Source organism: Pinus tabuliformis, chromosome Q (genome assembly GCF_031772625.1).
Source record: "Pinus tabuliformis cultivar Carrire ecotype Pingquan chromosome Q, CPIR1, whole genome shotgun sequence".
Lineage (NCBI taxonomy): Eukaryota > Viridiplantae > Streptophyta > Pinopsida > Pinales > Pinaceae > Pinus > Pinus tabuliformis.
The window spans coordinates 368100557-368244735 of NC_142296.1; the positions used below are offsets into that span (position 1 = coordinate 368100557).

The window sequence follows — 144179 nt, forward strand, 5'->3', positions numbered from 1 at the left end:
CGGAATGCAGCCACTTTCCGCAGCTGATTCGACTTTCCGCAGCTATTTTTGTTGATCTCTATATTACAGGTGTCATCAAGAAAAACGAGGCACGTGGGTAGTTTAGGAATGATCTGGACATGGATCAGGTCCTATTGGTTTAAATGGATTCATAAAGGAAGGCCGTGGTCAAACGAAGGAGTCCTACGGCAACAGATCTCTATTTTTCAACACGTGAAGGGTCCGAGGTCATTCCTAGATCTCTGGGTTCATTTTGACAGCTGTACACTGCCTTCACGACGCAAATCCAACAACCATATTTTGATAGATTGAATGATCTCGGCAACCATCATGCTAAACTCACAGATGTTGCCTTTTTACGTGTCCTCTGTTGAAGGTGTTTCATGAAAACAGTTATGTAATTTCCCTTATAAATAACGCGTTTGCAAATGCGTAGAGCTAGTTAGTTTTTATGTCGTTTTGTTGTTAGTCATTTTACTGTGCTGTGAACTGGACCTGCTATTGTAACGAGAGGAGTCTCCCTCTGTTTTGCAATACAATAAAACTATGTTTTTATATGACTGTGTGAGCATAATTCCAGACTGATAGTGTGTTGACCAAGGTCGTGCAGAGGGCCCCTGCTGGCCGAGGTTTTGTTTTCTTTATTTCTGTAAAGTTTTTACATGTTGTTTCCTTATTTCCATTGCACATATTTCATAATTTGTTCACCTATGTTTTCATAAGTTAGTTATGATGTTAACGTTATATTCCTGTACATGATTTTTCAAGCATTATATATTGTTGCTAACACTGATCAGTGTGTGTTTCAGGATAGGCTATGTCCGGGTATTTTCATACAATTTTTACGATAACTAGTGACATGAGATTAGCCTCTCTGCTGACTTTGCTTTTCTTATCTTTTCAATTTCAGTTATGCTTTGATATCATTTTTATTCATTTGCTTTGTGAGTTAGTTTAGATATCAAATTCCTCATATCATTGATGTTATCTCCAGAGCCATAACTTAGACTACTTGGTGAGCTATCAGACTATGAATGATGTGATTTGATTTTAGCTTTATTTTTCTGCAATTAGATATCAAATTCCTCATATCTTTGACGTTATCTCCAGAGCCATAGCTTAGACTACTTGGCAAGCTATCGGACTATGAATGATGTGATTTTATTTTAGCTTTATTTATTAGATATCAATTCCTCATATTATTGACGTTATCTCCAGAGCCATATCTTAACCCCGAAAAGACTACTTGGCGAGCTATCGGACTATAAATGAAGTGAATTGATTTTACTTTTATTAGTTTGCAGTTTTTTATTTGTTTGAGTGCAGTAGCTTAACTCATTTTCTTTCTATATTTAGATAAGCAACAGAGATAGTGATTTCAATATCAATAGTTCATTATTTGTTTGATTTGAATAGCAACACATTTCCATTCTTGTTCAAGTATCACTTTCATCACTAGTATGTTTTAAGACCTTCTAAAGTGTTAAGTTCTGGAAATCATTATAGAGGACATAATTGCCTTAAAATCTATACCCAACTTGCCTTCTAAAAGTATTCTTAAAAACTTAGGAATAGGAATATCATTTGTATTAGGAGACAAACCAGGATAAAAACCCCAAAAACAAGATAAAAGTGATAAAAAGTAAGAAAGAGGCTATCTTGCACATATAGTGCGCCACACTTCATTAGTTTACGACTCCCGGATTGATAATTAATGTAGCAATTTAGGACATACTAAATTGACTAAAGAATTCATTCCCTTGGTTTTCAAGTGTAAATGTATTGGTTCGTATGTGGATTTTACGGCTGATATATATATGGTATTTATGTTGTTACTATGTTGGTTATATATATGTTTTATTACAACAACTATGTATGACTCTCACTATGTTTTTACTTGTACATGAATGGACAATGTATCTATGACCTAATAGGTGATAATACAACAATAGACATGAGGGAACAATGGTTCTTAGTGATTCTTAGATAAGTATGAGATCCCTATGCTTAATTCTGTTGTTTACACCTATAGATATGTTTGACAAAATGTTTGTCATGGCTAGTAGCGGTCTAGTTAAGGGCTTGTTTAACTAATTTCTTCTACTTCATTATTTCCTTGTTATTTTACTACTCTTAATATATCATTCCATTATGGGAAGTTACCTGAGCTCTGGGCCAGAAAAAGTGGCTCAAATCCTGGGGACGCTGGCACATAACTGGACACAATGGTCCCTGGACGCTGGCATGCAGGCCTGTGATAAAGTCCAGAGATCCCTGAATACTGGCATGACCATAACATGAGAGTGTTCAAAGGGCAAGTGATCAAAAGTTTCAGTGGAACCCAAGGGAAAGATGCCTGAAGTGTTGACATGGTTCTTAGGGGTCCTGTAACTGATGTGGAAGGTTTTTTTGTTGTGTTTCCGTCGATTCCATTTCCTTAAGGTCACCTAGGAGGTCAAATCCAACCATAGTAGCCTCTCGTCTCATGTTTACCCCGACTGGACAGTTACTTGGGTAGATGTGGGAGGAGGGTGTTACAAGTGGGTTGGTTGGTGAAGATGGGTGAATGATTAATTGTTTTAAGTTATTGAATAAGTGAAACTTATAATTATTTTTGAAGAATATATGTGGTCATAATCTAATTAAACCACCATAACACATGCTAAGGGTATATGAATTATGAAGTTTGGAAGTGGTTTACAAAACCATGACTCTTGCATCTGCAAGCCACTTTACAATATTAAGGTGGTTTTTGTCGGAATTAATTATATTTACTCTAAATAAGCATAAGGTCTTATCCACATAATCAAGAATGAATAAAAAAAAGGACACCTAATAAGATAATAAATAATAAATGAAGGCAGTTATTGCTAGTACAAAATGAGCCTCAAGATATTACATATATTTACTTCACCTTTGGCCGGTAAAGTTTCATTTAAGAGTTACATATTTAACATATACAAACATATATTATTAGTCCCTATCACAGGCATAACTGGGACTATTCTAATCAATATGGCGATGTTAGCATTAGTATACCTACTTGTTAGTCCTCCCCATCACGTATAAGAAAAGTTTTTAGGCGCAATGGTTTTGAGGTTTGTTTGTTGTGTTTCCGTCGATTCCATTTCCTTAAGGTCACCTAGGAGGTCGAATCCAACCATAGTAGCCTCTTGTCTCATGTTTACCCCGGTTGGACGGTTACTTGGGTAGACGTGGGAGGAGGGTGTTACAAGTGGGCTGGTTGGTGAAGATGGGTGAATGATTAATTGTTTTAAGTTATTGCATAAGTGAAACTTATAATTATTTTTGAAGAATATATGTGGTCATAATCTAATTAAACCACCATAACACATGCTAAGGGTATATGAATTATGAAGTTTGGAAGTGGTTTACAAAACCATGACTCTTGCATCTGGTAGTCACTTTACAATATTAAGGTGGTTTTTGTCGGAATTAATTATATTTACTATAAATAAGCATAAGGTCTTATCCACATAATCAAGAATGAATAAAAAAAGGACACCTAATAAGATAATAAAGAATAAATGAAGGCAGTTATTGCTAGTACAAAATGAGCCTCAAGATATTACATATATTTAATTCACCTTTGGTCGGTAAAGTTTCATTAAAGAGTTACATATTTAACATATACAAACATATATTATTAGTCCCTACCGCAGGCACAACTGGGACTATTCTAATCGAAATGGCGATGTTATTTTCTTCCACACCTTATACGAGTCTGCCTCATGTGGGCTCCTATAAGGAAATAATTCCTCTGTGATTTTTACATCCCTGAGTTGGGAACCTCCTTGCAATTATGTGTCATGTAACGTGCTAGATTTTAGTGAAGGTGAGGTATTTATTTCTTCGTACATGCATTTCTTTTATGACAAGGTTGTGAAAACATATACAATTTCCTCCAAACCCTAGTCAGTTTCAAACCCGTTGATCGACCGACCCAGTGGATGCTCATAATGGAGAAGAAATTCTAAGCATACCGTTTCTTGGTTGTATCCTTTGCAAATTTGCTGAGAATTTCCAATCCATTCGATTGTATGTGCTAGGAACCTTTGTAACTCATGCAATTCTCAAGTTAATTTGAGATATCGAAATGCACATGTTTCTCTACAACTATGTAAGTAAATAAATCGCTCATAAAAATGAAACCAATTCTATTTCTCTTACTTAAAATAATGATCACACTCTTCTTGAAAGAAACTTCACACTTAAAATAAAATCACGCTCACACTTGCTTGAAATAAGAGCACTCACACACTTGCTTTAAAATGAAATCACTCTTGCTTATAAATAAAATCACACTTGCTTAAATGAAAATCACACTTTCTTATAAGTAAAATCACACTTGCTTAAATGAAAATCACGCTTGCAATAAAATGGAATCTCTTGCTTATAAACAAAACTACACCTACAATAAAATCACACTATAAATGAATCTGATACAACAAAAGGAAATATTAGCTCCGCAAATGAAAATCCTATCTATATCACTACAATGTAAGGCTATTATACTATGTCCATGTGCACTAGAAATCTCTCTTCTCCTGAACAATGAAATGATTTGATAACCTACTCTTAAACCTATATATCTAGCAATCAAAACTTAAAACATTAAATGAACTAATAGAAATCTACATGAAACATAAAATGAATTTCTAACTATAAACAAAAGGAAAACCTTACTATCTCGGGGGGCCTCCTACAAGAAGCAGGCAATACTATAACTTTTTCACGAGATGATCAATCACACATTGAGATCGTACAACAAGAAAATGGAATGAAACATAGTTTGCATATCAAAATACAGTTTTTAAAAATAAAATTCAAGTCTATCTCAGCTATGTCGAGAGGCATATTTATAAAATTATTACGCAATAAATGTTTCAGAGCATTACGCTTATGCTAATTTACATTAGCTATAATTAACTATAAGATAACCTATCGTGATCTGCTCATGATTTGTTATCAACGTAGCAAATCATAAGGCAAAAAATATGTATCTCACTCGCTTGATTCGCCTTCTATGGTGGTTGACTTATCCTTTGACCGAGTTGCTAGAGTGCCTTCTTTATCGATCCAACTTCTGAAAATATGAACAAATAATTGTCCCAACTAATTTCCAACTACCCATATGCCCTGTTTCTTGGTTTAAGCTATCAAACCTTGGACTTAGCTGCAGAAACATACATCAGCTGCATCATCGATGTAATTTAGTAGCTTAGGTAGATATTAAGTTAAATAATAAAGACAAATGATATTTATGAAATAGAAGATGATTATGTACCTACTATGTTATCAACCTTGTAAACTGATACCCAAATTGTAGTTATTTCCTCATGCAAAATTTCAAAATTAGTGAGTCCTTCATGTTACTAAGCCTCCTCAGATACCCCAACACGGAAATCCAAGTTACTCCTCCTTGATTTCCTAGGAGTGACTGCCTTCCTCAGTTTTTTCATCAAAATTTTGTATTGCAGGACTATAATCTTCCTCCTAAGAAATTTGTTTTAAGCTATCAAATTCTTATTTTTCTTATACCAAAAACCAAGATGTAGCATGATGTTGTCATTCTGGGTTCTGTGGATTTCATTTTGTGCCTTTATTGCTTCATTCTCCTTCTTTAGATGTCTATTTAGGATTTCTAATTCATAAATTTATTGATTGAGGGTGTCTCCAGCTTGAATTTCTCCTGAAATATTAGAATGGACTGCTTCATTTTCTCCTTGGTTTGAGGATGATGAAATAACTTTACCTGTAGCTCTTCTTTCCAAACATTCTAAATAGTCATAAATTTCATGCTACATAGGATCAATCTCTGGAGTTCTTCTAACTCGACTGGCAACTAGTGATGGAATAGGTGATGATGAAACTCTATGTTCCATTTCTTCTTTATCTAAATCAACAAATTCTTGGGATTGTCGAGGTTGTTCATGCACTGCTTTATTGAGCCTTGCACTTCTCCTTATGGTCGATGATGCTTATATGGTGATTTAGTAGTAAGAGACTGCTTCTTAACTTTCCCCTACTCTGTTTTCTCTTGTTATGTTCTCTTTTTAGATGAACTTTCTTCCTTAGTGCTAGTTATCTTTCTTTTAAGATTTTTCTTTTTAAGATTCACTAACATTACTACAAGAGGAGTCTCATCCTCATAATGTTTTTCTTGTTGTGGAGGTGAGTTATCTTCTATGGGAAACTTCCTTCTACGTTTCTTTGTATTACCACTAGGCTCTTCTATTTCTGCTTCCTTGAAATGATTTCGAATTAAGAAACCTTCCCAATTATCGCCTATGTTTCTTAGATGTGCTTCAATCAAAATTTTCACTAGGCCATGATGGTATAGAGCGTTATCTATAGATTGTATTTTTCTTTGAACATTACCAGCTATCTTTCTTAAACTTCGAAGTAGGAAATATGATAGTTAATATCATTTCCATCTAGAAAGTTCATCATTAAAAGTGCATGATAAAAGAACATGTTACTGAATCTCCCTTCACAAGTTATAAAATTTTGAATGATTAGCAACAAATTCCTCCATTTACTCTTCAAAACTATGACTGGTATTCCATTTTTAAACATAGAGATGTCCATACCCGGATTCTTGAGAAAAACTCTCCATTCTTTTTCTTCAATTCTTCTATTCTTAAACTAGTTGTCTCCAATTCTTGGCAATCGTGTGGTTGTTGCTACGAAATACTCTGTTAACACCAGCTTCACATCCCCAATTTCTACTTCAACGCCGTCATATGCCTTAGAGAAAGATTTTGTTACCTCCTTCTCATGCCCGTCGAATTTCTCCACAAATTCTAGCCACCTTGCCTGCTGCAATAATTGTTTGACCAGTGGGTATCCCTCAAGAAATCTAATCCCATTCGACCCAATTTCTACTTCAACGTCGTCATATGCCCTAGAGAAAGATTTTGTTACCTCCTTCTCATGCCCGTCGAATTTCTCCACAAATTCTAGCCACCTTGCCTGCTGCAATAATTGTTTGACCAGTGGGTATCCCTCAAGAAATCTAATCCCATTCGACTTTGACCTTAAAATGACTCCCATGGTAGAGAAGTCTAGCCTGTAATTTCTCTTTTGACAAGGTTAAGTAGTGAGCGAAATTTGAGTATGGAATGAATTAGAAAACATATTTTAGGTGAGGGCGATATTTGCAATAAAACAGGGCTGAGTGAAATGGAAGTGTTTCGACATGAAGAGGAATGATGAATGGAGAGGAGAGGGAGATATTTGAATTATATCACAGTTAAACCCCGACTTGGTTGACAAGACACTGATATTTTTGTTAAAACCGAAGTCGTGTGAGAATAATTAAGGGTAATGATTATTCTGTTTGGCATTAGCAACAATAACTCATTATTTATTTCATAATTCAAATTTTCTACCTTTATTATATAACTTAATATTTACATACCTTTGATCCTTTGTCTTACTGATTTTGATTTGTCTTTTGTAGGTTGTTAGGTTTCTCAAGCTGTAATCTTCATTGAATTTTCTTTTTCCATAATCTTCATCTTCCCTGGTCACAATTTGCCAAGTCAATTGCAAAATTATATTAGAGATGCGGATTGTTGAAAATTCCATAGCTTCTTTATTTTTGAAAATAGAAAAGACGATTAAAAAGAAAACAAGACTAGAATAGGGAAAACAAAATCTAGGCTGCCAAGAACTCTTGGTTTTCAACCTGGATTTTCTGTATAAACATGCCAACAATGTTGGTTTTTCATATATATATATATATATATATATATATTACAATTTTATTTTATTTTATTTTTTTTGAAAAAGAAAAAGGAAGACTAAGTTGAAGAGGAAGAAGAATCTTCCTTGACCAACTTCAAATCAAAATTATCTTGTAGATTTCTTATAAATTCCTCCCTTGTTAATGGTGTATGATATATTCGTAATCTATGACCACTTTCAAGGAAGGTTACTTTTTCTTCATAATGGTTCTGATTTTGACTGCTCTATTATCAAAGATAGTTTCAATCTCATAAGGACCAAGCCAATGAGTTTGAAAAATTCCTTGAAAATATTTAAATTTTGAATCAAAAAGAAATGCCCAATCACCAAGCTGAAATTTCCTTTCTTTAATGAACTTATCATGCCACCTGGATCTTTGTTGTTGGACTATATTGGTCCTATGAATAACATTTTATCGTATCTTATCAAGTTCATTCAATTGCTCCATTCTTTGTCTTTGGGCTTCTAATACATAAAGACCCAATTTGGTTGTTGTTTTAAAAGTCTTTATTTGGAACTCAATAGGAAACAGGACTTGCTTTCCATAAACAAGTTCATGAGTGTGTCTTGTTGTATTTCTCCATGTGGTATGGTATGCCCATAAAGCTTCGGGAAGATTTTCTACCCAATCCCTTCTATGCAGATGCACAGTCTTGGTAAGAATTTCTTCAATTACTTTATTGGTAGATTCAACTTGTCCATTGGATTGTGGATGATATGGATTTGACTTCCTATGCTTGATTTTGTACTCCTCCATTATCTTATGTACCAACTTGGATATAAATTGAGTGTTTTGATCTATCACAATTTCCCTTGGGACAACAAAATGAGTGAAAATATCCCCAAAAAGAAATGAAACTACAACATTTTCAGTAGCAAAAGGAAGTGCTTTAGCTTCTACCCATTTTGTGACATAATCTATACAAACAAGAATATACCTTTTTTGTCTTGATGGTGTATTGATTGGACCAACAAAGGCTAAAGCCCATTTCTCAAAAGGTTCAATAAGTACTCGAGGTCATAGAGACATTTCATTTGAAGGAACAGGATTCCCCATTCTTTGAAAATTGTCACACCTCTTAACACATTCCTTGGCATCCTTAAAAAGAGAAGGCCAAAAATATCCTAAGAGAAAGACTTTATAAGGAGTTCTTTTATCAGTGAAGTATCGTCCACATGGTTCATCATGACAAACCTTTAATATTTCTGGTACTTCATCTTCTCTAACAGACCTTCAAATGATTAAGTCAGGTCCTGTCTTGTACAATTCTTCATTTATCCATGAGTAAGATGCATTAGTTTGAATAACCTTCCTTTTCTCTCGAGGAGACAAGTATGCTGGTAGTTTCCATGTAGCTAAATAATTAACAATATCTGCAAACCAAGGAGATTTAATAGATACTGCAAAAATATATTCATCGAGAAAATTATCTTCTACAGGAACATCATTATTATCATTTTGGATTATAGATAGAAAATCAACAACTGTGTTTTGTTTTCCTGGTCTATCCAAAACAGTAATATTGAATTCTTGTAATAACAATAACCATCTTCTAATTATGCCATTAGTAATTTATTTATTCATTAAATATCTAATTGCAGAATGATCTGTGTGAATGAAGGTTTCATAACCAATGATATAATGTCTGAATTTATTCATGGCATGTACAACAGCTAAAAAATCATTTTCTGTTACAGTACAATTTAACTCAGTAGGGGTCAATTTTTTACTTGTATAATAAATGGCATAAGGAGATAAATATTTTTGTCCTAATACAAATCCTAAAGCTATATCTGAGACATCGGTCGAAATATGAAAAGGTTTTGGTCCTCTTAAAATGGGTGCTTCAAAAAAATTTTCTTTCAATGTTTCAAAATCATTTTGCCAGTGATAATTCCAAATGAATTCACAATATTTTGTAAGAAATTTGAAAAGTGGAGAGGCAATATTTGTAAATTTTTCTATAAATCTTCTATAATATCCAATAAAACCAAGAAAACTTCTAACATCCCTTTGACATGTAGGCATTGATAACTTGGAAATGACTTCTACCTTAGATGCATCTACTTTAATTCCATCTCCTGAAATATGGTGACCTAAAAAAATTCCCTCAGTAAACTTCATAAAACATTTTTCATGGCTTAATGAGAGATTTGCTTCTTTACACCTAATGAGAACTTTTTCCAAATTTTTAAGAGCTTCTTCAAAAGAATTTCCATAGACAGTAAAATCATCCATGTCAACTTCCACACAATCATGAATTAGATCAAAGAAAATACCTAGAACTTCCATTTGGAATGTTGCAGGTGCATTACATAACCCAAAAGGAAGTATTCGGTATGCATAGGTTCCCCATGGACATGTGAACGTTGTTTTATCTTGATCTTCTGGAGCTACTTGGATCTGGTTAAAACCATCCAAGAGTGAAAAGTACTTTTTCTTGCCCAATGTGTCAAGAACTTGATCTATAAAAGGAAGTGGAAAATTATCTTTTAAAGTAGCTTTATTCAATTCCCTACAATCAATGCATACTCTCCATTTTCCATTTTTCTTCGGAACAATTACCAATGGTGAAATCCACTCGCTGTCTAATATTTGGATAAATGAAATTCACATTTAACAATTTTTGTAATTCCTCTTTAATAATTTCCCTTAAATTTGGATTCATTCTCCTTTGTGGTTGTCAGATTGGTCTAGCATTTTCTTCAATATAGATATAATGCATACAAGTGTTAGGATCAATTCCTTTTATATCAGTGTATTCCCATGCACAATCAGAGGAATGTTCTTGCAATATCTTTATTAATTCTTTCTTTTGAGATTCTTCCACATTATCATTAACATTCAAAGTTTTCCCTCGAAAAAAATCTATTAAAGAATTGCCAAATTTCTCCATAGAATGTAAATCCATTTGACGAGATGATAGATATTCAATAGTACATTGTTCTTGAAAATTGTGATTTTGTTCACAATATGAGGAAGATTCATTATTTTCTATTAAATTCAAAATTTGATCTTCTTCATCTATTTGTGAAGTGGCAAAAATTGGTCGTATGTCAAAGTTTTCATTATCATCATCTATCCATGCTTCACTTTCTACTTCTATCATTGTTTTTGTAGGAGGATATAATGTGAATTTCTTTGTCGAACTTCCATCAGAGATAAACATATCACCATATATACAACTTATAAAAGCATCAGTTGTAGCTAACCATGGTCTTCCTAGAATCAATGGGTGTCCTCCTAGATTATTCTTGGGTGTTAAGATCATAAAGTCAACAGGATACTCCCAAGAATCTAAGGATACAAATACATCTTCTAACACACCATTAGGTTTGATAACAGATTTATCTGCTAATTTTAATAGTGTAGGTGTATATTGAAGATTAGGAAGTTTCAATTGATCCATAATATGTTTATTCATGATGTTGATAGCTTCTCCTAAATCAATCAATGTGTTTGGAATATCAACTCCATTGATGTGTGTTTTCATAATGGGACTTCCTGGATATAGATAATTTTGAATTGTTGTCTTTCCCATCATGACATCTGCAATTTTTCGAACAAACATGATTCTTTTAACTTCTTTCCTTTTCCTTCCTAGTTTTTTAATACTTAACTCCATGATTGTCTTTGCAAATATTGGCATTTCTTTGATAGCTTGTAACAAAGGAATTTGTATACAAACATTCTTAAATTCATCTATCATATCATAATCAGGTAAAACAATCTGTTTTTCTACCCCTTTATCAATTTTTAATCTTTCAGGAAAAGGTGGGTTTTGAACAGAAACTGAAGGTTGTTCTATAATGGGAGTTGAGTTTATTGGAATATCATCATAATGTACAAGGGTAGTTTGTTTTTGAGAATTTTATTTTTGATGAGAAGATGTCACTTTCTCAGAGATGTCATCTTTTTTAGACTCCTAGATAACAACAGATGGTGACTTTTTTTCCAATACTCTACCAGATCTAAGTTGGACATTGTTTAGATCTAATGGAATTATCATATAGGTTTGGAAATTATGTCCTTCTGATCTGGATTTAAACAGGAACGTAACAAATTACAGAGATAACCATAAATACAGAGATGCAGTGGAGATAATACTTCATTTTATTAATGTAAAATACTGAAATATGCTTACAAACAGAAATGGAAATAAACCAGCTAGGGCGATGGTAGCTTATCTCTGAGAAGAGATGTGGCAGCTACATGCCTCTGAATTGTGTTACAATGAGGCTCGAAGGCCTATTTATTATTGAGAAACAATGGAAAACCCTTAACATCCCAAAACCTAACCCTAGAAGATGAAACGCCAAATTGTGGGCCCCGTTTTGGTTAAGTTGGTACATCAACTTCCCGGGGTCGTAACTTTGGCACCCGATCTTCGTTTGACGCGTACAATAGCTCGTTAGAAAGATCTATCCAAGCACTACAACTTTGGGAAGAGAAAAATCAATCCATGGACCCATGTTGCTCTCAGATTTCCCAAAAAACGTCGTTTAGGGCCTCAAAACAGCTCCGGAAATTCAAGACTCGAAAAACTACTAAAAATAGTAAATTGTGCTACAATTACAGAAACTGAAAAACTAAAAGAGACAGTTGTGGGGGTCCAAGTGGGATAGGTGGGTGGCCACCAACATCCACCTGGATCATTCCTCCCCCCTTAGGAAGCAATGGTCCCCATTGTGTTGAGTTCCTCCATCTGCTGAACCTGGTCCCTGGTGAGCTGTTCTGCAATCTCTGATGTGTCCAATAATGGTGGGAAGCATGGTCGAGGGCGGTACATATTGAACACTTGGTGCAGGTGAAGGAATGGAGGAATGTTGTGCTCCAAAGCATTATTTCCCATAGCCTTGGTAATGGTGTAAGGACCATGTCGGCGTGTTCGGAGCTTCTGATGGGCTCTTGTAAGGCGTCTTTCTGCAAATGCAACCAGACTTTGTTGCCCACCTGAAGCTTGTGTGGTACCCCTGTGGGTGAGGAGAAGTTGTTCCTGTGTTCGGTCATGACCGTATCCCTTTTTTTATGCTACTGCGTGGAGGAAACCTTCGCGGGGGTCATGGATGTGGTGACGATCTTCCCTTTACTTTGGGAGCGAACCAGACAGAAAATGAATTTCCTAGTCTGGGAGATGATTGCTGCCTTTCTTGGCAGTGATCAAAGAGGTGGCGGTAGGTGGGGCTACCTCTGGTATCCTGTATAATGAATTACACAAAGAAATAATGACAGTGCGAGGCCTTGACTCATACACAGCATGTCGCCTCCACAAGTATGGTTGGCCTAATAATACATCACGAACATACAGAGGTGTAACATCACATAATACCTCGTCTGTGAAGGGCTTGATGCTGTAGGGAAGGTGGCACTGCTGGCAAACTTTGAGATCTTGTCCTTCATGAAGCCACTCGATACTATATGGCTGTGGGTGTGGTGTATTCGATAGAGCCAACCACTTCACATCCTCTGCTGAAATGAGGTTCTTTTGGTTGCCACTATCAACGATGAATTGCAACGGCAAACCCTTCACCCACATTTGTGAGTGGAAAAGACGCTCCCCCTCCTCTGGGTCTTCGGGTTCATTCTTCTAGATCTTGGCGGTGGCCATAGTGACACTGGGCTCCGCATCAATGATTTTCTTCCCTTTGCCATTCCCCTTGTCGTGTTCTGACTTAGGGTCGGAACATGCATCTGATTCTGAAGCCTTCAACTTGGCCACTAGCGACTACTTGGTCCGACACTCGCTTGTGTTATGAGTGGGACTCTTATGGAACTCACACCACTTTCCTGTGTCCTTCTTCAACTTCATGGTGTTGTTCTTTTCTTGCGGCTTCGACGAGTTGTCTTGGGTCAACCCACCTTGGCTTTGTCCTTTGGTCTTCGGATTTGCAGATCCAAAGTCTCGCTTCTTCTGTTTGAACTTTTGCTCGATTTTGACAGCGTATCGGTACGTCGTGCTGAGTGAGGAGATGTTCAGGAACTCCATCTCTTCCTGGATGTATCTGTGTAGGCAGCTGCAATATTTGAGTACCAAATGCAGCTCAGAGTCCTTGATACCCAACTGTGTGCGAAGGGTATGAAAAATGTTTGTGAACTCCGGCACATCTTGGTCCCTTTCCTGCCGCAGTGTGGTCCATTTGATGTATTTGTCCTCATAGCTTTTGATAGGGTAGTACTGCTCCTTGACAACATCCCGGAATGAATCCCAAGTGGGTGCGGTTGAAAATAGTGAGCCCATACTTTCATTCTTCTGCTCGCAGTAGGTTTCCCACCAATCCCTGACGTGGGGGGCTGCTTTAAGAAGAGCGAAAACAATCTTTTCCCGACTCGAAAATTCATGAACAGCAAAATACCAATCTAGCAGATTTAACCATTTATCTACGGCATCTGCGTCTATTTGACCCTCGAAGATGGGGATTTCAAAATTAACTTGTACCTTAAATGATATGGCTTTTCCAGAGTAGCTGTTGGAAGTCGATGCGTCGCCTCTGGGTAGCTGCTGAAGGAAGTGCGCAAAGCTATCCATCATCACGTTCCTTTGCCGCTCGAGGGCTTCTTCGAGCAAGATTTTGATAGGATCTCCTACCCCCTCATCTTTCTTTTCATCCCCCATGCAAGGTCGTCAGGATTTGCAAGGTTGGTCTTGCAAAGGTTTGACCAATTCAAGCCCTAACTCCTTATATCCCGACCTTGTTGGGGACATGCAAAGAAAAACAGAGAAAAAGCAGACCGCTTTGATACCACTGATCTGGATTTAAACAGGAATGCAACAAATTACAGAGATAACCATAAACACAGAGATGTAGCGTAAATAATACTTCATTTCATTAATGTAAAATACTGAAATATGCTTACAAACATAAATGGAAATAAACCAGCTAGGGCGATGGTAGCTTATCTCTGAGAAGAGATGTGGCGGCTACATGCTTCTGAAATGTGTTACAATGAGGCTCGAAGGCATATTTATTATTTAGAAACAATGGAAAGCCCTTAACATCCCAAAACCTAACCCTAGAAGATGAAACGCCAAATTGTGGGCCCCGTTTTGGGTAAGTTGGTACATCAACTTCCCGGGGTCGTAACTTTGGCACCCGATCTTCGTTTGACACATACAATAGCTTGTTAGAAATATATATCTAAGCACTACAACTTTGGGAAGAGAAACATCAATCCATGGACCCATGTTGAACCCAGATTTCCAAAAAAACGTCGTTTAGGGCCTCAAAATGGCTCCGGAAATTCAGGACCCAAAAAACTGCTAAAAATAGTAAATTGTGCTACAATTATGGAAACTGAAAAATTGAAAGAGATAGTTGTGGGGGTCCAAGTGGGATAGGTGGGTGGCCACCAACATCCACTTGGATCACCTTCCATTTTGTAAGCAGACTGTGAATTTTTATTGTTTGGATTTGGAAGTAGTTGACCAGGCAGTTGATTTGGCTTTTTGTGGAAATGGTACTGAAAGTTGTGGGTTTGGATTTTGTGGTTGAGAGAGTTGAAGAAGCTGAGGAAAATATTGTGGTGGAAAAACAGGGTAAAGTTGAGGATATTGAGGATATTGAGGGTATTTTCCATAAGGTTTTTTCAATCCTTGTGCCCAAGATTGAGGCCAAGGTTACCAAGGCATGGGTGCATTCCAATTTCTTTATGATGGTTGTGCATATGTTTTAAGTGTTGAAACCTTGGGTTATACTCGATTGTGGATTTTTCCATGGTCTCTTAGAAATAAAACAAAGAGGTTCTACTTGATTTAGCATTACTTCCTCTTGATAGACAACTTTAAGACCTGGTATTGAAGGACATTCCTTTGTATCGTGATTTCCTTCACACATGACACAGGTTTCTACACTTTTTAAGTCAAGAGGGCATTCTCTCAAGGCATGCTTCTTTCTATATTTTGGACAAAAGATAGATAATGCAATATTTTCAGCTTTTTGCTTGTTTTGTACTTTAGGGTATCAATTTGTTCACTAAGACTCCCCAAAACATCATTTTTAAAGTTGTCAAGAAAATTGCTTATTTCAACCCTACTTATTGTCCCAACTGCAGATTTATTAATCCTAGACATAACAGGGTCTCTTGGATTTTTCTCAGTTCTTGCCTTTCCTCTTGAAATGTGTATGCATAACTCACAAATATCTACCAATGATAACTGAGAAATATCCCCCTTACCCATCAGATTGAGAAGTTCTATCCACTCATCTCTGATAGATTTTAGTAAGAGAGATTTCAAAGTTTCTTCATCTAGATTATGAATTTTAGCCCTTTTTACATTATAAGCAAATCTTTCAATGAAATCTTCAAGATTTTCATCTTATTTTTGCATCATTTTAAAAAATCCATCTTTAAGATTATGAGGTGTACAATAATCCTTGTATTTTTCTAAGAATGTTGTTTTCATTTCTTCCCATATTCTTATAGAGTGTACTCCTAAGCCCATCAACCATTTTAATGATGCATGTTTAAGAGTGGCTGGAAACAATTTCAACTTTTGAGTATCAAGCAAGTAGTCATAAGATCTACATAAAACTTCAAACACAAAGAGAAATGTTTCAGGATCCTCATTTCTTAATCCATGAAAATTAGGAAGGATGGAGGGTGAGATATTTTTCATTGTGATTGTGGTATCTTCATCAAGGATGGGAAATCCAAAAGGTTTTGGACCTCGTCTACCACCTCCTCTTCCTCTTCCACCTCCTCTATTTCCTCCTCTTCCACCTCCAATCCTAGTTGTTCACCATTTACATTATAGGATTCCCCCTCCAAATGCCAAAGGACTGGAGAGATATGTTCCTAATCTGGCATACTTCCCCTTCCCCTTCTCCTGCCATTATAGATGCTTTAGAATTAATGTAAGGTTCCAAAATTGGATTTTCTAGTTCCTCCTCTAGCTCTTATGGTTCTTCTATCAATGGAATGTTAAAATAGGTTTCTTCTTCTTCCTCTTCACTAGGGATTTCTAGTTCTTGTCCTAGAAGTTGTCCTCCAATTGAAGATAGAAAAATTACTCCTTCCGTTGGGCATTTAGGATCAGCTTCTTCTATTACAACTTCAGTTGAAGAAGTTGGTGAATCTTTAGGTTGGATTTCATATATAAGTACCTTAGGAAGTCTATGTTTTCCTACAATTGATGGAATATGAGTTTGTGTGGATGGTGTGGCAGTACGAGGTTGTGGTGGGGTGAGTGGTGATGTTGGAATCGAACCCCTACCTCTACCTACAAATCTACCTATATAATATCTTTCCATATGCATATCATTTTTATTATTTATTTATTTTAATGAAAAGAAAAAAAGAAATAAAAAGACTCGTATATACACTTCCCCGACAACGACACCAAAATGTTTGGTAATTTAATTGATGTTAAATTACTTACATGAATTATCAACCAAGGCTAGTAAACTAATGAAATGTATGTGCACTGTATGTGCTAGGAGTCTTTGTCACTCATGTAATTCCTAAGTTAATTTGAGATATCGAAATGCACATGTTTCTCTACAGCTATGTAAGTAAATAAATAACTCATAAAAATGGAACCAATTCTATTTCTCTTACTTAAAATAATGATCACACACTTCTTAAAAGAAACTTCACACTTAAAATAAAATCACACTCACACTTTGCTTGAAATAAGATCACTCACACACTTGCTTTAAAATGAAATCACTCTTGCTTATAAATAAAATCACACTTGCTTAAATGAAAATCACACTTGCTTATAAGTAAAATCACACTTGCTTAAATGAAAATCACACTTGCATTCAAATGGAATCACTCTTGCTTATAAACAAAATTACACCTACAATAAAATCACACTATAAATGAATCTTCTTCAACAAAAAGAAAGATTAGCTCTGAAAATGAAAATCCTATCTATATCACTACAATGTAAGGCTATTATACTTTGTCCATGTGCACTAGAAATCTCTCTTCTCCTGAACAATGAAATGATTAGATAACCTGCCGCAAAAAAATCTTAAACCTATATCTAGCAATCAAAACTTAAATCATTAAATGAACTGATAGAAATCTACAGGAAACATAAAATGAATTTCTAACTGTAAACAAAAGGAAAACCTTACTATCTTGAGGGGGGCCTCCTACAGGAAGCAGGTAGCACTATAACACTTTCACGAGATGATCAACCACACATTGAGATCGCACAACAAGAAAATGGAATGAAACAAAGTTTGTATAACAAAATAGAGTTTTTACAAATAAAATTCAAGTCTGTCTCAGTTATGTCGAGAGGCATATTTATAAAACCCTTACACAATAAATGTTTCAGATAATTATGTCTATGCTAATCAACATTAACTATAATTAACTGTAAAAGATAAGATATCGTGATCTTCTCATGATTTTCTATCAACACAACAAATCATGAGGCGAAAAATATGCATCTCGCTTGCTTGATTTGCCTTCTACAATGGTTGACTTATCCTTTGACCAAGTTGCTAGAGTGCCTTCTTTATTGATCTAGCTTCTACAAATAGGAAAAAATCATTGTCCCAACTAATTTCCAACTACCCATATGCCCAGTTTCTCAGTTGAAGCTCCGCAACCTATCAAACCTTGGACTTAGCTACAGAAACATACATCAACTACAGAATCGTTGTAATTCAGTAGCTCAGGTAGATATTAAGTTAAATAATAAAGAAATATGATATTTATGAAATAGAAGATGATTATGTACTTGCTATTCTATCAACCCTATAAACTGATACCCAAATTGTAGTTATGAAGGTCAAAAATGGAGGAATAGAGTGAAAAAGAGTTGTAAAAAGAAGCAATTATGGGATTCAACACACAGAAAGAAACAAGTGGCAAAGTGGAAACTTATGTAGTTCCTGAAGAAGCCTTTTGAAGCATAGCAGTTGCAGAAAGAGAACCCATAAGCCTAGTTAGGAAAAGTATGGGTAGACTATTTTGTACAGTTTGCTTTCTTTGTAAAATTGTAATTACTTGTTGTATATTCCCATTTGGGTACTTTGTAAAGTGAAGTCATGTACAATCACTTATCTACAACAAGTGTGTTTTCTTTGGCATGTTATGTTATCTTGGCTTGATGATGAGTCCATTTGTTTGGGGACTTTTGGGATGAGCATTTGTATTTCATCCAGTATGTCTACAATTGTGTCAAGCACTCACTTATACAAGTATTTAGATATGAAACTTGTTTGTGAATTTGATCTTTAGTAAAGATTGTGCAGAAGATGACCTTAGTATTGTGGACAAAGCTATGCATGTCATTGAAAAAATGTATCCAATTCATCTAAGAGTACAAATGTGGCTTGAGGACAATGAAGCAAAGTACAAAGCAGTGCATGGCAAGCATTTAGTTGCTTATGATTTTCAGTGTAAAATCAAGTTTGGGTTCAGCAAAAATAAACTTCAAGGTGAAGTTTGTTTGAGCCAAAGAAATATGATTTTAGAGAGAATGTTCAGATTCCATCCATGGAAATTTATGTTCCTCAATGTTTAGAAGAATTGCAGCAAGCCACAAATCTTTTCAGGAAGATAAAGACTTCACACAGAGGCAAGGTAGAGTACATTGATTGGAGCTAAGGCACCAATTGAAACAAAACAAGAAGGATTGAGATTGGAAAAGTTATTGATATTTTTCCTCACAAATTTTGAGTGAATATATAATTTTGGAGGTCCAAAATTTCTTAGTAGAAAGGTACGATCCAGAGATTAAAAATAGGCTTAAAAATGAAAGTGCTTAGAATCTCCTGAAACCAACTTCAAGTCATTGTGTTCATTGTCCTGATTCCAACAATGTTTGAATCGCTTAATTCTGACGTCGTATGAAGTTATGGCGTTCTGAAGTTTTTCATCAACAACTAAAAAGTCAACAACAAGGTTGACTGGGTAGTCCATACAACTAATGCCATCATCTGACTATGCAGGGTATGGTTGGTGGTGGACCAATCAAGTTTTGATATGTGGCATCAATGTACAGGTTTCATTTGGCACATTTTGATTGGTGTATTGGTTTTGAGGTGGCCCAATAAGAGGCTAGCACATGGGCCAATCGAGGGTGCCATGTGGCCCTCTATGATTGGACAAAAAAATTATATCGGGCCCAAGGGCCTCATCAGTGTTCGACCCCTCGACCTACCACAATCAAACTCCACACTCTATCAGTGGGCCATTACAATGGTTCTTAATAACCATAGACCTACGCATATATTTAAGTTCCAATGGTTGGCATTTTGGGAGGAGAGGCCAGGCAGTTAGCCTCGGTCCCTGTTCACGTCAATACCATTGATGGGCTTCTAAATTAGACATAAATTAAGGCCCATGCCTCTAAATTAAACATAAATTAAGGCCCATATAACCATCCTTTAGCATATTAAGCCTCTCTTTTTGCATTAGATAATGTATTTTTAACTTTAATATGTTCATTAGGAAGGTTTATGAATAATTGCATATTTGTGCCTAATATTATTTATTTTTGTGGAATATTATGAGAATATTGGGCAGATTATGAAGATTTGGAGGAGGAGATAATTTAGGGACTTTCTCCATACTACAGGATGATCAATATTAAATAATAAATCAACAAGATATTATGGAATTATGGCACAGATTGTGGAACTCCAATGATTGAGAAAATCTAGGAATGTGTTCCCTGCCATTTAATGCAGATTCATAGTATTAGGAACTTGTTAAAATTGGAAACTAGGCCAAACTCCATGTAGGTCACCTCATTTACGGTAGCTAATATTTTTATTGCATTCCTCTCATTGAGAGGTGTAGGATTGATCTAGCAATCATCCAGTTCCGATATGTATTCATGGAGATATGAATTTATTTGTATTTCTTGACAATTTGCCAAGGTTGGCCAGCAAGCAAAACAATGTTTTACACCCCCATCTTATCCTCAACGTGGCATATAAAAGGAGGAGACCTTGAGGAATTATGACACTCATATCACCATCTCTTTCCTCTCTCTCCTAGTCTGTTTGGGTATGCGTAGGAGGAGGAAGACACTCACACTTGGGAAGAAGGAAGGATGTAGGTCTGATTTAGGGCAGCGTTGACCTAGGGTTAACTGTGGAGCAGCAGGGTTGTATTTTGACTACATTGACCAACGAAGAGGAGATTTGATTGTGGTTTTGGGTTGGGCAGCCTCTCCTAGGCTAGCTGCATTGTTGGGCAGCCAAGAGTTGACCTGTTTGACCATATCTTTGACCAGCGTTGACTATGGAGGGCTAATCGCAAACTTTGACTTACGTAGACTGTTGTTTGACCTTCATTTCAGGACTATTTTGGATTGCCTACACTTGATGTTGGAGGCCGAGTTGACCAAGGTTGACTTGAGGTCATTTGTGTGATGTTTGACCAGCTTTGACTTTATTGGTTAGGGTTTTATTGCTTCTATTATCAAATCACAGATTTGTGAAATTGTACTATCTCTCTCTCTGCTGAATTTTTGAAGAATATAGAAGAATTGATCAAAGGGTTTCCCCGCATAGGGGTTTGTCCCTAGCCAGTGCCACATCTTGTGTCTCTTGTCTTGGCTTGTCTTCTACTGTTTACATTTATGTTCTATATTCATTTTACTATCAAGTTAATGTGATTGCAATTCTAGAAATTGATATTGGGCCAATAAGAAGATTTGAAGTAAATTACTCTTAAGCATAAAACATACCATAATTTAACATGGAATCAGAGTTGAGGTGAAGACAAAGCCCGAGCAAGAGTGAAAGAGAAATCACTGAAGACAGTTGGAAAGGTCAAAAAGGCTTCATGGGTTCCTCATCACACTTCTCGGCCGAAGACAAGCTCCGTGAGAAGTCTAACTATCACGAATGGAAGATGTCTCTTGATTTGACGTTGGAAGAGAAGGAAGTGTTGGACTATGTGAGGGGTAGAATTATGGAACCTCCATCAAATGCATCGGCTACTACAAAGAACAAGTACACTAAGGGTGAATTCAAAGCGAAGAAGATCATCTAAGACTCAATTGACAAGCATCTAGTGGCCTACATTTCCGAGATGAACACCTCTAAGGAGATCTATGACAGTCTGGTAAGCTTGTTTAAAGTTAGTGATGCAAATCAAGTTTTGTTCCTAAAAAATAAGTTGATGGATATTAAGAAGGGCAAGGTTGAGGATATTCAATCGTACTTCTTAAGGATCACTAAGATCAAGAATGATCTCCTATCAATTGGAGAAGTCATTCTTGATAGGGAACTAATTATCACTACCCCTGGAGGGCTCCCATTTGAATGGTATATATTTAGAACCACTCTTCTCAACAATGATCGAATTCTGGGATTTGAAGAATTGATGTCGATATGCATTCAAGAAGAGACAAGGATGGTGGAACAAGAAATGAATTCAAGCAAAGGCAACCCCACTCCTTTCTCCTCTCATGCCAAAAGGAGAAATAATTCTGGGTCTAAAAGGCATTTAAAAGGAAAGCCTGGATCGAAGGGTGGAAGAAAGGGAAGATGCTTCGCTTGCAATAAATTTGGCCACTATGTGAGGGAGTGTCCAAATAGAAAGGGCACATCACATGACGATGATCAAAATCACTTTAGGGGCAACTCCAAACACAATCAAAGGAATAGTCGGTTCAATGCCCAAGGAAAGAGGAATGCGGGAAATCAAGGAAGTGGTCATCCCTCCAAGAAAGCAAGGAACTCCAGGTATGAATCAAATGTTGTTAACAATAAGCAAGATGAGTATTATCTGATAGCGGCCCTCTACACTACCTCTCCTCCGGACGCGTTGGGAAATTAACTTATTGGGGGTGGTGCCTTAAGGCACTTCACTGGTTACAAGGAAGCTCTCTCTAATCTGATAGAGAAAGAGACAAACTTGGAGATTATTCTTGGAGAAAATTCCACCTATCCCGTAAAGGGAGTAGGAATGTTACTCTTCAATTAAATCAGGGTAACACAATCCATTTGCAAGAAGTCTTATATGTACCTGATCTCAAGAAGAACCTGGTGTCCACTTCAGAAATGGAAGATAAAGGCTACAAGGTGGCCTTCATCGATGGCAAGGTAAGTGTGTGGAAAAATAATTTTAAAGATGCTTTCACTCTTGGGTTCCAGGTTGACTCTTTATATCAAGTTGGAGGAAGTCCGTTGGGAGTCATGTCTTGCGACACATCTCTATAGTCTGAACTATGGCACCGGACGTTTTCCCACCTTCATTATAATGCTCTACCCGATGTGAGACAGATGGTGACAGGGATGCCTGAGTTCAAATTAGAGCATGAAGGTGTATTTCCAGGGTGTGCCGAAGGGAAGCTTAAAATGGGACTATTCCCCTCAAGCCATAGCAAGACCTCTAACATTTTGTAGTTGGTTCACTCTGACATATCTGGTATGATGCCCGTGAACTCTTTGGGAGGATATCTATATTATCTCACTTTTACAAATGATCATTCTCGCGAGACTTGGATATAATTTTTGAAAAATAAGGATGAAGTGTTTTCTTGGTTCTGTCACTTCAAATCCTTGATCGAGAATCAAACCGAGAAGAGTATCAAGATTTTAAGGACTGGTAATGAGACCGAGTATGAATCCAATGAGTTCCATGACTTTTACAAAGAAGCTGGCATTAACAGGGAGACCACAACACCATACACTCCTGAGCAGAATGGTGTGGCTGAGAGGAAGAACCGTTCAATTATGGAAGTTGTTCGTTCCATGCTCCATGATCAAAGGCTTCCAAACTCTCTATGGGCCGAAGCTGCGAATAACGTCGTATATGTTCAAAACCGATGCCCTCATCAAGCATTGGATTCCAAGACTCCCGAAGAAATGTTCACTGGTAAGAAATCCGATGTCTCTCATTTTAGAATTTTGGGAAGTCTTGTATATTTTCATGTGCCGAAAGAGAAAAGAAGAAAATTGGGTGCATCTGGAAAGAAGGGAATCTTTGTGGGCTATAGAGAAAATTTTAAGGGCTATAGAATCTATGTGGCTGGTCAAAGGGAAGTCAAAATAAGTCATGATGTCACCTTTGATGAAGATATGGCTCTTAACAAAGTTGACAATCTTCTTATTCTAAGGAAAGATAAAGAAGCTGACACTAGGAAGCTGGATGAGAAGGAAAATGAAACGATGCTCGATGTTGAAGAACCTATGGATCCTATTGATCCCCCTCTACAAGAGCCTTCCTCTTCTAGGAAGAGGCCCTCATGGCTTAGGGGGACTCTTGAAGATGCCGAGAGACATGTTGCACCAAGAGGGACTTCCCGTGAAAGCATGAAGCCGACCAGGTATCAGGGATACTTGACCATTATGAGCAAGATCATTCAAAATGAGCCTACATCGTTCGAAGAAGTTGTGAAGCATCAAGCATGGAAGGATGCTATGAATGAATGATATGAGTCCATCATGAAGAATGATGTCTGGGATGTGGTCCCTAGACCCCAGGACAAAACAATTTTCACCTCGAAATGGCTTTACAAAATCAGCATGGAGCTTATGGGAGTGTTGAAAAGTACAAGGCTCGCTTTGTTGCTCGAGGATTCTCTCAAAAGGAAGGTGTGGATTATGATGAGATATTTGCACATGTTTCCTGATACACCATCATCTGCTTGATCATAGCCCGTGTTGCTTCACAATGATGGAACTTACATCAAATGGATGTTAAGACCGCATTCTTGCATGGTTTGATTAAAGAGGAATTCTATGTGGAACAACCCAAGGGGTTTGAGATTCATAATCGAGAATCTCATGTATGCAGGTTGAAGAAATCCTTCTATGGGTTGAAGCGAGCACCCCGAGCTTGGTATGAGAGGATTGATAGCTATCTAATGAAGCTGGGATTCACTAGGAGTGAAGCCGATCCGAACCTTTACTTTAAGGTTGAAGATGATAAGCCTCTCATACTAGTATTGTATGTTGACGACCTCTTTCTGATAGGTGCAGATGCTCTCATTCACAAATGTAAGAGGGAGTTGGATTCCAAATTTGAGATGGGCCTAGGACTGATGCACTATTTCCTAGGGCTGGAGGTCTTGAAAAAGCCAGGAGAAATTTTCCTATCTCAAGGAAAATACGTGGTGAAGATATTGGAGAGATTTGGTATGGTGGAATGCAAGCCCATGACTACCCCTATGGAGCTTAACTTCAAGAAGTTATGCGGTAGTGCTGTCAGACCTATTTTGGGAAATGCTTTTGAGTATCGTCAACTCATAGGAGCATTGATGTTCTTGGTGAACTCCTATCCGGACATATTTTTGCAGTCAACATGTTGAGCCAATATATGATTGAGCCTCATCACTCACATTGGATTGGTGCCAAGAATATTTTGAGATATCTTCGGGGAATAATCACTCATGGACTGAGATACACTGCTGGAGATGTGAAGTTGTATGGATATTCCGATGCTGATTGGGTAGGCAATGTGGTGGATCGAAATAACACTTTCAGGTGTTGTTTCTCTTTGGGTTCTTCTTCGATATCTTGGATGAGAAGGAAGAAGAAGTCGGTGGCTTGAAGCATCGCTGAGGCAAAGTACATAGTTGCGAGTATGGCCTCTTGTGAGGCTTTCTGGTTGAGGAAGCTCTTTAGTGAGCTGTTTGGACAGATGTCGGATACTACCGTGATCCTCTGCGATGACCGGAGTGGGATTCGTTTATCAGAGAATCATGTATTTCATGATCGCTCCAAGCACATCGATATCAGGTACCACTTTATCCGGTATATGGTACAACAGGGAGCAATAAGGCTCCATCATATTAGGAGTGATGAGCAGGACGACGACATTCTGACGAAGCCCCTCGGAAGGGTCAAATTCCTAACTTACCGAAAACGACTAGGAGTTGTTGAGAGACCTTCTTATGAGGGTCATGTATGATACATACATTGAGCTCTGGGAGCTCCGGGGGGCTTGGGGTACTTCTTGGAGTGACGAGCGACTATAGGGTGACTTACCCTCCCCTAGTGGTGCGCTATGTACAGGGTGAATGGTTCATCCTTCCCCTGTGATACCCCATGGCAACATGTAGACAGCATTAGTGGTTCATCCTTCTCCTGCCGATGCATCCTACCCATGCAGTCTGGGACTCATGGGAAGTACCTCTCATCTGGCCAATGAGTAGGAAAATGAAGATAGGGACCATAGTAGTACCGATGGAAACATCGTGTATCTACCGTACTCCCTATGCTAGGATGACATGGATCTTGGATCAATTGGAACTAACTTCGGGTCAGTAAGAGTGATATAAATCACTCTCTTTTGGAACTGGCTTCGGGTCAATAAGAGTGGTATGAGACACAGTCTTTATTTGGAACTAATTTCGGATCAGTAAGAGTGGTATGACACACTCTCTTTATTGGGACTGACTTCGGGTTAGTAAGAGTGCTATTAGACACTCTCTTTTATCTGGGACTGACTTCGGGTCTATAGAGGATGGTATGATACATTCTCGATCATTTCTTCTTTTTCATACTTCAGAAGAGCAAAGTAGAACAGTGCAGGGCAGTGCATTTCATGGTATAAATAGTACCGACAAGTAGATGGAGTTCTCCTTAGTTGAGAGGGAGTGTTAAAATCGGAAACTAGGGCCAAACTCCATGTGGGTCACCTCATTTATGCCAGCTAATATTTTTATTGGATTCCTCTCATCGAGAGGTGTAGGATTGATATAACGATCATCCGATTCTGACATGTATTCATGGAGATATGAATTTATTTGTATTTCTTGACAATTTGTCAAGGTCGGCCAACAAGCAAAATAGTGTTTTACACCCCCAGCTTATCCTCAACGTGGCATATAAAAGGAGGAGACCTTGAGGCATTATGACACTCATCTCACCATCTCATTCCTCTCTCTCCTAGTCTATTTGGGTACGCGTAGGAGGAGGAAGACACTCACACTTGGGAAGAAGGAAGGACATAGGTCTGATTTAGGGCAACGTTGACCTAGGGTTAATCGTGGAACAGAAACCCTGTATTTTGACTACGTTGACCTGGGAAGCCAAGCGTTGACCTGTTTGACCATATATTTGACCAGCGTTGACTATTGAGGGTTGACCACAGACTTTGACTTTCGTTTACTCTTGTTTGACCTTCATTTTAGGACTATTTGGGGCTTCTATACTTGTTGTTGGAAGCTGAGTTGACCAAGGTTGACTTGAGGTCATTTGTGAGCTGTTTGACCAGATTTGAATTTGTTGGTTAGGGTTTTATTGTTGTTGTTGTAAAATCACATATTTGTGAAATTGTACCATCTCTCTCTCTCTGCTGAATTATTGAAGAATATAGAAGAATTGATTAAAGGGTTTCCCAACATTGGTGTTTGTCACTGCCTGGTGCCACATCTTGTGTCTCTTGTCTTGGCTTGTCTTCTACTGTTTACATTTATGTTCTATCTGCATTTTACTATCAAGTTAATGTGATTCCAATTCTCGAAATTGATATTGGGCTAATAAGAAGATTTGAAGTAAATTTCTCTTAAGCCTAGAACATACCATAATTTAACTAAACCAGATCCACTAATAAAGGGGTTTTGGTGGGGAAAGCTTCCTCCTTTCATGGGGAATGATTTCTAATCATTTTGTATAGGTACAAGTCGAATTTTCCTCTAGGGATAGATTTTTATTAGTCTTCTTATGGAGAGAACTCGTATTTTTGCAGCTCCATTGTATTTTCTTGCAGGGATGTAATTGTATTGATGGAAATAATGAAGATTGATGTCATGTTTAGCTTCTAAGTCTTGGTATCCTCCATAGGACTCTGAGTTTCCTTGGGCTTGGCCATCCCTCCTTTTGTATCATTTTCTTTTCTTCTTGTCACTTCTTATTCACATGCATCTCTTGTTCTTGTTTCTTTCTATTTCTGCATTTAGTATTAATGATTTCTTGTTGTAGGATTGGGTTAAATGGTTGATCTAAGTTTTTTTGCAGGATCACAAACATCATTTCATCCTTGTAAAATCTTTGGAAGGTCATAGTGATCATTGAGCTACTTGGATTAGTTTTCTTATGCCCAAATCTAGATTTCTGGAACTCCTTTGTGGCAAAGAACAATAAATTTATGCTATTTTTTAGAGCATGCTAACGAGCTTCAATTGAGTTGATTCCACTTGCATTAGATCACAAAAACATTCTATTTAATAACAAAATTTACCCTATTTCATTTTCACTTGATTAGGTTAGGCATTTGATAGATTTACTAGCTCACTAGTTCTCGAATTTCTAGATTTAGACTAGTAATTGTCTGTTATTGAATAAATCTTTCCCATCTATAGATGAATTTGTGGATAGATGTAGACAATAATGTGTGTTGTTGCAGGAGATTCTACATTGTAGGGAGACCTCATCTCGTTTGCCTCATCAAAGCCTAATTGCCATGTCGCCAAAATCCACTAAAATCTTAATCCGAATTCTTATTTTATAAGCAAAAATTGTCATTTCCATTGAGCAAATCCACCTATCTTGAAGCCCTTGCTTGAGATTTGGGTAGTGTCCACCACCTCCATGCCTTATTATTCCATTATCCACCTTTCCCAAGCTCCATTCCGCCTTCTAGACCACTTCCTAAGCTCTTGGCCTGTTCTTGTAATAAAACAAGGGATCCTATAGGAACTAGTACATCCTGTAGACATCCTGTAGGAAATCCTATAGCAACCTATTTTGACTCCGAATTGAGAAAAAGCATCATTTAAGCTAGGATTAGGCCTCTACTTGACCTCCAAGCCATCAAAACCATTGTACCCCTCTTCCTCCACACCTGTCTCCCCTGCCAAAGAACAAGGAAAGATTAGCATTTGCATTTATAAAATGAAAAGATAAAGAAAAATAGTTATTTTTATTTCTTAATTAGCACATGCATGCAGCAGTTAATACTCCCTAGATCATATTCCATGCTCAGTTAGTTTAAATCATCACATGTGATAAATAGGGTTGAGTTAGGTTTCTTTTACATTTAGTTCATGATCTTTATGCAATTAGAATATGTTTCTTTCCTTGTACTTTATTTCTTGCAATAGGTTAGGGTTTCCATTTCGAGCAGTTCATTTTCTGCAATTAGTTTAGGATTTGATTTCAGTACATGCACTCCATTACATCATGACAACAAAGGAAGGACACATTGTATGTTGCACATATAGTGTCAATACCTCTTAAGTTTGTATGAACCCTGGGTTGATAATTAAAGTTGGTAGCCTTGGGAGTTGCAGCATTCTTGTTGCAATACCGAGGCTCATCACTTTTTGGTGTCGTTTCCGGGGAGGTTTCAAAGTATGCATTGTTTTCTTCCCTAGTTGATTCATTTCTTTTACTTTTTCCAAAAGCAAAAAAATATTTGCATTAGGAATATTTCATTTCAAAAATAAAAAAAGTGCATGTATTAGTGTTTTCATTGAACCATAAAAACAAAAAAAATCTCCAACACCAACCCACCCCCCCATTTGATCATGTGGTGCAGTAAGATCCACATCACCATCCACTTTTGCAGGTACAAGAAGAAGAGATGGTAAAGAATGTAGAAGAAATGGAGGGGGGTGATGACAATGAGGAAGATCCTCTCGGATTTCCCATTCAAGATACTGATGGTAGTATACACATGAAGAACATCCCTCCATCTTTTCTTCCAAAATTTCATGGTCTAAGGTCAACAGAGGATCTAGAAACATTTCTCTTTGAATTTGAAATTATTTGTAGATCTTATGGTTACTTATTAAAAACTCAAAAATCGAAATTGTTTCCGGCAACATTGAAGGATAGAGGTCTTAAATTGTTCATGAGTTTAAGGACTAATTCAATAAGATCATGGAATGATATGCAAAAGATATTTTTATAAAAATATAAATATCATGATCTTAAAGAAGAAATCTTTAGAATGAATCAAAGAGAAGATGGGAGCCTTGAGGATCTAATAGAGAGGTTCATGTATAATGTTAAGAGGGAAAACCTACGTCATTTAGGATCTGACACACTAAAAACCCTCTTACTTAAAACAATTAGGGATGAGTGAATTGATCTCTTTGATCTCATGAGTAAAGGTGATGTATACCAATTATCACTTGAAGAAATTTGTGAAACATGGAAACACATATCAAGAGGAAGGGCAAGACTAAGTCAATCAACATCAAGATTGGTAAGTCAAGCTAAACTTGGAAATTTTGTTGATAACTTTAAAATGGAAATTCTTAGCAATCTAAGTGAACAAATAGAAATGTTAAGAACGCAAGATAAAGAAAACGAAGATGTTGATATTTGGGTTTTCCATGCAAAATCACATAATGTTAAATATTGTCCATCATTACCAAGGTTGAAGGAAGTTTACCAAGAGGACAATGGAGCAAGTCAATCACCAAAGCAGCTATGTTATGTAGCTCCAAGAGGACTATGGTAGCCTAGTCAACCTAGTATGATGCAAGAGCCTAATTCACAATTTCAAGTTTATGCATATCCACCTCAAAGTAATTGGAACACACCATTTCTTTGGCAACATTGGCCATCTCAACCCCAAAACCAATATTGGAAACAAGGTTGGCAAGGAACTTATGGGAGCCATCCAAAATATCCTCAATATTTTCCTCAATATCCTCCATACCCAACTCCATGTTATCTCTACAATTCACCTCCACCACAACCACAACCCCAACCACATCCATCTCAAATATCCACTCCCACTCAACTACATGTACCACCATTTCCAAACCCATACAATGAAGTAGCTCAACCCACTTACAATGTTGAGGTACAACAATTCCAGATATCTCATTTTGATCTCAATGGTATTCATCTCAGCTCAAGAATAATATTCAAAAAAAGAGATTCTCTTGATGCCATTGAAGGACAACATGCAGAAAAACAAGATTCAAAAGAGAAGATCAAAGGATCATGGGCCGCACTTGATGAAGAGCAGACAACAAAATCAGAGATTAAGAAAGCTCCCTCATGGTTACCATCAAATCTTCCATGTGTTCAAGAGAACAATCAGCAAAAAGAGGAAGATTTGAAGGTCATGGAAGAAGAAGACATCCAAGATGATCCAAATCAGCAAGTGGACCAGGGGCATCACAACTATATTGAAATATGGTTCCAGACAGTCATTAAGTTGCAGCAACACTCTCTTCTTCAACTGTGCTTGATCCTTTCAAAGTCAAATCATTTGGTCTTTGAAATCCAGGTACATGTCAAATCATATATTACAAGCCTACACATCATTTTATCTGTCATCTTGATGTGCACATGGATCCATTGGAAGTATTCTTATACTTGAAAGTAATTTTGTTTTTCAAGTAGGGTAGGGTAGAAAAAAAAAATGAAAAATAAGAGGAAAAAAATAAAATCTCAAGTGAAAACCTCCTTTGAGGCGCCTGAGATTGGCTCATTGATTGAAAACCTCTATGAGGCAATCAATGGGTTGGGAAAAAGAGAAAAGAGAAAAAGAAAAGATCCTAGGTGAAAACCTCCTTTGAGGCACCTAGGCAGACCTACTAGTTGAAAACCTCATTGAGGCGGCTAGTAGGCCTAGAAGAAAAAAATAGAAAAAATAAAAAAATATGTGCTCCATGTATCTCTCTGATGAATGTAGGTGTCCTCCAACATCTGCAAGCAACAAAAACAAGTTGGCACTAACAAAAGAAAAATAGGTCAAACCTAGTCAAATTTTGACTTTCTCCTCCTTTGTTCAAATGCTCCAACATGACCAAGGCCATGAAAATCCATCACCCTCATCTATTTCCACCATCCACTCATCATTTCCAAGATTCTACCACTCATTTTCCTTGTTGTCCTAAAAAACTACAGGAATGCTCTGTTTTACTACAGGAAACAGAAATACATAGAGAAAAAAACTATTGTTGTCATATATTTCAAACCATGCATCCATTTTCCAAGCTGTTTTAGGGGGAGATGCATATGGATGATGGTAACATGCTCAAGCAATTTCAACAAATTCCAGTGCACAGTTTTCGAGAAATCAACCTCCATCACCAAAAACCATTTTTCAATTTTATCGATATCCATGCATCCATTTAAAACGTTGTTTCATGGGGAGATGCATATGGATGATGGTAACATGTCCAAGAAATTTCAGCAAATTCTAGTGCACGGGTTCTAAGAAATCAACCTCCATCACTTTCATCCATTTTTAGTTTTTCTTGAGATTCATGCATCCATTGGCCAAGATTTTTTATGGGGAGGTGTATAATGATGATGACAAGATGCTTAGAAAATTTTAGGTCAATACATTCTACCATTTGGGAGATATGAACAAAACAAGTCTGCTACAAGAGGTTGTCCTGAATTACTACAAGATCTCTACAGGAAGGCCGAGAAGAAGCTACAAGAGGCAATATGATGGAGAAATGGGTCAAAAGGTCAGGTATTCTTTAGGGAAGGTTGATATCGGTCCACCAACACCTGCACATCAAAAAGAAGACAACCCATCAGTAAAATGAGATCAACAAAAAAGAAAAAGGCTGTCAAGAAGATGTACATGAGTCATTAGTAGCACAACAACATCAATTGAGTAGCAGCATGCATGTCTCTCCAACAACCATAAGGTAGGTACAGGTATGAAATATTCTTGACCTCTTCTCTTGAGCATATTATAGTTAGAAATTTGTTGTCAATGCATGAGAGATGAGGTTTTATAAGCTAAGGATGGGTCAGCAGTCTCGACCACCTTCAACTAGTTAATTTCAACTCACTCATTCACTCATGCAATGTGGAAAAGTCAAATTATGAAGGGTGATGATTTCAAGGAATGGGGACAACAGTTAAAAGAAGAAATTTTTGCAAAGGCCAAGTCACCACAGCACTCCAAGCCCTCCATCCACTTCATATTCACTATCTATCCATCATTCATCATAATTTCAAGAACAAACCCTACACTTTGTTTCACCCTGAAATTTTCTTGAAAAAAAAAAAAACAGAGCATCCTCTCCATTTTCACAAACCTACACTACTCTCTCTGAGCCCTAGCATCATCTTCCAAACCCTCTACATCATTTCTCATCACTCCCATACAGTTAAAAGACTATGAAATAGAAGGAATGACTACTACAGGAAGACACAATGCGGCTACAAGAAGGAAGAAAAGAACAAATGGTGCTAAAACCAAAAAAAAAAGGTAGTGCCTAAGAGAGACCTAATCAAAACAGAAAACTCCAAGGCCATTAGGCAATCATCTAGGCCACAAAAGAAAAGAAGAAGACAAGTTAATGGTCTCAAGAAATAGTGATTTTTCTATGCACAAATATATTTTTGGGTTTGTCCTTGCAGAACTTACAACCAAGATTCTTAAGAGAAAGGACTGAGGAATGCACAAGAGAGAGGCCACGAGGGCCATGAATGAGGCACAATGAGGTCACTAAGTTTCTCAGAGGATGATCAACACTTTCAGCAGGGGGGTATGATGGGCCTCTAAATTACACATAAATTAAGGCCCATCTAACCATCCTTCAACATATTAAACCTCTCTTTTTGCATTAGATAATGTATTTTTAACTTTAATATATTAGTTAGTAAGGTTTATGAATAATTTCATATTTGTGCATAGTATTATTTATCTTTGTAGAATATTATGAGAATATTGAGCAGATTATGAAGATTTGGGGGATGAGATAATTTAGGGACTTGCTCTCTACTACAGGAGGATCAATATTAAATAATAAATCAACAAGATATTATGGAATTATGGCACATATTGTGGAACTCCAATGATTGAGAAAATCTAGGAATGTGTTCCTTGTCATTTAATGCAAATTTCTAGTATTGGGAACTAGATCCACTAATCAAGGGATTTTAGTGGGGAAATATTCCTCCTTTCATGGGGAATGATTCCTAATCATTTTGTATAAGTACCAAGTCGAATTTTCCTCTAGGGGTAGATTTTTATTAGTCTTCTTGTGGAGAGAACTCGTATTTTTGCAACTCCATTGTATTTTCTTGCAGGGATGTAATTGTATTGATGGAAATAATGAATATTGGTGTCATGTTCAACTTCTAAGTCTTGGTCTCCTTCATAGGACTCTGAGTTTCCTTGGGCTTGGCCATCCCAGGAGCCTCAGATCCCTTTTGTATCATTTTCTTTTCTTCTTGTCACTTCTTATTCACATGCATCTCTTGTTCTTGTTTCTTTCTATTTTTGCATTTAGTATTAATGATTTCTTGTTGTAGGATTGAGTTAAATGGTTGATGTAAGTTCTTATGCAGGATAAAAAACATAATTTCATCCTTGGAAAAGCTTTGGAAGTTCATAGTGATCATTGAGATACTTGGATTAGTTTTCTTATTCCCAAATCTAGATTTCTGGAACTCCTTTGTGGCAAAGAACAATAAATTTCTGCTATTTTTTAGATCATGCTAACGAGCTTCAATCGAGTTGGTTCCACTTGCATTAGATCACAAAAACATTCTATTTAATAAAAATTTTACCCCATCTCATTTGCACTTTATTAGGTTAGGCATTTGATAGATTTACTAGCTCACTAGTTCTCGAATTTCTGGATTTTAGACTAGTAATTGTCTGTTATTGAATAAATCTTTCTCATCTATAGATGAATTTGTGGATAGATGCGGACAATAATGTGTGTTGTTGCAGGAGCTTCTACATTGCAGGGAGACCTCATCTTGTTCACCTCATCCATGGCTCATCCCCATGGCACCAAAATTCATTAAAATCTCAATCCGAATTCTTGTTTTATAAGCTAAAATTTCCATTTGCATTGAGCAAATCCATGTACCTTGAAGCCCTTGCTTGAGTTTTGGGTAGTGTCCACCACCTCCATGCCTTATTATTCAATTATACACCTTTCCCAAGCTCCATTCCACCTTCTATACTACTTCCTAAGCTTTCGGCCTGTTCTTTTAATAAAACAAGGGATCCTATAGGAACTAGTACATCCTGTAGGAAATCCTATAGCAGCCTGTTTTGAGCCCGAATTGAGAAAAATCATTATTTAAGCAAGGATTAGGCCTCTACTTGACCTCCAAGCCATCAAAACCATTGCACCCCTCTTCCTCCACACCTGTCTCCCCTGCCAAAGAACAAGGAAAGATTAACATTTTCATTTATAAAATGAAAAGATAAAGAAAAACAGTTCTTTTTATTTCTTAATTAGCACATGCATACATCAGTTAATACTCCCTAGATCAGATTCCATGTTCAGTTAGTATCACATGTGATAAATAGGGTTGAGTTAGGTTTCTTTTACATTTAGTTCATGATCTTTATGCAATTAGAATATGTTTCTTTCCTTATACTTTATTTCTTGCAATAGGTTAGGGTTTCCATTTCGAGCAGTTCATTTTCTGCAATTAGTTTAGGATTTGATTTCAGTACATGCACTCCATTACATCATGAAAGAAAAGGAATGACACATTATATGATGTACATATAGTGTCGATACCTCGTAAGTTTGTACGAACCACGGGTTGATAATTAAAGTTGGTAGCCTTGGGAGTTGCAACATTCTTGTTACAATACCGAGGCTCATCAACCATACGACCACAAGTGGAGTAGAGAGGGCGAGGCTTTAAGCCCTGGCCCATGGTCACGATCGGCACCAGAAGACCCTACAGAAGAGAGCTTGATGGAGAGGGCATGGATTAAGCCATAGGACCCTGCGGAAGAGAGCTTGGTGGAGAGGGCGAAGATTAAGCCACAGGCCTTGGTCTCATGCATTACCCATATGCCCACAGCGTAAAAGGAATGGGGTGAGGCGTTTAGGCCCTGACCCCAGCTCGTATGCGTCACCCACATGACCGCAGACAAAGGTAAACCAGAGGGGGTGAGCGGTTAAGCCTGACCCCCGTTTTTTGTTGTGCCATGAGTCCACAAACCCACGACAAAGGGGGAAGACCTGCTGGCACTTGGCCCACCCCAGTTGCTGGTCCCATGACTATTATGTGACCATGACCCTGGAGTGGAAGGAGCCAAAGTTGGCGGAGGCAGATAGTTGGCCCCAATCCCCGACCCTATCATGACAACGTGACCACATGTTGATAGACCAGGAGCTTAGCTGATGGGAGTGGGCCTCAGCCTCCGGCCACATGGTTCCACGTGACCCCATTTTCGCGCTTAAGGGGTTATGGCATGTTTTAATCAAGTGACAAAATGCACCTTCTTCATCAGGAATCACGCTAGTCCTTGACGAAATTGTCACTCGATAAATTGTGTAAAGGATGCAATCGTCTCGCAGTTAGCAGGTTTTTCAAAATTGTAGGACATATAACAGAGCTTGGCCTTGAGAAGCATATCTGGCTCAATTTTTAACCTTTTTGAGCTCAAGACGAGCCTAAATGGGGGTTTTTGAGTGTCCTGTACTCAATGGAAGCCTCATTTTTCTTATTTGCGTATTGTACGATGGAATTTTTTACAGATTCAAGTCCTTTAGTGCTAGAGACAATCAGAGTTTTGCAATTGCAGCAAGAAGAAGGCATTTTTTAGCATGGAGAGATCCTAGTCAAAGGTTTTCCAACCTTCCAATTTCATATGCAATAGTTGTTACTTCTGTAGAGAAGCTCTTTTTAGTCTTTTCTCAATGTGTTTAGGAGAAAATCCATTTTCAACTCTTCATTTTGAAGATGTTGCATGTTTATGCTTTTGATTTCAGGTGGACTACCAGGACCTATTGTGGAAGAGTCATTTTTATGTTGACATTTTCATGACTTATTGTAGGGAGTAATCTTTATGAGTGAGAATTATTTGTAGGAGAAAGAAGCCACTCTAGTGTCAACAAGTTGTAATGTACTCATTTGTTGTCAAAATCAATATAGTGATCTAGTCATTGGAGAAAGGCTCGGAGACGTAGCCCAGGAGGGGTGAACTTCGTTATCAAATGTTGGTTTCTTTTCTTCATGTTTATCATCTTGAGTTGCATATGAATTTGTTTCTCTTTTAAGTTCATGTGAGAAATTAACTCACCATATTGAAGAAGTTGTGAAACATATTTTGTGTTTAAAGACCCATTTTTGTTAACTTGCAAAGTATCAGAGGATGATCACTTTATAGGAGTTTTCCTCCAATTTTCAGATCATGCACACCTTTGCTTTCATAAGTGTTTCTTTCCCTTTTTAGACCGTCATTTTTTCTTGCTTTCATTTTAGCAAGTGGTGCTTTCATGTTATCCTCACTCTAGCATGTGTCACTTTCAATTTCTTTAGCGTTTGTAATTTTTGTTTTCACGTTTTCTTATTGTCGCAAGTGTCGCTTCTAACTATTTCCACTCTTGTATGTGTCACACCTTTGCACAACACTAGAGGCATATCTAGTGCACTTTTCTGCATTAGATGGTCCCACATATTATAATAATATGTGCTATACACATTCCTATAGCTTAGCACACATTCTAATCATAGTTGACACTTTTGTCACAACATGTATTGTAAGTGTCGCAATGTGGTGCTTCAACAGTTTCACCTAGAAATAAGAGTCGCTTTGTTTCCATTTCAAGGTGTGATTGTTGTTCATGAGTCTTATGCATTCCCTTGGCCTGTATTGATGCTTCCATATGTGTGATCTATGTTTGAGTCTTGTTCGGGTTCTTTTCCCTCTCTTACTCTACTGATCCCACACTTGACCATTTTGGAGCTCTTCTTGGTCCTACTGCCCAGAGCAAGTTATGAAGGAATTGACTCTCTTACAAGGTGATGAGCATAACATATCCATGAGCTTCATTGATGAGACCTCTTCCTCCCATACTTGTGCATTGAGTCTTCCCCAAGGTCAGCTCCTATCATTGTGCATTGAGAACCTTCAAAGCATAGTCACCTAACCCTTGTTGTTTGTACTGACTCACTACATCGATTTTTCATCACCTCTGCCTTTTATAGTACATGGAGAATTTCTAGTGGTCCTTTGCAAAAACAAACTATGCAATACAAGGTCTATTCCCTCTCACAATGCATTAAGAATCTCCTAGGAAAAGTGACTTACCTTCTATTGCCTGCCTTAGCCAAATGTGCAATCTCCTTTTCCAGTGAGCCTTCTTGGTTGCATGTCGCATTTCTAGTGGAGAATTAGCCACTGCAGAAGCAAATTGTGCTAGCCTGGAAACCTCCCTCTCAAGTACTATGGATTTTGTAGTTGCAATGCTTAGTCCTGCTCCCACTTTTGATTACAACCCCTCACTGCACTATGTCTTGTTATGATTTCCTTCCCATCACATGTCGCAGTTCTAGTGGACATTGAAGCCTCTCTTAGATCACTACTGAAGAAAAATGTTCTCTTCCTAAAGTATGCCTCACAGTCGTAGCGCATGTCACAATTTTAGTCAACAAGCCATCAACCCTTGTCCACTAGACTCCCTCACTATGTAGTCATTAAGTCCTACCCTGCCTCCTGAGTGCATGTCGTAGTTCTAGTCCACAGTCAGGGACTCTCTCAGTGATTGTGATGCTCAACTAAGCTAGCATTGTCTCCTTCTCCCTTGAGCCTTGCGCACTGCGTAGTTTTAGTCAGCAAGATCATCACACTGTCTCTTGCACTTTCCCACTATGTTGGACCCTGAAGAGCCCCTCTTTAGAGCACATGCCACAGTTCTAGTGAGCAGTGGTGCCTTCCTCAGCCACTGCTAAGCTCAACTGTGTCATTCATAGAAATCCTTTCCCTTCAATCCTTACACAAGCCCATCAAAAGCAGCTTCTTCCATGAGAAAAGTAGGGATGGGATAGATGGTTTCCAAACTAGTCTTGCCTTGTCATGAGTGAACTTCATTGGTAGGTGTACCTCCTCAACCAGGCAAGGTGATTCTCAAGGAAGATGTCAAAGAGAAGGAACAAGGAAGCACTTACATAGAAGAAGCACAAAGAAGAACTATCATGAAGACATGAAGCAGATCCTGGAACATGACAGAATGAATACATTTCATGATGAGTCAGAAGGTCCCAATACTGATCCAAAACCCTTTGGAGGGTGAAGATAAAGAACAAATCATATCTACCATCAAGAATGATAGACATAGTAGTGAGGAGATCAGCTTGGCATTGCCACATCATCTTGAAGTTCCATGTCATCATTGCCAAGCTATGGCTTGGACAAGTGTCATCATAATGTCATATGTATCAATGTGTCTTGCCACATGATGTGGAATGTAATGATGTATCATCAAAAGGAAATTACAAAATGTAAATATGTGGAAGTCCAAGAGTCACATGTGGACCAAAAAGTCTTATAGAAGTTCAAAGGTCATTTAGGAGTCCAAGAGTCATGAGGGTAGCTCAAGAGTCATAGGGGATATGAAATTTCATTCCTCTTGTTATAAAAGAAACCTCATAACTCAAGCAATGGGATTTTGGAGTCATAGACTTTGGAGAGCTAGCCTTAGCTTCTTCAGCTTGACATAGCAGAGAAGATCATTACTGGAGAAGCAAGAAGTGACTTAATGTTCCACTACTAGAGCTAGTGGCTCACCATTGTAACTATGTACTTGGATCTTTCACTTAATAATTAGAAGCTCATTGAGCCAACACACTTTCATGTATGTATCGTAAATGTTGTAAGATTATTCTTTAGATGTTTGTGATATACATTATGTTCATATGTACTAAAGAAATTGAACTACTTCATTGGCTTTGGTGCTTATCTTGTTGAATGTGTGTTGTATTTTCTTTAATGATTGTTGTGTCTATGCGAACTATTTTGCTGGATAACTAATGAATCTTTCCTTGCTCTCATGTGTCTCTCTTAGGATAGTACTATAACTTTCCTCCTAGAAGATCACTCTTTATTTACCTCTTGTGAAAGCCTCCTTTTACACATTGTAATTGGCATTTCACAATGTCAAATTACTTGTTTGTTCAAAGTTTATGTGTATAATCTCTTATGTTATCCATTGAAACCAAGGCAAACCTTAGAGTTATGGTGGTTGGGTCGATACTCTAGATGGGGCTCCTACTTTAAACGGTGTGAGGTCTAACTGGGACTTCACATCGGAGAGACCCCCTGTATGTTGGCGGTATCCTGCACCATCAACATATTGATAATTAAATTAAAACTCTGAAAACCCTACATGCTTATCAACATAAAAAAATATATAAAATAAAAAAAATCATTAAAACTCTAAAACAAATTTATAAATTTATAAAATAAATAAATTGTAATTGTGTTAGTTTTGTTGGATACAATGTTTTGGCATGACATAGTTTTGATTACAGTTTAGTGGTCAGTCAATGGGATCAAACTTCCCACAGTGTAAGAATGATAGAATGATTAGGGCCACAGATAGGTTACCCAGTAGTCGCTCACTAAAATGGTTATGATTTGTCCTTGTATATTCATTTCAAAGTTCAACAATAAGAGTATTATTAATCAATTGAATATTTAATATTTAATTAGTGCAATCATATAAATTAAATGATTGGTAAAAATTGATGGACATCAAAACACATATATCATAATACATCTCAAATTACCAAAATTAAAAAAAAATCATAAAAATTAACTAAAATTATAACTTTATTATTTTTATTATTAAAATAATTAATATATAAGTTAAATACACATACACACACGCACGCGCATATAAATACGAGAAAAAATTATTAACCATAGAGATTCACCCCTACTTTAATATGAAGATTATTAACTTATAAATAGATTTTGTTACAATTCCATGAAGCAATACCGTGACTTAGGAATACGACATGCGCAAAAAATCATGACTCATTTCACATTCACAATATTTTAGATAGATTTTATTTTAAATTAATTTTATAATATTTTTTTAATTTAATTGAAAAAAAAAAGGGCATAACTATTTTTGAAATCAATTTCTACCTCTATCTAGACTATTATTAAAATCATTCCATAGATGTTAAATCCCTACCATCTATTTATTAGTTATTGACAATTAAATTAAATTCAGACCTTAAGAAGGTAAGAGAGTAATCAAAATTATTTAGCATTTAATTTCTATGCTTAAAGAAGTTAGAGAAGAGTTCCGAGATCACCTTAATTTTGTTGACTTAAAAGCTTAAGAAGCTTGGTAGTGTGACAAATATTTTGAAAATTAGACAGAATGAGGGTATAAGATGGAGAATCTAAGAGAAAGTGATTTTCATCTTCAATCATCTCAATATCGCACAGTTGACAAAGTCGGAATTGACCAATATCTAGTTTCACTATGAAGATCGTGAGAATTAATCTTTTATCTTAACAATGTTCATTTTCTTCTTAACACTAGTCAAGATAAAAATATATTGTTAGTTTTCTAGATTGGCGCTGATCACCGCCTTATAATATCTTAGTTTCCATTTTCCCTCTAACTCTTTATGGCCCCATTGTTTCTCCTTGAATTTGGAAGTAATAATACTTTTAGTATTATTTTTATTTTGCAAGATGAGCTCCTCCTTTATCCCCCAGTTGTTGAGCCAAAAATGAGCATCCTTACATGCCATCCTTGCTTGAATCATTGGTGTGGGTTTTGACTAGAGTTAGAAGGAATTTTAGGAAACCTCTTAGCTTCCATGTTGTAGAAATTCATATAAATAAGATGCCTAGTCATAGCTATGCTTTCAATGGGGGAAGACACACTTCAATCAAGAGGAAAGGATAGGGATTATTACTTTTAATTTTGAGGTTGTAGGTTCTAAACTAATTTTCAATTTGTCCAACCCTTCCCCGCAACTCTTTGGATATATTGCAACCCTAAGTGTCACATTCATATAAAATAAGAGAAGTGACTTCCTCCAAATAATAGTTATCATGAATGAAAGTATCATTAGTGATATTTTTGGATTTAATTATAAATTCTTATAAATGAGATGTCTAGTCATAGTGATTCTTTTAATGGGGGAAAGACATGCTTCAATTAAGATGATAGGGTAGGGAGTTATGTATTTAATTTTGAGGTTGTATGTTATAAATTACTTTTCAATTTGTTCAATATTTCCCCACAACTCTTTGAATATATTACAACCCCAAACTTCACATTTGTATAAAATAAGAGAAAGAACTTCCTCCAAATAATTGTTATCATAAATAAAATTATCATTAGCAATCTTTTTAGATTTAATTATCATGATTTTAGTTTTATCAATATTAACAATTATATTTATAAATAAAATTTAATTAATAGATAAATATTCATATATTAATTTAATTAATATTAATTAATTTTATATTTATAATTCTTATATATATATATATATATATATATATATATATATATATATATATATTACAATTTAAAAAACAAACAAAATGATATAAAAATATTAATTATATGATTATTATTTTATGAGTAAAATTATGTTAGACATACACACAAATAATGGACAACAAATTAAGATAAGCATTGAATGCATTATTATTCACAATGATACATATTTTTATAAGTCTGGTGATCCTTGGTTTCATATTCCAAGTGGTCTCTTGGACTCCCTTTGATTGTTCAGCTTCCACACCAACCCTTAGAGGATTAAGTGTCCAATATTCCCTCCCTTAATCCGAAGGGGTATATATGAGTCCAAAAAGAGAGTTGTAATACAAAATGTGCAAAAATATGCATGGCAGCACTAGGCTGAATGTGTTCGCTGAAATGTTGGTATAAGGGGGTGGTTTAAGGATGACCACCAACACTAGAACGCTTAGTGCAGTTCCTGGAACACTTCCAAATCTGGCAAGAAGTTGAAATCTTCTGCTAGAAGAAGTGTCCATAATGATTTGGAGAGGGAGACCTTGAACCTAGAAAAGAGAGGTCTACAACCTGTTGTGGTTTAAGGATGACCACAAACTCTGGAATGCTTAATGCAATCCCTGGAACTATTCCAAAATTGGCAAGAAGTTGAAGTCTTCTGCTAGAGGAAGTGTCCCAAATTCTTTGCGGAGGGAGAAGCTCAACCTAAAAAGGGAGGTCTCAACCCCGCAAAGATGGTTTAAGGCTGATACCAACCAAAGGCATGTTTAAGGGCATCTTTGTCTCTGGATACAACTCTGAATCTGGTATGGCAGGTTGTGACTCAGGCTGAATTGAATTGGCTTTGAAGCTTCTATATGACCATCACTTCCCCCCTTTCAGATATAAGGTAAGAAGATGAAGAGATCTCAATTGCAAGACTTTTCAATATTCAAGAACAAATCCTATTGTATGAGCGAAGTATCTTCTTGGTTATTGAAGCCCATTGCCAAGAAGTGATCCATCCAAGGTGAATCTTTGCTCTTGCAAGCGTTTTTTTTTTAACCATATGTTTGGAGAATGAGTGTGTTGATCAAAATGCTTGCACGGGTGAAGATCAAAACAATGATATTTCATATGGAAAACTTTGTCACAATGTTGCCATTTAACAATCTATTATAGTTGTTGTGGAAGAGGAGCAGAATTTGGAATAACTGAAGGTGAATTGTCATGAAGAAACCCAACACTACGGAACTGGATGGGATTTGACTAATCTAGAATATGAAAGGACGCCTCCTTATCATATCCAAGGCGTGTTTTGTGCTTGTTGTTGACAAGCTCTTCCCAAGATCTAATGATTGTTTTGGGAAGTGTAGACTGAATTTCCACACTTGTATTCAAATCTGCTTCTGAAATGAGCACTTGATATGAATCAACCTCAACATTATTCATTTGATGACTTGCTGATTGCTGATAGGATCCTGTTTCAAAGTCAAATAAGGGATTTTTTTGAAAAAAACAAGTTCAAAAGGATGCCTTTTTTGTTGTGACTCATCTTGCTGAAGTTGAGACTCTAGTTGCAAAAATTCAATGTTTTCTTGTGCATTTTGCAAACAATTTTTAATGTCAGAAAGAGTATTTTTGTTGATTTAGATTGTGTTGTTAGTAAAAGAATGTATTAAAGTATTGGGTAACTCTAATACTTCATCAATCCTAGCCATTTTGTCCAACCTTACAATTATTTTTTTAGGCTACAAATTACACAAAATTTTTTCTAGCTGCAACTTATAGCGCTTTTTTTTAATGTTCTCTACACTCTTCGATTCTTACTCTTATGAAAATGCTGCAAAATTCAACTCATCAACCAGTGCAATTGAATAATATATATCAATGCAGTGTGCAAATATGGTTCAACTTAGGCATATGACATACATACAATATTGACCAATGCAATCTCCTATTCAAAGCATATGACAACACTGGCAGATGAATATGTGAATATGCGTGATCCTTCAACGCACACACTAGGCTTCAACGCACTTATTGGTTAGATATACATACAAGGAACATGAACCTTGGGCGTATAACATCAACAAACCATATACATTCCACGACTTAAAAAGAACAATGACATATAAAGTCAACGAATCAACACACCATCTATAGTCCACAACTTGTTTCAACTTCAATGCACTCAAATCTTAACATTTAACATGACTTGTGTTTTGAGTAAGAGAGGACAACTACGACTAGGCCAGAAAGAAAATCGTGTTCTTGATTTCCAGCTCTAGCTCCAACGTTCCTTCAATATGTCGACATTCCAAGAGACTGATGCACTTCTTAGACAAGCACGACCTTCTCAGACAAGGACTTCCACTAGTGCGAAAATGCACAATACCCAGTTTCGATGTTTTTGTAGGTTACCATACGAGCAAAACTATCAGTAGCTTGATTCCATAAATTATTGTACAATCAACAGCCAGGCGGGAACATAAATAACTTAAACTGTGATTGTTATTGTTGCCACCTTTCTCACAAATAGCTTATCAATGCTCACAACATTCATGCTTGAAATTCCTGCAAATACAGTTATTCAACATGTGATTTTGTGCATTGCCTGCGGAGGACCCCAAAAACACGAAATTCATTCTCCAACTCACGTTTAGTGGTCCGAGGATCCAAATTGCCAACATGCACACGTGATATGGCTTTAAAATGTTTAAACCATTGAATATACAATGTTCTTCAGACAAGACCTTTGAAAATGCTCGCAAAACAGTAGCTGAAAAAACCCTGAAACTACACTAACAGAACCCTGAAACTGCATTAACAGAACTCCAAATACTCGCAGATCAGATGGAACTGGATTTACTCAAATAGGGGATCAAGAGTGATTTCGATATACTAGAGACTAGTCTACATACTCGACTATGAATTGGGAAAATGTTGTGGTAGTTATATGCAACGAGTCTGAAAAATTCACTGGTCACAAGTGTTTTAATTGTGTCCAACGTTGGCAAGTGTAAAAAGCGCCCAAACAGGTTTGGGGAATGGTTTGCTTGAGAAGTGCCCAGGTCCAGCACAAACACAATTAAAACAATCAGGGGCGTTAAGTCCCCTTTGAGAATATTAAACACACTTCACATTAGATGTGCAAAGATTAATCATACATAGTTAGCTGTCACTCCATCTAAAACGTTACTTCTCAAAATATCTAAAAATAAAATTCCCACATCCATTTATAATTAACATGTAGATTCTTGATATCACAATCATTATGGAGCAGTATAGTATAGTATGGAGAGATATGCGTTTCCTTAAAGTTACATTTTTTTAAGAGATGACCGTTCAGATTCCCTCTTCACTCACAGTTTTAAATGACGGGCGTTGAGTTTACCTGTTCATCAAAGTTGGTATGCGAAAGCTGTGTTAATGTGGTCACCACTTGGCGCATATTTGGTCGATTCTCTGGAGATTCCGCACTGCACTGTAGACCGAGGCGCGCTAAAGCTTCTAACATCATATGACCACGAGGGGAGTCTTCATTCCTAATATCTTCGAATGCCATTGACACCCAATTTGAGAGTGTAACTCCACCTCTGAACATCTCATCCGTGGGTCTCTTCTCTGTCACCACCTCCAACGTCAAAATTCCATAACTGTACACATCCCCCTTTGAAGAAATTTCGCCCCCTACTCCATATTCTACATTAAACAAATTCAAAAATTAATAATTTTAAACATATCGTAGAAGATGTAAGAAGCTACTAATAGACATTCCGGATACATAAAAAAATGGGAGGAGTTGATACCAGGGGCGATATAGCCAACGGATCCCTTCAGTGTTGAAGTTGTCGTGGATGCCACGTCGGATTGGGCGAACATACGGGCCAATCCGAAATCAGCAAGATGAGCTGTCATGTCTTCGTCCAGTAACACGTTATGCGGTTTCAGATCGCAGTGCACAATAGGCGGACAGCTGTCGTGATGTAGATAAGATAACCCGTGCGCAACATCCAACAGAATGCGTAACCGCATCTCCAAACTGAGCTTCTCAGTCCCCACCCCGTGGAGATGGCCGTCCAGGTTCCCGTTGGGCATGAATTCGAATACCAAAGCCTTGAAATCCGCAGTGGAGCACGCCGTGATGATTTTCAGTAGATTCCGATGCCGGACCTTGCCCAACGTTCTGCACTCCCTTCCGAAGCTCTTCTCTCCGTCTTCACCGTCTAGACCGGCGAACACCTTAACGGCAACAGTCTCGCCTCCTGCTAAAGTTCCCTTGTAAACCGATCCGAAGCTTCCAACTCCCAGTAGATTCCCGGGGCTGAAATTTTCTGTTGCTCTGCGGAGTTCTTCCCTTGAGATTCTCAAATAGGATATCAAGTCTACCAGATTCGATGCTGGGTTGGACACGGTCTTGGATGCTCCTTGTTTGAAAATCCAAAATATGAGTCCAATGCAAAACACCACACAGATACCCACTCCACAGGAAATCGATATTACTATTATCTTCCTCTTGTTCTTCTTGTTTGTAGAACTGGGCTTGTCCAGCGAGCAACCCGTTAAGCCAAAACACTTCCCACAAAGTCCAGGATTGCCTATGAACGCCGTAATGTTCAGGTTCTTGAATGCACCAGAACATGGAACCGAGCCCGATAAATCATTATAGGAGAGATTCAAGATCCAAAGCATTCCGAGCTTGGATATGGAATCAGGAACCTGCCCTGTTATATTGTTGTGAGACATATCTATGACCTGAACGAGTGACAGTTTCTCCCCGATCGATGCAGGAACAGAGCCTGTCAGACGATTGAAAGAGAGATTGAGGTACAGCACGCCGACCCACTCCGTCATTTGGGGAGGGACGTCCCCGGACAGCTTGTTATTGGAGAGATCTATGAGCTGAGCCATCTGCATTCCTCCCACTTCTGGAGGCACGGGCCCTGTCAAAGCATTGACCGATAGATCAAAAGCAGAATGCAGGTTTCGAAGATTTGCAACCTCCGAAGGAATGACGCCAGAGAGCTTATTCTGCGAGAGATCGAGGAGCTCCAGATACTTGCATCCCCCGATTTGCGGCGGTATCCTTCCCTCAAATCTGTTCATGCTTAAGTTGAGCTCTCTGAGATTTTTGAGCGCGCCGATGATCTCAGGAATTGAGCCTGATAGCTTGTTAGCAGAGAGATACAGATATGTGAGGCTTTGGTTCATTCGTTGGAATTCCCTAGGAATGTTGCCTTGGAATCTATTGCCGCTCAGATCGAGAGCTTGCAGAGTAAGGAGGTTTGTGATTGAATAAGGAATGGTACCGCCCAGGGAATTTCTACCCATGTATAATATTGTTAGCATGGAGAGATTGCCGATAGCTTGGGGTATGGGGCCGTTAATGGCGTTTTTCTCTACATTAAAGAATGTTAAAGTCTGAGAAAGTTGGCCGATGGCGGGAGGCAGAGTACCTGTAAGATGGTTGTCGGACAAATCTAGCTCCTCCAATTTGGTACAGTTGGAAAGGGCTCCAAATATAGCGATTTTCCCTGTGATGAAGCTGCTAGTGGCCAATATGAGGATCCTGAGCTGAAGCAGCCTGCCCAGTGCTTGAGGTATGACTCCAGTGAGCTCTCTGGATCCGACTTCAAGACGCCAGAGACGGGAGCAGTTCATCAGTGATGCCGGAATCCGGCCCTGAAGATTGGTCCCGAACAGAAGCAATACCTCTAGTTTCGTCAGCCTGGATCCTATTTCTGACGGAATCGGCCCGGAGATATCATTGTAGGTCAGCGACAGTCGCCGGAGCTCTGTGCAGTTGAGAAGAGATGGCGGAATGGCGCCGGTGAGATAGTTTTGGTAGAGATTAAGAAACCGGAGACGAGTGAGCAGGCCGATTTCCGAAGGGATAGTTCCCGTCAACTGATTTAAAGATAAATCAATCTTGCTCAGCATTGAACAGTTTCCGAGGGTCCCAGGAATCGAACCTGTGTGGGCGTTCCCGTAAGAGGCCAGCGATTGCAGGTTCTTTAAGTCGCCCAACTGGTGCGGAATTGTCCCTGTGAGAGCATTTGCAGAGAGGTAGAGCTCCCTGAGTTGCCGCAGACGTCCCAAAGCCCCGGGTATGTTACCCGTAAATCCGTTATGGGAGAGATCGAGAGACTGCAGGAGCGATAAATTCCCCAAGTGGGAAGGGATGGTGCCATTCAGGCTCATCCTGCTTATATTGATTCCTATAACTCGCAATTCGTGGGTGTTGCTGCTACATTTGACACCCGTAAAATTGCAGAAATGGTTGGAAGTATAATTCCAGTCGCGCAGGGAGAGCAAGGGATCATTAGTTATTGCCCGTTTCAACGCCATCAGAGCCGCCGCATCTGCGGTTTCACCTCCACGGGAGGGTGGGTTGTCTGTTAGCAGAGAAGACGCCATTCTGAATGATAAGAAGCAGCAGAAGATAAAGATTGAGCAACCCATTGTCGTGGCAGTAAACCCTCAACCTCAAATTTGCAGACCCTGGCTCTCCACTCATACACTTGCAGCAGTAGCTCGCTTGAAATCCTGTATTTGACAAAGGTCGTGGTGGCGCGTTTGAAAGTTTGTGAGTAGGGTTTAGACGGAAGGAGTGGATGTCTTTGCGACTCCCACTAAAACTACGAAGGTCACTTTCCAAGAGAGGGACTGCAGCAAGTTGCAGGTTGCAGAGTGGTGAATAATCCTCCAAATCCCCTAAAACCGCGAATATCTTGACTGTGAAAGAGAATCTTTTGTTTCTGGATTATACAATTAGCGGGTGAAGTCAATGAATGTATGTGACGTGGACAAAATTGTTCAAGAAACCCTTAAAAAAAGAGACATCTACAAGGGAATATCTTGACTGTGAAGGAGAATATTTGGAGTGTTCCTACACTTGTTTCTGGATGATAGAGTAAGTGGGTTTAAGTCAATGAATGAATGTTCAAGAGACCCAGAAAATTGCGTGATGTGTAGGAACATGTTGTGAAGAAATAATTGTCAATTGAAATACATTATTAAACATATTATCATTAAAATTAGTTTTTTAATTTTATAGTTTGAAAATATTTGCTTGAATGTTAAAGAAATGATATTTTAGCTTTTCTGTACTTTTTAATTGTAATATTTTTTCTTTCAATGTTGAAAAAATAATATTATATTTCTTTGTATTTCGTGCAAAGTATTCCAGACCAATCTCTAATGATTATTTTTTTATATTTGATAATTTTTTTCTATACATTAAAATAGACTTACTTTTATTCAGCACCTTTTAAGGATAAATATAATAAACCATGAAAATCTAGCGATGTCCAGGATAAATAAAATTGTATTTTAGAGTGAGCTATTTTTTAATGTTTTCATATATAATTTTTTTTTAAGAAATAATGATTAAAAACCAAAGGAAAGTCCAGTATCAATAATGTCATATTAACTACGTTTTCTGGTTAGTTGAAAAAAAACAAAATTCTTATTAAAAGAGTAATTAACCATCAAAGGCCTCTCATCATCACAAGGGCAGTGGCAGCATACTATGAAATCCCGGAGGTTGTCCAACCCCCCACTCGGCGCACTCTCTCTTCCGGACCGATTGACAAAACCCGCCCACGGTCGTTCTTCGATGGAGCTGCCCAATGGCCATTGCCATCTAGTACTTTTTTCTGGAAATGGCTATCGCCATAACTCATTTACTCATATGTATGTAGTATTAGTTTTGGGCCAACAGTTATGCATATGTCTTGTACATCTATTATATTTAATTTTTTACTCTTAATAAAAATTACGATTTTTCTATTGAAAAAAAAAAAAAAAAAAAATTAAAGAAATGTCTCATATTAACAATGTCATATTAATTATGTTTTTTTGTTTATTGAAAGAAACGAAAATTTTGAAGATTTTTTAGCGAAAATCACATAGAGATCTGTTCATTCAATTTCTCTGACGATGAACCGCACTGGTTGGCAGCTTTTTTATTTAAATGTTATATCAAAACAAAACAAAATATTATATTCTAGTTAATATCTTTATAGCATTCCATGTAAATATTTTTACTAGAGCAAAATATGTCTATTTAATATTTGGTTACCACATCAATTAATAATTATATTTAGTTATAGCAATCATCTATAATTGTATGTCATATTGCATATATCTTTGCTAGTTAAAAACATTAAATTTCATTTATACCATTTTAAAATATAAATAAGATATATGTCAGGTCACACATTTCAGTGGGGAGCAATATCATACAACGTGAGTTTATATTGGGGGATATTTATTGAGGGAAAAATGGCATAATATATTGGGAGATATATAGGGAAATTGCATAATATATTGGGGGATATATAGAAAATAAAGGGTTTTTATATTTGCAAAGTATAAAAAATGGAGCTCAAATATATGAAAAATATAAAAGGTACCAAAAATGTTATTGAAAAAATGGATAGCTACAATATCTAGTGAAAGTAGGGATTTTTCAAATTAAGAAGATGTATTGGGTTCGTATTGATAGAGGATTAAATAATGTGATTTTTAGAAGTATTTTCCAATATGTAATCAAATTAAGAGTATTGTTTAATATGCCACTAACGCACTTGATATGTCAAAAGTTTATTGAATAAAACCTCTGTGATATATGTACTTAATATAAATAAACATGTAACATTTCATTGTCACATTATTCCATAGTAATTTTTTTATTGTGACAATCCACATTAATAATATTTCAAAAATCAAAATTTTCAATAAAAAAAATACTTACATACATTGACTTAAAAAATTGCTTTTTACGTGGTTAAGAGAAATAAAATAAAAGATTTTATTTGAAGTTTATGATAATTATTAAAATATTAGTAATAAGTTCGTCATTTTACATGGTTAAGAGTGACCAAATAAAATATTTTGTTTAAAGTTAGATTGTATTTAAAGTTTATGATAATGTTTCTTTTATTTCTCAAGGACATTTATATTGGTTTAAAAGTTTTTTACATAGTAAAGAGTAATAAAATAAAATTATTTATTTAAAGTTTAAGATAATTAATTAAAATATTAACAATATAATAAATTTAATTTTAATGTTAAGTTTAGTAAATTAATATATAAAAAATTGAAAAAAATACAATTTCAATTCAAAATTAATGTAATTTTCATTAGATTTAAAGAAGAACAAGTTAATTATTCAATATATCAAATCAAAAAAATTCTTAATAGAATAATGATTCATTAAGAAATATCATCATGTATTTTAAAGTCATTGTAAGTAAAAGAATAATATTTAATTAAAAAATACTATTATGTATTTTAAAATTGTAGTAAACATAGTTAGTGGTGTATATTTGAAGAACATATTGACATGTTATATTAAGAGTTAAATGCTAAATAATTTTAAATTTTTAGAATGAGACAGTTCTGCAAACTATGGTATTATTGCTTAACTTTGATTCTGAATACCCATGCAGTGTGCAAAGGGAGGGGGGTTATGCCCCTCCTATCAAAATGCCAATATTAGAAACCCATCTAGTTTTGACAGTCCCAGATCTCAATCTGGAGTTCGTTACAGGGATGGGTGGCAGAAGATTAGCTTGTCTTCTAAAACACTGGCTAATGCAACCTAGTAATCTTTCCTCTTTGGTAGATGCCTTCCTAAGGCTATGAAGGACTGCAGATTTGAGATCAAATCCAATAATATTTCCCAATACATCCAATTCATGTAGGATCATTCCCTGATCGATAAGTTTTTAGGTTTATGGCCTACACAACAAGCCCTAATCACTTGGATCCAAAACAAATGGAATCATAAGCGCCTGATACATCTATAGCTTGGAGCTACTTCATGGTTATCTTTTCCATTCTAGAATATCATACCATGATCTTTGATGGTGTCCCATATTTCTTTAACTCTAGAGGGCTCTACCTCAGCTTCTAAATCGAATGTTTAAGCCCGAATAAGGAAAACTTCACTACAGAGTCTATCTAGATAAGCCTCTTTTCCCTCCCTATGGTGTTTTGGGAGGAAGAAACGCTCAAAATAATTGGGAAGTTGCTAGGTCATTATGTTAAGGCCTCAAAGGTCACTAAGTAGGGACAATACACATCATATGTAAGAATTTGTGTTTTTATGGACATCTCATAGCCTCTCCTTGCTTCCATTGACATATATTATGATGGTGAACTCTAGAAGTAGGCACTAGATTATGCACATATACTTTTCCTTATAGGAGTTGTCATGAATATGGTCACCTCTTTAGAGATTATCCCTTGTTTCTACCATACATGCCCCAAAAGCAAGATCTACATGAAGATAAAAATGAATTTATGCAACCCAACATTCAAAGTAAGCACCCTAAAGCTCAGCCAATAATAGCACTGGATCTAATAATCCCTATTCAAAACAACTTCGAAACCCTTACAGATCCTAGAACTGGGGAGATGGGGAACAAATCCACTACAGTGTCAGGGAACCCTTCAATGGCTTCAATCAAGAGACAAAATAAATATCCTTCAAATTGTCAATCATCCCTAGCAACTATGAAACAACTAATCTTGGATATTGTTCAGGAAATTGAAGTATTTATGATGGAAACTATGGATCAAGACTTATAAGATAGACCTAATGAAATGGAACTCGATTCCATAGATATTCAAGTAATTACAGCATAATGGCAAGGAAAGGACCCTAAATATATCTCAGAGCACCAAATCCAAATCTTTAAGAGAGAAATTCACAAATTTGGGCTTCACCGACTCTCTGACTCTCCCGACAATACCCCCTCTTCTTCTAATTTGGGCATTATCTTACAAAATATCAAAGAAAAATAAAAACTAGTCAAAGAATAAAAACATAGAGGATGAAGAAGCAACAAGCAATTACTTTAGGTGCTAGGAGAAATCCTTATTAACACTAGTAGGATCACCTTGATGACAAATCTTAGGTAAAACTTGATTGAATGAAAGATTCAAAGTTTCTCGATCAAATAGTGGTGGCTTTGGGCACATGGTTTTGGTTATCCATGGGTTTGAGCCCATAGATTTCATGTAGTGAATCCTTTAAAAGGCTTGGGAATACTTTATTGTAATGTGTCAGGGATGTGAGCGATGAAGCCTCACTTGGTCAGCTTGGCCAAGTTTTCCAAGGGACAATAATATAATATTTTTTTAGTTGGATTTTCCTCATATCGAGGTTTTCCAAGATAAACATTATGTTTATGTGTGCTTTTTCCTATTGTCGGTAAATGTATCTCTCTTAGTTAATTTCTCTAGATAATTTTAATTCCCCCCTAAACTTGACTCGAGGATATTAACATGGTTCCAATATCACTATTGAATTCCAGATAAAAAGGTTACCATCTACCAAAATACATGGGTAAATAGTTGTTGTATTTGCCAGTTTACTAGATATATTTTATCATACATGTTTCATCAACCATATTACATCTTGAGATTTCATATTCCCACCCTCAAGCTAGCATAAAAGTACACCTACCACCCTTATACCTAACCAAGTGGTTTATTCCACAATTTGAGGCACCATAACCCCATGTGCCCCTGCACTCCAACACGTATGCCTAAATAATAGGTCTTACAACAAACTAACTGTAGCATACAAGTACACCTGCCACCCTTGTACCTATTCAAGTGGTACATTCTACAACTTGAGACACCATGTGTTATTTCGCTACATGTATGTATGAACAAAAAGTCTTTTAACATCCTTCGGGAATAAAACCTGCCTACAACTAGGATTTACAACTTGGACCAAAACCATTTAAGGTGTTCATGCACCACTTCGTCTCTCCATCACATGCTAGCCACTCACTGAACCTCAACATTATTGGCTTCATCTCAGTTTTCTCATCCATGTAGCTACACAACCTCTCTCTCGCTATATCTCTAGCCTGTGATAATCTAAACCTTAACCTAACCATCCAACATTATTTTCACTCACCAAATCCATGAAATCTCTCATCAACATAGTTCATGTCCATTTAGTGGGCATCATTTTCCTTTATCACATCTACCAAAACCTTTGATTCTGCTTGTCAACTACCTTCAACATGAGCTCTCGTGATGTCAGGTTATTTATTGCAACTGCTCATATCATTGTTGTTGGGCCACAGCCTCCACTGCACCTCTAATACTTGTGGATACCATTTCCATGAGCTTGTTGGTTAATCTTCAACCTTTCTTAACACTTGCAAAACCATCCTAGCATTTTTCTTATTGCCAGACATTTTTGTCTCTCTCACACTCCAGTGCCTATGCATCATGTGCTAGCTCTGATACTAGTTATTAGAAAATAAAATAATAGTGCGAGAGGAATAAAGAAATAAATCAAAACATATTAACATCGACATCACATGGAAATTTTTACCCTAGAAACTCTTATGGGTAAACCAGCTTGAAATGGTATATCTATATTCCTAACCCAAATGAAAATTTACAATATATTCTTTACACATTTAAATAGGCTACATTAAAAGAATACCACAGGAAAAACCATGGGTTTTCAAAACTTGGAGCCTGAAATCCGCCAACAGTAAAGTGACTCTCACCAAATCAAGTTTACCCAATTAACCCTAAAAATGGAGGTGTTTTCCTCACCCACTCCTTCTCAATGAAGATAATATCTTGGAATCTAAAAGGTCGCAATTGCATAGGTAAACAGAGGTTCCTTTAATGTAGAATTTGTCAAGATCAAGTAGACATAATTATGATCTAGGAAACTGAATGATCGGATGCTATAATATCAACACATATATCCAAATGTTGGGAAAGGGCTCAAAGTATAGCCATTGGTTCCAATGAGCAATATGGAGAACTAGCCATTCTTTGGAAACTTGAAGAGGTCCAACTTTCCAATTTCTAGGTGGACCCCAAAATATTGATGGTTAAATTTAGACCTATTGGCTCTGTGGAGAAGGGTTATATTTCCAATATCTATAGTCCACATATTCCATTGGAAAAAGAAAGTTTCCTTCATATGCTCAACAGACTTCAATGCTTGATTTTCAGGCTTCCTTGGATTATTGGGGGGAGGGACTTTAATTTGATTATATCTTTGGATGAGAAGAAAGGATGAGTTAGAAACATCCTAATGCAAAATGGTTTAAGGATACAATCCATACCCTGAAGTTGGTGGATCTTGAAACAATAAGATTGAGTTTTATATTCTCGTTTCGATCCTAAAACCTATGGGTCATGGCCCCCAAATTTATCTCTCTATGGTGTGTAGCAATGGAAGCAAGCCATTAAACCCCAATTCCTTCCAATGTGCAAGAGTTGCCCAAAACCACCGATTTCAAGCACTTTTCATAATAATAGCCACTGAAGCCAAGCTTGAACAATTAGCACTCCAAAGGAAAATCTTGTCTCGAATCCATTTGAATTAAACTTATAACAAGAACATTAAATTTATCAATATTTGGGAGGAATTCTCGGTGGCCTTCTTTGATGGGGCATGTATACATAGAAAATGTGGTTGTAGGGTATACATTGTTATTAACCCTGGCACATTTTATCATTTCTAATGGGAGGGATCGAGGGGCACAAACAACTAGGCAGAACTCATTGCACTGTGGGGGACATTATTATGCACAAAGTTGTTGGGCATTAAGCATTTAACAGTTTTTGGGGACTCAAAAAGTGTTATAGAATGGGTACATGGATCTACCCTTTTTAAAGCTTTCATTCTGACTACTTGGATGAGGTGCATATGGACTCTTGTACAGACATTCCAACAAATCACTTTCAGTCATGTGTACCGGGAACATAATGGGGTGGTTGACACTTTATCAAAAAGAGGAGTTTCAATAAAGGTAGGTAATATTTTCTTTTCTATATTCTAACAGTGCACATTAGTTAATGAAGGACACATAGAGATTTTGTAGCATTATACTACATTGTCCTTCATATTGATACACATATTGTGATGTAAACATGAATCATTTTTAGGCAATCGCAGAGGCACTCCATATCATTCAGAGGGGCTGAACTAATTTTTTTTGTATGATGAAACATAGGTAAAATATGGGGATATGTGAAACAATAGTTGTAAGTAGGAAGTGGTTATATGTTTGTATACGTTAGAAACATTATAGTAACTAGACATAAATTTGTAGGAGGAAGCAAATCATAACATGTTGTTGTAATCACTTTTTTTTAATAAAAATGATATTTTTTTCGGCTGAAAAAAACAAGAGCACTACGATCGATCCACTTTAGCATCGAGCATGGGTGGAAATGATATAGATGACGAAATGCTATATTTATGGGCTCACATCTAAGGCGCTAAGCCTATCTTGGCTTTTCCTTTCAACTCTCTTCTCGACACCTTATATGAAACCACCACTCGTAATACTTGTGAACTCTGAGATTCTAAGATGGATGGAGGGTAAATGTTTTATCTCTTGCCCCCATCGAGTGACATATCTCACCCCTCGGTCCTTTTTTTAAGCCCCGAGGTGGATATTCCAATTCACTTGAATTGTTGGGGAAAATATCGTTACTCTCAGCCATCAATTAATGTATCGGTCCTTGATCTAAAATCTCGGGTGCTTCCAAAACATGCTTTAGTGGTTCTAGGCCCGAAGTCCCGAGATTGATGTGGTAGTTGACAGGGAAAGGGTTTAACGATCCCATCAATGGACAAATCTCACCTCTTGCTCCTTGGCTTGAAGTTTAAGCCTTGTGCAATACTTTTGTCCATCTGAGCTCCAAGACTGAGATGGAAACTAATGGAAGGAAGTTTTTGACCCTATTAGTTAACATATTGTGCCAAAAAATTCTCAAATTGGGATTTCTGGGGTTCCTCAACCTTTTTACATGCTTGCAATGGCCGAAGGCCCCGTAAACAATGACACCAATTTCCTTATTCCTTGTCTTTGTACATTGATAGATCAGACGCTTTACATGACCATCGTTTCAATGGATCATAGTCGATCCTGCAATGATCAACGATGGATATTTTCCATGAATTCCTTGCACACCCAACCTGCACTCTCACTCATACCTCTCTCCACACACACAACATGAACATATCAGTTAAACAAGATTGCACACACAACCATTAAACATAAAATACAAAGTTTTATTAGATCGAGCTTAATTATAGATTGCATAGCTTCTCTAGGTCTAATAGGCTTGATATTCATCTAATGGTTGCCTTCATACACTTAATCAATTGAAATTTATAACAATGATCATAATCAAAATCAGATCACTAAAAGGATTTGCTCTAATCCCTAAATTCGCTCATGATTACAACAAAATTTAACAAACCTAATTATATTACACAAATATCAAGGAAATCATTCCCTCTTGGCCATGATGTGCCTTCTTAAAGGTCGAAAATTCAGTTTTGACTAGGACGGATTTGATGTTCCTGCATCACAATCAATGGGATCTTTACTTGGAATAATCATCATGGAGGTTCTCATTAAGTGACCTCTTCCCTAGATTGTTTCATAGTTCTGAACCCTTCCTAGAGAAAGATCTATTCCTTGAAGCCCCAATCCTTCCTTGTAGGGGTTTAGATCATTGGATCAATTTGTTTAAATATTGACATCAAGACATGCCTAAGAATAAATTGTTTCAGTTCTAGAGTTTCTGGCTTCATAGCTCTGCCACCCTGCATGTGACTTCCGCAATGCAATCCTTCCAAATGAAATTAAAATATCTAAAAACATGCATTACAAATGGAATAAAATGGAGTTTAGCAACATCTTCTAATCCTAGAGGTAGCTTGAAGAAAGAATGGTATCCCTACCAGCATTAAATCATAACTGAGGGTAGATCAGAAGCATATGCAGTAGACGAGGTTGCTCTTGTAAACCAATTAGAGGAGCACCACATCTAGGAGGAGATCATATGGCATCAAAAGTGATCTATAAATTGTTGTGGATATTCCACTAGATAGTTCATCACAACAGATCTGATAATATTATTAAAAATCTGAGATTCTACACTATTACATTTTTATTTAATTTTTAGATCTATAAATTTTACTGTAATTAGTGCAAGCATGCAAATGAAAATTACACAGAAAAGGAGAGGACAAAAAAATAAGCTCACACAAAAATAAGACACAAGATATTCTCTCTGGGAAACTCTTTCGGGAGAAAACCCAGCTGGAAGGTGAGGCCGCCTCACTCTCTTTATCTGTCTGGAAAAATGGTTGCGTGTACAAAGAAGTAATGTTTGTGGCTCGTGGGCTGCTACAGTGTACAAATCCTCTATGTGTGCTCTACCTCCTATCTCTCCTGGTTATCTTTGCTTAGCTATGGAACAAAATGCTCTCGAAAGAAATGGAATGCCTCTTCCTCCTAGTGGCCCGATTATAACACAACCCAATAGCCTACTAGTGGTTAAGTTTGACTACATCAACACTTAACTAGAGTTAAAAAATAGACTCTTCTAGAGTCTTTTACATCAAAAACACATGGCCATCCCATTTTCCATGAATAATGGGGGCTGATGCGACATCCTCCCGAACTATAGGTGTGAAAACAGGAAGTTCAACTTCTAAGTGGCATAACTTTTGCATACTTACTCTAATTGATGCGCCTCTTATGTCGTTGCAAAGGTCTCTATGTGTAAAATAGCACGAAAAGGTGGTGCACTAAAGTGGCAAAGTTTTACCCCCAAAAAACGTCATTTGATTCCTCAAAATGCTCCCGGAAGGTTTCAGACCTTGTTTTGCCAAACTGGGTCCCGCCCTTCCTCCACTTTTTCCACTCCAAATGCATCGAGATGGACGAAAATAAATATAATGATCCAATTCGAATCACACCTCCCCATTATGGGAGCTTTTTGGTCCTCAAAATATTTTACTGAATGAGGTGAGGAAATTTTTCCTGCACCTTCTCTCCAATGTACCATTTAGCTTTGCCTAGAAGTTGTCTCTTCAACCCAATCTGCCAAAGGTCATGTTGCTCCTATCTTGTAGTTTTGGACCTCTTTCGCAAAATTGTATCTTCTGCCAACTTTGTCTGAGCATCTGGTGCCAAATCCTCCACAAAATCCCTGACCTTTTCCTCTTATTAATCTAGCGTGGAAGGCTCATAGAGTTTCAAATTCTCTACATTCACAACTGAGTAAATGTGCATATATGGTGGTAAACTGGGTTGATAGGCATTATCACCCACCTTTTCCAATATCTCAAAGGGACCATACCTTAAAGCATTGATTTTCTTACGAGGCCACTGAAGTCTCTCCTTGTGAAACTATAGCCATACTTTGTCTCCCACCTTGAATGATTTATTTGTTATGTGTTGATCATGCCTGACCACATACTTCTCCTGTGACTTATGCAGTGTTTCATGTACCTACAGATGGATCTACTTGATCTTCTCTATAAATCTTTCAGCCCTCAAAGCATCCCCCTGTAAGATCTTCCCTCACTCCTTGATCCAAGTGGATGTTGGTGGCCACATGCCTATTCCACTTGGACCCCCACCACTATGTCTTTCAGTTTTTAAGTTTCCTTAATTGTAGCAAAGTTTACTATTTTTTGCAGTTTTTCGGGTCCTGAACTTCAAGAACCTTCTTAAGGCCCTAAACGACGTTTTTTGGGAAAATCAAGGCAAAAAGGATTGGTTGACTAATGATATCCACGCAAAATCTGTATACCTCAGATAGATCTTTCTAACGAGGTATTGTGTGCGTCAAACGAAGATCGTATGCCAAAATTACGACCCCGAAAAGTTGATGTACCAATTTACCCAAATGGGGCCCATAGTTTTGGCGCTTCATCTCCTAGGGTTATGTTTTTGGATGTTTAGGGTTTTCCATTGTTTCTCAATAATAAATAGGTCTTCGAGCCTCATTGTAACATAGTTCAGAGGCATGTAGCTGCCACATCTCTTCTTAGAGATAAGCTACCATTGCCCAAGCTAGTTTATTTCCATTTTGTATGTAAGCATATTTCAATTCTTTGATATTAATGAAATGAAGTGTTATTTTTGCTACATCTCTATATTTATTGTTATATCTTTGATTTGTTGTGTTCCTGTTTAAGTTCGGATCACTCCTCCTTGTTTCCCATATGAAATATCCAAAGGTGAAGGTGGCAAATATCAAAAACAAATCTCAAATGGGGACTTTCCTATAGAAGTGTGGACTGCTCTGCTATAAGAATGTTGTATATATACCATATTTTCGTCCCAAGTCTTCAGTTGCTTCTGGTTGTATCCCCTCAGAAGCTGCACCAAAGTCTTGTTAGCTATTTCTGTCTACCCATCTGTTTATGGACAGAATGTTGTATAGCACTTCAATTTTGTGTCCATCTTCTCCCACAATGTAGTCCAGAATGCACTGAGAAATTTTGTGTCCCTGTCTAAAATGATGCTCCTTGGTATCGCAAAGTGCACCTGTACTTGTCCAAAGAACAAATTTGTTGCTTCTTGTCCGTTGATGGTCTTTTTACAGGGCATCATAACACACATCTTATTGAACCTATCAACTACCACAAACAAGTAGTCATGTCCCTTCTTGGTTGTTGGTAAACCTCCCACAAAATCCATAAAAATGCTTTTATTTATTAATTTTAATTTAATGTTCAATTAAATTTTTAATGTTTAATATTTTATATATATATATATATATGATGATGATGATGATGATGATGATGATGATGATAATGATGATGGTTTAACGCCCACTCAGACCAAACTTTGGTCTATCGGACCTAAAGAAACGAATTATTTAGTTTGATTTAAGATTTTATTCCTATGCTCAAAAAGCTTGGAGAGAAGCCTCCCGAGCTCACTGTAATTTTGACAACGTAAAAGGCTAGGAATGTCAGTATTGCAACAAAGATTTTGAAATTGAGATCTAATGTGGTTGTACGCGGGGCACTCTAAGAGGAAGTGATTTTCATCCTCAATGTTCGTATTCTCACAGAGATGGTAGAACCTTTCCATCCATGGTATTTTAGGAACTGCCCAACGACCCGTTTCACTATGGAGCTCATGAGAGTTCGTTCTAATCTTGGCTATATTAATTTTCTTCTTTGAGCTAGATAAAACAGAGAGATGCTTTTGATCTTCTAGGGTGGGGTTGATGAACTCCTTATAATATCTTAATTTTCTTTTAGCTGCTAAATCTTTCTCACACCACATTTTTTCTTTGAACTTAGAAGTAACAATATTTTTAATGTTATTAATGTTTTGCAATGCAACATTCTCGTCGATCTCCCAATGATTTAACCAGGCCCTCGTGTCTTTGTACCAATTATTTATATATATATATATATATCACATTTTTTAAATATTTATTTTATAATGTTTAATTTTTTAAATGTTTCAATTCCATTTTCGAATTTTTTAATTTTAAATATTTCACATCTTCAAATTTTTAAAAGTTTAATGTTGAATTTTTTAATTAATTTTTTTTTAATATTTGATGCAATGTTTGATTTCATTAAATTTTTAATGTTCCAATTATAAAATGTTCAATTAATGTTTATTTTTTTAATTTTTAATTTTTTTTCATTCAAATTTTAATGGTTAAATTTTAATGTTTAATTTTTAGATTTTTCAGAGGTTTAAATTTTGATTTTCAATTGTTTACTTTAATGTTTTGTTTTAAATATTCAATTTAATGTTTAATTAAATTAAAACATTAAATGTTTAATGTTTACATTTCTAAATCTTTAAATTTTTTTTTTTTTTACTTTAATGTTTTATTTTTAAATATTTAATTAAATTTTTAATGATTAATTTTTTAATTTAAAATATAATTGATAATTTACTTGATATTTAAATGTTTAAATTTTTATATTTTAAATATAATTAATTTTCAATTTTAATTTTAATATTTAAATATTTATTTTTTAAATTAATGTTTAATTTAATGTTTAAATTCTTAAATTATTTAATAATTTTTACATGTTAAATGTTTAATTTCATATGCTTTATGTAAAATTTTCACATATTGAAATTAAAATTTTAATACTTTAAACTTTTCTATTTAAAAGTTCAACATTCTAATTTTAAAGTTTGACCCTTAAAGTTCAATGCTGGTTATTTTTCCTTCTTCGCAAAGTTAATGTTGGTGGTGCCGCCATAGTCGGCTGACTGGCGCGTGGGTCAAAAGTTTCGGCATAAATATTTTCCACAACAATGTTTCACACTCCCCACCACCTCCAACCATCGATATCGAAATCAGAGGAAGCATATTCGCTTGGGGCTCAATTACGGTCGTCCGTAAAATTTAAAATATATGTAAAAAATTAAAGTCAACGTTGGTACATCCATGTAGAGTAGTCCACCGCATATATTCATTGTTTTATTGGAAGTGCTTTTTGAAACAATCTCGTGCACACTTTGGTTGCCTATGTGAATGGGAGTGGGCCGACCTTCCAATAATTATAACATTTAAATTGATTTTTAATGATAATGTGATGGCTCATTTTCCAATAAATGACAACATTATAATTGAATTTCCAATAATTACAATATTATAATTTACTTGATAAAACTCAACCAATCACTTTATCAAAACATGAAAGAAGTTTTAATTAAAAGAACGCTGTTAAAATTATAAATTTATGAAAATATGTAAGAAGTTTTAATTACTAGTACAACTACGTTAACAAATATGGTTGATATAAATGGATAAGTGTATATCAATCACTTGCACAACCACATTTACTAATATTGTTAAATTAAATTACTATATATAATATTTGTTTAATAATTATTAAATTAAAATATAAAACCCTAATCAAAATACGAAAATACTATACATAACATTAAATTATTAAATTATAACCTTTATTAAATTAAATTATTATATATACTATTTATTTAATAACTATTAAATTAAATTTTAAAACTCTAATCAAATGAATTCACTTGAGTAGCAATGTAAATATTAATTAAGTTTAATATGGAATGAGGTGCACAGAAACCGAGGTCTCTATTTCCTCCAAGCGAAAGATAAGGAAAGGTCTTTGGTCACGTGAGGAAGTTGAGAAACTCATAAATTATGTGGCGAAGAACGATTGCCAAACATGTCGGTAATTAATGAAGCACCTATTTCCACTCTAATCTAATTTTACTTACCTAAATGTATTTAATTCAACCCTATGTTATAATATTGCAACCAAGGCTCATGAAATTTCGATATGATTATTAAAATGAAAAAATAACCATTGTATTATTGCCTTATCTTCAGGAGAAATTTTCCTAACCTTTTGAAAGTCCTCTTTTGGATCATCAATCTAACGTAGAGAAACTCGTGCCTTACCACATCTTAATAAAGTCTTGATATTCTTCTCATCCTCAGCTAATACCATGTTACATTGGCCAATGGCTTCTTCATAACAATTCAACTTCAACAAACATTGAACCATATTAAGATTACAAGGGTTCTTCACAGCAGTCACCATATCCTTATATTTTCCAAACAACTAAAACATAAAATCATCTCATTTATGCTAGGGTTATTTCATATTGTTGCAAAACCTCTGCTAATTTGTCCTCCATTACCTTCTTGCCGCCTCCACCTCCACCTCTTTTCTGTTGCTTCAATTTTATCTTGTACTATCATAGCACTACATGCCTTACCTTCCTTGTCTTACTCAAAACCAATAAGATCAACTTCATATATAAGATTGGCTCTAGGTGATACATTTGGAAAAGAGGAATTGTCAATACACATGAAGCAAGGCACGTTTAGTAGCATGCCAATGGTGAAGCCACTCAATTCTTTTTATCACTACCCAAAACCAATTCAAATGGTTTTTGTTCTTGCCAGCATGTCAATTATGTGAAGGCTTGGTCCCATTATCATCCTTGATGTTTTGTTTCATAATGAAGAACCTCCCATTTAGAATTAATAGACACAAATGAGCAGGCTAAGTAGGAAATTGTCCCCTAGATCTAAATTTTTGGTGATTCCTTTCTAGTTGCAAAACAAAAAACTCAATACCAGTATCCACTTAGAATTTCTTCTATCACAATCATCACATATTAGCTCACTCATCAAGACCACAAGCCTTGCGATAGCAGCCACATGGACTGCATATATCACCCTCATCATACTTCCCATAACAAGTTGTATAATGTTGTAAATAAATGATGACCTGATGTTGCCACCATAAATATCAAAATATGAAATCAAAAGATACACACCAATAATGAAGATATTTTAATCCTACTCTTCTTATAAGAGAGTTGAAATATGTTGATGATGTAATGCTACAATTGAACTTGCTTTGTTTCACTAAGTAAGGCTACATGTTCGTATCCAACCTTGTTCACCAAATGCAAGTGAAAATATTTTCCATAGGTACCCCTCATAAAAGAAGGGGTAACAAACCACACAATTTGAGTGATAACAAGCCAACAGTGAAGAGTTTGCTTCTCTACTAATTTTCGATATTAAGATTAAACAAATATTTTGTGAAATATCATGATTGGCATGATATACCTCGAGTAGCCCTTTTCCAATGATTTATCCATAAACTTGTTTTTTCATTTAAAATTCATGTTTGAGACATCCTATGAAAGATGGCTCAAACAAAACAAATCATATAATTCATATTACGGCCACGTTTTATCATTGTCCTATTCTTCTCAAATTTACTATATGTATAATTAAATACTTAAAAAAAAGACTGTAAAACCAACATTCAATTTCCATGAGCATGGTATTTGTTAAAAAAAAAGACTGCAAAACTAACATTTAGATTCCATGAGCATAGTATTTTTTATCGTTTTTGTCTATTCCTTTGAGATGCCTCGCAAGCATCTTATGCGTAGATGTTTGACCACAACTGATCGTGCCACAATATAGCTCTTCAAAAGTTGAAGCCATAATTGATCGTTCCATAATACAACTCTCTGAAACTTGAAGCTTATTAAGGACATGTAAGATTTTTTCTTTTTTTCTCTGGGGCAATCACCTCAAGATCTTTGTCCTCACGAGATTGAGCCACAGGTTGGCTTGATTGCAAGTGATTATAAATCAGATAGAAGTGCAAAGGATCCAATGCAGGTTTGTCAGATTTGAATCTCAAATTTTGAATTTATGTGAATATGAAATCCCTACTTAATATTTGTTGTAGCTTTTCACAATTTTGGCACAGACTTAAGGGGGCATTCAAAGAGTCAATAGAGTAGGTTTCCATTGATTGCAAGTAATTAGAAATCGGACAGAAACGTAAATGATCCATACTTCGATGCATCCATAGATTACAGGTCAAAGAAGAGTTTGATTGCGTGCAATCTAGAAGAGGATCTAATTAGGATTGCGTGCAATTCATGCGTGCAATCTAGAAGAGGATCTAATTAGGATTGCGTAGTTTTGGAAGCATGAATTCCCTTTAAATATGAGCTATTCATCCTAGGAATTGCACAAGGAAATAGGGGATTGGAAGGCAATGGAAATTGGCTAAGTGTTAGCTAAGAGCAGGCTTGTGAGGGAGAGAGTTGAGCATACTTTTGCAGAATTGTTCTAGTGAGAACAAGCTTTGTATCTTCACTCATATTTCTGATTAATGTGATATAGATAGGCGGGGTTTTGAGCAATGACTTTACACAGAAAAACTTATTGTGTTATGTGCCATTGATTTTTCTTCTTATTGTTCATATTGTTTTCATCGATCTATTGGCTTCCACTGGTTGAAAGTAGAAGTAGATTCTTGTCCTGTGCTTTAGTAAATTGCATGAGCTTGTGAATCTACAGGAAAATCTACATGGTATCAAAGTTGAAGATAGTATACTAGAGGAGATTTTGAAGTTTTGAGTTTTGGGTTACAGGTGAAATTCGAATTTGCAATACATACTTCAGGATCGGCAAATGGCATTCTACGATTTGTGGCTCGAGTATGCCTTGGAAGGTAGCTCGAATTATATAGTCTGGAAGGACAGAATGGAGGTTGTGCTAGAGGATAATGGATTGAAGGAATTCGTTGATCAAGACATTCCTAAATCAGCAGCATTCGATGCATAGAATCTCGTTGAATGGAAGAAGTGTGTGACGAAGGCGAGGCAAATAATCCTTGAGGGAGTTTGAGCCCACATTGTCTCGAGTCTCCATGGCAAGGATACTCTGTATGCTATGTGGAAAGCATTGACGGACTTGTATCAAAACAACAATGACCAAATTAAATTGGCATTGAAGGACAAACTGTGACAAATAAAAATGGAGAAAGGCGAGACTATTCCAAAATACTTGACCAAGTTCACTCAATGTTGTGATGAACTTGGAAGTGTTGGAATCATGGTTTTCGAGGATGATATGTTGAGTCTTTCTCTTCTAGGACTCCCAAAGAGTTGGAATCATTATCAGGACTCTGTCAATGGTCGGGAGAAGTTGCCAGATTGGGAACGACTGTCGATGGATTTGATGCAGGAGGAGATCAGGAGGAACACCAGGGATGGGTATTCATCAAAGACTGATGATGAAGAGAATTGTGCCTTAGCGATTAAGGTGAAGAAGAGGAAAGGGAAATATTCCCATTCCAAATCATATTATTGTAACGGAGGCATGAAGAAAGACATGAAAAAAGTGAATTCTTGCTGGGCCATTTTGCTACAAATTGTCCACTCAAGAAGTCCAAGAAGAAGTCCTTAAGAGGAGCGGTGGGTGAGGCTTTGGCCTCTCAATTTGAATTGGACTTTTACCTCATTGAATGCATGGTGCCATCAATGATGGGAAGTGTATGGTACTTAGACAGTGGAGCTGCATTCCACATGATTGGTGACAAGGAGTTATTCAGTGACCTAGAGGAGAAAGATCTCTAGATTCATATCGAGATGGGTGATGACGGGAGGTATAGTGCTACTGGATTGGGCACAGTTACTTTTCAGAGGGAGCATGGGGTTCCACTCACCTTGAAGAATGTTATGTATGTGCTCGAGTTGAAGAAGAACTTGGTATGCATTTCCATGCTTGAGGATAGAGTCTATGATGTGATCTTCTCGAAAGGAAAGGTGTTCCTTCGACACATAGCCATGGGTCAAGTAAAGGAGAATGGGATTCAAGTGAAGAATCTCTATAAGCTAGAGGTAGATGATTGTGATGCTTTGAGCACAAAAGCAGAGATGGTGTAGAGCCGAGACGTGGGTGAATTGTGGCACAGGTGATTGGGCCACTTGCATCATGGGACTTTGAAGATCATGTAGCAGATCTCCACCGGTTTTCCCAAAGGTACACTAGAGCAAGTTGATACATGCAAGGGGTGTACTTTAGGTAAATACACCAAGTATTCCTTTCACGACAGAGACAGTCAAGCAGAGATTATTTTAGAGAGAGTCCATTAAGATGTGTGTGGACCATTCTCAACAGCATCCACGACCAAACAAAGGTATTATGTTATATCTGTTGATGACTTTTCTTGAAAATGTTGTATATTTTTCATGTAAAAAAAGGATCAAACCTTCACAAAGTTTTGTGAGTTTAAAGCATTGGTGGAGAAAGAGTCGGGCAAGAAGATTAAAGATCTATGGAGTGATAATAGTGGCGAGTATGTCTCAAATGAGTTTAGGAACTTCTGTGCATCAGAAGGGATTAAACCAAAGTTGACGGCACCCCATAACCCTCAGTAGAATGGGGTGGCTCAGAGGAAGAACAGAAGCATAGTAGGGGAAGCGAGGGAGATGTTGCATGATCAGGGTCTCCCACTACACTTGTGGGCTGAGGCATGCAACAGAGTGATTTATGTTCAAAACCGTAGCCTACATCAAATACTTGGGATGAAGACATCAGAGGAGGCTTATTTGGTAAGAGGCCATATGTTGGCCTCTTCAGGATTTTTGGGCCATCGGTATATTTCAATGTGACCAAAGATGCACAGAAGAAGATTGAGCCGACAACAAAGTTGGGGATATTTTTGGGGTACACTAATACACCTCACAACTATCTAGTGTACTTTCTGACTAGCAGGATGACAGTGGTTTGCAGGGATGTCGGATTCGATGAGGAGAAGTCCATGCAAGTTTCCCTTGAGAGGGAGCTTCAACTACATGCGGTTGAGGAGATTTTAGCTCCTAAGGTTGAGGAGCCTCAGATTGATGTGGAGTAGACACAAGCAGAGGATCCAGGAGTGGAGACATTCACTCAGGCATAGTCTTCCAGAGATGGGAGAAAGCGCACCAAAGGGGTAGATAGATTGTTGTCGGATGCTAGAGAGAATGTGGGATAACCCACATCACAACACAGATAGAGGAGGTCACCTGACAGGTACATTGGATACATGGCTCTTATGAGAAAATGTGTTGTGACAAAGCCATATTCCTTTGAGGAAGGAGTGCAACAGCCGATTTGGGTTGATGCCATGGTGGAGGAGTGTGACTCCATAGTTCGTAACAGTGTTTGGGATGTGGTCCAGAGACTGAAGGATAAGTCTGTGGTGAGCTCTCGTTGTCTTTACAAGGTAAAGCAAGTTGCATATGGTAGTGTGGAGAAGCATAAGGCCAAGTTTGTGGCTCGTGGAATTTTACAAGTAAAGGGGATTGACTATGATGAGACCTTTGCTCCTGTTGCAAAGTACTCGTCGATCAGATCTATATTATCACTATCAACGCATATGGATTGGAAGATACATCAAATGGATGTGAAGATAGCCTTCCTTAATGGCACGGTTGAGGAAGAGGTGTACATAGAGCATCCTGAACGTTTTGAAACATTCAACCATAAGTCGCATGTGTGTTGGTTCAAGAGGGCGTTGTATGGGCTTAAGCAAGCACATCCTGCTTGGTACACCAGGATAGATAGCTACTTCATCGGGTTGGGCTTCAATAAAAGTGTAGCGGATGTGAACCTATATCACATAGTGGTGAAAGGTAAATTGTTGATCATTGTACTTTATGTTGATGATCTCATACTGACAGGCGATGATCAACTGATCAATTCTTGCAAAGAGGACCTTACAAGAGAGTTTGAGATGAAGGACTTGGGGCTTATGCATTACTTTCTGGGCATGGAAGTATGGCAAGGTGATGGGGAGTTGTTTGTGTCTCAAGGAAATTATGCCAACGAGATACTCAAGAGGTTCTGCATGGAGAGCTGCAAGCTTATGGAGGCTCCTCTAGCTAGTAACTTGAGGAAGGAGGATGCTACTTCGAGAGACGTAGTGGAAGCTACTATTTACAGATAGCTTGTGGGTTCACCCATGTACTTGGTGAAAACACGACCGGATTTATGTTATGTAGTTAATCAGTTGAGTCAAGCGATGGTTAAGCCTACCAAGTTGTATCGGAAGGCGGAAAATCATGTATTGAGATACCTCATGCGGCACTATTCAATACAAATTATGGCACAGATCGACAGAGGGAGTGAATCTTCAAGGATTCACTGTTGCAGATTGGGCGGGGAGTCCATCCGACTAGAAAATCACATCAGGAGGGATTTTCAGTATTGGGTCAGCGACAGTTTATTGGTACAGTAGGAAATAGAGATCGATTGCACTCAGTTCGGCAAAGGCAGAGTACATGGCTACAAGTCAGGCAGCATGTGAGGCCATCTAGATGAGGAAGATCCTGGTTGGTCTGTTTAGACAACAAATGGATCTGACATTGATTTACTATGACAATCAAAGTTGTATCAAACTCTCTGAAAATCCATTTTTTATGATAGGTCCAAGCACATTGATATACGCTATCATCATCTATAAGATTGTGTATTGAGGTCGATCATGTTGTTAGAGTACATTCGCACGAAGGAGAAAGATGTTGACATTTTGACAAAGGCATTGTCAAGATGTAAATTCGAGTTTCACAGAGATAGGATCAGGGTAGCAAATAGTCCCTTTCTTGTTGAGAGGGAGTATTGAGAAATGGCAACAAGAAATTCCATTTTAATTTGTCCTTGAATTAAACTGTGAATTAAAATCGAATTCTATTCTCATAGCAACTTTTAAATAGTTTATCAAGTTTAATTAACTTAATTAGCTTAGGAATTTCGAGTTGGAAGTCTTTTGGAATTCATGTATATGTTCTCCCTAAATTTTAGGGGTCCAGTGTGAGTTTAGATTGAGTTGTAATTAGATAACTCAGTTTATTGAGTTATAGGCAGTTAAACTAGTTCTAATTGTTTGTTGAACTAGTAGAGGAATAATAGTCAGTTAGTGCACTAGTGCATCCACAAGTGCTACTCCAGATAACTGAAGATTCACTCATTGAAAACTCATGCATGTAAATTCTGAAAAAGACCCAGTTGAGACTAGAGTCCAGGGACAGTGTACTATCAGTTGTATGATTCATTGAGTTGTAAATATCATGCATGCAATCTAGAAGAGGACCTAATTAGGATTGCACAGTTTTGGAAGCATGAATTCCTTTTAAATATGGTCTATTCATCCTAGGAATTGCACAAGGAAATAGGGGCTTGGCAGGCAGTGGAAAAGAGATGGCCATTAGCCAAATCTACAACTTCTCTCAGCTGAGTGAGATTCTTTTCACTCCTTAAGGATGACAAATTCATACTTTACACTTCAAACACTTAAAAATAGGAAGACCAATATCTTGGATATTCTCTGTAAGGACAAAGTCCCTTTAAGTAGAACAAAGACTTCATATTCTCATTAAGAACAATGATATAGTCACAGTTGTTCTATCTCACCGCTGGCCTAATAAAAGCCAATCACATTGTTAGATACATAAATAGTTACAGAACTCCAACCAACATATAAAGTCCAATTCGCAATACTACTCACAGTAAACATTTAATTCAAGGAAATATTTATGTATATAGAGATCATACATGAGGAGATGATTATTAACAACCAAAAAAAATTAAACATAGTTCCAAATCTTCATTGCAAGCATAAGTAGTAAACCATCATAACAACTTTTAGATCAGCATTTCAAGTATACACAATATTATAGCATAGAAACAAATCTTTAAACACTAAATATTTTTCATTTTATTAGCAAGGGAATAGATACACTTATTTGAGTCACTTAAATTTGTTGGAAACTAAATAAGGGAGAGACACTTCCCACCCAACCATAAGAATATATGCACTACAAGTTTATTGTAGTTAGTCGTCCCCAAGACAAATTTGAATGTCTTATGGGAAAGCTTCACTTAGGGTTCCACAAGATTCAAAATAGGGTAGAGGACATGAATTCTACTCTCCTTCACATTCAATATTCATGATTTTTCTCTTTAGTTAATGACATAGGTCCTATTAGAAAAACAAAATATGGCCCTCATGGGCCCACATAAAGCAAAAGGGATCCCTTCACTGAGCTAGCAGTCCCTCAGGGCTTCTCCTTTTTTAGTGTCTTACATGCCTTGGTCAAAAAAACTATTTAGAATTTATTTGAGGCCAATGTTTTTTTGGTTGAAGGGTTCCTCGTTGATTCCTTGTCCAACTCAGTTCAGGTTACATTTCCACATAGGATAGTTATGAATCAAAAATATTTTAGTCCCCTTTTATTTAGAGTCACTAACTTAGCTCCCATGTGTGGTTATATTCCATTATCATAGGATTTCTAGTGCACTTGCACGCACTCTCAAGCCTTCTTAATTACTCTTTTTCTATCTCTGTATCTTGGTTTATTCTCTTCTTTTGTCCCTTCTCGCTTTGTCCATTGTCTCCTTCAATTTTTCCTCTTCGTCTACTTACCCCCACGAGTGCTACCTCGCATGATAATTCATGTCCCTCCTCGGGATTCATGGCCAACCAATAGTCTCTAGAATGGTATGTATCCCATATCGTGGATTAGTTCAGTACCTCCTCCCCATTCTTCTCACAATTGTTGGAAGTTTGGATAGTTTAACTACCACATCAAAGGTCTGGCCAATTATTTTAGGTATATAGGAAATTTCCTATATCTCCCTTATAGCTTTCCCTTAGTCAAGCTTCTCTCCCATGCATCAGCATCTATGTTTCCTAGCCTCTTCTCCAAGTTTAGCAATATATATTAAATAAAAGAAAGTGAGTCTAGAAAAATATCCATGTTGTTCTTCCAAAGTTATTAGTCTTAATACAACCTTAAAAATCTAGGTACTAAAAAGGGATGTTACAATCCACATTCCATATACATATCACAACCCTGTTCCACATAACTTTCTTGAAAATTATACACTTAGTTGGTATCTTGATTTGATCGAGGTGGATATTGGTGGCCACCTGCCAAGTCCACCTGGACCCCCACCATTGTTTCTCTCGGCATTTTCAGTTTCCTTGATTGTAGCACAACTTACTATTTTTAGCAGTTTTTCGGGTCCTGAACTTCCGGAGCCGTTTTGAGGCCCTAAACGACGTTTTTTGGGAATTCTAGGGCAACATGGGTCCATGTTGCCTCCCAAATTGGTAGTGCTCCGATAGATCTTTCTAACGAGCTATTGTACGCGTCAAAAGGAGATCGTATGCCAAAGTTACGGCCCCGGGAAGTTGGTGTACCAATTTACCCAAACGGGGCCCACAGTGTGGCGTTTCATCTTCTAGGGTTAGGTTTTGGAATGTTAAGGGTTTTCCATTGTTTCTCAACAATAAATAGGCCTTCGAACCTCATTGTAACACAGTTCAGAGGCATGTAGCCACCACATCTCTTCTCAGAGATAAGCTACCATCGCCCTAGCTAGTTTATTTCCATCACTGTTTGTAAGCATATTTCAGTATTTTACACTAATGAAATGAAGTATTATTTCCGCTGCATATTTGTGTTTATGGATATCTCTGTAATTTTTTGCGTTCCTGTTTAAGTCCGGATCAGTGGTATCAGAGCGGTCTGCTTTTTCTCTGTTTTTCTTTGCATGTCCCCAACAAGGTCGGGATATAAGGAGTTAGGGCTTGAACTGGTCGAACCTTTGCAAGACCAGCCTCGCAAATCCCCACGGCCTCCCATGGCGGATGAGAAGAAAGACGGGGGGCAGGAGTTCCTATCAAAATCTTGCTCGAAGAAGCCCTCGAGCGACAACGGAACGCGATGATGGACAGCTTTGCCCAGATCCTTCAGCGGCTACCCAGAAGCGACACATCGGCTTCCAGCAGCTACTTTGGAAACGCCATGCCCTTTAAGGTACAAGTTAATTTTGAAATCCCCATATTCGAGGGTCAGATAGACGCAGATGCCGTAGATAAATGGTTAAATCTACTAGAGGGTTATTTTTCTGTTCATGAATTTTCGAGTCGGGAAAAGATTGTTTTCGCTCTTCTCAAAGCAGCCCCCCACGTCAAGGACTGGTGGGAAACCTACTGCGAGCAGAAGGATGAAAGTATTGGCTCACTATTTTCAGCCGCACCCACCTGGAATTCATTCCGGGATGCCATCAAGGAGCAGTACTACCATGTTGGAAGCTATGAGGATGAATACATAAAGTGGACCACGCTGTGGTAGGGAAGGGACCAAGACATGCCGGAGTTCACCAATATTTTCCATACCCTTCGCACAAAGTTGGATATCAAGGATTCGGAGCAGCATTTGATACTCAAATACCGCGGCTGCCTGCACAAGTACATCCAGGAAGAAATACAATTCCTGAACATCTCCTCGCTTGGCACAGCATACCGATATGCCGTCAAGGTCGAGCAGAAGTTTAAACAAAAGAAGCGAGGCTTTGGATCTGCGAATCCAAAGCAGGGGAAAGGTGCCCCTAAACCATAGAAAAAAGGACAAAGCCAAGGCGGGGCAGCCCAAGACAACCCGCCGAAGCTGCAAGCAAAGAACAACGTCGCGAAGCCGAAAAAGGACACGGGAAAATGGTGTGAGTTCCATAAGAGCTCCACTCACAACACAAGCGAGTGTCGGGCCAAGCAGTCACTGGTGGCTAAGCTAAAGGTTTCAGAATCAGATGCATGTTCCCACTCTGAGTCAAAACCTGACAAGGGAAATGACAAAGGGAATCAGATCATTGATGCGGATCCCAACGCCACTGTTACTACCGCCAAGATCCAGAAAAATGAACCTGAATATCCAGAGGAGGAGGAGCGTCTCTTCCACTCCCAGATGTGGATAAAGGGCTCCCCGATACAGTTCATTGTTGATAGCGGGAGCCAAAAGAACCTCATTTCGGCAGAGGTCGTGAAGCGGTTGGGCTTACCAACCACAGCACATCCACAATCGTACACCATCGGGTGGCTTCACCAAGGACGAGATCTTCGCGTGAGCCAGCAATGTCGCCTTCCATACAACATCAAGCCCTTCACGGATGAGGTATTGTGTGACATTGCTCTCCTTGAAGTTTGTGATGTATTATTAGGACAACCATACTTGTGGAAGTGACATGCTGTGTATGAATCAAGACCCCGTGTTGTTATCATTACATTGGGAAATAAGTTATACAGGATACCAGAGGTACCACCACCTACCGCCATCTCTTTGATTACTGCAAAACAATGCAGTAAGCTCATTTCCAAAACCGGGAAATTTGTTTTCCTGATGATACACCCTCAAGGAAAGAAGAAGACGGTGGCCGCGGCCTCCAGACAGGGCCCCTCTGCACGACAACTACAAATGGACAAGGTCGTGGAGGAGTATGAGGACATCTTCACCTCCCCCGCAGGGGTTCCTCTGCACTGTCAGGTCAAGCACTCCATCGATCTGACCCCAGGTGCGCCGCTACCCAATGGACCAATTTATCGCGCTCCATTCTAGAGAATGATGAAATCAAGAGGGAGATTCAGGAGCTCCTGCAGAAAGGTCACATCCGTCCGAGTTCATCGCCTTGTGGGAGCCCGATCGTGTTGGTACAGAAGAAGGATGGGACGTGGAGACTCTGTATTGACTATCGAGCGCTGAATAAGATCACTGTCCGTAATAGGTACCTGATCCCGCGGATTGATGACCTCCTGGACCAACTAAAGGGGGTGAAATATTTCAGCAAGATCGATCTGAAGTCAGGATATCACTAGGTACCAATCGAACCCTCTGATGTGTGGAAGACTGCCTTCAAATCCAAAGAGGGCCTTTTCGAATGGTTGGTTATGCCTTTCGGATTAACGAATGCTCCTGCAACCTTCATGAGGCTAATGGATGACATCTTACGGCCATTCACCAACTCATTTGTAGTAGTATACTTGGATGACATTCTGATCTTCAGCCAGAGTTGGGAAAAGCACCTCCACCACATCCGACAGGTTCTCCAAACACTACGGCAACACAAGTTATGTGCCAATTTGGAGAAATGCACTTTTGGCATGACCCAGGTTCAGTATCTGGGATACATCATTGATGAACAGGGGGTGCATGTGGATCCAGCCAAGATCCAAGTCATTCGAGATTGGCCATCTCCAACCACTCTAACAGAGCTCCGTAGCTTTCTAGGTCTTGCCAACTTCTACTGCAGGTTCGTGTTGGGGTTTTCTCATATTACTTGGCCCTTGAGTCAAGTCACCAAGGGAGAGGCGAAAGCAAAATTATTTTGGTCTAAATCTCAACAGAAGGCATTCATAGAGTTGAAGGATCGCCTCTACACGACACCAGTGCTCGCGTTACCAGATTTACAACAACAATTTGAGGTCGAGACAGATGCCTCTGACTATGCTATTGGGGCAGTCCTTACTCAACATGGACATCCAGTGGCATATCACAGTGAAACACTTTCAGACACAGTCCCGAAGTACCCCACTTATGATAAAGAGATGTATTCCATTGTGCAGGCCTGTCGACAATGGAAGCATTACATTTTGGGGAAGGAAACGGTCATCCACACAGACCACCGACCCCTGCAGTTCATACAGACCCAAGGGAAATTGCAGAATGATCGCCATTAGAAGTGGTCTACATACCTGCAACAGTTCCACTTGAATATCAAGTATAAGAAGGGAAGCACCAATAATGTTGCAGATTGCCTCAGTCGACCAGCGATCATGGCGTTAACCACCGTGCTCAACTCTTGTGGGCACGAGACTTCTGATTGGCCACTTCTCTACAAAAGCGACCCAGAATTCGGCCACACATACCAGACACTCTTGGAGGGTCGGCATGTTCCAGATTTTCACCTCCAGGATGCCCTGTTATGCCACCTGGGTCACCTTTGTGTTCCTTCAAGTGAGCGTGCCAAGATGATTTGGGAAGCACACTACAGTCGGGTTGCTGGGCATTTCGGGGTCGAGAATACAGTGGTAGTACTGCAAAATTATTTCTATTGGCCGAATCTTCGACAGGATGTTGGGAAGTACATCAGATCATGTACTGCCTGTGCCATTGCCAAACCGACCATCAAGAAGCACAACCTCTATACCCCGTTGCCTACCCCTAGTCGACCTTTGGAATCCATCTCCATGGATTACATGTCAGGCCTTCCTTCCACTAAGCATGGAAATGACTGTGTTTTTGTGGTCATCGACAGGTTCTCGAAGATGGCCATTATGGCGGCCTGCAAGAAGAATATCACAGCAGAAGCCACTGCTAAACTCTTCTTTGAACGAGTGTGGGTGCACTTTGGGATCCCACAGTCTATCATCTCAGATCGGGATAGTCAGTTCCTCAGCACATTTTGGTCCAGTCTCTGGTCAATGCTGGACACCAAATTCACGAAGTCCACAGTGTTCCATCCTCAAACTGATGGCCAGACAGAGGTTGTCAATAGGATGATTGTGCACATTCTGCGAATGTATAACTCAAAGCATCCACGCACATGGGACGAGAGCCTCCCCTATGTTCAGCACAGCTACAACCAAGCTCTTCACAGCTCCACTGGCCATAGCCTTTTTCAGGTGGGTTTGGGATTCCAGCCACTATGCCCCATTGATGTGGCCATGCCACTTGCAGCTACTCACATAAATTCAGCTCATGTCCAGTCCGAAACAGATAAGGCCACCAGCTTCATTGAGCGCATCCAACATATTCGCCAGCAGGTCCATGACATTCTGGAGAAATCAAATGCCAAGTACAAGCAGCGACATGATCAACATCGGGTGCCACACAAGTTTCAGGTGGGCGACAAAGTCTGGTTGCATTTGCAAAAGGAACGCCTTACTGGAGCCTATCGGAAACTGAGACCACTCCGATATGGTCCTTACACCATTACTAAGGCTATGGGAGACAATGCATTTGAGCTTAGCATTCCCCCATTCCTTGGCCTGCACCCAGTGTTCAATGTGGACCGCCTTCGGCCATACTTTCCACCATTGCTAGACACATCCGACATTACAGAACAGCTCACACCCACAGAATTAAATCCAAATTGCATGGAACAAGCTGCCACTGATCGGATCATGGACACACAGATCAAGAACACTCGCCAACAGAATATCCAACTGTATCGAGTTGTCAAAGCAGGCCAACTCCTTCACCAGGGCAAGTGGCTCACCAGGGAACAAGTTCAGCAAAAGTTTCCTCATCTCATGGAGGAACTCAACGCAATGGGGACCATTGCTTCCTAAGGGGGGACGAATGATCCAGGTGGATATTGGTGGCCACCTGCCAAGTCCACCTGGACCCCCACCATTATTTCTCTCAGCATTTTCAGTTTCCTTAATTGTAGCACAACTTACTATTTTTAGCAGTTTTTCGGGTCCTAAACTTCCGGAGCCGTTTTGAGGCCCTAAACGACGTTTTTTGGGAATTCTGGGGCAATATGGATCTATGTTGCCTCCCAAAGTGGTAGTGCTCGGATAGATCTTTCTAACAAGCTATTGTACGCGTCAAACGGAGATCGTATGCCAAAGTTACGACCCCGGGAAGTTGGTGTACCAATTTACCCAAACGGGGCCCACAGTGTGGCATTTCATCTTCTAGGGTTAGGTTTTGGAATGTTAGGGGTTTTCCGTTGTTTCTCAACAATAAATAGGCCTTCGAACCTCATTGTAACACATTTCAGAGGCATGTAGCCACCACATCTCTTCTCAGAGATAAGCTACCATCGCCCTAGCTAGTTTATTTCCATTACTGTTTGTAAGCATATTTCAGTGTTTTACATTAATGAAATGAAGTATTATTTCCGCTGCATATCTGTGTTTATGGTTATCTCTGTAATTTGTTGCGTTCCTGTTTAAGTCCGGATCATGATTCTCCTTTTGTAAAACACAAATAAGTTTTGTTTCAACTCATTTTGCATTGACTTGGCATTCCACATCATGCATCATATTTTGATTCTCACATCAATCGATATTCAATAATATACTTAGTTTATTTTCCTAATTCCTATGACTCACCATGAAGAGCATTAGTAATTAACCATTCCTTTGCAAGAATCATTCCTCGACAACCCATACATACTTTCCAACTTTGCATCATGTACATACTTTTCATCTTTGCATCCTTCGTACATTTAATGCACTGCACTTATCATCTTACTTTCCCATTATACAACCATTAAAAATTAGGATTTATATTATTTAGGTGATTTAAGGTGTGCACTTATATCCACAAGATACAAATAGATTTTAAAGTGAATGAGACTTAAACACCATACTTTCCCATAAATTTTGCTCATGCAAATGGGAATCAATATCCATGATTCACATGCATTATGGAGAAAATGTGTACATAGAAAAGATGGTTCATTAAGGTTTGTTTATCATTTCTTAGTCGCCTATCAAACAAAAAGGAATGATTTATATCACTAATACTACATATATACTAAATCCTATTAAAAAAAAGTGAAGATGGTGAATAGAAAAAAGAAAGAGATATTCCTCCAATTATACCACTAAGTAGCATATAAGTGACACTTTGATCACTTTCTAGATGAGCAGCTTGCTAACAAAGTTTACATGCCCAACATATGCAAGGTTGGTTGCATGTTGTAAGTACTCAAATGTAGAGAACTTGTTTCCTAGTATGAGAGCATATTTAATTCTAAACATTTGATTATTCAATTGAAAGCAAGCAAAAGAAATCATGTTCTTTTAACCCAATGTGTATGAATAGAACAACTACCATCTCCAAATAAATTCCTTAACTCCTTCAGGCATATTCTTTCCTCGATTCTCAAGGTGGTGGAGTGAATTTTTTAAAATATTTTATATCTCAACGTTATAGCATACCAATTAATATCTCTCAACTTGAACTATGAATGTCAGTTGAACCTTATTGGGATTTCACCTATCTCCTCTCAAGGCTTGTTGGTCAAGTCACAATCACATATATTCCTAGGTATGTTATTGTATCTTGAAATTCTCCATTTGGATGAAAAAGGTTTTATACTAGGCACATATTATCTCCAATGAATTTCTTATCAACTTTTTAATTTCCTGCAAACTAAGAGGTTCTTCACGACCTCATACCTAGTATTTTCCCTAGTATATTGCAATACATTTGAAAGTCTACCCACAAGGGGAAATATTAATGTTGGTGATAACCTAGCTCAATTATAGTACCCCATATTGTGGAAACACAAGGAATCATTCCATTTTTATGAAATTTAAGATTTATTTGTCAAGGAGTTTATACATATGCTCATTGAAGTGGAGCTCAAAAGAATCATAGAGGCAACATTAGGTTTTATGGATGGAAAGGGGAATTCATGTATATGAAGAAGAATTCACCCATGTCAGAGTCTTTGGCTTTGAAGGGAATAGTTTTCTCCTTCCATTGTTTTTTTTTTATGGTAGATATTTTATTATTGAAGTTTGTAGACAATATATAAATTTTGGTCTTCCTTCTTTGACAATAAACTAAAGTGCCAATTCATTTCTTTACAATTTAAAATTGTTAATATTTTAATTAAAATCTTGTCACTTATTTCAAATGGTTGAGTTTTTGAACCCTTTTCATTTGAAGGAAACTAAAGCATACACCAGTTTTTATCCAGAAGGAAATTTCATGGCTCACTTACCTTCAACTGGTTATAGTACTTCTTTCACAAGGGCACAAGAAATTACCATAAGGAGATTATAATAATGATCCCACCATCATCAAAGCTACTCCAAACAAAAAGAAGCAAGTTTATAATGATGATACAAATAAAAGAGTCAACTCAAACACATGCACAAGGAAGAAAAATATGCAAAATGATTATGGTCAATTTAAATATAGAAAAAGGGTAAATTATTCAAATAGTGCTAATGTTGGTCCAACCCATCTCCCCCATAAGAGTTCCTCATCTATCCACAGAATTCATGAAACCATTGTAGAAAGAAAATAGAGTAATGAAGGATGTGTGGGAAATTCATATGATAGGGGTCTTCCTTGTTCACAGCGAGAGAAAACGCATATTGTTGTACCCCTAAAAATAAAGAAAATAACTAGCACAAAAGGTGCTCGAGACTCTAAGAACTTCGATGATAATGCGGTACAAATAGAAATTGATAATTTCAATGAAGTTCTTTCTTGGATAGTAATACAAATGGAATAAAACCAACAAATTCATAGGAGTTGGCTCGTGAGGGACTATTTTTTTTAAGAGGAATACCTAACATTGCATCATGCCACATACAATAAAGAGGCTAGAAAAATATGAATTGAAATAATTAATGTAAATACTTGGAAATTTTGGAACTTAGAAATTCAGGTCCGATAAATGAAACCCTTAATAATTCTCAAATTTGATCAAGTCGTTCATGACACTCTTCCTCATTCAATAACAGGAACTAGAATTTAATGTTGTATTAAAGAAAAGATAAGTGAGCATGAGGACGATTTAAGCCCTAGACTATTATTTGCAAAGCCATTATCTGTTATCACCCTGGATTAAATTCCTGAAGGAACACACAAGTCAAGTTATAAAGTTAAAAGTGTAATAATCCATCAATTGGTATTAGAATATACATTGCTAAAAACATAAATAAATAACTCAATACACTTTTGGAAACTTGGAAAGTTAGTATTAGTTCAAGTAGTTTGGCAAATAAAATTTCTTCTCTCATTGAATATTCTCAGAAGGATTTATAAAATGATGAATATTTTTACAAATATGCAGTAAGTACATGTGTACCAAGGATATTAGACATGGATTATCTGACAAGAAAGCACTAAGATCTCCCTTGCAAAAACATAATTAAGTGAATTAAGGCCAATTATATGGCAAGGATAAGCATCCTTTAATAACTAATAGCTAATTATAACAACTTGGAAGGAAAGAGAAGGGAATTATTTCCAAAAGATCTAGGTGTAGTTAAAGAACTCAAAGGCCCACCATTGATATAAGATGCTATGTTTCTAACCAATGATCAAATTGAATCAAAATTAAACATACTCATAGTTTCATGGGGTAGTGAGTTTGAAAGCATCACTAGATTTTTAGAAGAAGAAATCAAGCATTGATTGGTTACTTTTGTGAATGGTAATGAGAACCACATGGCCACCATACCAGAATCACATTCCAAATGTAAAGCTATCGAGGATGATTTATTTTCAATATGAGTCAAATAAGTCGTAATGGTATCACTATTATGAGATTATGTTGAAATAAGGCTCAAATTTTTGTTAGATGCAATAACTAATCCTCCATAACTTCCATGATTGTTGGGATGGGGTCCCTGGGGTCAAATTTTGTCAGTTAAGTCAATTTTTGTAAAAAAATTTTGTTAAAGAATGTAAAGTCTTTGCGAAATGTGGAAGCGGAGTGTGACACTAAGTAAGAGTCAAAGGGGCATTAGTCCCTTGTATGGGTAGGTGATAGGTCGGTTTTGAGACTCACCCATGGGGTGCAGACCTGGTATTGTAATGGAAAGGCCATATATAGTTGAGTCATAGCGAGTCTGAGAGATAAATTTTGATAGAGAATCATTGTAAGGGCAAGGTGCTAAGGCAGGAAAAGTTTGTTTCCTGTACTTAGGCAAAAGGGGAAGGCTCCTGCAACTGAGTGTGTGGAGACTTTGGCAAGTCTGCAGCTGAGAGCGCAGGCCTCTACGGCTAAGTGCGCAGGGAGAAGAAGTCTGTAATTGAATGTTTATTCATAATAAATATTGTTTTGAGCCAAATTTGTGCATTCGTGCCTTGTTTATTTATTTCTATTAAGTTTGTGTATCTTCACTCTATGATCTGTTTTATGTGACTTAATGCTTTATTTCTGTATGAAACGGATAGATCTGTAATATTTATGCATAATAAGAATAATTAACCCCCTTCGCGGAGATCATGAAGTCGTGAGGCAAATCTGTTGTAGATAAGTATTCAGAAAGGGTAGATTGGCGCGACGACAGATCTGGGTTAGAAGGGATTCTGAATATACATTTTATTGTGCAAAAGTAATAAATATGTATCTTTTATGCATGCTAAGTACAATCAAGTACCTTCAAGAAGATCTGAAGGTCATTTCAATAGAGTTGTAGTAGTTGATAGTCGGAAGGGATAGATCTGCGCAAAGGCAGATCTAAGCTATAAGAACTTTGGGAAGACCATCACACAGACCTCTGGATGCAGAAACCTGGTTCTAGCATCCCCCAATATTGCTTCGGGTGAGATTGCAGTCTGTGATACACAGGTTGTTGCCGAAAGGGCCAGAAGTTAGGGTTTTGTTGGTTGGTGTGAATAACTCTGAACCTGGGTTAGGCCCCCTTAAGCCAACAAATGGTTCTGTTTTTGGGACCAGGATCAATCTAAGGAATGTGTGATGTCGAATAAGTGGTTCCCTACCAAGAAAGAAATTGAGAAGTGGCTCGATCGAAAGGAACATGCGTTTGCAGTTCAGGAAAACAGAAATTCATGGTTATCCAAGGAACAGTGGTTGAGTAGATACCTGTACTTAGATGAAACCAAGAACTTTTTTTGTTTCTTCCCTTGCGAGTTGCACGAGTGGCTATCTAAATTGGTAGGCAGTCAGGGTACGGGGAGACTTGATGGCCCTATTGTGTGGACTCTAGAGCTAGTGAGGTGATTGGAAGCTTCAGAAAACAACATCGTGTGGGTCATTGATCACTGGATTGATCGCGTATTAGGGGGATTTTTCACTAACTTGCAATCGATATATCCGTAAGTTATAGCAAAGCAGAATGCAAGCTCTTCAGGGGACCGCGAGGTAAGTATTTAAAATCTCTGAAAACATGGATTAAGATGTTGTTGTGCAAAAAATGGGTTATGCCATTACCTTGATGTTTGGGACTACGTGAAGCGGAAAACATTTCAGAAGGAATGGAGAATTGGGCTCTGAAGATAGTCCGCTATTAGGATCCTCTTCAACCGAAGATGAAGGAACAATTCTGAATACAGCACGAAGTGTGCTGCAGTTGGTAAGTTAGGGTACCCCGTGGATACCTCATTCATCCACTACACCTCCACCTCCACCGCATACACCTACACCTTCACCTCCACCTCTGCCTCCACCTCCACCATTCAACATGGCAAACGCAATGAAGATGTCGATCTTCAAAGGGGAAGACCCCAAACAGTTCTAGTTCATTGCAGATGTTGTGTGGATAGCGCAACAGATCACTGATGATAATCTAAAGAAAGCACAGCTGGTTACAGTGTTGTAGGATAGAGCGCTGACCTTGTATATCAAGTACTGTCAAGATCACCCTATCACAACATTGGAAGATACTTAGCAAGCGTTGAACCACAAGTTTAAGAAGCCTAAATCTCAGGCGCATTCGATTACAGAGTTTAAGGAGATAAAGAAAGTGGTGAATGAATCCTCATGGGATTTCTATCAGAGGCTAAAATTCCTAATCGAGAAGGCTAATATGAACATCACAAACGAACAACACAAGGATTGGTACATTGCTTCGTTGTTGCCTAACCTAAGATTACCATTATCGTAGCAGAAGATAGAAACGTAGCAGAAGTTGTGGAGATTGCGATGAGGTTGGAAGCCTAGCCAATACAAGATACGAACATTGGAGTCCAATAGATTCACTCATAGCTATAAAATCTGCACCTGGAGTTGCAGAGCCTGAAAAAGGGAAAGGAAGCCCAGCCTGAGATGTGCGTTAAAGTTTGGTGCTTGAAATGCAAGGGCCATGGGCATGATAAGGACCATTTCCTAGTTTATCAGAACTATCTTATTGGGGGGGGGTTTGTCCCCCTGAAGTTGGAAAATACCATTGGGTTGAGTGCAAGAGAAAAGCCATGGTGTGCCATCTGTCAGGTTACAGGACAACATGCAATACACAATTGTCATCTACTCCAGAAGTTTGTACAGACCCCTCAGTAGTTGTTTTGCAATTTCTGCAAATCAATAGGTCATGAAGAGTGTCATTGTTGAGTTATGAACTAATGACTGATAAGACCCCTACCTACTGAATGCAAGCAGAAACTCAACCTCAGGATCAGGGCGTGGGTGTAGCATGAGGAGGATTCAAAGGCCATGTAAGAGGGAGAGGAGGAGGGGTTGGCAAAGGAAGTGGATAATTTATTTTCTATAACTGTGGCGAATCTGGACATTTTGCGTGTGACTACCCGAACCAAATGCATCCATCGTGTCAATATTGCAGACAATTCGACCATGTGATAGAAGATTGCTTGATCCTTATAGCAAAGATGCAAGAAAAGAAGACGCAGCCACAACAGCCTATGCAGAATATCCAGATGATGCGGGTGGAGCCTCGTGAAGAGAATCATAACATCAATATCATAACGCATAGTGGTATGGCCACAGGTGAAGATAAGGGAAAACAGTCAGAGGCCAAAGGATGGGTGTGCAAGGCCGCTGAAAATGAAGTCAGGTTTAACCTCAACTGGGCTAAAGAAACTTTTATGGATGCTAAAAAGAATTTCATGGAAGTTTCTACGTCTAGTGGTCAAGAGAAATCAGTTGGGAATAGTGAAGTGCAAGATGTGGATCCTTCATTGTTAGCTACTTTCATAAAGACCTGTATGAAGTTGTTGCACGATAAGAAGGCAATAGAAGGGTTGCAGGAACTGATAGACAATTGTATAGGTAAGATTAAGATTCCTTCATAACAGCGTGCTGTGTGGAAACTAGGTAAGCACAAGAAGTGAACAGTACGCAAGATGAGGTTGACCGCGCAGATAGGAGAGTATGAAATGGACAAGTAATATTGGATCTAGGGTCTGATGCAAATGTACTACCTAAAAAAACTTGGGAAATGATTGGGATACCTTTACTGCAATGGTCTCCTATACAGCTACGCATGGCTAATCAACAGAAGATTATTCCTATGGGGTGCATGTATGGGGTAACAGTGGATATTGAAGGAGTGTGCATTGGCTGATTTTGAAGTAATTGAAATAGTGGATGACAGAAATCCTTACCCTGTGTTACTAGGAATTGATTGGGCCTTTGACATGGATGCAGTGATTAATCTGAAGAAACGAAAGATGACATTTGAGAGGAAGTCACTCAGGGTTATTGTACCACTGGACCCTGTTGAAGGAGCACGCTATATTGAACTTGTTCGCGACTTTGTGGAGGATAATGATGATCTAGATCAAATATACAAGATCATGGCGTGAGATGAAGATTGGATCAATCCCACTCTAGATGGATGGATCGCGTGGGATAGAGACATCTCCTATACCTCAGATTCAGATGAAGAGCTTGAACACTGGCAGAATCGGTTGCATGAAGTATCTACAATGCATTGCAATATGATGACCAAATCACTGTGGTGCGTATCTACTGAGGTAAGGAAGCTTCCACATTATGATGGCTTAAATGATGTTAATCTCTTTTTGGATGAGTTTAAAAGGGAGGTGCCCGAGGAACATCGATTCCAGGCACTTGAATTGGCACTGCGCGCTACGTCCACCCAATGGTAGGGTACGCACAAGGAAAGCTTTGCTAACTGGAAGGAATACAAATGGATGATGAAGCTAAGGTTTGAGTATGCTAATACCTGGATGACTGCGAAGTATAGTGGGAAGGATGACCCATGCAAACACTTGGTGCGATGGACTAAAGCTTGGGTAGAAGAGCCACAACTAGAGTGGATGCATATCTTCTACCATACCTTAGACGCTATCCCTATGAATTGGTACCTAGAGACAGAGCTGCGCCACAGAATGACTGAATGGGATATTCTGCGGGTTTCTTATTAACTTTCAACTTTGAGGATGGATTTGAATGCATTGATTAAGTGCTCCAAGATATTAAGGTCGTTATCTTTAGAATGCCTGAAGAACTAGTAGAATGGGTCCAACCAGACTAGAGTACACAGTTGTGCCACACGCTGGAATGTTATAATGTGAATGTTGAAGAAGAAGAAGATGATCCAAGAAAAATCAACATTCCTAAAACTGAAGGTCAGCGTGAGGTTGAAGGACCTAAGATAGAGAACCCTGATGTAATAGAGCCACTAAAAACTCGACAAGTAAATATTGGATCTGATGCAGAGCCTAAGTTTGCGAAGATAGGAGACTATTGGGATGAAGACACTGTCGATAAGGTGGCCGAACTATTGCACGAATATCAGGATCTATTCCCAATGAAGTTCTTGGATCTGAAGGGTATTGTAGGAGACTTGGGCGTAATGAAAATTACTTTGAAACCTGACGCGAAGCCCATCAAGAAGAGACCTTATCAGCTCAATCCGAAGTATAAAGAAAAGGTGCACAAAGAGCTTGATAAGATGTTGGAGGCCAGAATTATTGAGCCAGTTGAAGAATCTGATTGGGTGAGCCCCATGGTGGTTCAGGAAAAGAAGCAGCAGGGTGAAATTAGGATATGTGTAGATTTGAGAAAGTTGAATGATGCATGTGTGCATGATCCGTTCCCAACACCATTTACAGATGAAGTGTTAGAGAATGTTGGAGGACAGGAGGCATATTCATTCACTGATGGATTCTCAGGATACCATCAAATAAAGATCGCGCTAGAGGATCGCAGCAAGACAACCTTCACGACAAAGTGGGGTTGCTTTCAATATATAGTCATGCCATTCGGGTTGAAGAATGCGCCCACGAACTGCTCCAGGGTAGTAATCGCAACGTTTAAGGAGTTCATTCATAAATTCTTGGAGGTATATTTTGATGACGCGACTATGTTTGGATTGGTGAAGTGCCACGTTGCAAGTCTACACCTCATGATGGATACATGTCGCAGATACCAGATCGCACTGAAATTAAAGAAATGTATATTTTGTGTGCCTTTTGGAATTTTGATAGGCCATGTAGTATGTAAGAAGTGATTGATGGTGGACCCTATGAAGATAGAAATAATTGTGAATTTAGAAGCTCCCAAGAATGTTAAGTAGTTGCGTGCAACACTGGGCCACACAAGCTACTATCGGAAGTTTATCAAGTCTTATGCCTAGATAACCGCGCCGATGGAGAAACTGTTCAAGAAGGATGAAACTTTTTGTTGGGATGAGGAGTGTCAACAGATTCTTGATGTGTTAAAAGAAAAGATGGTGATTGCACCCATCTTAATGTTTCCAGATTGTAAGAAATAGTTCCATGTGCATGTAGATGCCTCATGTATTGCGTTGGGTGCAGTATTGACCCAGCCAAGTGAGGGTGATATTGATCATCCAATAGTCTTTAAAAGTAGGAAACTGTCAAAAGCTGAAAAGAATTATTCCACTACAGAGCATGAAGGATTGGCGATGGTCTATGTGCTACAGAAGTTTCAACATTATTTGTTGGGCACACATTTAAAAATGTACACACATCACTCCACTTTCAAGTACTTGGTCAACAAGCTTGTGTTGGGGAGGAATCTGTAGATGGTTGTTGTTGTTCCAAGAGTATGACTTTGAAGTAATAGTGAAGCCTAGACGGTTGAACGCGGGATCGGATCACCTCAACCGAATTGAGACAGGAGAAGAGTCAACTAATTTAGAAGAAGGATTGCCAGATGTGAAACTCTTTGTTGTGCGCGTTGCAGATGACCACTTTGCTGATATCATTCAATTTTTTACCATGGGTATAGTCCCAGAAGGTTATTCTACTCAACAGAAAAAGGAATTGATGGTCCACGCAGCTAATTTTTTTGTTATAGCAGGACATTTGCATAAGATGGGAACATATGAGATATTGCGTCGATATGTTCCGGAGTTTGAGCGTGCTAGTATCCTCACTGAGGCCCATGAAGGATTGGCGAGAGGACACTATGTAGGAAGAGAGACCGCGTAGAATATTTATGCGCAGGGTTATGGTGGCTGACGATGCATAAAGATTCTAAGGCATTTTGTAAAGCATGTGATGCTTGTCAAAGGACAGGAAAGCCTTCGCGAAGATATGAATTGCCCTTAAACTCTCAGGTCTCGTTACAAGTATTTGACAAGTGGGCTATTGACTTTAAAGGTTTGATACAACCACGAGGAAGGAAGAAAGACGTGCAGTACTTTATTACTGCGATGGAGTACTTAACCAGATGGGCAGAAGCGTAGCCGGTGAAGGATTGCACTGTTTCTACCGTTGTGAAGTTCCTATTTGAATACGTCTTAACATGGTTTGAGTGCCCTAAAGTATTGATGAGTTATAAGGGTATGCATCTCCTAAATGAAACAATCAACGTGATGCTTGAAGCATTCCAGGTATACCATCAAAAGAATACACACTATCATCCCCAAGCCAATGGTATAGTGGAAGTGTTCAATAAGATTATGGAGAATGCATTGATGAATGTTTGTAACGCGAAGAGAAACGATTGGGATGTACACATCCCAGTGGTCCTATGGGCATATAAGACAACGTGCAAGAAATTGATAGGCCAAACTCCGTTTAGGATGGTCTATGGGATCGAGGCGGTGATGCCCATGGAATATATTGTGCCAAGCCTAGGCATTGCATCTTTGACAGAGATGGCAGATCGCGAGACCATGGAGGAGCGCCTCACGCAATTAATGGAGCTTGAAGAAGACTGATTTCTAGCCAGATTTCACCAACAGGTGCAGAAGGAACGTGAGAAGGCCTAGCATGATAGGAATATTAAGTTGCGCACTTTCAAGGTGAACGATTTGATTCTTTTCTATGATAGCAAGTTCACAAAGTTTCCGAGTAAATTTCAAATGCACTGGCTGGGACCCTACGTAATCAAGGAAATCATGGATGGTGGCGTAGTTCATCTCACGAATCTGAATGGCAAATTGTTCCCTGGAAGGGCGAATGGAATTTGATTGAAGTTGTATATAGGGGATCCTACCCTTGCACAATAACTACATGGTAGCAGGATAGTCTTAGCGCTCCAGGCCGCTGCAAGGGAGAGCTGGACTATAAAGTACACTACTCGGCGAAGAGGAAAACACAGTAGAGAGGTTGCGCGACAAACGCAAGAGGTACGATAGAAGAAGTTTTGACAGAAGAAGCTACGATAGCAGAAGCTGTGATGGACGAAATGCGCCATGGGGCTTGATGTCGTGCAGCTGGGTCCAAAACTAGTTGTTGAAGTCATTGTTTATGATTGGATAGAAAAAATCTCGTTGGGAGGAGCGGTTCAGTGCCATTTATGGTGAAAATATTTGGAGATCTACTGCCAACGATGCATTTATGATCAGAAAATGGTGGGAACAATCAGATTTGAATTCAAAATCACCTATAGATCTAGCATGTTGGTCTACCGAAGAACACTTTGCTTTCTGAAAGTTGGGTATGAGCCCTCTCGTTTTGTCTCTATGAATCAACAAACTTCGGAGGATTTAGTTTCAAGCCCAGCGTTTGCGAAACTACCCGAGTGGAACAAGAAGCTTATCCTTGAACAAATGTTTGAGCGAGTGAGTTCTGAAGCTGCTGTCTCTCAAGCGGAAACCCCTGAAGTTGCATCAATGGAAGCCATGCCATCTATTCCTATGGCACCGCGGTCGCGTAGGACGAATCAATCTACTGCCAAAGAAAAGTAGAAGAAACCACAACCTATATCGGTGAGGCAATCATCGAGGAAGAACCCCGTGAAGGTTTGGTAGAAAGGGAGGATGGACAAGGCAAAGAAGTTGTATGAACCTGTGGATTTAGACGTCGAAGAACTCTACAATGAAGTTGAGGAATTGGACGCTGACAAGGGCGAGCTTGTCACTAGGTTCCAGCGTCTATCCCTTCGCGAAAAGGGAAAGTGAAGGTAAACAAGGACCCAAATTCGAGCAAGTTCATGATCTCTACGCCACTACTACAGAAAGAAGTGGTATTTGAAGGCGCACTCTTAGCGCGTATCCCTGTGTTAAAATTGGAGGATTGGGATCTCGCCGGTCACGAGAAATTTACACATTTGTCCACTAATAAGTATATGGCCAAGATTTACTATGAAGAGATTGGGGTCACCAAGTTGGAACCAATGAAATGGGTAAAAGGGGTTGAGTAGGCTGGATTACTACATATGTTATGTGTACCACATTTTCATAGGTTGATTATCAATATTGTATGTGTGTGCCAATTGCTCGCGCTAGTGCATGATGGTTGTTTATGGTTAAGCGAACCCATCCCCATAACAGACATGTTGATCCACAAAATTACGAAATTCCCCTCTAAAGGGGCGGATCCAGCTAAGGAGTTTGGAGGCAAAAGCAAGGAAAGGGAATTTGCAGATAAAACGAAAACTGAGTTTGGGTTGGTCAATAAGTCGCACGGATACTCTATCTGCTCTATTACAGACCAAGCAATGCAATTTTCTACTCAGATTTTGGCTGGGAAGATCATGCGGAAATGTTGGAAGAGGTTACAGCTCCAATAATATCATTGGTTGCACAGTGCACAAAGGGGGTGCAATACAACTAGGTGCAGTACCTCTGCAAGGAATTCTTAGAAAATTTCCACGAAGCATGGGATGATGGCAAAGAATTTCATTATGCCTGGCTCTTGCTTCTTATTGTACTAGTTGCATGGCGACTACCGGAGGATAGTCAGTTCCCTCCACAAGATGAGGATTTACCGGAGGTAGCGAAGTTGGCTTCGTTGTGGACGACGAAGGACCCAGTAAGGGTCACAAAATCCAAAGTCTTCTGGATATTGGTCGAGATGGACCTACACATGGTGATCAATCAGAGGCCAATGTTGTCTCCAACCTTGTTTGACCAGTTGCGGGCCTTCACGGAATTTGAGGCTGATTTTCATAATGTATCCATCCATGTGAGGCAAGACCCTAAGAAGATATGGCACAAGTTTCCATACTTATTTTCGGAGACCGATGTACAGAATATTGTGGGGACCTGGCCAGGAGAGTGGTGATAACCCGCAGATCTTGGTGCAAGTACCAGCAAAGGCAGAGAAATCTCTTCCGTGCAGATGACAACTACGCAGAAATTGAAAGAAGCAACACAAGAAACAGCGCGGGAGTTGGCCGAGAAAAAGAAGAAGGAAGTTGCTGCTAAAGAATTTGTTGCTAAGGCAACTTCTGATAAAGAGTGCGCTGTAAAACAAGCCATAGTAGAAGTCGAAGCATCAGCTTCCTAGCATACTGAAGAGTAGGAACAGTCCGGGCAGGAAGGAGGCAGGGGTGACGAGAAGAGCACTCCCTTCAAATTATGGAAGCGAACCAAGGAGATGACTTCTGGACCCTAGAAGAAGTAAAAATTGGACAAGCACGCACATGCAGATCCAATGGTCCTCACTGAGGGGGACTTGGATGAGATCAGGGATAAAGTTTACCACAAAACGATAGAGTTGTGGACTCAATTTGCGCAGCAATACATGCAGACATTGGGGAGCATCCAAAAGGATTTTCTCAAGTTGCATATTCAAGCAGGAAGAATTTAGGCGAACGTGGGACAAGCGATCAGGGTTCAAGCAAGCCTGCAGCAAGCGAGCGCGAGGGTAATAGAACTAGAATGGACTCTGGACCTCAGAGTCATTCCCTTGCCAGAAGTGACATTACGCGCAGAGTCAGAGGAAGATAATGCCCAACTCGAAAAGATCAAATGCATGGGTATGAATTTAGCTACGTTGCCACTTCAGACCCTCCATGTGCTTCATCACGGGGTCTCATAGGAGCTTTGGATCAGAGAGCAGTGTGCGCTATCGGTGATTAGCGAAGTCAAAATGAACAATGAGTAGATATTCGTTGAAAAGGTTCAGTATCTTAAGGAAAAAGAGGAGCTAGGAGCGCGAAGCCAGAGCCTCGAAGCAGCAATTACACAAGCGTGTAATTCAGTACTAGAGCTACACATTCTAGAGGATGCGGTCGCTTCAACAAAGCCTCAAAAATTTGCCGTTGTAGTGCGACAGTTTAAGGAGGAGGTAGGCCGAGTTACTTTTCACTTTCATATGAAGATCTCGGAACTGCAATTGAAACTGCAGCCGACTACTCCGCTAGAGGTTAGGGAGCAGCGCGATGCAGCCATCACAGTACACATGTCTACCTTGGATAATGCAGTAACGGGATGCAATTGTCTCTTTGAAAATGCAATGGAGCTCTGGACCACTTTGCAGGAGGATTCAAACTTGCAAAGACTAGGTATAGAAATCAGAGAGGCACAACAGAAAGTTGATGAGATCAGGGTGACTATGTGCACTTTTGCGCCAGTCCAGTGCTTCGCATGCTTACAATAAATGAAGGTGTTGCAGGCACAGGTTGAGGAGTTGCAGTGCAAAGAAAATTTTTTGAAGGCTCGAATTCAACCATGGACAGAGGAAGTGAGCCAGGTTACTTTGGTTATTCAAGAGAAGCTCAAGACTTTCTAGCAGACACAGAGGACCATGCACCTCGCAATGGAGGGCCTAACTATAGAGAAGCCAGTTGAGAAGTGCACCACGCGACTGTCTAGAGCACAGGGTACCTTGAAGTCTTGAAGATGGAGTTCAGTGAACTCTGCCATAAAGTGGAAAAGTTACCTAAGTGACTCGAGGGCGAGTCACCATATTTGTGTTGGGGGCTTGTTGGGATGGGGTCCCCGCGGTCAAAATTTGTCAGTTAAGTCAATTTTTGTAAAATTTTTTGTTAAAGAATGTAAAGTCTCCTTGAAATGTGGAAACAGAGCGCGAAGCTAAGTAAGAGTCAAAGGGGCATTAGTCCCTTGTATGGGTAGGTGATAGGTCAATTTTGAGACTCACCCATGATCCGCGAACCATGGTATTGTAATGAAAAGGCTATATATAGTTGATTCATAGCGAGTTTTAGAGATAACTTTTGATATAGAATCATTGTAAGGGCAAGGTGCTAAGGCAGGAAAAGTTTGTTTCCTATACTTAGGCGAAAGGGGAAGGCTCCTGCAGCTAAGTGCGCGGAGACCTTGGCAAGTCCGCAGCTGAGTGCGCAGGCCCCTGAAGTTGAGTGCGCAGGGGGAGAAGTCTATAATTGAACACTTATTCATAATAAAGATTATTTTGAGCCAAATCTGTGCATTCGTGCCTTTTTATTTATTTTTGTTAAGTTTATGTATCTTTGCACTGTGATCTATTTTATGTGACTTAATGCTTTATTTCTACGCGAAACGGATAGATTTGTAATATTTATGCATAATAAGAATAATTAACCCCCTTTGCGGAGATCGTGAAGTCATGAGGTAGATCTGTTGTAATTAATTGTTCGGAAAGGGTAGATTTGCGCGACAGCAAATCTGTGTCATAAGGGTTTTTGAATATACTGTTTATTGTGTGAAAGTAGTAAATTTGAATCTTTTATGTGTGCTAAGTACACTCAAGTACCTTCGCGAAGATCTAAAGGTCATTTCGATAGAGTTGCAGTAGTTGACAGGCGAAAGGGATAGATCTGTGCGAAGGCAGATCTAAGCTATAAGAACTTTGGGAAGACCATCACACAGACCTCTGGATGCAAAAACCTGGTTCTAGCATCCTCCAATACTGCTTCGAGTGAGACTGCAGCCTGCGCTATGCAAGTTGTTTCTGAAAGGGCCAAGAGTTAGGGTTTTATTGGTTGGCGTGAATAACTCTAAACCTGGGTCAGGCCCCCTTAAGCCAACAATGATTCAAGAAGTGGTTGTGCTAGTTTGGGTCATGGTATGAGTTGTTAAAGAAGTACCATGGATATGAAGGATAAAGATCCATCTATTATTTCCAGTTTTCCATTTTTGTGAGTATATTTCTATTTAAAGAATTTCCATTTTTTTCCTTCTCAGTTTTTTGATCATCCAACTTATTTTCTAAGTTATTCTTGTAAGTTTGATGCCTAATTATTATATTTTTTCTTCCAAGATGCTCCTACTAATATTTATGGTCCATAAGAGCTCCATCCCTTATTTGGATTAGGTCATTATATTATTTTTAATTATCTCAATGCTTTCAAAGTGTAAAATTGGAGAAATAAAAAATATGGTTTATTAATGTTTATTAGTCATTTCTCAACTTCTTATTAGACAAAAAGGCATGATTTATATTAGCAATCCCACATATATACCAATCCTATAAAAAAAAAGGTGAAGATGGTGAATTAAAAGAAGAAATAACTATTCTCTGAAGATATTGATAAGTCCTTAGCTCGCCAAAATAGATACTTTTAGTGGTAAGTAGCATCTAAGTGACACTCTAACCAGTCTCTAGAGGAGAATCATGCCAAAAAAGTTCAAATGTCCAACATAGCCAAGGCTGGTTGCATGCTAGAAGTATTCAACTTTAGAGAACTTATTTTCTAGTGTGAGAGTATATTTAATTCTAAACATTAGATGATTGAAGTCAAAGCAAGTGAAATAACTACTATTCTTTTAACGCCAAGTGTATGAATATAATAATTTTATGACTATGAACTCCAAATAAAGTCTTTAAAGTGTTTGAGGATGACTCTTTTCTTGATTCACAAGGCGGTGGATTGAATTTGTTAAAATATTTTCTATCTCAACCCTCTAGCATGCCAATTAATATCTCTCAAATTGAAATATGAATGTTAGCTTAACCTTATTTAGATTTCACCTAGCTCTTCTCATGGCTTGTTTGTCAAGTCACAACCACTTATATTTCCAGGCATGTTCTTTATGTCCAATAGTTCCCTATTTGGATGAAAAAGGTTTTCAACTAGGGATATATCATCTCCAATGAAATTTCTTATCAAATTTATAATTTTATGAAAACTAAGAGGCTATTCATGACCTCATACCTACTCTTTATCCTGGTATATTGCAATACATTTGAAAGTCTACCCACAAAGGGGTAATATTAATGTTGGTGATAACCTAGTTCAATTATGGTACTCTATATTGTGGAAACACAAGTCACCATTCTTTTCTTATGAAGTTAAAGATTTATTTATCAAGGAGTTTAGACATATTCTTGGTGAAGTGAAGCTCAAAAGACTCATAGAGGTAGCATTATATTTTCTAGATGGAAATGGGAATTCATGTATATGAAGAAGAATTCACCCATATCAGACTCTTTGGTTTTGAAGGGAATTCTTTTCACTTTCCTTGTTTTTTAATGATATATATTTTATCGTTGAAGTTTATAGACAACATATAATTTGGTATTCCTTCTTTGAAAAGAAAATAAAGTTCCAATTCATTTCTTTACAATTTAAAGTTGTTGATATTTTAATTAAAAGCTTGTAACTTATCAGAGATGGTTGAGTTTTTTAATCATTTCCATTTGAAAGAGACTAAAGCATAAAAGGGTTTCAATCCAGAAGGAACTTTCACGACTCGCATAACTTCAATTCGTTATAGTACTTTTCTCATAAGGGCACAAGAAATTATCGTAAGGATTTGATAATAATGATCCCACCACTAGGAAAGACACTCCAAAGAAAAATAAGTAAGTTTATAATGATGATACAATTACATGAGTCAGCTAAAACACATGCACGAGAAAGAAAAATATGCAAATTGATTATGATCAATCTAACCATAGATAGAGGGGAAATTCTCAAAATAGAACTAATGTTGGGTCTACCCATCTCCCCCATAAGAGTTCATCTTCTACCCATAGAAGCCATGAAACCATTGCAAAAAGAAAAGATAATAAATAAGGATGTGTGGGAGATGGAGATGATAGGGATACTCCTTGTTCTGAGCCAGAGAAAATATGTATTGTTACACCCCCAAACATAAAGAAAGCACCACAAAAAGTGTTAGAGACTCTGAGAACTTGGATGATAATGTAGTATAAATAGAAATTGATAATGCCAATGAAATGTCTGCCTAGAAATCAATACAAATGGAATAAAGCCAATAAATGTAGAGGTGTTGGCATGCGATGGACTAACTTTTTTTAAGAGGAGTATGTGACATTGTATCATGCCACATACAATAAAGAGGCTATAAAAATATGGATTTAAAGAGTTAATGTAAAGAATAAGAAAGTTTTAAACTTAGAGATTGATGTCAAGTAAACCATTAAGAATTCTCAAATTTCATCAAGCCACTAGCAAAACATTGCCCCATTTGATAACATAATAGGAACTAGAAAATACTAGATCTAAATAAAAGGATAAGTAAGCATGAGGATGCTTTAAGCCCTAGAATGTTATTTACAAAACCATTATCTATTATCACCCTAGATCAAATTCTCGAAGGAACACCGAGGTCAAGTTCTAAATTAAAATTTTTTGATAATTTATTAATTGGCATTAGAACATACATTGCTAAAACATAAATAAACAACTTAATACACTTTCGAAGCTAAGAAATTAGTATTGGTTCAAGCAGTTTGGAAAATAAATTTTCTTCTCTCATTGAATATCTTCAAAAGGATTTAGAAAATGATGAAATGTGCAGTAAGCACATTTGTAGCAAGGATATCAGACATGGATGTGTTCAAAATAAAACAATAATATTTCCCTTCCAAAAGTAGAATAAAGCAAATTAAGGCTAGTTGGCTTGAAAGGATAGACAGCCTTTAATAACTAATAGCTAATTTTAACACCTTGCAAGGAAAGAGAAGGGAATTATTTCTAAAATCTCTAGATGTAGTTAAAGAACTCAAAGGCCCACCATTGATATAATATGCCACATTTCTAACCAAGTATCAAGTAAAATCAAAGTTAAACATACTCATAGTTTCATGGGGTAGTGAGTTTGAAAGCCTCACCAATTTTCTAGAAGACGAAATTAGACAATGATTGGTTATTTTTGTGAATTATAATTAGGACTACATAGCCACCATATAAGAACTGCATTCCAAATGTAAGTCTATTAAGGATGAGTTATTTTCAATATGAGTCAATTAAGATGTAATGGTATCATTGTTATGAGATTGTATTAAAATTTGGCTCAAAAATGTGTTAGATGCAATAACTAATCCTCATAACTTCCACAATTCAAGAAGTGGTTGCACTAATTTGGGTCATGATCCAAGTTACATATTTAAAAGAAGTCTCGGGGGGATGAAGGAGATATATCCCTCCATTATTTCTAATTTTCCATTTTTGTGAGTATATTTCTATTTGAAAATTTTCCATTTTGTTTCTTGTCAATTTATGATCATCCAACACATTTCATGACTTCTACCTATAAGGTCGATCCCTAATTGTTTTATTTTGTCTTCCAAGTTGCTTATACTAATATTTATGGTCCATGACAGCTCCATCCCTTATTTATATTGAGTCATTATATTATTTTTCATATATATTGATTCGTTCAAAGTGCAAAATTGGAGGAATCAACTTGTAGGGTCATTTTTTATCAGTGGTTACATGTTCAGAGAATTAGGGTTTGAAACCTTTCAAAGCCATTTTGATATATTAAAAGACATTTTTTTGGGACAAGACTCTCCTTCTTAAGTACCTTTCCAATGGTGTAAGAATCATTTCAATAAGTGTTTGTATGCAAAAGTTTTTCCTCCCACAAGTTGACCTATCGTGTTTGATCACCATGGTATAAGTGGATGCTACATCAACCCTCATTACTCATGAAAAGTGGACTAACCATACATGGGACATAAGGGTTAAAATTGTAACTATATTTGAGAGCTGGAGTCAAACCTAACCCCTAGTTGGCTATCAGGCTATGTTAAAACATGACCACTAGGAAGAGAAGGGGTTTCATTCTATTTGATTCTATTGTGTTCTGTAATAGAGAAGAGCAACTAGGAGTGGGAGTTAGAGAACAAAGCAGAGCGGGTTAGTGTTTTGTAGAAACCTAACATTCCATGGCTCTTAGATAACTACATAAAGATAATCTTCTCCTTTGTACTTGCATTATTCCTATACTAGAAAAGAGAGCAATGTAGTCGCACCTTCTAACAGGGTTTTTTCCCATAATGGTTTCCCGAAGAATATCTTTGTGTTTGTTGAAGATGGTGTGTAGTTGTATTTTTTGTTCTCTATTTTCCACATTTTATATATTTCATCCATAAATAGAAAATTAGTAATTAACAAATTTGGAATCCAAAAAAAAATAACTTTCATAGTATAGATTTCAATTTATTTTTATCAAATTTGTTATGATGAACTATCGAGTGGAATATCCTCGGCAATGATAAATCCCAGTGCAATAGGATAGAAAAATTCTTATTTTATCGTTTAAGTATCATAGATATTATATAGTGTTTTTTTGCACATATTTTATTTGATGTTTAAACAATCAAATTGTATTATTCCTTTAAAAAGTTTACAAAGAGTTATTTTGGAGATCGTAAGTTTTGTGATTTCATACTTTCAATAAAGCATGAGATATCAAGTATATGTGTCCTTTACATTTTTGTGAAATTATTTAAAATTCTCTATGAAGGACCATTGTCTTGCTTCCTATCTAATGTGTCTTGCTTCAAACTGTTCTTGTTTATATAATTCATTTTGAATGGTCATGATGGAATGGATGTATTATATTGTATTCATTATTTTATTATTTTAATCTTATTACCTTCTCCACTCTTAGGAATGGATGTTATGAATGAAAAAAAATCTATTTAAAATAAAAAAGGATGTTATTTTCTGAGTGGGAAATGAGTGTTGCATCTATAAAAATGTAGGGGATATTTATATATCCCATGAGGTTGATTCTCTTTTACTATAAATAGTTTTAGAGAACAATGGAAGCTAATCAAGAGGTATGACTTACCTCTAGGGAGTGAGTTCTCAAGATAATATACAAGGCTCTAGAGTGTCAAATGGGAAAATTTCAAGAATTGATCTCCCTAGGTGACAACACAATCTAGTAGTTTAAAATGTTATATAGTGGGATGCAAGAATGGTTAATCCATTTTTTAGTTGAAATATTAGTAAATAATAATAAGATAATTTGAAATAATTGAAAAGATTGCATGATTTTTATTTTTCCTATCTATGACATCAGATGGAAGTGTCATTTTCATATTTATTTTATAAACAAAAATAAACATATAATTGAACAATTAAGACCAATATTTTCCACATAAATTCCCTCAAATTTTTTTGTCATAATTTTGAGTAAACAACACTTTTCAAAGTTAATATCACATTTGATTTCTCCATTGATAATAAAATTTCTTGTTCAAAAACAAAGAATAGCATTTACAAGGCCTCAACTCTCAAATATTTTTAAAGATTTTCCAAAGTTAAACTTTAAGAAAGCATAGAAGAATTTTGTGTTACATAATGTTACATAATATTGAAATAAACCTTATAGTGCTTCAATATGACATAATATTTAACTCAACGTATTATTATAATAATGTAACTCAATAGTGTGGTCACCCATAATATTATAATATAACTTAAATTCCTTAAAATCAAAATTTCAATACCATAATAATACATCATTTTGAATTTAGAAAGGTAATTAAAGTCACCCAAAGTAAATTCAATTATAGTCAATCAATAATAATACATCATTTTGAATTTAGAGAGGTAATTAAAGTCACCCAAAGTAAATTCAATTATAGTCAATCAAAGATAATCGTCAACTATAATTAATCAAAGATAATCATTATAAACTACAGTAACTAAAATCAACCATTATCAACTAAAAATATAAACTTTGTCAATCTTATCAACTAAAAAAATAAACTTTGTCAATCTTAGTGAACCCGAATCTTCCATTATTGCCAAAATCTATCATTATCAATGGAAGACCACCATGGTCCATTAATATTCAACCATTACCAATAACTCAAAACTTAATGAATCACAATTATCAAAATAAATAAATGCCAACTAAGATGAACTATTATTTAATTATTTTATAGTTTAAGTATTAATATTATTTTTAAAAATAATAATAATATTATTATTATTATTTTAATATCATGCCGTAAAACTGCTTCTGCTTGGCTAAGAGCTCGTCTTCCTCGGACGTAAGGAAACAGGTTAATGGCCCAAGACCCAGAGGCATCTGGCAGGAGTGATGAGCCTGCTCCCTTACGGACCACCAGCGGTTATTTCAGGTGGCGTGGTTTTCCTATCTAACTGTGATGAGTCAAACCGACATTCGCGGATAGTAGCCAGAGATGGCTGTCCTCACTGTTGGTTTTGACACCTGAGTTGATAGGTTTTTCCACCTAGGTGAAAAAAAAAAATAATAATGAAGAGGAAGAGTTATTACCGTCAATTGCTTAATGATAGATAAATGTTAATGCAGGGAATAGTTGTAAAAAGAGATGGAGACAACTCGAGAAATAAGTGGATCGTAGAAAGTTTAGTGCGGGTGGGTTTATGGTGCACAGTTGAAGTGGAGGACATAGTGGCGAGTGAAACTTCCTCATAAAGTGAAACTTCGTAGAATGTAATATTTTACAACGAAATGAAGAGTTGGAGGACATAGTGGCGAGTGAAACTTCCTCATAAAGTGAAACTTCGTAGAATGTAATATTTTACAACGAAATGAAGAATTCCATTATAACTGCAATAAAATAAAGACATTGTTTGTATTAAAAATTTTATTTATTTAATTTTTTACTTTCAAATAAAGACCGTTTATAAAATATTGTTTATATTGAAAATTTATTTATCTTGATATTTATTTTAGAATAAAAGTTTTGGAGTTGATAACTATTTTTTTATTTGTATGAAATATTATTAGAATAATTAAGTTAAGAAGTGTGTTGATTTTGGAAGTGGGTTTTCAAATTTTTAATTTATTTATATGGCAAAAATTAAATGGATGATGAAGATTTAATTTTCACATAATATTGTAATATTTGGGAAATATTCATAGTAGTTTGTACATATATTATTAACGATTTAAGTTAGAGGTATTAAATGAATCTATATCGTAATATTTAGGAAATATTTATAGTAGTTTGTACATATATCGTTAATGGTTTAAGTAGAGGTATCAATGAATCTCGATCAAAGGGAATGTGATATATGAATAGGATTACAACAATATTCATATATCACATACTATGTTTGTAGACATTGTGTTTTTCATTGGGTAAACTACTATTTTGAAATGGAAAGCCTTTCACTAGATATTCACCTGTTTCGGAAGCCTCAGGTCTATATATGAATAAAGGAAAATACGTACTTATCTCATCATCGAAGGAGGAGGTGGTTATTAAGGAGATAGCTTGTATCTATGAGGTGGCTTTGATATCCATGGAGGGAGGTTTCAAGTATTTGGGTTTCTGTTTGAAACCAAATAAATATGAAATTAGTGACTAGGAATGGCTGATAAGAAAATGTGAACACAAAATGTTTCTATGGTCGAATAAGTGGCTAACGATGGGACAGAGGTTGTTTATGATTAAATCGGTCCTTCAGAACATATCATTATACTGGATGCATCTTTACTATTTGCCTTCATAACGTATCATTATAATGGATGCATCTTTACTATTTGCCTAAAGACATATAAAAAAGAATTGACACCCTAATTGTTAGGTTCCTATGGGCAGGGAAAATTTTAGGGACTAATATTCGTAGGTGATCTAGTTTTCTATACTTTTTCCAAAAACAAATATTCACTAATTTCCATTTTTTTCTAAAAATGATTCGCCCAAATTTTATAATATGAAATTATTTTACCCTAAAAATCATCAAAAATTTATATAGAGACTATATAAAATTATTATAAATTTGAATATTTAACAAAATTATCTCCAAATTTTTTACAGATTGCATATTATGGACTAGTGAGATTCGCCAACGTTTCTAAACTTTAATATAAATGTCCATCCTTAAAATTTTCCCTGCCTGTGCGCTGGGTCTAATCTCCTAAATAAGATTCATTTAGTTTCTTTAGATGCATTATCCCATCATGAAAAGGATGAAGGATGGGGTATAAAGGACACATAGAGCTTTAGTAAGGCATTAATAGTCAAGAATTTATGGAGAGCATTACAAGGAAAAGGTATTTGGCAAAAGTCATTAAAGAAAAATATTTAAAAAATAAACAAGTTGAGGAATGGATTAAAGAAGGGGCTCCAGAGAAGAAGGTGGCATGATATATATGGAGAAGGATGATGAGAAACAAATGTTGGCTACTTGGAAACTTGGGATGGGAGTTCAGTAGGGGGAATAGGATTGAAATAGTTTTGGATAACATAAAAGGAGTGGAGGGAGTGCATACTCTTTTTGTTTCTCTCCTTAAATTTTTAGATGACAAAGGGTTATACTTTATGAGCCAACTGCTCTTCTATTGCTTTAGTTTTTTAGCTTAACGCACTTGATCTTGACCTACCAGAGGACTATTGTCGAGATGGACCTTGTTCACAACACAATTATGTCAAGTTGGTTTAGTATTTTCCGAGGAAGAATACATGTTGACATGGGATGGAAATATAAAGAGTAGATATCAGTCAGAGAGATTTATAAATATATAACACAGGGACATGATCTAGCTGATAACGCTTCTTGGTTTCATAAGTCATGGAAATGGAATATACCTCTGAAACTAAAAAAAATTATGTGGCTAGTGGTCCATAACAAGATTTTAACATGGGATAATCTCCTCAAAAGAGGTTATCAAGGACCCAGCATATGTGCTTTATGCAAAAAGGATTCAAAAGATGTGGATCATATTTTTCTATCTTGTCCTTATGTTTTTTTGGTATGTAGTGGGGTCCTTCAATCTATTAAAATCCATGCAGATTGGAATATGAATTCCATAGAAAGGTGTTTATCTCTATGGTTTGAGGAGTACAAGACTTATCACTCTTTTTCTTTCTACATTTTGTGGGGCATATGGTGAAGCGGGAATGAGAATATTTCTGACCAGATAATCCCATATATAAGAGGAACTTATTTAAATATCTTTGTATACTTTTTGGAGATTGGGCCTAAGAAGGAGAAGCCTCCATGGAGGCAAATTCAATATAAGGAGGTATGGTCACACTATCTTGTAGTCTTTTTTGATGGGGCATCTAGTAATAGGGTTTGTGGCAATAGGGATTTTTTAATTTTGAAGGTAGGAAGTTCCTTTCATTTCAATTGGAATAGTGGTTCATGGAGAAATAATAGAGTTGAACTTATTGCACTTTGGGGGGCTCTTCTATGTGATAATTGGCTAGCAATAGAGGACTTAGTTGTTTTCGGTGATTCTAAGGTGATCCTAGATTGGGTTCAACATAGGTCAACTTTTGGGCCGCCATCCCTCACATTATGAATGCAACAAATTAGAACTTTGATTATGTCCTTTCATAGATTGTCTATTAATCGCGTCTACATAGAGCAGAATCAAGTGGAAAATATCCTATCAAAGAGTAGGTGCAATAGCTTGCCAAGAATGATCTTCTACTTAGCTTTTGATAGCATAACTCTCTTCAGCTCTGGGAGTATCAATATATAATGGACAGCCCATGACACTTCCTGGAGAACTTGTCATGTTTTTATTTTGTCTGAACTAATCATGTTTATATCTATCATCATAAAGAATGTTAAGAACATGTTAGCATATTTTTTGTGAACAAAATGTTTTAGAGGAAAGCAATATGTTAGATGATATAAAGTTTCAAAACAACTTGTAGAATCATAGTGTTTTTTTTTTTTTTTTTAGACATTTTGAAAATTTTCAAGTGGCTATCATCATAAAGAATGTTAAGAACATGTTAGCATATTTGTTGTGAAGAAAATGTTGTAGAGGAAAGCAATATGTTAGATGATATAGAGTTTCAAAACAACTTGTAGAATCATAGTGTTTTATATGTATAAGTTTTTTTCTTTTTGTTTCTGAAACATTTTGAAAATTTTCAAGTGTCTCATAGATGCAAAGACGAGATAAGAAAAAGTAGTCTACTAATGAAAATAGGATGGTATTTTTTCTTTTTAACCAAAAAAAATACATATCAATGACTCAAATTGATTTTAAAATTAGTTATGGTTTCTTGAAAAATCCTAAATCTAGATTGTCAACACGGTGTCCAACTTTTCACCACAATTGGCTACATGAAATTAGCTACATCTAAATTCAATCCAAGAAGCCAAAAAAACCCAAGCCATCTTCAATTTCATGGAAACACGTCCATACACATAGGATCACGTCTCCCTGGCTTCATTCCCTCAACGTGCAAGAGCTAAAATTTTGTACTTGTTCTAGTTGTTACGTATTCGATGTCAGGTTAACTAGACTTTAATCAGGAATTTTATCAGATTGTTTGTTCTCGTGCGCTCTAAGTCTACGAAGCTAACGAACACACCCGAAAACAAAGTGATAGTCGTTCCGAACATGGAGGAGCTTTCCCGTACAACATTTAAGTTGTCTGCAAACTAAATCTGGATGACTCCTTGGTCCGTCTTTATTTGTTTGTGTACAGTGTCTGAGGTGCATACAGGGTTTTCAGGTTGAAAATGAGAGTGGCTTTCCGGTGTTTTGAACTTCACCGACGGGTTGTGGTTGTCTTGTCAAAGCCAAACGTTGTATGTATTTACCACCAACCAAATCAATTGGTTAGATCTAAAATAAAAATTTTAAAAAACTTTCTATTGGGCAAGTGTCGAAATTTGCACAACATTTTACCGTGTGAATAGTTGTCTACCATTTTTTATGCAAGAATGCCATGTGGATAGATTCCCACTCTAATTTAAACAAATATTTACATAAAAAAAAATGGTGGGCAATTATCCATGTTGTACATATTAAAGTTACATATTGTTTGAGGAGACATAAATGCTCCAATGACTCAATATATAACATATAAATTTGTTTCCTTATATTTCTAGTCTGGGTATGCAATTCATTTCTTATTACACTAGTCGTGAGGTGGTTATCCAATATGTGAATGAATGGGATGTTATTCAATGAACATGTGGGCATGACGTTGTTCTCCACAAAATCACTACTTATACGTTAATAAGAACTAGTGAAGACCCTCAATTTTCAACACCTACTATGCCTTTCTCCTCTTTGTTCAATAGACTAATTGATGAAATAAAGTGCAACTAACCAATGTTAACCACCAAATGGTGATGGAAAAATAAGTTGTTATCTCCTCATTATAACTCATTTATGTGTTAAAAGGATGTCACACTGAAAATGTGAAGACCAACTGCGTCAAGAAGAACCTTCTTCATTTTTCGATGTTGTGTCAACATGTTCTATCAAAAAGGGTCAAAGGATCACCATTGTTTCTTTAACCATGGAAGCTCCATTCATTTAACTCTAATAATTTTTCAATTTATTATTAATTAAATTATTATCATTATTACATTTTTATTTTTATTGTTTTTTATTTTGGTAAAAAGATTTGACTTTCAATTAGTTTTGAAATTTTTACACAAATTTTATGAAGTTTATTAAGCTCTTATTATGTTAATTTTTTATATTAGTTTTTAATATTATATTAATTTAAAATTATATTAAAGTATGTTATATGTGTGTGTATGTATAAATTTATCAATAAAATTATTTAAATCTATCAATAAAATTATTATTATTATTATTATTTAAAATTATCAATTACTTTTTGAATAAAAGAAGGTACTAAGCAGTGACGCTGCATATTACACTTATTTTAATAAAATCATTGCAACGTGGTGTTGGAGTATTGATGTATTTACACACTTTGTGACAACAATTTATTAGTATTATTATAGCTATATAAACTAAATGGCTAGAACTCACAAATGAAAGAGTTTGAGTAAACATAAACCATACAAAAGAAATTTTTATTTCAAGATTCCTTTTTTAAATGAAGATAGATTTTCTCAAAATAAAAATAAATTTTATGTATAATTTTTTTACTTATAAACTATTTACAATTTAAAAAATTCAAAAATCATTTTAAATTATTTTAAATTTTTTTTTTTTTATTTAAAACTTTTTTATCTTTATCGATTAAATAATAAACATTCGAATAGTTATAATTAAAAACTATAGCTACAAACGTACACACATGGCAACATTTATACCACAATTGTTGATTATTCAACATGGTCATGATCTAGGGTATTTTAATCATCAAGATTGTCAAACAAAAATTTAGTCAACCAAAGTTAACAAAAGTTGCCTATACTCAACATAAGCATCCTATTTTGGAAATTAAAAAACTATATATAACGTGGGCATCATATTTTGGAAATTATATGTACATTATCAATTATAGTAAAAACAAGTAAACCATATATCTTTTTTTTCCAAGGAAGATGGATAGAACTCTGGAAACCCTTGCAGCAAGTATGGTTTCTCCCTAGCCAACCATTTTATGCTTCATTTGCGTGAATATTTTGCAAATATCTTATACATTTCATTCAATGGTGAATCTCAGTGATTCAGCAAAAACACAATTTCTTTTGCAGATATGGTTGTCGGTCAAGCAAGCTCTTCTTTAGTTTCGTATTGTTCCATGTTGAAATATAGTTTGAGTCTTCCAATGGTTTAAGAAATTCCTTCCCTCAATATTCCCATAGATAAGGAAAATTTCAGTTGTGAAAACTTTTTTTCGAAGCAAGGTTTGGTTTACAGGTTTAATGGGTATTGTCCAAGGCTAAATGATTTGCATAAATGGATATTTGATATATGGAAGCCCCTTTTGATAGATGAACTGAATATTTACCCTATGGCATGTGGTTTTTTTGTTGTCGTTTTTCATAATATAGAGGACAGGAAGGCCATTTGCAAAGTTGGACCATGGTTTTGGGGTAGTTTCGGTCTCTTTATGTTGCCCTAGACTCCCACTTTTGATCCGAAAATGGTATCAATCTCTACGGCTTTAGTTTGGGTAAGGCTTTTGAAGCTTCACTTACATTTTTTGAGTCTTCCATTGCTATCCTCTATTGAAATTTGTTGGGAGATTTTTATTTCCGTTTTCCTGAAACTACAAAAAAATTCAAGACAACTGATGCCTGAATATATGTGGAGATGAACTTCAATAAGGGTTTTCCCGTGGAGATTAATCTCATGGCTCCAATCTATGTTTGGGTCCAAAAGTTTGACTATAAGAATATTTCATTGTGGTGTAGAGCATGCTATGAAACAGGGCACGTAATTAAAAACTTTCCCAAGCATTCACAGAACAACAAAGACCAGGAAAAAACCTACAGGCCCAAATGGTGGGATGGAGCTAAGGGTGATCACTATACGATATTCAACGAGGAAGAATCTTTGGATAAGAAAGAACCGAAATAAAAGAAGGAAGCAGATACGGAAAAAGAAATTGCATCAACGGAAATAGAAACTAAGTAGGAAAAAACACATGCTAATGAGGATCCTTCGGACTCAGTGAAAGTGGAAAAGCAACAAACCCTCGTGGAAAATGGATCCCCTCCTAAATCCACGAGGACTCTTTCTGGAAAAGCATCTTCTTGGGTAGATCAGGCAAATGAGGAAGAATCCAAATTTCACTTGCTGAAGAATGATTTGCCAGAAATAGAAGAAAACATGGGCTAGACTCAAGTTGGGAAGAAAGGAAAAAACATTTCGCCAAGGAAAACAAGAAGTCAAACTAAGTCAAAACAAAAGTAGTGAATAATGGAATGTAAATGTATCTAGATATTGGGAGTTTTTTGGAGAATTTTTAGTTGGAAAGGGTCTAAAATTTTTGTGTCATGGGGAACTCACTTGAGGGTTTGGATTGAGCCTCTATGCTCAATTTCAAACCTCCAAGGAAGATTGGAATATGTAAAGGTTCTGGCCTAGTAACCAAATTTTTTAAATACAAATTCCTGCTCGTTTCTTTGAAAAAAAAAAGTAAACCATATTCAACAAAAGTCGACCATAGTCAATTGTAGTAAACTATAGTCAACATGGGCATCATGTTTTGGAAATTATAAAACCATAGTCAACTATAATCAACATGAGCATCATTTTTGGAAATTATGTATACATTAATCAACCATAGTCAATGATTGTCAACATGGGCATCTTCTCTTTGAAATTATAGAACCATAGTCAACTAAACATGGGCATCATGTTTTGGAAATTATAAAACCATAGTCAACTATAGTCAACATGGGCATCATGTTTTGGAAATTATAGAACCATAGCAACTATAACCAACATGGACATGATGTTTTGGAAACATTAATTAACCATAGTTACCAAACTCAACAAAAATTAATCATAGTCAACAAAATTCAACAAGAGTCAACAAAAGTAAACCATAGTCAACCATACTCAACAAATCATGTTTTGGAAATTATATGTACATTAGTCAACCATAGTCAACTATAGTCAACATGAGCATCATCTTTTTGAAATTATAGAACCACAATCAACTATAGTCAACATGGGCATAATTTTTTTGAAATTATAGAACCATAGTCAACTATAGTCAACATGGGCATCATGTTTTGGAAACATTAATCAACCATAGTCAACCATAGTTAACAAAAGCTAATCATAGTCAGCAAAAATAAACCATAGTCAACTATATTCAACACAAGCGTTATGTTTTGGATATTATATGTACTTTAATCAAACATAGTCATCATAGTAAAAGAAATTCAACAAAAGAAAATCAAAGTCAATTATAGTCAACATGGCATAGACATTAATATAGTCATTAAAGTTAATAACTTTAAATTAAATAGCTTTATGTAATAAATTTATTATTTAATACTATACTTAATAATATATGTTTAATATTTCACTTTATATTATTTGCAATATAACTTTAATATTGTTCACAATGTATATGTCATCACAATGTGTCAAACAACAAATGATGTTGCAATGTGATAAACAACAAGCATCATTGCAACATGATGAATCAGAAATGATGCCTAAATGTGATGAATTCATCACACAATATTGCATTGCAATGAATAACAAAAATGTTGCAATGTGATGAACAACAAATGTTGTTGCAATGTGATAAATAATAAATGTCATCATAATGTGACAAACAATGAAAGTCATCACAATATGACTAACAACAAAATTTGTCGTAATGTGACGAACAATGAAAGTCGTTGTAGTATTATGAATAATAAATGTCATCGCAATGTGACAGAAAATAAATAATGTTGCAATGCGATGAGTAACAAACATTATCAGAACATGACGAACAATAAATGTCATCGAAATGTGATGAACAGAAATCAGCTTTGCATGTGAAGACAATGTTGCATGTCACTAGCATTGTTATATTGTGACGAAAAATAAATGTCATCACAATATGATGAACAACAAATGATGTCGTAATGTTCCAAACAACAAATGATGTCAATGTCATGAACAATACAAATTATCAGAATGTGATGAACAATAAACAACAACACCATGTATTGTTCACAATGTGGATGACATCACAATGCGTTGAACAACAAATGATGTTGCAATGTGATGAATGAAAAATATTATCACAAGGTGATGATTAATAAATGATATGGAAATGTGATGAATAAAAAAAAATCTCGCAATGTGATGAATTCATCACACGATATCACAATATAATGAATAACAAAGAAGGTTGCAGTGTGATAAACAACAAATGTCATTGCAATGTGACAAATAACAAACATTGTCACAACATGATGGATAATTAATGTCATCAAAATGTGATGAAAAAAAAATAATGTCACATGTGATGAATGACATTGCATGTGACAAACAATGTCCTACTGTGATGAACAATAAACGCCATCGCAATATGATGAACAATAAACATCATAGCAATGTGACAAATAGAAAACAACATTGCAATGTGACGAGCAATGTTGCATGCGACAAACAATGTCATGATGTGTCGAATAATAAATGTCATCACAATATGATGAACAACAAATGACATCGCAATGTGCCAAATAACAGACGTCAATATCATGAACAATAAACATTGTCACAATGTGATGAACAATAAACAATGTCACCAAGTGATAAACAATAAACTTCTTTTCAATGTGATGCACAATAGATGACATGATAATGTGATGATATCAAACTTTATTGCAATTAGACAAAAACAATTGTAAGGTGATGAATAACATGCATTGTTGCAATGTGATGAACAATAAACATCATTGCAATGTGATAACTTAACGAAAGTTGTCACAATGTGATGAACAATGAAAGTTGTCCATGTGTGATGAACAACGAAATTTGCCGCAATATCAACAAAATTCAATCATAGTCATCGAAACTCAACTAGATTCAACCATAGCCAACATATTCATTAATTAAACATAATCAGCAAAAGTCAACCATAATCAACCAAAGTCAACAAAAGTTAGTCAAAATTAACCACAGTTAACAAAAGTAAACCATAGTCAACTATAGCGAACATGGGCATCATGTTTTAGAAAATATATGTACATCAGTCAATAAAAGTCAACCATAGTCAACAAAAGTTAATAAAGGCATCATGTTTTGGAGATTATATGTACATTACATAAGCATAGTTAACCTAACACAGCAAAATTCAACTATGGTCAACATGGACTACCATGTTCATGGTCAACCATAACTTGAGCATATTTAACCATAGTGAACCATGTCCAAACATGGTCAAGCAAGTTTAATCATGGTCATACATAGTCACCGAGTTTAGCCATTATCAACCTTGTTCAGCAACGCAACATAAATACATGGTTACATTACTAGTTTACCATGGTCAATCATGGTCAACCTTTTCGACCTTATTTAATTATTAATGTAACATTAAAGTAAACATTAATGTGACATTAACATTAAGACCAATGTAACATCAACCATGTTTAACCATGGTTGATAAACATTAATGTAACCTCCTGGGAAGTCCTGGTTACCGGGTGCAAGCCCCGGAAGTGATGATTGATGCTATGTGATTCGTTCTCCACATTTCACTAGTTTCAATCCCACTTCTTCACCCCTGTGAGCATCACCCGATGCAATGAGTGCTAAGTGAACTATTCAAAAATCATGAGAAATTAGTCAGTTACGACTACCTCTCATGGAAATGGTCATACGTTTGAATGACTTACTTAACGCAGTTGAATCCCAAAAAAATGATATCTAATATAATGCACTGCGTAAATCCCCCATACTTAAATTAATGTAACAATGCTCAACATTAATGTAACATAAATAGATTGTTACATTAATGGCCAACTAAGGTCAACCTAGGTTAACCATGTTAATCTTGTCAACCATATTGAACCATAATCAACAATCAAAAACCCTCGGCAACCATGGTTAACCATTGACATCCTTGGTCAACTCTCATCAACAATTTTTAACCACAGTGAAACAATGTCAACAATAGTCAACCATGGATAACATGGATTGCCATGCTCATGGTAAACCATAACTTGACCATATTTAACCATGGTCAACCATGTTCAAACATGATCAAGTAAATTTACCTATGGTCAAACATGGTCACCAAGTTTAGCCATGGTCAACCTCATCAACCCTCTTCAGCCATTAATGTAACATTAACATTAAGATGAGTGTAACATCAACCATGGTAAATCATAGTTAACATACATTAATGCAACAATGTTCAACATTATTGTATCATAAATACATTGTTACATTAATGGTTAACCATGGTCAATCATGATCAACCTTGTCAAACCTCTTGAACCATTATTGTAAGATTAACATTAGCAATAATGTAACATAAACCATGGTCAACCATGGTTGACAGACATTAATGTAACAATGGTCAACATTAATCTAACATAAATACATTGTTACATTAATGGTCAATCTAGGTCAACCATTGTCAACCCTCCTTAATCATGGTAAAATTTATCAACCACTGTCAACCTCATCAACCCTCTTAAACCATAGTAAATCATCATCAAACATCAACAACCCTTGGTGACCATGGTAGACCATTGTCAACTATGGTCAACCTTCATCAACAGTTTTTAACCATAGCCAAACAATGTCAATCATAGCCAACCATGGACAACATGGACTAAAATGTTCATGGTAAACCATAACTTGACCATATTTAACCATAGTCAACCATGTTCAAACTTTGTCATGCAAGCTTAGCCATGGTCAAACATGGTCACCAAGTCTATGGTCAACCTCGCCAACCCTCTTCAACCATTAATGCAACATTAACATTAACACCAATGTAACATCTACCATTATTAACCATGGTTGAAAAATATTAATGTAATGATGTTAAACATTAGTGTAACATAGATACATTGTTACATTAGTGGTCAACCAAGGTCAACCATCGTGAACCCTTATCAACCATGGTCAACCATTTTCAACCTCGTTAACCCTCTTAAACCATAGTCAACCATTAACAACTCTCAGTAACCATGGTTAACCATTGTGAACCATGGTCAACAATTTTTCACCATAGTCAAACAATGTCAGCCATAATCAACCATGGTCAACATGGACAACATGGACTACCATGTTCATGGTAAACCATAACTTGAGCATATTCAACCATAGTCAACCATGTTCAAACATGGTCACCAAGTTTAGCCATTGTGGACATTACATAAATGCGTCGTTACATTAATGGTTGACCATGGTCAACCTTGTAAACCCTCTTCAACCATTAATGTAATATTAACATTAATGCCAATGTAACATAGCTAACCATTGTTGATAAATGTTAATGTAATAATGCTCAACATTAAAGGTTAACCATGGCCAATCTTCCTCGACCATGGTTAACCTTGTCAACAAAGGTCAACCATAGTCAACCTCATCAACCCTCTTGAATCATAGTCATCCATCAACAACCCTTGGCAACCATGATTAACCATTGTCAGCAATGGTCAACCTTTATCAACAATTTTTAACTATAGTTAAACAATGTCAACCATAGTCCACCATGGTCAACATGGACTACCATGTTCATGGTCAACCATAACTTGACCATAGTTAACCATATTCAAACATGTTTAGACATGATCAAGAAAGCTTAACCACGGTCAAACATGGTCACCAAGTTTGTCCATGGCCAACCTTGTTCAATAATGTAATATAAATAAATTGTTACATTAATGGTTGGCCTTGGTCAATCATGGTCAACCTCCTCAACCCTCTTCAACCATCAATATAACATTAACATTAGCCCCAATGTAACTTCAACCATGGTGTAACCACCCCCTCCCACATTTACCCACTTTCACTCGCCTATCAGGGTAAACGTGAGACAAAGAGTTACTATGACATGACCCGACCTCCAATCTTCAGTTATCATAAGTGGGGTCAACATCTGAAAATTCACAGACATCCCTCAAGGCTTATAGGACACTCAAGGGCCAAAGAACCACCCTAGGTGACCAAACCCTAAGCTAAATAGCTTTTTCAGTGACTTGGGCCCACAACCTCATGCACAAACCTGCAAGGGTGTAGTTATTACCTCCAATCACACGCACAAGCATGTAAGAGTGTGGTTATAGCACAAAATCCTTCGTTTAGAGGGTGTGGTCCCGAGATATGAGCCATAATTCCAGGCTAGCCTCCAAACCACTGCCGAGAACTTTCTAAGACTTTCTAGAATGATAAATTACTTAATGATAGCATTAATCATACGAAAATTGAACAAGAACTTGACCTAACCAATCCTAACGATGACATTCATTTCATGAAACATATGGTGAACATGTAAACTACAGGTCATGAATGCATATTTGATCATAGGAGTTTGAAACGTGAGAATCATCAAGAAGGTCTAATTCCCTCTCATGATAGTTGCAATAACACTTGTTAGCCCATGCATTCATTAACCATCAAATACTTATCAAATCTCAAATAAATCATAGCTAGAGTACATTACAAAACTATGCTTATAACCAGCATATAACCAGATTAATAAACATGAAAGAATATCCATCAAATCATCATAATAACAAGTACAAGTGCTCATATATTATAATAGGAAAATAGCTCTTATTAACTTATGCAAAAGCCAACCAAGTCAAGTAATTCCACGTACAACTCAACCATATATTGGGTTGATCCAAATATTTCTTTCAACCAATCACCCTCGTGCCATAGTCCAAGAATGAATGTGGGATATCAAGACATAAACAACCAAGGCTTTCCAAAGATTAAACCACCTCCACCCTCAGCCTACCACGATCTCACCAAAATTGGTCAAGAGATCACAAGCCCAAAACAAGCTTGGATGCCTCAGAGTTTCTTCACCAATACCTTGAGGAATTTTCTTGTCTCCACCCACTTGTCGAGAGCTTCCCTGAGATTAAACGACCTCCACTCCCAACCCTTGGGAATTTTCCTAAGACGACCTCACCCAGTTCCAAAGCCTTCCGGCAATCCAAAGCTCAACCAATAAAAGAATCCCATCACACTAGGGCTATCCAGGAAATCCCAAGGCAAGGTTGAAACCACTGTTAAACCAAGCAAAACCCATGCCAATGACAGCAAATGAACCAAATAAACCAATACATGTACCATGCATTCACACATCAACTAGTAAATCACACATGCAACTTGTTACTTACTAAAGCTAATTGATCTAACCTTCCTTACTTATCCTTTTCTTTCCCTGTATTTCCTTTGATTTCCTTGCCTTTCCTTGCTTGCTTGCTTGCTTTCTAATCGTGGTTCTCTTATCTCTCTGAAATGTATTCCAAAGCTAAAACTGACAAAAAGTTGTGAATTGATCCTCATAAGCATTTTTAAATATTGAGGCCTCTATTTTTCTTCATTTTCCCTTCAATTTCCCTCTCATGCAAATATGTGACCCTTCATCTCCCTTTTCTCCTATTTTCCTTTATTTTCATAAATAAATGTCAATCAATTCCTCTTTTGCTTTTTCATAAATAAATCGAAGTGAGACCCACTAGGATTTTTTTGCCCAACATTCATCTTGGAATACGTGCCCCCTGACCTTGGTCATACTCTTTTGCCTTTATTAACTTTATTACATGAAATTTTAACCCGGGGTTGTTACAAACCCCTCCCCCATGGGGGAACACAGTCCTCGGTGTTCTATGACACCTATGACTAGCAAACCACTGAAAATAAAACATATTGCCTATGGAGATTTATAACTTAGCTCAATGCAGTGTTTACAATAAACAACTGATGAAAACCATGACCAACATGACAAACATGACAAGCATACCACTTATTGGATCTTTATAACACAACTCCTTGCGATATTTACAATAATAACCATACATAGATATGTACATATACCAAAACTCCTTTGCCTCAACCAGCAAACAATGAAGGATACAAAGCCCACATCTGATCGGTCATCTGCTATGTAGCTTCATCGAGCCCAAAGTGCTTCCATTGCACTTTAACTTGCTCGATTGCTATGTTCTAAAGTATGAGTTGTTTTCGCTGCAATATGCATTGAGGTTTCGGCTAAATTCTCCTTCTAGTTGTACCTACAATACAGACAAGTCAATCACATGATCAACATCCTTCATGTATCTTTTAAGCAATGAAACATGGAAAATATCATGAACTTTCACTGTTAGTGGTAGTGCAAGTCAATAGACCATTGTTCCAATCCTCTCAATGATCTCAAAAGGCCCACAATATCGAGGTGCCAACATGGCACGTGATCCAATCCTCAAGGATCCCCTCTTGGGCTTGATGTGCAAGTACACATTCTCCCCAACCTAAAACTCCTTAAATGCCCTATGTTGATTTGCATAACTCTTATGCCTATCATGTGTTGCCTTTAGATTCTTCTTGATAACTTTCATTTCATGTTCCATCTCTGCCAACATGTCTGGTCCAATCAATACCTTTATCCACACATGTTTAGGTTGATTTCACTATTTAATGGTCAAATTAATCAATTTTATTATCTTGGAGGTTACTAGCTTGAGTGCCCTACTTCACTTGGTAGTTGTTCACACTTAGAGGGGCTATTTGAAGCTTTATTATGGAGCATTCCTATCTTAGGCACAATTTCCAAGACATTCATGATTATTTTATTGTCGGAAAGGTTGGAACATTCTCCTGGGCCACACTTTGTCTTGTCCACATGGTTTGGTGAGACTTGTTAATGATATTAATAAACAACATATGGTTTTGGAATGATTGGCATTTCTTATTCTTGGGGTTCACTTCATATGGAGATATTTTATTATTTGTTGGGTCATTGAGGTAGTTGCATGGAATAGTTTTCTAGGGCGCATATCTCTCCTAGGTGTTATCCCATCTTTACTGCATGGATATATTGGCTACACTTATCATTCTTTAGCCTTCATTGGAGAGCACCCTCACCTCTTTGACCTAGCACATATATTATTTTATTTGAGTTGGCCATGGAGGTATTTTATTAGGAGGCATGTGGCATACTTTGAGGGCCCCAACTATGTCTTTTGCATGCTTTTCCATGATCTTCTTACTATATTGGGAGCATGTTCTTGGAGGGAACACTTGTGGAGACACTTCTTGTTATTTATGAAGGCGTATATTTTATTTTTTCATGAATTTTTAGCATGGTTAAAGCTCTAATTCTCCCTTATCTCCTTACATTTGTCTTATTGGATATGGTCCACTTATAGTTATGGAGTTTGACCACTTACTTTCTTGCGGAGCACTCCATCTAGTTAGTGCTTTTCACATTTATTCATGGATTTGGTTGCCTTGGGATTCACACATGGATTGGTTGCGTGCATCTTATAGATGTCTTGAAATTTCTAGATGTTAGTTATGGAATTTTTTTCTTGGAGGATTCTTTTATTGTTTTATCTATCATGAAACTTAGAGGGTGCACCTTGTAATCTCTTCTAGGTGGACCCTTGAGCACATCCTCTTAGGTTGAAAATTATCTTATTATATTTTGCATGCACCCATCTCGGAGGGTGAAGTTTTTGTTGACCTCTTACATGTTGACATGTCCATCATGCCTATTTTTGTAGTGCACCCTCTCTTGGAGATATCCATTGCATTATTCTTCCTATTTTGTGATCAGGGCAAGTTCTCTTAGAGAGGATTTTGTCCACATACCATGACATGATTAAACATGGATTGAGAATCGATCTAACTATTCCATTTTTATAGTATTTGTTTGACTTGTCATGGAGTTAGTTAGAAAATAATAATTCTTATTATATGAGAGAAGAGACTCCCCTTATGAAGAGGAGCTTCCTCTCCATTTTAATTGCAATTGGGACCTTGAGTATTGAAGAGATATCCCTGCGGATTTCGTGTGTACATCACATTCTTGGAGATTGGATGGAAGATTGGAGATATAACATATTTATTTGTGAGGCTTTATGATTGTAATTTTTTCATATTTTGATTTATATTGTAGGAAACCCTTGTATTGTTGATGTGAAGGCCTTCTAATAAGTCACGATTTATGTGGACAATTTAATGTGAGAATTTAACCCCTCTTATTATTGTTGTTTTATCTAGCTTACAGCCAAAAAACCTTATTGTCGCTAGCATGATATGGCATTACCTTTGTACCAATGTTTTGAATAACACACCTAGCTTTTCAATGGCAATTTTTAGCAATATATTTCAGTAAGTTGGGGATTATTAATGGCATGTGTGGTAATCCCTATTTCCCTACATGTTCATGCACTAGCTTTCTTTGACATATGCTTCCTTGACCCTCCATTTGCCCAATGTGTGATTGAGAACTTAGTCTTGGGATTTTCCTCCATCTTTCCTTCTCACACCATTCATTCTTCTATATTACTACTACCATCCATTTTGTTAAGTATAACTCTTCAATAAATCACCTTTGAGAATCCACTCCATATCCTTAGCAATCATACCTTTTAGTGAAGCCCCCTTGAGTTGGAGAAGAGCTAGCCAAAAGTGAGAAGAGGAGATACTATAGTGACAATATGTGGCTTTCCTAAGTTGTAGAAGACTAGCCCCTTAACACTTGGGGCTTTACATCATATGGGGGTGCTAGATTTTGTTGTAACACGTCTTACGTTCAATATGTAGATGGTGTGGCGTTTTTTTAGCTCCTTTTTTTTCAATAAATAAAGTATATTTGTACAAGTTGAACACATTGAGACTATAACTCACACAAATAGATCAAAGATGAATAGATTGGTATATTACATTCTTGAAACCCTCAAAAAGGGAAACAGACCACGACCCCATCCAATGTGATAGCTTGAGGCAATATATGTATAATTTCCTGTAGATTCACAAGCTCATGCAATTTACTAAAGCACGGGACAAGAATCTACTTCTACTTTCAACCAGTGGAAGCCAATAGATCAATGAAAATAATATGGACAAGAAGAAGACAAATCAATGGCACATAACACAATAAGTTTTTATAGAGAAAGCCACTTCTCAAAACCTCGCATATCTATATTACATTAATAAAAAATATGACTAAAGATACAAAGCTTGTTATCACAAGAGCAATTCCACACAAGTATATCCAACTCTCTGCCTCACAAGCCTGCTATTAGCCAACACTTAGCCAATTTCCACTGCCTGCCAAGCCCCTATTTCCTTCCTCAATTCCTAGGATGAATAAACCGTATTTAAAGGTAATTCATGCTTCCAAAATTGTGCAATCCAAACATAGGTCCTTCTCTGATTGCATGCATGATATTTACAACTCAGTAAATCATACAATTGATAGTACACCTTTCCTACACTCTAATCTCAACTGGGTCTTTCTCAAGACTGACATGCATGAGTTTCTCATGAGAGAATATTCAGTTAATTGGAGTAACACTTGTGGATTCACCAGTGCACCAACTGACTGTTGGTCCTCTATTAGTTCCACAAACAGTTAGAACTAATTTTACTGACCATAACTCAGTAAACTGAGTTAATCTAATTACAACTCAAACAAACTCATCCTGGACCCCTAAAATTTAAGGAGAACATATACATGACTACAGAAAGATTTCCAACTCAAAATTCCTTGGCTAATTAAGGTAATTAAACTTAATTAACTATTTACGAGTTGCTATGAGAATAAAATTCAATTTTAATTCATAGTTTAATTCAAGGGCAAATTAAACTGGAATTTCTTGTTGTCATTTCTCAACACTCCCTCTCAACAAGAAAGGGATTATCTGCTACCCCGATCCTGTCTCTGTGAAACTCAAATTTACAACTTGACAATGCCTTTGTCAAAATGTCAGCATCTTGCTCCTCCGTGGGAATGTACTCTAACAACATCATCCAGCTCAATACACAATCCCTGATATGATGATATCGGATATCAATATGCTTGGACCGATCATGAAAAACTGGATTTTCAGAGAGTTTGATACAACTCTGATTATCGTAGTAAATCATTGTCAGATCCATCTGTTGACCAAACAAACCAACCAGGATCTTCCTCATCTAGATGGCCTCACATGTTGCCTGACTTGCAGCCATGTACTCTGCCTCTACCGAATTGAGTGAAACTGATCTCTGTTTCCTGTTGTACCAAGAAACTGTCACTGACCCAATACTGAAGATCCCTCCTGATGTGCTTTTCTTGTCAGATGGACTCCCTACCCAATCAGTATCGATGAAGCCTTGAAGCTTCACTCCCTTTGTACATTTGCACCATAATATGTACTACGTAGTGTGTAACAGCCCAAAATAAACATGTAATTAACCAAGAAATTTATATCCAAGGAAATTCTGGTAAAATTCATTGTTAAGATATTACTAGTCATACAATCATTATTTAAATCATCTATCTCAAAATTAAAATCCCTTGGTTTTACATCCATTTACCCTTTGGCTTACCAATTCCAATACCGCTATATGCATTTACATATAAACACTAGGTCATATTGATTTAATTTTATATCATACTTAATTTACTTGCATGAGGGTTTGTTGATCCATGTTGACTTATACATACATCACTTAATAATTATCATTTTCATCCACAAAAATATTTTCTTATCTCGTCAAATTCCTATCTCAATACCACTTGATTGCTCTATTGTAAATTCACCCTTGTTCAAGTTGGACAAGAGACTCTTGCTCATTAAATAGTATTTTTATTTTAGATTTTGAAACAATTGGAAACACTACTACCATCATTGTCCATGAAAAATTTAAATGTGTGGTGTTATGTGGAAACAACCTCTCTTAACGTTATGGGAACAAAACTTGATAAGTTTCTCTATGAGAAGTCCTACTCATGAAGCAATGAGTGCAAATCAATCAAGTACAACCTCTATTAATTGACTCTCACTTCTTTTGTCAATATTTACACAATCCTTCTCAAGGTATCCTTATGATGATGATGATATGCATAGGCATTATGATGTTGAAATATTCATTTACTACGTGATGACAGGTATTTAAGGTTGAATACTCATGATGGATATGATATGCAGAGGAATTACTATGTTATAATATGAGGTTATTCACATGTGGTTCATTTAGTAAGAGAAGTCATGATATATCTTTGATGCAATATGTTCATGTTATAACCTATGATGGTATTTCATGAGGTGAAGCATGTAATAGTTGCATACAAATTTATGACATGCATGAGCACGCAGTTCACAATGATGAATGTTCTCATAATGACATGCAAGACTTGGCATGTGGATTATTTTCTATGATAGTATAATGGTATAGCTAATGCATTGTTGCATGTTGAGGTGTGATGATTGACAGGACTCCACAATGGGCCGTGAGGGCCGGTTATTTGATGATCTCGTGCGAGCCCATACGCATGAGGGAGAATAAGTAACACCATATGGGCTGGGGACAAACTCAATCAACAATACATATGCCAGTGGTTCCTTTGTCTTGTATAGCGCTTGATGGATAGCTCTTGAAGGACTATGGAACCATCTTGAGGAGGCCAAGTGCCTAATGTTCTAGGCTAGGTGCCTGTTATTGGATTGGGATGCTGAAGTCTGGTGGGGGTGTAAGGACTTCGATGCCTGGGGTTGTGCGCCTTAGTAGTTGCGGAGGGAGTGGGCCAGCCTTGCAAGATGCCCGGAGTCATTGAGTACCGTACCGGATGCCTGCCTTGGGGCAGATGGGGTCTGAGTTGGCGCGAGCCTTGGGGCCAGCCTTGGACTAGGATACAGACCGGGGAGGCTTATGCTTGATTCCAAAAGTGGGAAAAAGGACAGAGATTCCTTGAGATTTCCCGGGTGTTGTGAAACTTTCGATGCCTGCTGGTTATACTAGTTCAACAGAGGGTGTCGGGCGAACATTAAATAATAAATAATAATTCAACTTAACTTCGGAACGAAGTTCCTTAAAGCGGGAGAGTATGTAATGTCCCTCCCTTAATAATAAATAATAAATAATAAATAATAAATCATTTAATAATAAATAATAAATAATAATAAAAATAATAAATAACCATAATATTAAAAAAATACAAGAAAATAAATAATAAACAATGAATAAAAAATAATAAAAATAAAAATAGTAATAAATAATAAATAACCATACTAAAGCTCTAAATAAAAATAAATAGAAATAAAACAAGAAAACAGTAAAAAAAAAATCATTAAAGCTATCAAAAAGAAATAAAACAAGAAAGCAATAAAGTTGCATGTAGACACATGGAGTGTGTGCATGTGGTTCCCCTTCCAATGTTTGCTCTATTTATTAGATGGTGAGGAAGATGGGAGGGATTCCATCATTCCAAGATTCTATCATTCATTCTCTTGGGAGAATAGTGTTCTAAGACAGAGGATTCATTGGCAATAGTACGTTGATTGAGGGCTCGGGGGTGGCCAGTTGTAGCAAGACATTGCGCAATTGAGCCTACGGTTGGGTGGAGAGTCGTCCCCAAAACCGTAGGCTCAATTGCGCAAAGTCTTGCTACAACTGGCCACCCCCGAGCCCTCAATCAACGTACTACTGCCAGTGAATCCTCTGTCTTAGAACACTATTCTCCCAAGAGAATGAATGATAGAATCTTGGAATGATGGAATGCCTCCCATCTTCCTCACCATCTAATAAATAGAGCAAACATTGGAAGGGAAACCACATGCACACACTCCATGTGTCTACATGCAACTTTATTGCTTTCTTGTTTTATTTCTTTTTGATAGCTTTATTGATTTTTTTTTACTGTTTTCTTGTTTTATTTCTATTTATTTTTATTTAGAGCTTTAGTATGGTTATTTATTATTTATTACTATTTTTATTTTTATTATTTTTTTATTCATTGTTTATTATTTATTTTCTTGTATTTTTTTTAATATTATGGTTATTTATTATTTTTATTATTATTATTATTATTATTATTTATTATTTATTGTTAAAGGATTTATTATTTATTATTTTTATTTTATTATTTATTATTTATTTATTATTTATTATTTATTATTAATTATTTATTATTTATTATTAAGGGAGGGACATTACATAGTGCCCCTGAGGTATCTCAATACATGCTTTGTTGCTTTCCAATGTAGCTTGGTAGGCCTAACCATCGCTTGACTAAATTGGTTAAATGCATAGCATAAATTTGGTCATGTGTTCACCAAGTACATGAGTGAACCCACAAGCTACCTATAAATAGTAGCTTCCACTACCTCTCTCGAAGTAGCATCCTCCTTCCTCCAGTTACCAGCTAGAGGAGTCTCCATAGGCTTGTAGCTCTCCATGTGGAACCTCTTAAGTATCTCATTGGCATACTTTCCTTGAGACACAAACAACTCCCCATCACCCTGCCATACTTCCATGCCCAGAAAGTAATGCATGAGCCCCAAGTCCTTCATCTCAAACTCTCTTGCAATATGCTCCTTGCAATATTTGATCAGTTGATCATCACTTGTCAGTATGAGATCATCAACATAGAGTACAATGATCAACAATTTACCTTCCAACCACTATGTGGTACAGGTTCGCATTCGCTTCACTCTTCGTGAAGCCCAAACCGGTGAAGTAGTTGTTTATCTTGGTGTACCATGTGCAAGCTGCTTGCTTCAACCCATACAACGCTCTCTTGAGATGACACACATGCAACTCACGATCAAAGGTTTCAAAACCTTAAGGTTGCTCTATGTACACCTCTTCCTCAATCATGCCATTGAGGAAGGTTGTCTTTACATCCATCTGATGTATCTTCCAACCCATCTATGTTGATAGTACCAACATAGATCTGATCAATGAGTACCTTGCAACAGGAGCAAAGGTCTCATCATAGTCAATCCCCTCTACCTGTGAAAAGCATCGAGCCACAAATCTAGCCTTATGCTTCTCCACACTACCATCTGCACCTTGTTTTACCTTGTAAAGCCAATGGGAGCTCACCACGGACTCATCCTCCAGTTTCGGGACCACATCCCAAACACTATTACGAACTATGGAGTCATACTCCTCCACCATGGCATCAACCCAAACCGACTGTTGCACTGCTTCCTCAAAGGAAGATCACTATGTCACAACACATCCACTCATAAGAGCCATGTATCTAGTGTACATGTCAGGTGACCTCCTCTGTCTATGTTGTGATGTGGGTTCTCCCACATTCTCTCTAGCATCCGGCAACAATCTATATGCCTCTCTGGTGCGCTTTCTCCCATCTCTTGAAGACTTTGCCTAAGTGGATGTCTCCACTCCTAGATCCTTTACATGTGGCTACTCCACATCAATCTGAGGCTCCTCAACCTTAGGAGCTAAAAGCTCCTCAATCGCATGTAGTTGAAGCTCCCTCTCAAGGGAAACTCACATGGCCTTCTCCTCATCAAATCTGACATACCTACGAACCATTGTCATCCTGCTAGTCGGCAAGTACACCTGATAGTTGTGAGGTGTATCAGTGTACCCCACAAATATCCCCAACTCTATTGTCAACTCAAGCTTCTTCCATGCATCTTTGGTCAAATTGAAATATACCGATGACCCAAAAATCCTAAAGTGACCAACATCTGGCCTCTTACAGGAATAAGCCTCCTCTAGTGTCTTCATCCCAAGTATCCAATGTGGACTACGGTTCTAAACATAAACCATTGTGTTGTGTGCCTCAACCCACAAGTGTAGTGGGATACCCTAATCATGCAACATTTCCCTCGCTGTCCCTACTATGCTTTTGTTCTTCCTCTCGAACACCCCATTATGTTGAGGGTTATGGGGTGCCATCAACTCCCATTTAATCCCTTCCACTGCACAAAATTTCTTAAACTCATTTGAGACATACTCACCATTGTTATCACTCTGTAGCGCTTCAACCTTCTTGCCTGACTCTTTCTCCACCAATGATTTAAACTCACAAAACATTGTGAAGGTTTGATCCTTTTTCTGCATAAAAAAATATCTAGCATTATTTAGAAAAGTCATCAACAAATATAACATAATACCTGTGTTTGGCCATGGATGCTGTTAAGAATGGTCCACGCACATTTGAATGGACTTGCTCTAGAATATCCTATGTTCGACTGTCTCTATCGTAAAATGAAGACTTGGTGTATTTACTCAAAGTACACCCCTTGCATGTATCAACTTGCTCTAGTGTACCTTTGGGCAAACCGATGGAGATCTGTTGCATGATCTTCAAATCCCTATGATGCAAGTGGCCCAATCGCTTATGCCACAACTCACCAACGTCTCAGATTTGCACCTTCTCTGCTTTTGTGCTCAAAGTAGCACAATCCTCTACCTCCAGCTTATAGTGATTCTTCACCCAAATACTTATATTCTTTACTTGACCCATGGCTATGTGTCGAAGGAACACCTTTCCTTTCAAGAAGATCACATCATAGCCTCTATCCTCGAGAATGGAAACGGATACCAAGTTCTTCTTCAGCTCGAGCACATACATAGCATTCTTCAAGGTGAGTGCAGCCCCATGCTCCCTCTTAAAAGTAACAATGCCCAATCCAATAGCACTATACCTCCCATCATCACCCATCTCAATATGCATATGGAGATATTTCTCCTCCAAATCACTGAATAACTCCTTGTCACCAGTCATGTGGAATGAAGATCCACTATCTAAGTACAATATAATTCCAATCATTGATGACATCGTGCATGTAAAGAGGGAAAAGTCCAATTCGAATTGAGAGGCCAAAGCCTCACCCACCGCTCCTCCTGAGGACTTCTTCTTGGACTTCATGAGTGGAAAATTTGTATTAAAATGGCCCAGCTCGTGACAATGAAAGCACTTAAGTTTCGTCATGTCTTTCTTCTTACCTCCATGGCAAGAATACGATTTGGAATGGGAAGCTTTCCCTTTCCCCTTATTCGTATTAATTTCTAAGGCACAGTGCTCTTCTTCATCAGTCTTTGATGAAGAGCCATCCCTGGTGTTCCTCCTTATCTCCTCCTGCATCAAATCCGACCACAATCATTCCCAATCTAGCAGCTTCTCCCAACCATTGACAAAGTCCTAATAACTATGCCAACTCTTTGCAAGTCCTAGAAGATCAAGACTCACCATATCATCCTCAACAACAGTGATTCCAATACTGCCAAGTTAATCACAACATTGAGTGAACTTGGTCAAGTATTTTGGAATAGTCTCGCCTTTCTCCATTTTGATTTTTCGCAGTTTGTCCTTCAGTGCCAATTTCCTTTGGTCATTGATGTTCTGATATAAGTTCATCAATGCTTTCCACATAGGATACGAATTTTCCTTTCCATGGACGCTCAAGACAATGTGGTCTTGAACTCCCTCAAGGATTATCTGCCTCACCTTCGCCACACACTTCTTTCATTCGACCAGATTATGTGCATCTGATATTGTTGTCTTAGGAATGTCTTGATCAACGAATTCCTTCAAGCCATTATCCTCCAGCACAACCTCCATGCTATAAAATTCTAGTTGCCTTCCAAGGCATACTAGAGCCGCAAACTATAGAACGCCATCTATCGATCCTGAAGTGTTTATTGCAAATTTGAATTTCACTTGTAACTCAAAACTCCAAAACTTTGAAATATCCTCTAATATATTGAATTCAGCTCTGATACCATGTAGAATTTCATGTAGATTCACAAGCTCATGCAATTTACTAAAGCGCAGGGCAAGAACCTACTTCTACTTTCAACCAATGGAAGCCAATAGATCGATGAAAACAATATGGACAAGAAGAAGATAAATCAATGGCACATAACACAATAAGTTTTTCTGGGGAAACCCATTGCTCAAAACCCCGCATATATGTATTACATTAATCAGAAATATGAGTGAAGATACAAAGCTTGTTCTCGCAAGAACAATTCCACACAAGTATATCCAACTCTCCGCCTCACAAGTCTGCTATTAGCCAACATTTAGCTAATTTCCACTGCCTGCCAAGCCCCTATTTCCTTGTTCAATTCCTAGGATGAATAGCCTGTATTTAAAGGGAATTCATGCTTCCAAAACTGTGCAATCCATGCATATGTCCTTCTCTGATTGCATGCATGATATTTACAACTCAATAAATCATACAACTAACAGTACATTGTCCCTGCACTCTAGTCTCAACTGGGTCTTTCTCAAAATTGACATGCATGAGTTTCTCATGAGGGAATCTTCAATTAACTGGAGTAACACTTGTGGATACACTAGTCCACCAACTGACTGCTAGTCCTCTATTAGTTCCACAAACGTTTAGAACTAATTTAACTGACCATAACTCAATAAACTGAGTTAATCTAATTACAACTCAAATAAACTCATCTTGGACCCCTAAAATTTAGGGAGAACATATACATGACTACATAAATACTTCCAACTCGGAATTCCTAAGCTAATTAAGTTAATTAAACTTAATTAACTATTTACAAGTTTCTATGAGAATAGAATTCGATTTTAATTCACAGTTTAATTCAAGGACAAATTAAACTTGAATTTCTTGTTGCCATTTCTCAACAAAATATTGATGCAAAAGGAAAATGGTCTTCATATGAATCTCTCAAAATCAATCATCAACATATGACCCTCCATTTTCTTTTAACAAAGATCATGGACAAATTGGTTGTAAGTCATAAATCAAGTGTTGTTAATATCAAGGAAAATATGAGCCATTGGATCACTTTATATCTAAAACATAATCATCACCATCAATGATCCAGGTAGATATCAGTGGCCACCAACATATTCCACTAGCTCATAGCACAAATTTTATATTTTGGCAGTTTTCTAGTTTTGGCAATTTCTAGGTCTTGAACTTCCAAATCCGTTTTGAGTCCATAGACCATGTTTTAGGGAAATGGGCCAGTGAAAGTAAAAAATTGTACTTCTCATATAAACCTTTCAAATGGGCTATTATGCTTGCCAAACAAATATTGTATGTCAAAGTTAAGTTTTTGGATGTATAGGGTTTCTCATTACTTCTTTATTATAAAAAGGTCTCTAAGCCTTATTGTAACACAACATGGAAAAGGCATGCAACTGTCACATATATTATCAAAGATAAGCTACCACCATTCGAGCTAGTTTGTTTTCATTCTACATGTATACAATTTCAACATTTTCTATTTATTAATAAAATTCAAGTTTCACTATATCTCTGTGTTTTGGTTATAAATATGTATATCATTTCATTCCCTTCATAAATTTGGATCAGTGGTATCATAGTGGTATGCTCTTTATCTTTTTTATGTGCATGTCCCTAATGAGGTCAAAGTATAAGGAGTTGGGACTTGAACAACTTGATCCCTTGCAGGACCATCTTCACTGACCCTGACAACCTCCCATGGTGGAAGAAAAAAAGATGAGGGAGCAAGAGATCCTATTAAACTTTTGCTCAAAGAAGCCCTCGAGCAATAAAGAAACAAGAAGATGGAAAATTGTCCTCAAATCCTTTGATGAATGCAAATAGACAACACATCTTCGTCCAATGGCCACTTTGGAGGTGCTGCCCCCTTTAAGGTACACGTTAATTTTGATATTCTTATATTTGAAGGCAAAATAGATTGGATCCTCTAGATAAATGGTTAAATATGTTTGAAGGGTATTTTTTAGTCCACAATTTTTTTGATAAAGAAAAGATTAGATTTTCAATCCTTAAGGTTGTCCCCCATGTCAAGTATTGGTGGAAAACTTACTATGAGTTGAGGGCAACGAAGGAATCCACATTGTTTTCAGTTGCACCAACTTAAGAGTCTTTTAGGGATGTTGTTAAGGAACAATATTACCATGTTGGAAGCTACAAAGACTAGTACATGAGGTGGACCAGGCTACAATAGGAAAGGGACCAAGTAATGCCAGAGTTAACAAATATCTTTCATACCTTGTGCACTAAGCAAGTTATCAAAGACTCTGAGTGACATCTGGTGCTCAAGTATCGTGGTTGTATGCATAGATATATCCAAACAAAAATGGAGTTCTTGTACATCTCATCACTTGAAGCGACATTACCATTATGATGCCAAAATAGAGCAAAAATTTAAACAAAAGAAGCAAGATTTTGGATTTTTGAATCTTTCATAGTAGAAGCAGGGGAAGGGCATCCCTATTAAACTTTACACTGCCCTATGTTGGTTCAATTACTTTTAGCCCAATTCAATTCTTCAATTAACAATCTTTCATCAATAATTAATATTTCCATTCATTGACAGTAATTGAAGATAGATCAATAAATTCAATGGCAAAGGAGATAATCAACACATCAACAAGAGACACCATATTTTCGATCAATGACCAGGGAAAATCCCACTATGGGGGAAACCCTTTGAAATTATTCTTCCATTAGATTGCTGGAAAATGTTCAACAGAGAGTGCAATGAGCCAGTACAAAATTATCCAGCAAAATTAACCCAACATCATTCAAAAATATGCTCTGAGTATCAATATAGATCAAAGACAACTTTTCATGTTTGCGGTAAAATGTCAAATTTTAGCCCTAAATCCAAATTGCATGGAGGAAGAGATATGCGTGCAATTGAGAGCTTCCAATCGCACTATTGAGCCTGCAAGCTTGTTGTTATAGCTGGAATCCGCTTATGACAAGCATGTGGTTGATCCATATCTTTTCACTTCAAGGATGAATATAGAATTGCATTTAAAACAGCATGTAACCATATGACGCATACACATAAAATAAATGGAATTCAAAAGAAACCATGAGAAAACAAAGACGCAAACAAGTTGATAATGGAGTTCACCCAGTGTGGGTTACGTCTCTGGGCCTCGCTCTATGTGGACAGGCATCTTTCATTAATCTTCAGCAAAAATCAAATTGCATACATTTACAAAAGACACCTTATACCTCCACTTCTAGGGATGGTCTGAAAATTCACATGTCTATTGAAGGAATGGACTGCATCATTGAGTTCCTCGCAAAAAATCGTGAAAAATGACTATAAACTCGACCCCTTTCTAGTTCAGTCAAAATTTGGACCCCTAGGAATTTTAAAGATTCCTTCTTGCGGGTTGACTAAAATTTTGCGACCCAAATGACAAATCTTCCCTCACCACTGTGCTCCTTGAGAAAAACTGAGTTGAATGAGTATAAATTCAACCTATTTTTGAGCTGGTCAATTTCGGGCTCTCAAGAATCTTTTGGATCCCCTAGAAAATCTTAGTGGAATATTCCAGAGAATATTCCCCTAGAATCTTTCTCAGATTTTGTGCCTGGACTAGTCCCTGGGTGCACAGTTCCACCTCTCGGTTCCACAGGCTCATTCCTCTCAATCCCGCCACACATCCTCCTCCTCCCCTCATCCTTGGCGGCATTGCTGCTTAAGTAATTTTGGAGGGGCGTATTTACCAATACTTACCCCAATGGCGTTGTGGTGGCTACCTATATTAGCTGCCGCGAGACCTGGGTTCAAACAACTGCTAGTGAATTTAGTTTTGGTGCTTTCTTTTAACAGTCATTTTGTGTATTTGAACAAGGCTAGATTTTTGGGTACCGTCGGCGGACCGGCCGACGAAACCGTCAGGTGGGTTCAACACTTGTCAGTACCACATATATAATACATATTATACGAGTCGGTTCGGTGGGGTTTGACCACTCGCTGACCGTTATTTTGTTTTGTTTATATGTGTGTCTATATATATATATATATATATATATATATATATATATATATATATATATATATATATATATATATATATATATATATATATATATATATATATATATATATATATATATATATATATATATATATATATATATTATTCTTTTATTTTTTTTTTGAATTCAAATCTATAACGCCGCCAAAAACCGTTGCCAAAATTTTAGGGGTCACCAGGAAAATTAAGTAGGTGAAAATTTGGTCATCGTCGACCTGTCGTGAAGGTGAAAAATGTCACCTAGTTAAGAAAACCAACAACCTACTGACAAGGTGCCACATGTCGCAATCTCATTGGTACATATGACCGATTGGGTCGCTGACACAATTTGCCACGTGTCGACTCTTGGTTGGTCTATATTTCCATGTCACCTTGCTGACAGTAGTGTTCGTACTGTTGATATCATACTGCCACGTGGAAGCCTATGGGTCCTACTTGCAAAAAAAGATCATTGTTTCCCAAAATTTTCAATGGGCCCTAACTTTCTAATACGATGTCGATTTGAGGTGTCATTCACACCATTATATTCAGAATGACGAGCTCTTCGATTTGAGACAGGTTTCGCTGAATTCTAAGGACTTTGAAAATTTGGCCTTTTAGGATCCTCTTGTATCATTCCTCCCCACTGAGGAGATTTTGGTCCACCAAAAGCATGAACACAATCTGCAACCTGCTATCGCTCCCTCATCTACACAACAAGTGCCCTGTCAAGCCACACTTCCTTCTCCTTCACCTTTGTAATTTGAAGCCATAAGTGACAAACTGACACATACATTCTATGCAAACTTGTAGCACATTCTTTGAAAATTAAATACAAGACCAGTCATGACTCAAATAACCACATACTTTCGATGAGTTGATAAGAGACTCTTTGGTAAAATTTACATCAAAATCACAACAAAAACAAAGACCCCAACTATCAACAAAATGGCCCAAAAGATCACTATGTTGCATTCATAAGTGATGGAAAACACTTCATCACTTTTACAAATATCTTGCAACATATGATTTACAAAATTTAGCCATGATAAGCTACTATATCTAATAAAACCATTTCTCAAAGTGAATGGGTCATCTCCCTATGGCTGATTTTCTTGTTGAACAACTTCACCAATTGGTTCCTTCATAGGTGCTTTCTGGTCATGGAGTATCTGACATGTGGCTCTCTGATGTCCATCCTTGTTGCAGTGACTGCAATGATTCTTTCTCCTCCAAACTTTTCGAACCTTCTTTGAACGCTTGTTCCTAATGAGTCCCTGATGAGGAGAACTTCCTACGGAATCCTCACTATCACTAGAATGTTGTGATGTGCTCTCATCTTCCATTATTGATTGGTCACTAGTTGTCTTGGAACATTCTCCAACCTCCTTTCTGACATAACCAAGTTCTGCATAACGAGCAAATTCCTCCACTTTGATGGGATTCACAATGCCTTGGCCATTAATGTTGAGGCCCTTTCCTTGATACCCCATTTTCTTCATCAACTTTGAACCAATTCCTATAGTATGTTTCTCAAAAGCAGTGAAATCATCATCATAAAGAGAACATGAAATTGAAGAATCACTTTTTACCTCAGCCTTGTTATGTTGCAACCTTTCCAATGCATCCTCCTTGACTTGTAACTCATGTTGTAACCTCTATTTATCCTCCTTCACTTCTCATAGGAGTTCCCTTAGTTCAACATTCTCCGCGTGAAGGCTCTGGTTGATCTCTTCAAGTTCTTAGAGCCATGGAGTCTTTGGTGCCCTTCTCATCTTTGGCACAACATCTGCTGAAATATTTGTCTCATCACCTTAATCAAAACCTAAGTCAATAGGTCCATCTTCTGCAATCCCAAGGGTTGTCATCTTCATCTCATCATCTGAATTTGATCCTAGGTCAATTGGTCCAACACTTGGAAATCCTGCAGCTGTGATATTATCCTCATCCTTTTCTTCAAAGTCTTGGTCTTGTTGCATGATAGCAACCGTCTTCTGCTTCTCTTTTTTGCCATTCCTCTTTGGCCTCAATTCTGGATGCAATTTCCAGCAATGCTCCTCATCATGCCCTTCTTTCTCACAATGAGTACAAGAGGGCTTTGCTTCTTTTCTCTTAGTTGTTTCTACCCTCTTTGGGTGGCTATCTTACTCATGTTTCTCCCTATTTTCAAGATGTACAACCTTTACACTAGCTTCATCAAGAGTTTTAAGTTCAAATAATAAAAATGAATGATGCAAATAACCATGCAATGAGCCAATGTATTTCATCAACATGTCAGTAGAGTCTAATGGAACATTTAATGTTAATGCTTGTTTCCTAAACTCTTCTATCAAATTTTGAACATTTTGACCTTTATTTTGTTTCAAATGTTGTCATTCCATCATTGCCTTCTTCCTATAGCCCAATGGGTAAAATTGTCCTCTTAAAGCAGAAAAAAACTTGAACCAAGATGAAAGAAGTCTGCGATTACTCTTACCACCTTTCTGCAGCTTGTTTCCCACGATACCATAGCAGTGCCACTCAATTGAAGGGATGGTAACTAAATCATGGCCTTGTCCTCTTTGATTTGTTGTATGCATAAATATACTTTAACATGTCTAATCTAGTTATCTAGCTTTTATGCATTAGATTCTCCACTAAACACAAACAAATCAAACTTGACATCCAACTTGAAAAAAAGGTTTTTTTATGAGTTTTTATAATTTTAGAATGATGAGAAGATTAGGAAGAAGTGTAGCATTCACTAGCAGATGGAGAAGGAAGTTCAAGAGGCTCTTCTCCTCCTCATTCATGATTTACTGAGGCATGATCATCTGACCGTTCTTTCTTCTAAGGTTTTTCCATTGTCTTCTCATACTCTGCAAATAATTTGTCCACTTTTTTTGTCATGGTGTAGAAGGCCTTGCGATAATTTCGCTCTTCCTCCAACTGAGCATCTTCGTCTGCCATTTTCCTTCTTCGTGTTGCACACCCCACTTCTGGATGAAAGGAATTAATTTTTCCTTCAACTCTTTGTAACTTTTCCCTAGTTATCATACACTTGCAACTCACGTCAACCAGAAGACCGCTCTGATACCAAACTTGATCCGGATCTTTTCACTTCAATGATGCATACATAATTGCATTTATAAGAGCATGTAACCATATAATGCATACACATAAAAGAAACAGAATTCAAAATCAACCATGAGAAAACAAAGGTGCAAACAAGTTGTTAATGGAGTTCACCTAGTGTGGGTTACATCTTCTGGCCCTACTCAATGTGGAGAGGCCTCTTTCATTAACCTTCAACAAAAATCAAATTTCATACATTTACAAACGACACCTTATACCTCCACTTCCGAGGATGGTCCAAAAATTCACACCTCTTCATAAGAAATGGACTGCACCATTCAGTTCCTGGCGAAAATTCATGAAAAATGACAGTAAACTCAACCCCTTTCTCGTTCAGTCAAAGTCTAGACCCTCGAGAATCTTAAAGATTTCCAAAAGATTCCTTCCCACAGGTTGACTAAAATTAGGTTGCCTAGATGATAAATCTTCCTCACCATTGCACTCCTTGCGAAAAAATGAGTTGAATGAGTATAAAGTCGACCTATTTCTGAGCTGGTGAATTTCAAGCTCTCGGGAATCTTTTGGATCCCCTATAGAATCTTGGTGGAATATTCCTATAAAATCTTTCTCAAATTTTGTGCCTAGGTGGGTCCTTGGGCCCATGTTTCCACCTCTCAATTCTACGAGCTCGTCCCTCTCAAGACCACCACTCGACCTCCTCCTCCCCTCGTCCTTAGCGGCATTATTGCTTAAGTAATTTTGGAGGGGAAGACTTACCAAAGCCTGCCCTTGTGGCATTGTGGTGGTTGACTATATTAGTTGTTAGGAGACTTGGGTTAAAACCACTACAAGTGAATTTAGTTTTGGTTCTTTCTTTTAACGGTCATTTGGCATATTTGAATGAGGCCGGATTTTTGGGTATTGTCGGCGAACCAGTTGGTGAAACCGTCGGCCGAGTTCAACACCCGTCGGTACCACATGTATATAATATACATTATACGAGTTGAGTCATCGGGATTTGACTACTTGTCGACCGTTGTTTTGTATATATATATATATATATATATATATATATATATATCATTTTATTATAATTTTTTCAACTCAAACTTGTAATACTGCCAAAATTTGTTGCCATATCTTTAGGGGTCATTGGGAAAATTAAGTAGGTGACAATTTGGCCGCCGCCGCCCACCGTGAAGGTGTAAAATTTAACCTAGTTAAGAAAACCGGCAGGCTAGTGACTGGGTTCCACATGTCACGATCTCATTGGTTTGTACGACCGAAAGGGCTAGTGACTATGCTGCTGACGTCATCTGACACATGTCAACTCCTAGTTGGTTCATACCACCATGTCACCTCATTGATGCCAACATCCATATAGATGACGTCAATGTATGTCTTGTTGACATCAGCATCTGTACTGCTAACGTCACCTACCATGTGGCAGTCTATGGGTCCTCCTGTAAAAATAAATCATTGCTTCCCAAAAACTTTAGAAGGCCATAACTTTCTCATACAATGTCGGTTTGAGGTGTCGTTTGCGTCATTGGATTCAGAATGAATGGTTATTTGATTTGAGATATGTTTCACTAAATTAAGGACTTCAAAAATTTGGCCTTTTAGGATCCTCCTGGATCAGCGGTTGTGAACCAAAACCCTAAACACGTGTGCGAGCTTCGAACCCTGTAATATCAGACCTGTACGAACCAATTTCCTCAATCCAACCTCTAACCTATGCAAACCAATCAATGGATACGAGAAGAAGAAGATGCTTGGTGATGTCCAAATGATCTTGAGATCACTTGTATTTATAGGCTTCCAAGGGTGTCCAGTTTCCTGTTAAGGCTGACCTGATCAAATGTGACATTGTGGGCTTCAATTAAAAAATACACTTTCCCTCTCCAAATTGAGCGCTTCAATAGTCAAAATTGGTCCTCTCGAAAATAGGAATCTCGTCCCATGGTTGGAATTTGTCACTAAGCTACCAAATTAACACTCCCTCTCAGCTAGGGAGAAATTCCAACTCTATCATATAATCACCATAGGGATCCTGTCATCATATCATGTCCCATCTCTACTCAACTCTATATGTTGAAACATTCTCGAATGTAAAGAAGAAGAATCATTAGGGAGCTAAATATACCACCCTCTCAGACAATGAGAAAGGTCTTATTGGACACTTTCGCCTCATGTCTATAACAGTGGGGAAGATCCTATTGGACACTCTCACCGCATGTCTATGACTGTGGGAAAGGTCCTATTAGACACTTTCACCCCAAGTCATCTCATCGGCCAATAAGCGAGATACAATTTACCAAGAAAGGATCACAACCATCCCATGATGTAATCAATGGGAGAGATATAACATGTTATATAAGAGGTAAGGATCACATTTATCATATTTCATGTTGTTCTTCCTAGCAATGACCCTCGATAGTCATGTGATAAAACACCTGCATCATAATCAAATTAGGTGAGACACCCGACCTACCAAAGGTAAGGATCACACACCCCCAAGCTCTCTCTTAACCTGTTGTCCAAACGGGGAGTGGTAATCCAAAAAAACTCGGCTTGTAGGTATGATGCCAACTAGGGTATTAGACTAAGGTAAGGGAGAAACATCTCTGACCCTATGGCTAATAGATGGGGGTGATACACTATTGTACAAAGATCCCTCAACTCCAAGAGCCCTCCATCTCAATTCCACACCCTGGGAACTCAGAAAGGGGGGAAGAGTTGGCTAAGTGTCCTTGATTTGTGATGCTCCTTATTAGGAGGGGTCATATCCATCAGTCCAAGTTTCTCTATGGAGACCAAGAAATTCCCTTTCGATAAATCCTTGGTGAGAATATATGCAATCTACTCATCTATCGATATTTGATGGAGTCTAATGGCTAATCTTTGTACCATGTCTCGAATGAAATGAAATAGGATCTCTATGTGCTTGGACTTGTCATGAAATATGGGATTCTCTACCAGACGAATCCCAATCTGATCCGGATTTAAACAGGAATGCAACAAATTACAGATATAACCATAAATACAAAGATGCAGTAGAAATAACACTTCATTTCATTAATATAAAATACTGAAATATGCTTACAAATAGAATAGAAATAAGACTAGCTCAGGCGATGGTAGCTTATCTTTGAGAAGATATGTGGCGGCTACATGCCTCTGAACTGTGTTACACTGAGACTCAAGGACCTTTTTATTATTGAACAATAAGAGAAAACCCTAAACAACCAAAAGACTAACCCGAGCAAATGTAACACCAAGAGTTTATGGGCCCCGTTCGGGTGAGTTGGACAGCCAACTTCCCGGGGTTGCGACTTGGTCATATTATCTCCGTTTGAGGTGCATGATAACCTGTTGGAAATATCTCTTCAAGGACTACGATGGAAGAGACAATTTTAGATAGAAAATCGTTGGCATAGATTGCCAAAAAAACGTCGTTTAGGGCCTCAAAACGGCTCCAAAAGTTTAGGACCCGAAAAACTGCTAAAAATAGTAAACTGTGCTACAATTAAGGAAACTAAAAAACTGAAAGAAACAATGGTGGGGGTCCAATTGGAATTGGCGGGTGGCCACCAATATCCACCTGGATCATTCCTCCCCCCTTAGGAATCAATGGTCCCCATTGCATTGAGTTCCTCCATGAGATGAGGAAAGTTCTGCTGAACTTGGTCCCTGGTGAGCCACTTGCCTTGGTCAAGGAATTGGCCTGCTTTGACAACTCGATACAGTTGGATCTTCTGCTGGCGAGTGTTCTTGATCTGTGTGTCCATGATCTGATCAGTTGTGGCTTGCTCCATGCAATCTGGATTTAACTCTATAGGTGTGAGTTGTTCTGCAATGTCTGATGTGTCCAGCAATGGTGGGAAGTATGGTCGAAGGTGGTCCACACTGAACACTGGGTGCTGGGCAAGGAATGGGGGAATGCTAAGCTCAAAGGAATGGCTTGCTCCATGCAATCTGGATTTAACTCTATAGGTGTGAGTTGTTCTGCAATGTCTGATGTGTCTAGCAATGGTGGGAAGTATGGTCGAAGGTGGTCCACACTGAACACTGGGTGCTGGGCAAGGAATGGGGGAATGCTAAGCTCAAATGCATTTTCACCCACAACCTTGGTAATGGTGTAAGTACCATATCGGAGTGGTCTGAGTTTATGATAGGCTCTGATAAGGCGTTTCTTCTACAAATGCAACCAGACTTTGTCGCCCACCCGAAACTTGTGTGGCACCCGATGTTGATCATGTCGCTGCTTGTACTTGGCATTTGATTTCTCCAGAATATCAAGGTCCTGCTGGTGGATATGTTGGATGTGCTCAATGAAGTTGTTTGCCTTATCAGCTTCCGACTAGACATGAGCTAAATCTGCTTGAGTAGCTGCAAATGGTATGGCCACATCAATGGGACATAGTGGCTGGAATCCCAAGCCCATCTGAAAAGGGTTGTGGCCAGTCAAGCTGTGGAGAGCCCAATTATAGCTGTGTTGGACATAGGGAAGGCTCTCATCCCATGTGCGTGGATGCTTTGAGTTGTACATGCGCAAAATGTGTACGATCATCCTATTGACGACCTTTGTCTGGCCATCAGTTTGGGGATGGAAAGCTGTGAACTTAGTGAGCTTGGTGTCTAGCATCAACTAGAGACTGGACCAAAATGTACTGAGGAACCTACTGTCCCGATCTAAGATGACAGACTGTGGGATCCCAAAGTGTACCCACACTTATTCAAAGAAGAGTTTAGCAGTGGATTTTGTTGTGATATTCTTCTTGCAGGCCGTCAGAATGGCCATCTTCGAGAATCTGTCGACGACCACAAAAACACAGTCATTGCCATGCTTAGTAGAAGGAAGGCCCGACATGTAATCCATGGAGATGGATTCCCAAGGTCGACTAGGGGTAGGCAACAGAGTATAGAGGCCTTGCTTCTTGATGGTCGATTTGGCAATGGCACAGGCAATGCAGGATCTGATGTACTTCCCGACATCCTGTCGAAGATTCGACCAGTAGAAATACTTCTGCAGTACTGCCACTATTTTCTCGACCCTGAAATTCCTAGCGGCCCGACTGTAGTGCACTTCCCAAATCATCTTGGCTCGCTCGCTTGAAGGAACACAAAGGTGTCCCAAGTGGCATAGCAGGGCATCCTGGAGGTGAAAATCTGGAACTTGTTGACCCTCCAAGAGCATCTGGTATGTGTGGCCGAACTCTGGGTCGCTTTTGTAGAGAAGTGGCCAATTAGAAGTCTCGTGCCCACAAGAGTTGAGCACGGTGGTTAACACCATGATTGGTGGTCGGCTGAGGCAATCTACAACATTATTGGTGCTACCCTTCTTATACTTGATATTCAAATGGAACTGCTGCAGGTATGTGGACCACTTTTGATGGCGATCATTCTGCAACTTCCCTTGCGTTTGTATGAACTACAGGGGTCTGTGGTCTATGTGGATGATCGTTTCCTTCCCCAAAATGTAATGCTCCCATTGTCGGCAAGCTTGCACATTGGAATACATATCTTTGTCATAAGTGGGATACTTTCGGAATGTGTCTGAAAGTGTCTCACTGTGATATGCCACTAGATGCTCCTATTGAGTAAGGACTACCCCAATAGCATAGTCAGAGGCATCTGTCTTGATATCGAATGGTTGTTGCAAGTCTGGTAAAGTGAGAACTGGTGCAGAGCAGAGGCAATGTTTCAACTTTGCGAATGTCTTCTATTGAGATTCAGACCAAACGAATTTTTATTTTGCTCCTCCCTTGGAGACTTGACTCAAGGGCCAAGTGATATGAAAGAATCCCAAAACAAACCTGCAGTAGAAATTGGCAACACCCAGAAAGCTACGGAGCTCTATCAGAGTGGTTGGGGCTGGCCAATCCTGAATGACTTGGATCTTGGCCGGATCCACATGCACCCCTCGTTCATCAATAACGTATCCCAGATACTAAACCTTGGTCATGCCAAAAGTGCATTTCTCCAAATTGGCACACAGCATGTATTGCCGCAGTGTTTGGAGAACCTATCGGATGTGGTGGAGGTGCTCTTCCCAACTCTGGCTGAAGATCAGGATGTCATCCAAGTATACCACTACAAATGAGTTGGTGAATGGCCACAAGATGTCATCCATCAGCCTCATGAAGGTTGCAGGAGCATTCGTCAACCCAAAAGGCGTAACCAACCATTCGAAAAGGCCCTCCTGGGCTTTGAGGGCAGTATTCCACACATAGGAGGGTTCGATTGGTACCTAGTGATAGTCAGACTTCAAGTCGATCTTGCTGAAATATTTTTCCCCCTTCAATTGGTCCAGAAGGTCATCAATCCATGGGATCGGGTACCTATTCCGGACAGTAATCTTGTTCAACGCCCGTAGTTAATACAAAGTCTCCAAGTCCCATCCTTCTTCTATACCAACACGATTGGGCTCCCACAGAGTGATGAACTCGGACGGATGTGACCTTTCTGCAGCAGCTCCTGAATCTGCCTCTTGATTTCGTCGTTCTCCAGAACGGAGCGGGGATATATTGGTCCATTGGGCAGCGGCGCACCTGGGGTCAGATCGATGGAGTGATTGACCTAACAGTGCAGAGGCACTCCTGTGGGGGAGGTGAAGATGTCCTTGTACTTTTCCACGACCTTGTCCATGTATTTTTTTCGTGTGGAGGGGCCCTGTTTGGAGGTCGTGGCCACCGTCTTCTTCTTTCCCTGAGAGTGTATCATTAGGAAAACAAATTTCCCAGTTTTTGAAATTAGCTTACTGCATTGTTTTGTAGTAACCAAAGAGATGGCGGTAGGCGGTGCTACCTCCGGTATCCTGTACAACTTATTTCTCAAAGTAACAATAACAACATGAGGCCTTGACTCATACATAGAATGTCGCTTCCATAAGTATGGTTGACCCAATAATACATCACAGACATCATGGGGAGCAACGTCACATAATACCTCATCCGTGAAGGGCTTAATGTTGTATGGAAGGCGGCACTGCTGGCTCACACGAAGATCCCGTCCTTGGTGAAGCCACTCGATGGTGTACGGTTGTGGATGTGTTTTGGTTGGTGAGCCCAACTGCTTCATGACCTCTGCCAAAATGAGGTTCTTTTAGCTCCCGCTATCAACAATGAATTGTAGTGGGGAACCCTTTACCCACATCTGGGAGTAGAAGAGGCGCTCCTCCTCCTCTAGATCTTCGGGTTCCTCCTTCTGGATCTTTGTGGTGGCAACGGTGGCATTGGGCTCCGCATCGATAATCTACTTCCCTTTTTCATTCCCCTTGTTGAGTTCTGACTCAGAGTCGTAACATGCATCTGATTCTGAAGCCTTTAGCTCGGCCACCAGTGACTGATTGGCCCGACACTTACTTGTGTTGTGAGTGGAGCTCTTATGGAACTCACACCACTTTCCTATGTCCTTCTTCGGCTTGCGGTGTTGTTATTTTCTTGCGGCTTTGGTGGGTTGTCCTGGGTCGCCCCGCCTTGGCTTTGTCCTTTGTTCTGCAGATTGGGAGCACCTTTCCCTTGCTTCGGATTCACAGATCCAAAGTCTCGCTTCTTCTGTTTAAACTTTTGCTCGATCTTGACCACATATCGGTATGTCGTATCGAGCGAGGAGATGTCCAGGAATTCCATCTCGTCCTAGATGTACCTGTGCAGGCAGTCGTGGTACTTGAGAATCAAATTATTCTCAGAATCCTTTATACCCAACTTCGTGTGAAGGGTATGAAAAACATTGGTAAACTTCGGCACATATTGGTCCCTTCCCTGTCGTAGCATTGTCCACTTTATGTATTTATCCTCATATCTCCTGACAGGGTAGTACTTATCCTTGATGGCATCCTGGAACGAGTTCCAAGTGGGTGCAGCTGAAAACAATCATGAAGTGCAAAGGTGATCTTTTCCTGGCTGGAAAAATCATGAATGGAAAAATATCCTTCTAGCATATTTAACCATTTATCTACAGCGTCTGCATCTATCTGACCCTCAAATATGGGAATGTCAAAGTTAACTTGTACCTTAAAGGGTGTGGCGCTTCCAGAGTAGCTGCCGAAAGTAGATGCGTCGCCCTTGGGTAGTCGCTGAAGGATCTGGGCAAATTTGTCCATCATCGTGTTCCTTTGTCACTCGAGGGCTTTCTCGAGCAATATTTTTATAGGATCTCCTGCCCCCTCGTATTTATTTTCATCCGCCATGGGAGGCCATTGGGATTTGTGAGGTTGGTCTTGCAAAGGTTTGACCAATTCAAGCCCTAACTCCTTTTATCCCGACCTCTTTGGGGACATGCAAAGAAAAACAGAGAAAGAGCAGAGTACTCTGATACTACTGATCTGGATTTAAACAAGAACGCAACAAATTACAGATATAACCATAAATACAAAGATGCAGTAGAAATAACACTTCATTTCATTAATATCAAATACTAAAATATGCTTACAAATAGAATGGAAATAAGACTAGCTTGGGCGATGGTAGCTTATCTCTGAGAAGATATGTGGCGGCTACATGCCTCTAAACTATGTTACAATGAGGCTCAAGGGCCTTTCTATTATTGAACAATAAGAGCAAACCCTAAACAACCAAAACCCTAACCCGAGGAGATGTAACACCAAGAGTTTATGGGCCCCGTTGGGGTGAGTTGGACAGCTAACTTCCCGGGGTCGCGACTTGGTCATATTATCTCCGTTTGACGTGTATGATAACCCGTTGGAAAGATCTCTTCAAGGACTACGACAAAAAATATGATTTTATATAAAACACAATCGCTGGCAGTATATTTCCAAAAAAACGTCGTTTAGGGCCTCAAAACGGCTCCAGAAGTTTAGGACCTAAAAAACTGCTAAAAATAGTAAATTGTGCTACAATTAAGGAAACTGAAAAACTGAAAGAAATAATGGTGGGGGTCCAAGTGGAATTGGCGGGTGGCCACCAATATCCACTTGGATCACAATCTTGTTGTCACAATATATCACGGTAGTGTCTAGGACCTACTCAAATAACTCTCTAAAGAGCTTCCTCAACCAAAATGCTTCGCAGCTAGCCATGCTAGCGACAATGTGCTCTGCCTCGATGAGACTCAGTGCTACAGACTTCTGCTTCCTACTCATCCAAGATATCATGGCATATCCAAGGCTAAATTAACATCGAGACATACTCTTCCTGTCGACAACATTTCCTACCCAATCAGCATTGGTATATCCATGAAGTCTAACATCTCTTACATAATATCTCAGACCAAGGGTGATCATCTCATTCAAATATCTCAAAATGTGTTTGGTAACAATCCAATGTGCATGGAGAGGCTCGGTCATTAATTGAATCAACGTGTTCACTACATAACATATGTCTGAACGGGTGTTCACAAAGAACATCAGAGCCCCAATAAATTGTCTATACTCGGATGGATTCCCCAAATCGAGTCTTGTAGATTCTCCACATAACTTCTTAAAATTCATTTCCATCGATGTGGGCAGGGACTTGCATTCTGTCATCCCAAATTTCTCCAACAGCTTCACGACATATTTTCCTTGTGAAAGGAAAAGCTCACCCGGCCTTTGCCACACTTCAAGGTCTAGAAAGTAGTGCATGAGTCCAAGGTCCTTCATCTTGAATTTAGAGGCCAACTCCCCCTTACACTCGATCATCAGGGGCTCACTACCTATCAAGAATATATCATCAACATATAAAACCAAAATCAACGACATACCTTGGACTACCTTGATGTAGAGGTTGGGATTGGCATTGCTTCTTATGAATCCCAACTGTTAATTTTTTCAATTGCGGTAAAATTCTACCTTGGATAGCTCAAAGGACCAAGATGATGATTTCATTAGATTCCTATTTTCTAGAGGACCAAAATCGACCTAAAGATCACCCAATTTGGTTAAGCGGAATATGAATTATGAATTATTTTATTCATACATGTATTGTGGAATGGGTCGGCCCTAACCACATGAGTAACTACTTGGATCAGTCTTAACCCCAAGTGAACCCTCAAGAAAGCTTATAAATAGAAGAGACCTCAAGATCATCTGGACACATTTTCTCCTCTTTTCTCTTGGTTCTCACAGGTTTGACAAAAGGGGTTTGCTCAAGGGTCTGAAATTACAGGCAAAAGGTTCGCTCCAGGTTAAGGTTTTCTAGATCTCAGTCGTTGGTACAAAACAGGGCATTCTGATCCCTAGTCACTAACACATAAGCCTATGAGGGTGACTATAGACGCTTGATGTTAGCATAGAGGCTTATGGGAGCAAATATGGCTTCAAAGACATATCAGAAGGTTCAGGTCGTCGGTCACTCGTACAAGGTAGTCCTGAGAGCGACCAAGACATCGACAGTCGCTTGCACAACAAATGTAAGGGAGCGACCTTGGGTTTTGGTTGTATTGGGCCACAGTCGCACGCAGAAATACTTCTTAAGAGCGACCCTATAGTCATAATCGCTTGCAGAGAGTATCCGAGAGAGCAACCAAGGAGTTTCGGTCGCACTCAGACAGTCGTGATGAGGGTGACCAAAGTTCATATCTAAGATTTGACATCCTGGATTCAGTTGACTTCAGTGATCTGGTAGATCTGGGTTCCTCTCTATTTTTATATAGATCTGTAGATCTATAGATATGATTTTTTAGTTTCCACTGCAAACATATGTATTGGGCTCATTGACAGTGACAACAGTGCTCAGCAATGTTCGGCACAGTGACAGTAGTATACAACAGTTGACATCAGTTTGTGACAACACATTACAACCATCAGTATGAGGGTTCTGATTCCTAGCATGATTAGATCTGTTTCATAGATATCATTATTGTTTTGCTGCATAGACAAAGTTATGGATCATTGTACTCTCTTTTGTTGCATCATTTGATGACGATCTAAGAAGAAGAAGATTTGCAAGGGTTTTCCCCATAGTGGGTTTTGCCCTGGTCTTAGACCAATCCTGGTGTCTCTATATGTGTGCATGCTTTTCTTCTATTGTTCCTTTTATGTTCCGCTGCATTGATGATGATGGTGATTTTGTTTCTTTCTATGTTATTGCACATGTTGATGTATAATTATGTAGATCTGAATAATGTATGATGATATGGGGTGAACTTAATGTATTAATGATGAAATCCAACTATCATAGAAAAGAACAATGTCGCCTTATGAAAAATTAACATGGTATCAGAGTCGGGCTAAAGAAAATTCATGGAGATCACCCCGATGATGACACCTTTGATGGAAGCAAGAAGAGGATGGTGGAGACCTAAAAGAATTCTAGGGTTTGAAGATAATGATGGGCCTCTAAATTAGACATAAATTAAGGCCCATGCCTCTAAATTAAACATAAATTAATGCCTATGACCATCCTTTAGCACATTAAACCTCTCTTTCTACATTAGATAATGTATTTTTAACTTTAATATATTCATTAGGAAGGTTTATGAATAATTGCATATTTGTGCCTAATGTTATTTATTTTTGTGGAATATTATGAGAATATTGGGCAGATTATGAAGATTTGGAGGAGGAGATAATTTAGGGACTTGTTCCCTGCTATAGGAGGATCAATAATAAATAATCAATCAACAAGATATTATGGAATTATGGCACAGATTGTGAAACTCCAATGATTGAGAAAATCTAGGAATGTGTTCCGTGCCATTTAATGCAGATTCATAGTATTGGGGGCTAGATCCACTAGTCAAGGGATTTTGG

General features: G+C 37.6%; 1 protein-coding gene and 1 pseudogene across 1 annotated transcript; both read right to left on the reverse strand.

Annotated features, from left to right (window-relative positions):
* Positions 1-6669: 6669 nt before the first annotated feature.
* Positions 6670-48431, reverse strand: LOC149219701 (uncharacterized). The gene is made up of 3 exons (XM_089386891.1): positions 45644-48431; positions 45229-45536; positions 6670-6999 (listed from the first exon to the last, which is right to left on the reverse strand). The coding sequence occupies exons 1-3, from the start codon at positions 48294-48296 to the stop codon at positions 6670-6672; spliced, it is 3291 nt and encodes a 1096-aa protein (XP_089243017.1). The 5' UTR covers positions 48297-48431.
* A 14509-nt stretch (positions 48432-62940) lies between these two features.
* On the reverse strand, positions 62941-84032 carry LOC149219702 (peptidyl-prolyl cis-trans isomerase FKBP42 pseudogene; annotated as a pseudogene).
* Positions 84033-144179: the final 60147 nt, after the last annotated feature.

Bases quoted from the DNA above. Each gene is read 5' to 3' on its own strand.
- LOC149219701 (XM_089386891.1), bottom strand. From the start codon at position 48,296: ATGGGTTGCTCAATCTTTATCTTCTGCTGCTTCTTATCATTCAGAATG. The intron at 45,537-45,643 runs GTATCAACTCCT...TGTTTAATGTAG, and splicing joins CGTTGGCTATATCGCCCCTG to AATATGGAGTAGGGGGCGAA. The intron at 7,000-45,228 runs GTAAACTCAACG...CAATTATTGCAG, and splicing joins ATACCAACTTTGATGAACAG to CAGGCAAGGTGGCTAGAATT.